General features: G+C 37.7%; 1 protein-coding gene across 7 annotated transcripts; it reads left to right on the top strand.

Moving 5' to 3' along the window:
• The first annotated feature begins 45,971 nt into the window (after positions 1-45,971).
• Positions 45,972-143,949, top strand: HIPK3 (homeodomain interacting protein kinase 3). 7 transcript variants are annotated; one of them, XM_043970173.1, is made up of 18 exons: positions 45,972-46,384; positions 81,421-82,498; positions 107,116-107,239; positions 117,597-117,716; positions 118,509-118,595; positions 119,559-119,743; positions 121,163-121,322; positions 122,601-122,700; positions 129,619-129,714; positions 131,442-131,563; positions 132,886-133,013; positions 133,101-133,262; positions 133,408-133,470; positions 133,753-134,046; positions 134,689-134,829; positions 136,148-136,383; positions 136,664-136,791; positions 139,867-143,949. In XM_043970173.1, exons 1-18 carry the CDS (start codon positions 46,306-46,308, stop codon positions 140,341-140,343), a joined length of 3,780 nt encoding a protein of 1,259 aa, XP_043826108.1. In that variant the 5' UTR covers positions 45,972-46,305; the 3' UTR covers positions 140,344-143,949. The 7 variants fall into 7 exon arrangements, with proteins under 7 accessions (XP_043826108.1, XP_043826114.1, XP_043826112.1 ...); XM_043970174.1 differs by lacking the exon at positions 45,972-46,384 and adding an exon at positions 46,978-47,520; XM_043970176.1 differs by lacking the exon at positions 45,972-46,384 and adding an exon at positions 48,415-48,541.
• The last annotated feature ends 230 nt before the right edge of the window (positions 143,950-144,179 follow it).

Here is a 144,179-nt window from a genome sequence, read left to right as displayed (position 1 = left end):
TCATTGTAGGAAGAGGCTGACGTATTATAATCAATAGTAAAACAATGTTCCTTAGCTGTTAATTCAGTTTCCAAGAATCCAGAGAGAAGAAATCTCCTTCCTAGAAAAAAAAAGTGGTTTTGGAAAAATAGCCTCCTTTGTATTTTTCCCTCTTATGCTGAGCATTTCCATGGAGGAAAATAGAGTGATGTCTGTCTGTGGGTAATCTGATCTGGGAAGATGGGACAAAACAAGCGGCACTTAGGCTAATTTAATTAATGCCATGCTGAATTTAAGAATAAGATGTCCTCCCCGGGCATAAACATAGATCGAGAGTTGAATGGAGGAGGCACGATTAGGCTGCACCTGTTGGTCTCAAACTGAATTCGGGCCTTGTTTCAATATTCCAGTTGGGCCTGGCAGTTGCTAGAGGGATTTAATTATTTAAAGCCTTCAGCTGGTGAGTGTAGGCAAGCAGTGGCTTAGAAAACATTTAATCTTTTTTTTTTCTAATCTGTTCATATGTTTTCTTTTCTTATGTCTGTAAGGCTATATGCAGCCTTCTCCCTCCACCTGCTGCATTCTGGGTGCTCTTTGTCACATCCTGTCCACCTATAAGTGAAAAAGAATAAGTTCTTCCAGCCTTTGCCAACTAGCTCTTTCTTCTAGGAGTACACTTCTTTTGACTATCCTTAATCTGCAATGAATAATTCAAGTTGGGACAAATGTCTCAAAGGGTATTGTTTAAATTTCTTTTCAAGGTGATATTGTCAATTTCCTTTGATAAAAACATATGTGGGTGATGTTTTTTTAAATTTGCCAATTCTTTCCAGATGTTTAATTATGATCAGAAGGGCTCCAATTATGTATTTATATATGTATGTATGTAAGTATATATACAAACACACAATATATGATTAACATATATCTTAAAACTCACTGACCTAACTCAGAGATATACATAGAGAAGGACAGAAAAAAAAATGTTGGAAAACATGGTTCAGGAGAGACCAAAGACTCAGATAATACAGAGGCCTTGGGTGTCTGGTCAGTTTAAGAAACATTTATTAAGGGTGTGAGTGCCAGTTACTGTGCTAAGATTAGGGATACAAAGAAAGGCAAATACACACATACCATCTAAAAGAACCAGTCTTTGTCTTCAAGGAATATGCATCCTAATAGGGGAAGACAACATGTAAATAACTAGGCACATACAAGATACATATGGTTGTAGATGGAAAAAGTGATTCTATGTCATGGATACCTATTCTTCTCTCTTTTAAAATGTTTTCTTGATGGGGCAGCTAGGTGGTGCAGTGGATAGAGCAATGGCCCTGGATTCAGGAGGACCTGACTTCAAATCTGGCCTCAGACACTTTACACTTACTAGCTGTGTGACCCTGGGCAAGTCACTTAACCCCACTTGCCTCACCAAAAAAAAAAAATGTTTTATTGATGCTATGTTTTTTTTTTAGCACTTACTTCTCAGTATCCTTCTCCTCCACCCAATAGAACCCTGCCCTGTAACAAAGAGAAAGAGTTAAGCAAAAACTGAAACATCAACCACATTTAATAGCATATGCAGGTATCACACAGCACATGCAGTGTTCAAAAGCCATGATCCACAAGTCCACAACCTCTATCAAGAAGATGGAAATAAACTTCATAGTCACTTCACTGGAATAAAGAAAGACGTTGAAAGAATATGTATTTTGTTCTCATTTGGTGGTGTTTTTCCATTATTGTGGCCATCATGTAAATTGTTCCCCTGGTTCTGCATTCTTCACTGCATCAGTTCATACAGGTCTTCCCAGGTTCCCCTTGAATTCTTTGTATTTATTATTTCATACAAGATCAAAACATTCCTTCATATTCATACACCGCAATTTGCTCAGCTACTTCCCAATCAGTGAGAACTCACTTTGGTTTCAGTGTTTTGCTAGCTGGATGTCACCCTCCAGGAGGAAAGAGCTTGTATATTTGAAAATTTTTTAAAAAAAGCCAAATACACATGAAGTAATTTAATTTCTTATTAAAATGCAGTTATCTTTTTCTCAGCTAAGCTTAAGGAAACAATTCTTGGCCTACAAAGCCAGGATTAATTAATAAATAGTTTATAGGAGGAGCAGTAACCCTGGCTCTGAAGGAGAGGATTAATTTGCAAATCATACAAGATTTAATTAGTCATGACTTAGAGCCACAGTTTCTTTTTTCATTGCTGAAAGCTACAAGTATTTTTTTTTTTACTTAGATCCACAGTTTTGTTTTTTTTTTTCTTCATTGCTGGAAACTACAAATGTGGGTGGTTTTTTTTTTTTTTTCTATCAGAAGTTTCTACTGTAGTTTTAGTTTGGTAACTCTCTCTTTTTTCTGATTTATTGGAAACATCATAGATAAAATTGACACCTTCCCACATGGAGAGTTACATTACTATAGATAGTTCTGTCTGATAATCCTGCCAACTGCTGTCAACCTTCAGCTAGAAGCTGGTTCCTCTAAGATGAACAAATTGTTTGGGGTAAGAGGTGGGGATTCTTTTCCCAGATTATAACCTATAATATAAAGTAAGAATTCTGGGTATATACCTTTCCTTAGTTTTTGTTAGGTTGGATGTGTTTTATAACCTATATCAGATTGCTTGCTTTCTTGGGGACGGGGGGAGGGAAGGGAGGGAGGGAGAAAAATTTGGGACTCAAAATCTTATAAAAAGGAATGTTGAAAACTATCTTTACATGTAACTGGAAAAAATAAATACTATTAAGATTTTTTTAAAAGGGATGGTATATTTAACCCTTGACAAAACTAAGAAGCAACAAATTTTTAAAATGTAAATTTCTATCTTTAAGGGTGAAAAGTTGCTTGAAGATAACTAATTCGTAAAACTGATGAGTTTTTTTTTCTTCCATTCCCCCTTTCTCTTCTTTCTAAGGTGGTTTTGAAGGGATCATTTGGTCAGTGAATTGGGGAAGAGGAATTTCCAAAATCTAGCTACGGAAGAAAAGGTGAGTTAAGGCAAGTTGTCTCAATTCTAAACATACAGAAACTATGCTTTAATTCTACCGTTCCCTTAGTTGAGTACAATAATAACACAATACACTAGACATTTGTTAGGTGCTTATTGTGTGCTAGATAGTTGCTAGGGCTACAGATAAGAAAAAGCAAGATAGTCCCTGCCTTCAAAGAGCTTACAGTTGAATGGGGGAAGCTGAATGGTTTGTGTGTAGAGGCGGGGAATGATGGGGATGGTGGAGCAGAATCCAAGGATTTCAGCTGGTGGAAAATTAAGAGATGGCTGGGCTTCTGAGCCCTCTGTAAATGGAGACTTTGGTAGGAGTTTTTTCCTCTACCCTCTAGCCCTCTGAGGGGCAGAGTACTGGGATATTGGACATGCGGCTATTCCCATGAGTCTATGATGTCACTGATGAAGGTAGTCTATCCAGTAATTAAGATCATAACCAAATCATTCCTATCTCTCCTTTATGAGTCCTATCCATGACCTCCCATAAGTGTGTCATGGAAGATTGGTGCAGGGTCTGAAGGAAAATGGCTTTTAACGTGCTTTGATTAATTTTTATTACTCTGATATATGTGAATGTAGTGAGATGGTTTGATTAGGAGACCTGATCACTTGAGTTCCTCCCAAATCCACTTGATGAAACAACAAGATGGAAGGGCAGGTAACCGAAAGAGGTTAGGACTAGAATACTTCAGAACGGGTGGTGAAATTCTCAGGTTATAAAAGCATGCCCCTTTCACACCTGGAATGTCCATTTGCATAGGAAAAAGATAAGGATTGACAACAACAGTGGGCTCACCTGGTGCCAATCACTGACATGGTCAGATGTGAGGCATTGAGAATGATAAAATCAGAAGGGCGGATCTAGTCAACAATCCATTCCTAGAATTGTGTTCATGGATGTGTCACCTGACTTCGCTGAGCTTCAGGCAACTCTGGGATTCTGAACTCCTGACAAGTTTGGATCTGTTTCTATGGAAAAAGGGCATTTATAGGGGGGGCGGCTAGATGGCGCAGTGGATAAAGCACCGGCCCTGGATTCAGGAGTACCTGAGTTCAAATCTGACCTCAGACACTTGATACTTACTAGCTGTGTGACCCTGGGCAAGTCACTTAACCCCCATTGCCCCGCAAAAAAAAAAAGAAAGTGCATTTATACACTCAAAGTCATTATAATAAGACTCCCTTGGGAGTTGGCTAGGTAGAACAGTGGATAAAGTACCAACCCTAGATTCAGGAGTACCTGAGTTCAAATCCGTCCTCAGGCACTTGACACTTACTAGCTGTGTGACTCTGGGCAAGTCACTTAACCCCCATTGCCCTGCAAAAAAATAATAATAATAAGACTCCTTTGCAACAGTTAGGACTGTTATGGTTTATCAAGTGCTTTCACATATATTGAAACATTTGTTTTAATGCTAAAAACATTGGGCAAAAAGTCAGGTGACCAGGGCCCACATCTTGACTATGCCATTCCCTCCCTTCCTCCCTTGCCCAAGCTCTTCAACTGCAAAACAAGAGTTGGACCAGAATCAGGGGTTATGAACCTGGGGCTTGTTAACTTATTTTTTTAAAAAAATTCTTATAAATTTATCCTAATATAATTGGTTTCCTTTGTAATCCTATTGATTTTAGTACAGTGGATAGAGCACCAGGTCTGGATTCAGAAAGAGCCAAGTTCAAATCTGAATTCAAATGCTTACTAGTTATGTGACCCTGGACAAGTCACTTTAACCCATTTGCCTCAGTTTCCTCATCTGTAAAATGGAGATAAACATAGCACCTACCTCATAGGTTTGTTGTAAGACTCAAAGGAGATCATAATGTTAAAGCACTTAATACAGTGCCTGGCACATAGGAAGTGCTATATAAGGTTAATTAAATAACTTGATGAGTTTATAGGATGTTAAGCCTTTGTTTGGGACCTTGACTGTATCTTCCTCTGGAATATGTGAATGCCTTCCCCTGACAACCACTGAGAGGGCTAGCAGATATCTACTAAAGGACCCAAACTCTTTCAATCTCATTTTTTTTTTAAGTGAGGCAATGGGGGTTAAGTGACTTGCCCAGGGTCACACAGCTAGTAAGTGTTAAGTGTCTGAGGCTGGATTTGAACTCAGGTACTCCTGACTCCAAGGCCAGTGCTCTATCCACTGCGCCATCTAGCTGCCCCTTTCAATCTCATTTAAAGAGGATGAATTGGTCAGCTCACCCTGTTGTGGGTCAGACCCTCTTCCCCCACTGCTTCCTGTTTGCTCTGGTCTTCCTGTAAAAATGAAGGCCATTTGTAGAGCGGGGCTGGTTCTTTGTTGGAGAAATCCAGAGAGAGCTGAGAGAGCAGCAAAGGCAGATAGATGATCTTGGTCCTCCACATGGAGGAAGAGGGAAGGTTGTTGGAAGTATGTACACATACATTAAGCTGCTGATGGCTGCCTTGGGGCAGAGGAACATTCCACAGATAACAGTTTCTGGGGGAGTTCTCTTGGACTGATGGATGGAGAAGCAGTAATATTCCCATTCAGGGCAAGAGCCAGCAACCATGCAGAAAGAAGCCCTGTGGTCAAGTGGTAGATGTTCCAGAATCCCAAACTTCTGTGTAAAATTCTTATCAAGTAGCTCATTTATATTCATGGAAAAATTTCCACATTGGGAGCTCCCTAGAATGAAATCCAGTCCTGTTCCCTCTTATTCCCTTAGAAGAGACATTGGAATATCTATCAATGAATGGTTCCTAGCCCCAGGTAGACTGCAAACATTCTTTCTTTCTTTCTTTCTTTCTTTCTTTCTTTCTTTCTTTCTTTCTTTCTTTCTTTCTTTCTTCTTCTTTCTTTCTTTCTTTCTTTCCTTTCTTTCTTTCTTTCTTCTTTCTTTCTTTCTTTCTTTCTTTCTTTCTTTCTTTCTTTCTTTCTTTCTTTCTTTCTTTCTTTCTTTCTTTCTTTCTTTCTTTCTTTCTTGTGAGGCAATTGGGGTTAAGTGACTTGCCCAGGGTCACATAGCTAGTGATTGTTAAGTGTCTGAGGCTGGATTTGAACTCAGGTCCTCCTGAATTCAGGGTCGCTGCTCTTTCCACTGTGCCACCTAGCTGCCCTTAGACTGCAAACATCTTGATGACAGGCATTGGGTCTCCTTCTATCTTATCCCCAACACCCAGGTCTGAGTTCAACTCTCAGTGGCTCATTGACTACCTGGACTGGCTATCATTATCTGGAGACTTCTTTTTGATAATTATGCCAGAGCATATTGGTTCAAAGTGCAGAGGTCCTATCTCAGAGACAAAGTTAGCACTGGCTTCCTTTTTGTCAGCAGTGTCTGGCCTTTCAGTTCTATTTTTGTAGAACTGGTCTAAATACCACATGGTTTCTGAAATGGTTTTGCTACCAGGTCTTACTTTATAAGTCTTCTGTTCTGTTTGCTTTTTATATTATCTGATCCTTTCTCTACTGACTCCCTAAGGAGTGTCTTATGTGTAGAGCTAGCTGACTTTTTAAGACCTCCAGCAATGTGACTGCTCTTTTAGTCATCCCAAATCTAGTCAAATTCCATTAAACTGATGGAGGCACTGTTTCATACTTCCTAGAATTGTAAACACTTCTTTACACCTCCTTTATGGCTGTAAATGGGACGCTCTCAGCATCACACTTTTTACTATCTGAGAATAGGTCGCTCAGGGTGTGAGCAGCTCAAGGTCTCATGCCCTTTACAAAGTACAAACTGATCCACTCAAAATCTAGAGAGGGCTTAGAATAAGTCACTCCAGTTGGACGCTATTTAACACCTGCCACCATTTCCAGCATACAAACGCAACTACCTGGCTATCTTTTACCTCATTGTCTCTGTTACCTGCTCCCTCTTATGTTCTTACTTTATCAAATGGTTTGAGGAACTCAGTGAATGAGAGGTCAATCCCCACTAGACTTATATACAGGATTTGTATCAGAAGAGTAATTAGAATCACAGAAATGAATCAAAGCAAATTCACATCAATGCACAAATTATTCCTTTAGTTTTTATATCAACTTCCCAAGAATAGGTAGTCTTTTTCTTCCCATCCTCCATCTAGCCTCCATTACTCTTAGTTGAGAGCAAGTGAAAATATTCATCTAAGGCTTTTTACTTATGACACAAAAGCCCTGGTGGATCAGTGTCCACTGGTGTAATACAGGCTGTTCTTTTCAAAAGACAGCATGGACTGCACAAATAGAATGAGATCCACTGCTTTTAGCTTCACCCAATGGTACCTATATTTCCTTATCACCAACAGCATCAGGTGTATATATTTCATTAGTATCTCTGTCCCCACAATTCTAGGCAGCTCCAAGGGAGTTACCCAATGGATTGGGTAAAGCTGAAACTACTTAGCTATTGTAGTTCCATGGAGGCAGCTGAAGGGAGAAAAGGCACTAATTCCTACAAGCAAGGCAGGTTACTTCATTTCCTAAACTCTTCCCCACCTTATTATCTTTTTAAGCAAATATTTCCCTAACTTCCTTATAAGCCCCTCAGGAGCAAAGACTGGGTCAAATCTCTTGGCATCCTGAACTCAGTGCTTTGAGCATTGAATGAACTCAACCATTATTTTGGGATAACACACACACACACACACACACACACACACACACACACAGAGTATCTTCCCAGGACAATCTGGTTCTGCTGTTAAGAATGCCTTGCATGGATCAATCAGCCATTATTATAATATTATGATAGGCTGGGGGCGGCTAGGTGGTGCAGTGGATAAAGCACTGGCCCTGGATTCAGGAGTACCTGAGTTCAAATCCGGCCTCCGACACTTGACACTTACTAGATGTGTGACCCTGGGCAAGTCACTTAACCCCCATTGCCCTGCAAAAACCAAAAAAACCCCAACAATAATATTATGATAGGCTAAGGAATAAGCTAAGAGGAATCAGCATATATGATATAAATAATTGACTTATTCCTTCTTTTCTGAGTAGTTTTAATATATCATTTAGAACATGTGGGAAATGAACATGTTGTTCAGCAGGGCTCTGAAATGAACTCCATTGTGTTCTCATTGCTCTGCTAAATATTTATATGCTATTCTCCTTTAGCTTCCAATCACTGAAGATAATCCAACAATGAATAATTGAGCATGATATGAATTACTTTTGAAGCCTGGAAAATGTGGGCATATCTATTGCTCAGAAGTCCTCTTGAGATGATTCTCAAGTGACAAACCCATGTTAAGTCAGAGGGATTCTTTGTATGCTCATTCAGAAAGCTCAGAGGAATGAGAACAACATGGTTGGACTTTTAACAAGGTGCTAACATCGTGTGAGAGTCACAAGGTATTATGGGAAAGGCCAAAGACTTTCTGTCCTTGAAGTTCAAGAAAAGATACCAGAGCAACTCCTGAGGGAGAGGGACACAAGGGAACAGGGAATGGAAGCAGCAACCCTCCACATTCTTCAAGGCAACTTGTGTCCTTCCTGAGATTCCTCCTCAGGTTGAATATACACAATTATTTTAACTTCCTCTATGTGCTAGAGCAAATACATTCCTCTCTTTGAGTGTCAGCTTCCTCATCTGTGAAATGAATGGGTTTGATAGGCACAGGATCATAGAGTTAAAGCAGCAAGAGAACAAAAGGCCACTTAGTCCAACCCTCTCATTTTACAGATGAGGAACTAGTCCCCAGAGAGGTTCAGCTATGTGCACAAGGTAACCCAGATGGTAAGTAACAGAGTTCCCTCCACCTCTAATAATCTAAATGTCTGAATATATGAATGTTTCTTTCCAAAAAGCATGGTGTGACTTGTAGGAATATTGGAGGTGTATATATGTATATCTATGTATCTATATGTATATGTACATATATGTATGTATGTGTATCTATATGTATATGTACATGTACATATGTGTGTGTATATATCTATATATCTATATATAGATATGATAGGTTGGAAATGGACCCATTTATTGCTACATAGCTTAATGTAGCTTAATTCTGTTTTGGAATTGTCAGCCTTTTTTCAGATGCCAGTTGCCATTGTGTTCTTTCTTTGTTTATTACATTTCTACAGTTTTCCTTGTTTGACTTTGCTTGGAAACATCTTAGTTGCTGGATTTAATTGAATTGGCATTCATTGTGTATATATAACCAGAGGCTCAAAATAAGGGATGCATATTTAATAAAGGGAAGAAAACCAATGAATTCAATACATATGAATGGATTTTGTATTAAAGATACAAACTTTATATAAAAATCTGAATTTTTTTTACATTATTCCTATCGAGCTAATGGGGATTTGATGAGTATCTGAGAGAATTTTACAGAATATTGGTTTAAATATACACTGAAATCCTACTTATGATATCCTTGGCACAGCAGGTTCTGGTATGTTCCACCATTCTGACAGGCCTTCGATTGTGTTTCAGGAAATAGATGGAATGTCTATTGGCCAAGGACAGACTGAGCTAAGTTTGGAGAGGTTCATTTCCTAAAAGATTAGTTATTAAGAGATGGAACTTTTTTGATAATCTTCATGAGTTACTCTGGCCAAAAGTGTCATCTTTTGCTAGGCAACCTTCTGATGAGAAACTTTTCTGAGCATCCATTAAACATTATAATCAAACCATCAACAAGCATTTATTAATTACCTTCTATTTGCCAGATATGGAGCTAAATGCTAGGCCTTTAAAAATATTTTATTTTATTTAAATTGTTTTAGGTTATACATATGCAATTATGTAAAACATTACCATATTAGTCATTTTGTACAAGAAAACTCAAATAAAAGAAAAAAGTAAAAGAAACAAAGTAAAAAATAGCTTGCTTCAGTCTGTGTTCCATCAATATCAGTTCTTTCTTTGGAGGTGGATAGTATGCTTCATCATTAGTCTTTTGGGATTGTCTTGGATCATTCTATTGCTGAGAATAGTTAAGTCATTCACAGTTTTTTTTGTTTGTTTTGTTTTGTTTTCATGGGGCAATGAGGGTTAAGTGACTTGTCCAGGGTCACACAGCTAGTATCAAGTGTCTGAAGCCAGATTTGAACTCAGGTCCTCCTGAATCCAGGGCTGGTGCTTTATCCACTGCGCCATCTAGCTGCCCCAATTCACAGTTCTTCATCAAACAATATTGCTGTCACAATGCACAATGTTCTCCTGGTTCTGCTCACTTCACTATACATCAGTTCATAGAAGTCTTTCCAGGCCTTTCTGAAATCATCCTGCTTGTCATTTCTTATAGCACAATAATATTCATCACAACATAGAACCAAGAAAAACTTAAGGGTCATTGTATCAACCCCTAGGCTTAGAATGAACTAATTATTATAATAACGTATTATCCCAACAACAAGCAAACAAACACACATTGTCCTCCCTCCCTTCAGAGCAGTTACTGAGGAATTTGGATGGAGTGGTCTAATGCTGATTAGGAGAATGGAAGGCAGACAAGCAAATAGAAAGGGGACACGAGTACATTTCCAAACCCAAAATGACTCAGTAGGAGGCATGCTACTTGGACACGGGGGAATAGAACTGATGAATGGGACCAATTTGTTCTAACTCAAGTTAGGCAAAGGAAATGGAGACTCTTGGCAGAGTAGAATGAATAGAGTCCTCAGAGGCACCAGTGTGGCTCTTTGTACAGAGGACAGGATTGTGGGATTTGGGTAGAAGAGCAGAAAGCCTTGAAATGGTGGAGGGGCATTCAGAGTCCCAGCCTCCTTGTAAGAGCTGGAAACTTTCAAATAGTCCAGAGGTATTTTAGTCTTAGCTATTTAATTCTGACAGGGCTATAATACAGATTATACTTCTGTCATCTCTCAGGGGTCCAGCTGCTTGGGAACTGACAGCATCAATTAGTGTATAATAGATGATACGTGTATAGAGCCTTAAGGTTTGCAAGAGCACTTTATATTCCTTATGATCTTATATCAACCTTAAAATAACCCTGTGATGGGGGCACTATAGGCTTTATCATCATTTTGCTGATTAGGAAACTGAGGCTCAAAGAGACTTATTGACTTGTCCATAGGCTCCCATAACTGCTAACATCAGAGATAGTATTCGAACCTCAGTATTCTTGACACTAAGTGCAGTGCACTATCCACTGTCTTGTGCTGCCTTTAAGAGAGCAAACAGCTGAAAGAAGCAACAGCAGCAAGGTAGTGAGGAAATGGAAGCTTAATGGGATAGAAATGGGGATAGGAAAGCTGATGGACTACTGATGGAGGAAAGTCAAACATTGATGAGACCAAATTCTGCCCATCCATTCGTTGCTCTGTGCTCTATACTCTTGGGGCCAAGCATATGAAATATAGAATTTCTCTTACACAGTAGCATCTGGGGAATCCAACTCAATCCAACTTGTGGAACCCAACTCACATAGAAGATCCCTCAGGAGCAGCTAGGCAATGAAGTAGATAAAGTGTTAGGTCTGGAGTGAGGAAGATCTGAGTTTAAATCCGCCCTCACACAATCTCAACCATATGATCTTGGGTAAGTCACTTAACCTCAGTTTCCTCAACTGTAAAATGGGGATAATAATACCACCTACCTCCCTGAGTGAGGATCAAATGATATGATCATTGTTAAGCATTTAGCACAGTGCCAGGCACATAGTAAGCATTATACAAATGTTAGCTGTTGTTGTTGCGGTTACTACTACTACTACTACCACTACCCAAAGTTTAGGCATCTGCTCAAAACCCAACACTTAGGAATCCCCAAAGATATATTTACTTTTACTAATTAGCCAGAAGATTTAATTAGTTCATGACAAAGGCATTTAATGAAATAGATTTAACTTCATTATAAAGAAAAAATTCCTAACAATTAGAGCCATCCAGAAGTGGTATGAGTTTTCTTAGTGTCATAAGATTGTACAATCCAGGGACAAAAGAGACATTAGGAATTGTCTAGTCCTATTCTCTCATTTTACAGATGAGAGCCCCAGAGGGAATAGAATCTCCAAATTCACACAGGGAACAAGTGTCAGAGCTAGGAGGTGGTAACTTTAATCTCACTGGACACCATCACCCAGAAACTGGAGAACCCTTTTTCAGGGATATGGAAGAGGGGGTTGCTGTTCAGGTAGAGGTTGGCATAGAGGACCTCTGAGGTCCTTTTCAACTCTGAGATTCTGTATGTGATATAGTGTAAAGAGTGCTGAATTTGGAGTCAGGACCTGTGTTCAAATCTGACATCTGTCATTTGAGTGATCTTGATCAAGAAAGTTGATTGGCAGCTAGACGATGCAGTGATTAGTACACTAGACCTGGAATCAGGAAGACCTGAATTTGAATCTGGCCTCAGATACTTACTAACCATATGACCCTAGGAAAGTCATTTAACCTCTGTCTGCCTCGGTTTCTTCATCTACAAAATTGGGACGATAATAGCACCTACCTTCCAGGGTTGTTGTGAAAATTAAATGAGATAATATTTGTAAAGCACTTTGCAAACCTTAAAGCAACATAAACATATATATATATATATACATATAATTCATACGAAGATATAAACAATATATGCTAGCTAGCATCATGATGAGGATGTAACATTCTCCTCTCTACTCTTTACACATCTATAAAATAAGAAGATTTACTTGATGGTATCTAAGGTCCCTTCTTCCTCTGACTATCATCCTATGATAGGTTTATTTGGAGAAGTATTAAGAAGAAAGGTTTAATAAATAGCATAGCTGAGAGTAATTAGGCCTGGAGATATTTCTCACTCAGGAGCAATTCATTCACCATAAACCAGGTAAAATTCAGGAGCATTTTTAGTAATTGTGAGCTCCACATAATTTCACTCCAAATGTGATGCTCATAACTGAGCAGACCCCAATTTCCAGTGAAATTGAAATATGTTTAGGGAACTTGCAGAATATTCTATATCATCTCTCTGCACTTTTTGCACAGACATGTCCAGAATGCACTCCCTCCTCACTTTGACGTTCTAGATTACTAGTTTCCTCTTAAACACAGATCAGATACCACCTATTTATGTCCATTCTTTCACGAGTTTCTCTTACTGGGACTCATGACAATGATGGGAACATCATTCATGCTTTATCCCTCTTAAAATTATTTTGTCTTATATCTATCTAAATGTACTTGTATTTACTTATCTGTATATATTTCAGATCTCTCCAGGAGAATGTAAGTTTCTTGAAGGCAGGGATTATTTTGTTGTTACCTCTTTTGTACATAGCAGGGACTTAATACATGTTGAATGACTTAATGTTTTTGAAGTGTCTAGTTTATTTACTCAGTGTATTTATATTTGTTGAATACAATCAAATAGTTTAATAATGGGAGCACTTCATAAGAAAAATGATGAGCAGTCTGATTTCAGAAAAACCTGGAAAAGACTTACACGAACAGACACGAAGTTGAGTGAGTGGAACCAGGAGAACATTGTACACAGTAACAGCAACATTGCATCATGAACAACCATGAATGACTTAGCTGTTCTCAGCAATGCAATGATCCAAGATAATTTTGAAGGACTCATGATGAAAAATGCTATCCACATCCAGAGAAAGAACTGATGAAGTCTAAATGTAGATCAAAGCATACTATTATTCATTTTCTTCATGTTTTTTTCTTTTGCTCTGTTTCTTCTTTCACACCATGACTAAAATGGAAATATATTTTGCATGATTGCATATACATAACCTATATAAAACTGCTTACCTTCTCAGGGAGTGGGGAGATGGGAGAGAGAGGAAGAAAAATTTGAATTCAAAACATTTTCAAATGAATGCTTAAATTGTCTTTACATGTAATGAAAAAAAGAAAATATCATTAAAAATAATGGGAATGGGGCAGCTAGATGGCGCAGTGGATAGAGCACCAGCCCTGGAGTCAGGAGTACCTGAGTTCAAATCCGGCCTCAGACATTTAACACTTACTAGCTGTGTGACCCTGGGCAAGTCACTTAACCCCAATTGCCTCACTTAAAAAAAATAATGGGATTGCTTGCTATGTAATTAAGCTGGATTTAGTACAACTGGACTAAAAGTGTTTTAATTGCAGTTCTCTATTACTGAAAGAAGAACACCTGTTTCCTAGGTACTAATGATTACTCAGCACCGTGATGGTTTTCTTCATTTGTCTTCTATGAAATGTTTGTATCTTTTAAACATGAGAAGAAAAGACCATTTATCTGCTAAGGAGAGGCTTCCTCTTAGGCTTGCAAGTGCTCAGGATGGCCAGAGTTGTTCACAGAGGGCTGGGCTTTATGATCTAGCCCCTCCCCATGACTTCTTGATGGCACATTGCAGTTTCAGACTAAGGCAAAACATCTTAATGCTGGGAGGGGCTTAAAGTGGTCATGGAAGCTACAGACAGCTCCTCTGTCCTGTCCATGCTTAAACCAAGAAAAACTGAGTCAGCTTCTATTTAGTACCTGAGCAAGGTAGGGAGAGAGGGACCTTAATTCTTCAAGTCACCTGGGATACCACTGGGAGTAGCTGCCTCCTTAAATGCCCAATTAACTATCAGGGAGGGACATTTGAATTGTGAGGAATGACCTTTGTAAATGGATAAGTGATCTCAACTTGGGAGATTCATTTCTCATAGTCCTCAAATTTCAGAGATTCTTCTAAGAAGTCAGATTGGGACCCATCCATATCTTCTCATCCCATATGACTTGTCCATCTCCTGCCAGACATTTGCCACGGAGGTCCACCAATGTGCTGTGGGCCTTGCTCACTTTCTCCTGGTGTTATCAGGGTACTGGGGGAAACACTCTGACTGTCCATTTGTTATCTCTCACCTCTGCGCCATGCCCTACCCATCTTCTCTTCTTATACAACTATTGGATGTTGTCTTACTTCTGTACTCCAAAGTTCTTCATTTAGCTTTAAAGGTTTTTTTTTTAATTTAATTTAAAAAAATTTTTTAGTGCGGCAATTGGGGTTAAGTGACGTGCCCAGGGTCATACAGCTAGTAAGTGTTAAGTGTCTGAGGCTGGATTTGAACTCAGGTCCTCCTGACTCCAGGGCTGGTGCTCTATCCACTGCACCACCTAGCTGCCCCAGCTTTAAAGGGTTTTAAGCTACTCCAGCGACTAAATTTTAAAACTACACTAAGACTTTGGGGACATGCTGTGTCTTGTAGCTGTTTCTACCCGCCATGCTCCCATCTCTCCATATCTTTCTGTATTGGTATTCATTTAAAAAAAAATTGTTCAGAGGCCATGGCATCTCATTTCTTCCTACTATACAGCAACACCAGTAGAACATAGGCATTAAAAAGATGGGCCTCTGTTTCCATGGGAGGCTTGGGGTCACTAAAGGAGTTTTGTTATTTCTCCAAAGTCCAGTCTGTTGTCCTCTTCCTCCTCAACCCTGACAGATGCTATAAAAGCATGACATAATCTGAACTATTATTCAGCTAGTTAAGTGTCAAGTGTCTGAGGCTGGATTTGAACTCAAGTCCTCCTGAATCCAAGGCCAGTGCTTTATCCACTGCGCCGCCTAGCTGTCCTGAAATGGTAGAAATTTTAAGAAACATGGAAAGACCAGAACATTATGATAATCTGGGAAGAATTTCCTTCCAATATGGACTCTGACAAGCCACTTTACCTCACACATGAGAGGAGTAATCACCTTTACAAAGGAGGTACTGTAATATGTTATAACCTCTACTAAGGGGGACTGGGAACATGACATGAGCAAAATTCAAATCGGTTGAAATGTGCTTGTGTCTTAGAAATCCATGATTAAGCCATGTGGCACAACCTGATTGCAGAATGATCCCTTAAGTTGAGCTTGAAACCATATGAGATGATCAATGAAACATGTCTATGGGGAGCAGGAGTTCTCTTTGGAAATGTCTTCCTAAAATCTCAGGAAAAAATGTAACTGTAATTTGGACGTGGAAGAAATGGAAGATTGAGAGGCAGTGTGATTCAGGGAAATGAATGCTAACTTTGGAGTCCAAGAAGAATCCAAACATGACATTGCTGGGGAAATTATTTTGGTGAAGAGAAGTGGAGTATGCAACTTTCTCTCCCCGCCCCCAGCTGCCATATTGATCTCTTGTCAGTTGCCTCTGCTGATTCTCTCAGGCTGCTGCCCCCAGCTGCCTCAGGAAGAAGGACCCTCATCACATGGGATATCAGCATGAGATCAGCTAGGGGAGGAATGGTGGGAATCATTGGGGAAGGAATCTCATGCTGGTCTTACCAGCAGTTGCTTTGTTCATTGTAAACTCACCTCTACCTCTCCCCAGTTCCTGTCTTCCTCTGTGTTCCTCTTTGAAGATATCCCCTGGAACTTTCCACTATTTAAGTATAATGGAAAGATCCCTGAATATAGTCAGACAACTGAGTATGAATCCTAGTTCTGCCATTTTTTTTATTTGGTGAGGCATTTGGGGTTAAGTGACTTGCCCTGGGTCACACAGCTAGCAAGTGTCAAGTGTCCGAGGCTGGATTTGAACTCAGGTCCTCCTGAATCCAGGGCCGGTGCTTTATCCACTGCACCACCTAGCTGCCCCTTGCCATTTATTTCTTAAGGCCTCAATTTCTTCCTCTAAATATAGTGTCTGGGGCTCATATGTGGGGTCCCCCGAAAATGCAACCCAAGTTCAATCTATTCTAAAATCATAGCTCATAAGCTCCCACTGATGGGTTTACTTTTACTAGTCATCCAGAGGAAGTAACTAGTTAAAAAGCAAAGGTATTGGGGCAGCTAGGTGGTGTAGTGGATAGAGCACCAGCTCTGGAGTCAGGAGGACCTGAGTTCAAATCCAGTCTCAGACACTTAACACTTACTAGCTGTGTGACCCTGGGCAAGTCACCGAACCCCAATTGCCTCACCAAAATTTTTTTTTAAAAAAGCAAAGGTATTTAATGAAATATCAGTGTAAGCTAAATAGTAGTAAATTATCCCCCCCCATAAATCTGGGGCCCAGTTTTCTATAATGTATGTATGTCATCCATGGCCACACCTAGAAAACATATATAGGACACACATGTAAAAGCACATGTAGTGAGGTACAGAAATAAAGGATATGTGTGGCTATGATACATATTTAAGAGATACTACTCATGACTTCTTTGCTGCCTGCTTCTCCCGGTGATATCATCATTCTCCCCAGTCTGTCCTGCTCCCTGAAGAGCAGGGCTATACTCTCTGCTGGAAGTCTCCCCCTGCCCCATCCCCTGAAGCAGACAGTCCTTGCTTGGTTTTGTAGTTGCTTCTATTTCTGATGGTTAACATGATTGGAGTCTTCAGGATTACCTGCCAATCACTTAAATTCCCATCTGTGAAGGAAATTCATTCCCTCATAAGGACAGACTGACATCTCTTTAGCCTTAACCAGAAATTATGAACCATCGCACTCAGTCCAATGAGCCTACTGTACCAAAAAAAAAAAAAATCCAATATAACAATCCTAGGTTTAGACTAAGTCCTTTCATAATCTGGGGCTAAATTTCAGTTTTTTTATCCTAGACAAAAAAGAATCTGATTTAGGCTTAGAAATTCACTAGGTTCTCTGCAGCTTGGTCTGCAAGTGAATTGGAGGTAGAATAAAAGCCAAGTGAAATCCACTTGATCTGTATTCCTGCCTTTATTAGTGCAGCAAGAGCTGTCCCTGCCACATGAAGCATGGAGTTGTCATTGTATGGTTCCAAAGGAGGTAGAAGAGATGTTGCTAGCCTCTTCTCCCCCCACCCTTGTCCAAAGGAAAATTTAATTCCTGCCAGGAAGGGAAGCAAGAGGTTGGTGTCTGAAGTCTGGCCACTCTAATGTCCTTAGAGAGCTAGAGTGATATCTGTCTGCTCCCTCAAACATGTCTAGTCTAGGAGATTCTAGTTTTAGGCTTAAGCTGAACTTCTGATCACCATTTCATTAATTGGAAGGAAACAAGCCCCACACTTGATATCCAAGGCTTGATTTTCTTCCCATCAAATGCCAGTTCTATAATGAACACATGTAGCCATTAGCAAAGAACCCATTTATCCAAATTGATAGCTGTAAGGGGCTGACAATGTTCCTCCCAGCAGGGGGCGTCATTCCAACTCTCACATAGCAAAACAGAAATCAGAGAAAGTAGATACAGGAGAATATATCAGATGATACAGAGTGAAGGAGCTCTGTAACTCAATCCAACCAAAACTTTCTTGAAGCTGGAAGCCAGAAAACACTGGAAGGGACCATGGAGCCACAAAGAGCTGGATCTTTCCTCTCTCCCTCTTGCCAATTCCACTTTGCCCTCATATAGGTATGGGAGATTGATCTTCAACGGAGAGGAGAGTCCCATGCCAATGGGCTGCTATGGTTACATTAGCTATAAATGAGTGGTAATAAGTATCCTAGGCTTTGAATTACTCTCTGTGTAAAAAATGGGGGCAGCTAGGTGGTACAGTGGAGAGAGTGCTCAGCCTGGAGTCATCTTTGTGAGTTCAAATATGGCTCAGACACTCACTAACTTGTGACCCTGGACAAGTCATATTTGTTTTGTTTTGTTTTTTATTTTTGTGGGGCAATTAGGGTTAAGTGACTTACTCAGAGCCACACAGCTAGTAAGTGTCAAGTGTCTGAGGTGAGATTTGAACTCAGGTCATCCTGAATCCAGGGCCAGTACTCTATCCACTGCACCACCTAGCTGCCCCGTCTGGGCAAGTCATTTAACCTTGTTTGCCTCAGTTTCTTCATCTGTAAAATGAACTGGAGAAGGAATCGGCAAACCACTACAGTATCTCTGCCAAGAAAACCCCAAATGAGGTCAGGAAGAATCAATTGAAACAATTGAACAGTGACACATGCATACAAAGAACAACTAGGGCTACATGACCTCGAAGGTCATAGTTTTGGTTCTAAATCTCTGATCTTATACCCTAGGCCTAGTCTCATATTTTTAAATCTTTTAGTCCTCATTAAATTTAATTCTGTCCTATTCAAATCTTTATGGACCTCCAGGTCACTGAATCCTAAACAATAAGTTCAGTACAGGATTCACAATCTTCATCCCAACCTTTGGCCCCTTTGAAAATTCTGACCTCCCAGTTTTCTGACTGTTTTAAGCACTGTGACATTTGTCTCTGGTCTACCTTAACCACCTATAGGAGAGACCATTCCTTAGACACTCCACCAATCCTTGCTCCCTGCCCAGCTGAGTAGACCCAAGTGTTCAAATTCTTAGTTATGATTCTGAGTCAGTAGCACAGATTTAAAGTTGAGCTCAGGGGTAGCTAGGTGGTGCAGTGGATAAAGCACCGGCCCTGGATTCAGGGGGACCTGAGTTCAAATCCGGCCTCAGACATTTGACACTTACTAGCTGTGTGACCACGGGCAAGTCACTTAACCCCAATTGCCCAGCAAAAAAAAAAAAAAGTTGAGCTCAGAGACATCCCACTAGCTCCATGATGTTGGACAAGTCATATTATCTCTCTAGGCTCCACTTTCTCTACATATAAAACGAGGGGCTTAGACTACATGACTTTTAAGTTTTATTCCAGTTTAAAATCCATATGTTTGGGGCAGCTAGGTGGTACAGTGGACAGAGCACTGGCCCTGGATTCAGGAGGACCTGAGTTTAAATTTGGCTTCAGACATTTGACACTCACTAGCTGTATAACCCTGGGCAAGTCACTTAACCCCAATTGCCTCACCAAAAAAAAAAAATCCATATGTTTCATTCCTCTTGCTTTTTAAACTTCACTTGGGACTATCCTCCCAATAGATTCATTCTTCAGTTTTAATGAAAGCAATAGATATATCTCTAAACGAACTTTCAAAAGTCTGCAAATTCCTGCTTTCTGATAAAGACTGGAAATTGCTGCTTGAGAAAAGTGGGGGCTCTATCTCAATCTATTTTTCCATAAATAACCTCCCAGTGCATTTTCCATTCTTGCATCCGATAACATCAACAGGAGACAAGTCTATTTAGAGGTTGCAATGTGTCAGAAGCTGTGTTGGAAGTTTCAGAATTTGTCATCTTAAAAAGCCATAAAATTCCAGAAATGTGGTTAACCACAAAGACAAATAAGAAGGCAAAAAAAAAAAAAAGCCCAGTAGCTTTCAAACACTCTTTAAAATGTCTTCCCAAACTGTTTACTTTCCTGAAATGAATGAAGACAACAATTTATTCCAACACCCCAAAATGAATGTAAACATAGTCAATTTTCCCTCCACCTTCCCTTATCAGTAGAAAAAGGGCACTAGAAATGCTTCAAGACTATTTGGCCCTCCTTTTCCCCAATGGTCTTCTCAGAGCTGTTCCTATTCTGACTGGATTTTACAATGTGTTTCTGTTCTCTGAGGGATAAGTGCTCTTAATGTAACTAATTATAAATGCATTTGTGTTTTAAGGGAATGCTTCATGGTGTTTAAGAATTGTATTTTGGACAGTCAACAATCTTCTCCAAATGTTAGAGGGGATATAGGAAAATTGGGTTATTAATACACTGTTGGTTTGAGTTATGAACTGATCTGGGGAACAATTTGGAACTATGCCCAAAGATCTATGAGACTATGTATAATTGTTTTTTTTTTTTAAAGTGAGGTAATTGGGGTTAAGTGACTTGCCCAGAGTCACACAGCTAGTAAGTGTTAAGTGTCTGAGGTCGGATTTGAACTCAGGTCCTCCTGAATCCAGGGCCAGTGCTCTATCCACTGCACCACCTAGCTGCCCCTTCTCATTTTGCTTTTAAAAGAAATTGCAAAGAATTGGGGGCAGCTAGGTGACACAGTGGATAAAGCACTAGCCCTGAATTCGGGGACCTGAGTTCAAATCCAACCTCAGACACTTGACACTTACTAGCTGTGTGACCTTGGGCAAGTCACTTAACCCCCTCATTGCCCCAGAAAAATAAATAAACGAACAAATAAAGGAAATTATAAAGAATTAATGGCCTTGGAATGAGGATGGCACAACCAACAGAAAAAGACCCATAGGGCACTTTTGCAAAATGTTTCAACATTTTAAGAACAGTAATAACAGATTTCAATTTTCAGTAATCCTTCAGTATTTCCTTCAGCACAATGTCCTATCACTTCAAAGGGAAAACTTTTTGCAAATTGAACATCTTGGTTTCATAACTTTTAAAATGAAATAGTAGGGTTTTTTTTTGTTGTTGTTTTTTGGTTGTTTTTTGCAGGGCAATGAGGGTTAAGTGACTTGCCCAGGGTCACACAGCTAGTTAAGTGTCAAGTGTCTGAGGCTGGATTTGAACTCAGGTCCTCCTGAATCCAAGGCCAGTGCTTTATCCACTGCACCACCTAGCTGCCCCCAATAGTAGTTTGTTTTATTGCTATGTTTTGCTGGAAATAAGATGCTCCTGCAGTCATGTCTATTTCTAATGGAGTATTCCAAAAAGGATTCAGGATTCTTAGATGTCATTTTCTCAAAGGTAAAAATTCCTTTTATTTTTTGGGGGGTCCCTGACCTGTAATTTTATGGGAGTGGTAAACTACAGTGCTTCTAGAATCAGAGGACCTGGGTCCATATCTTGCCTCTGGTGCTTACCACCTTTGTGACCACAGGCAAAACATTTAACTTCTTCAGTTTTCTCATCTGTAAAATGAGGAAATTGGACTAGATAACTTCTGAGATCCCTTCAAGCTCTAGGACTATTATCTTATTTGTTTTTTTTTGGGGGGGGGCAATGAGGATTAAGTGATTTGCCCAGGGTCACACAGCTAGTAAGTGTCAAGTGTCTGAAGCTGGATTTGAACTCAGGTCCTCCTGAATCCAGGGCCAGTGCTTTATCCACTGTGCTACCTAGCTGCCCCGGGTTAGCTATTATTATTTTCTTTTTCTTTCTTTCTTTCTTTCTTTCTTTCTTTCTTTCTTTCTTTCTTTCTTTCTTTCTTTCTTTCTTTCTTTCTTTCTTTCTTTCTTTCTTTCTTTCTTTCTTTCTTTCTTTCTTTCTTTCTTTCTTTTGTGTGTGTGTGAGGCAATTGGGGTTAAGTGACTCGCCCAGGGTCACACAGCTAGTAAGTGTTAAGTGTCTGAGGCCGGATTTGAACTCAGGTCCTCCTGACTCCAGGGCTGGTGCTCTATCCACTGTGCCACCTAGCTGCGCCCCCCCCCCCCCCCCCCCGCTATTATTCTTAATGGGGATTTTTCTTATCTAAGTACAAGTCCTCTAATGTAGAAAGGTTGGAATTCATTATGACTCATGCCGTGTTTAAGCAGTGTTATGGGAAGGCTCCTCCTCCTCCTCCTATAGGAGTAGTAAAAGAAAATTTTTATGGTATATGTAGTATTTTGGGAGAGGCATTGTAAGTAAAGTGCAAAGCCTCTTAAACTGTGGGTTGTGACCCCATATGTGGTCACATAATTGAATGTTGAGGTCATGAGAAATTTTGCAACAGTAAAAGGTTATGTATACCTATTTTTTATACCTATATGTATAATTTGTACAAATTTTCTTGGGCAAAAAGGGGTCTGAGGGACAGCTAGGTGGTGCAATGGATAGAGCACCGGCCCTGGAGTCAGGAGGACCTGAGTTCAAATCCGGCCTTAGACACTTAACACTAACTATGTGACCCTGAGCAAGTCACTTAACCCCAATTGCCTCACAAAAAAGGGGGGTCTGAAAATGTGCTATTGCACCCTGAAAGTTTTTAAAGCACTTTACAGAATATTGGTTGAATTGTATCATGGAAGTACAAAAAGTAAACAACATTAGTGGATGGATTAGGTCTTTGCACTCAGATTATCCACAGCATAGCTTTTAGACCTTTTACAGAAGGTCTCCTCTTTTCAGGCTTGAGGCATTTTTTTCTGGCTGCAGTCATGCCTGAAATGCTGTCTCTCCTTGCCTGACTTCCTTTAAGTCCCAACTAAAATTCCAACTTCTACAACCCTTCTCTCCCAACCCTTCTTAATCCTAGTGCCTTCCCTTAATTATTCTTAATTATTTCTTATATATCTTGTATTTAGCTTGTTTTTATATATTTGTTTATTGATTGTCTCTTTATTAGATTGTTAGCTCCTTGAAGTCAGGGACTGTCCTTTGCCTCTTTTTGTATCTCCAGTGCTTAGCACAATGACTGGCACATAGTCTACCCTTAATAAATCTTTATTGATAGATTCTAAACCAGATTAACAGACCCTCATATTATTCTTCCTGATATTCTTCTTGATATTTTTCTTTGATATTATTCTTTCCTCTAGAGTGATTAGAGACTATATTGGAAGAGAACATTGTAATATTCCTCATGGGATAGAGGGAAACAAGAAAATAGTGATGATTAAAACGAGTCTCTCTAACAAGGCCACTGCAATTAATTGGCTTTACCTGGTTGAGTTTCAGGACATGCTATGTTGATATATGCCCTGGCTCTCTGGGGCTCAAAAGGATTTCCATTATAGAGAATGGCTAGCAATTCCCCCACCTTTCTCTGCTTTTCAGTGTCAGTAATTCTCACTGCCTCTTCCCCCACTGACTTTTCCAAAAGTCAAAAAATGAATAGGTCGAACACCTCTGATTTTACAATTCATTTACAGAGCAAGCTTGGGTTCTTCCCATATTATGTTAAATATTTGTTGCAATTGAATTTAATTATATCTAATTGATTTATACCTACATTTCTTCCATTATAGTTGTATAGTTCAAATCGTGTCTCAGACATTTACTAGCTGTGTGACCCTGGACAAGTCACTTAATTTCTTTCTGCCTCAGTTTTCCCATCTCTGCCTGAGAACACACAAAAAAATTACAAACCCCTGTTTTATACAGAATTAGATGGACCTAAATCTAGGATTCTTGGTTGAGTGGCTTTAATTTTAATTCATGAAGATGATTTTTACTCTACAAGTAGTCATTCCTTTTAAGGAACTTTCACATAAAGCAGTTGCAGTGCTGGTCCTAGAATATGAGATAATAATACTTTTATATTTTGTATGGTGCTGTCATTCTGACAGTCTAAAGTATACTATCAGTTTTAGAAATGGGTCTTTTCCCCTGTGAACGTTAGCTTAAATAGCTTAAGTTACTTTAAGAACTCTGAAACATGGAATCAAAATGAAATAAACACAAGCGAAAGTTAGCCCGTTTTAACATGACTACTGGAGACATATGGAAATCAGTAACACAATTTCCACAGTGTTTCAGTGGCTGCTAGAAATATTCTGTAACACTTGGCCAAAAGCCCAACCTTTGCTGAACTATGAATATTCTTGTTGGATTTTCAGCAGTTGTGGTCTACAAAGTTTCAACACAAACATTCTTGCCTTCCCCCACCTCCAAGAAACATCTTTTAAAAATTAAATAATGTCCCAGAAGCTAGTTTAGTCTTGAGCCAATGACTCAAAATTAAGAATAATAATAAAAAACCCCAATGTTTACAAATTCATTCAGATTCCTTTCTTTTTCTGAATATTACTCTGTTGCTTACAAGAAGGGAATGACAAGAATGTTATATTCTGAATGGTGCCAACTTGCTGTAATGTCAGTTTGGGAAAATTTCTCAAAAGAACATTAGCCCTTAGCAAGATGTTTATCTACTAGAAAGGAACACTGTACCCAAGAGATTTTTTTTCCCAAAAAAATACCATCCTCTAATTTATTGAATATTTATCACACGTTCTGCTAACACACATGCTCACACAATTACTCATCATCCTTCTGAAAGAGCTCACTGTGAAGAGAAGGCGAACAGTTGTAGAGAAGCCCAAGATGATGTCTTTGACTCATAGAAATATCTGGTTTAGGGTGTCCTTTAATATATCATGAGTTTCGACATCTGTAGAGATGAAATTCTGTTAGGTTATACTTCAAAATTCTCTCTCTCTCTCTCTCTCTCTCTCTCTCTCTCTCTCTGTATGTATGTATGTGTTGTTTTGTATGTGAATGTGTTTAAAAACAGGAAAAAATCTAACTTATTGGTATCATAATTCATTCTGGGGAATGCTCGGAGCTACCCATGTGATTTTTAATTACATTGCCTCAAAGTAGATACAAATGTGTCAATGAGGATGCAAGGATGTACATTTCTGCATGCTATATCTGAAGGGAAGGGAAATGGTGAGGGAGTGGGATGACCAATGTTACCGCTAATTCCTGTAGAAAATCTGGAATGCTTTTTTAAAGCGGTGGTTTGGGAACACAAAATGTGGTTGTTAAAAGCCATGCCATCCTCACTAAGAAAAAGCCACAAAATACCAGAATTAGAGGCAGTCCAGGAAGCCTTCTAGTCCTACCTGAAGACCTGTAAAATGTGTTGCGTAACATTCTCTACCAATGAACAATCTTTGTGCCTTTGTTTGAAGACCTCTTATGAGAGGAGACAAAGACCTGTGGAAGTTTTTTCTCTCCTTGAGCCTAGACTTCACACTGTAAAACATCCACCCATTTCTCCTTAGCTCTTTGGTGTGGCACAGCAAATGTAATTCCTCTTCCATAGGAGAGGCTTTCAAATACTTGCAGAGACCTGTCATTTTCTCCCTGTGACTTCTCTTCTAGGCAAACACCCCTAGGACCTTCAACTAATCTGCACATGATATGAACTCATGGCCTTTATCATCCTTGCTGCCCTACTCTGGACACTCTCCCATTCATGTTTTCTTTCCAAAACATGGCACCCAGAACTGAACAAAATGCCACGCATATTCTATGACCAGGAAAGAATTTAGTGACTTGTTCTTGGTCAGACCAATATAACCTCATTTCTCTTTTTGATCAGGGAAAAATGTCATGAAGACACTAAGTCTAGATTTTAGCAAAATATTTGATGAAACTCTCATAATATATTTGTGGGTATCATGTGTTGAAATCACTTTATTTGTATAAAAATGTTTTATAATTCTATTTATGTAGTTCCTGGCTTTGTCTTAGTAGGTATTTTATGCTGTCTATGGTTATTTTAAATGGGATATCTATCTCTTGTCATCTCTTCTTCTTCTTCTTCTTGGTGAGGCAATTGGGGTTAAGTGACTTGCCCAGGGTCACACAGCTAGTAAGTGTTAAGTGTCTGAGACCAGATTTGAACTCAGGTCCTCCTGAATCTAGGGCTGGTGTTCTATCCACTGTGCCACCTATCTGCTCCTTGCCATCTCTTCTTGCAGGCTTCTGTTGGTAACATATAGAAGTGCTTATGACATATGTGGGTTTATTTTCTATTCTTCTACCTTGATAAAATTATTAATAGTTTCAACTAGCTTTTATTTGGATCACTAGGATTTCCCAAAGATGTCATTATATTGTCTGCAAAAAAGGATAATTTTATTACCTCATTGCCCATTCTAATTCCCTCAGTTTCTTTTTTTTCTTATTGCTATTGCAACATTTTAATACAATTTTTTTAAATCATAAAAGTATTTTATTGTTTTCCATTTGCATGCAAAGATAGTTTTCAACGTTTGTTTTCATAAGGTTTTTAGTTCCAAATTTTTCTCCTTTCCTCCCTTCCCTCTCCCCTCCCCAAGACAGAAAACAATCTGATATAGGTTATATATGTACAATCACATTAAACATATTTCTGCATTAGTGAAAGAAGAATCAGAACACAAGGGAAAAACTCACAAAAGAAAAAAACAGCAAAAAAGTAGAAACAGTATGGTTCAATCTGCATTCAGATCCACAGTTCTTTTTTTCTATCTTGAATTCTTTGGAATTGTCTTGGATCATGGCACTGCTGAGAAGAGCCAAGTCTATCACCTTTGATCCTCACACAATGTTTCTGTTACTATGTACAATGTTCTCCTGGTTTTGCTCATCTTACTCAGCATCAGTTCATGTAAGTCCTTCCAGGTTTCTCTGAAATTCTCCTGCTCATTGTCTAATACAATATTGAATAATATTAATGATAATGGGCATCCTTGTTTCACTCCCAATCTTATTGGGAAGGCTTCTAGCTTATTCCCATCACAAATTATGCTTGCTGGTGGTTTTAGGTAGATGCTTCTTGTAATTTTAAGGAAAAATCCATTTATACCAATGCTTTTAAGTGTTTTAATAGGAAGAAGTCTTGTTGAATTTTGTCAAAAGCTTTTTTTCCCTTCATCTATTAATATACTCATATGATTTTTGTTACTTTGTTGTTGATATGATCAATTTTGTTGATAATTTTCCTTAGGTTAAACCATCCCTTCATTCCATTGGTCACAATGTATGATCATTGTGATATGTTGTTGTGTTTTCCTAGCTAGTATGTTATTTAGGATGTTTGCATTCTTATTCATTAGTGAATAAGAATTGGTTTAAAATCTTCCTTCTCTGCTTTTGCTCTTCCTGGTTTAGCTATCAGCACCATATTTATTTCATAAAAAGAGTTTGGTAGGATTCCTTCTTTGCCTATTATTCCAAATAATTTATTTAACATTGAATTAGTTAATCTTTAAATTTTTTAGCAGAATTCACTTGTAAATCCATCTGGTCCTGATGCTTTTTAATTTCTTTTTCATTAGTATTTTTTATTATTTAAAAATTTTTTTCTGAAGCTTTTTTCTTAAGAAGCTCATTTATGGCCCATTCAATTTCTTTTTCTAAAATAGGTTTATTTAGACATTATATTTCCTCTTCTATTCATCTAGGCAGTTTATATTTTTGTAAGTATTCCATTTCATTTAAATTGTTAAATTTATTGGCATGTAATTGGGCAAAATAACTCCTAATAATTGCTTTGATTTCATATTCACCTCTTTCATTTTTGATACTAGTAATTTGGTTTTCTACTCTCTTTTTTAAAAAGTCATTTTAACCAATGGTTTGTCTTTTTAATTTTTTTCTTCATAAAACATACTCTTGATTTTATTTATGAATTCAATGGTTTTCTTATATTCAACTCTATCAATCTTATGTTTAATTTTTAGGACTTTCAATTTGTTATTTAATTGGAGATTTTTAATTGTTTTTTTCCTTTAAAAAAAAATTCATGCCCTATTCATTGCTCCACTCTTCCTCTATTTTGTTGATGTAAGCATTTAGAGCTAGAGATTTTCTTCTGATTACTGCTTTTGCTGCATGCCATAAGTTTTAGTATATTGTCTCATTATTATCATTGTCTGTAATAAAATTATTTATTTCTTCTCTGACTTTTTCTTTAAGACACTTATTCTTTAAGATTTGGTTATTTAGTCTCCAGTTGATTTTTTTTTTTTTTAGTGAGGCAGTTGGGGTTAAGTGACTTGCCCAGGGTCACACAGCTAGTAAGTGTTAAGTGTCTAAGGCCGGATTTGAACTCAGGTACTCCTGACTCCAGGGCCGGTGCTCTATCCACTGCGCCATCTAGCTGCCCCTTCCAGTTGATTTTTAATTAGTGTTTCCATGGTTCCTTATTAAATATAATTTTTATTATATTATGATCTGAAAAGTATGTATTTAATTTTTCTGCATTTAACTAGGAAGGTCTTTTCCCTCAATTTTTAGAAAGGTATCATGTACTGCTGAGAAAAAGGTATATTGCTTTCTATTTCATTTCTGTCCAGATAGCTACCATATCTCATTTATCCAAGATTCTATTCATCTCAACTTCTTTCTTATTTGCTTTTTGTTTAGATTTATCTAGTTCTGAGAGGAGAAGGTTGAAGTCTTCCACTATTATAGTTTTTGTATCCATTTACACCTATAATTCATTTAACTTTTCCTTTTAAAATGTGGATACAATAGAATTTGGTGGCTATAGCTTTAGTATTGATATTACATTATTCTTTATGGTACCTTTTTATTATAATGTAGTTTCCCTGTCTCTTTTAATTAGATCTTTTTTAGGTTTAACTTTGTCTGAGATCATGATTGCTACCCCTGCTTTTTTTTTTTGCATCAGGAGAATCATAATGAATTCTACTTTATCTTTACTCTATTTGTAGCTCTCATTTTAAAATGTGTTTTTTATAAACAACATATGGTTGGATTCTGGTTTTTAATCCATTCTACTGTTTTTGTTTTATGAGTGAGTTCACCCCATTCACATTGAAAGTTTTAATTACTAGTTGTGTATTTTCTTCCACCCTATTTTTCCTTGCTATTTATCCTTCTCTCCTACTTTTTTTTTTTTACCTTATCCCTCCTTGGACATCTAATTTACTTCTGACCACTGCTGCCTTAATCCACACCCCTTCTAAGAATCTCTCCTTTATTATCTCCCCCTGCTCTCGTTTTCCTTAATCTATCTACCTTTCTAACAATCCTTTCAATTATCCTATCCTTTCACCCTCTTATTTCTCTGTAAGTTAAGAAAACTTTTATACCCTTCGAGATGTATATATTATTCCCTCTTTAGCCCAGTTCTGAGGAGAATAAGGTTCTAGTACTACCAGCCCTCTATCCCTTCTTCTCCTTCACTGTAACAGTTCTTCCATTCATGTATTGTTTGTATGAAATAATTGCTCCATTTAACCTCTCCCTACCCAATTTTATTGTTTAGGATTATCTCATCATACTCAACTCAGTCCCAAGCCTTCTATCTATATATGCTCTTTCAAACTACTCTAGTAATGATAACATTATTTTTTAAGGTCATTTTGCTTTTATTTTTAATAGTATTTTATTTTTTCTCAATTATATTTCAAGACAACATTTCACATTTGTTTTTTTTTTACAAGATTTTGAGTTCCAATTTTTTTTCTCCCTCCCTCCTTTTCCCTACCCTATTGCTAAAATGGTAGGTAATATGATTTCGGTTATATATGTGCAGTTATATAAAATAGATTTCCTTATTAGTCACATTTGTGAAAGAAGAAACAGATCAAAAGAACCCCCCCCCCAAAAAAAAAGGTGAAAAAAGTATGTTTTGATCTGCATTCAGAGTCCATCAATTCTTTATCTGGATGTGGGTAGCATTTTCCATTATGAATCCTTTGTACTTGTCTTGGATCACTGTATTGCTGAGAAGAGCTATCATTCATAGTTGATCATCACACAATGTTGTTGATACTGTGTACAATGTTCTCCTGATTCTGCTCATTTCACTTTGCATAATGATAACATTCTTAAGAGTTACAGATAACATTTTCCCATGTAAAAAAGTAAACAGTCTGACCTTTTAAAATTCTTCATAATTGTTCTTTCATGTTTACTTTGGTTCTCCTGATTTTTGTAGGTCAAATTTTCCACTGAGTTCTGGTATTTTCCTCACGAATACCTGAAAGTCCTTTAATTCATTAAATATCTATTTTTCCCCAATGAAGGATCACACTCAGCTTTGCTGGGTAAGTTATTCCATGCCTTTGGTCTTTTCAGGTAGAAGCTACTAAATCTTGTGTTATCCTGTGTTATACACAGTATCCAAATTGTTTAAATCGTTTCTTTCTAGTTGCATGCACTATCTTCTTCTTGACCTGGGAGCTTTGAAACTTATGATGTTCCTGTGAATTTTTCATCTTGGGATCTATTTCAGGTGGTGATTGGTGAATCTTTTTCAATTTCTATTTTGCCCTCTAGTTATACAACTTGGACGATTTTCCTTAATAATATCTTCAAGTATAGTGCCTAGACTTAAAAAAAAATGATAACTTACAGGGGGTCCAACAATACTTTATCTTGTCTCCTCATCTGTTTTCTAGATCAGTTGCTTTTTTAATGAGAAGTTTCACATTCTCTTCTATTTTGTCATTCTTTTTTTTTTTTTGAAATTTCTTGGTGTCTTATGAAATCATTAGCTTTCCCTTGCCCAATTCTAATTCTTAAGGAGTTATTTTCTTCCATAAGATTTTGGATTACTTTTTCCCATTGGTCAACTTTCTTTTCAACTCTTTTTGGGTTTGTGACCATTTGACATTTTTTATTTGAAGTAGAAGTAGCTATTTTGACTACACTGTCTTCTTAGTTTGATCCTAGATCTTCTCTATCATCATACTAGCTATCTAATGGTTGAGTTTGTTCTCTTTTGCTTACTTTTTTTTTTAGCAGCTTATTTTTTGCCTGTTAACTTCCTGTCAGAGCTAGGCTCTAGTAGTCCCAGGGTTCAGGGGATCATGTCTCAAACTTCAGGTTTTTCCTGCTGTTGTTTTCTGAGATCTATCTGGGAGCCCAACCTCATGGACTCCTTTCCTCCTCTGAGTCATGACCAGAGCCCCCAGCAACACTGACACCACAAATGCTTTCATGGTCCCTTAGGTGCCTGCAAGAGTCAGCTCGCCACTCTAACCTGGATCCAAAACCAGGGACTTTGTTCTCTTGCAAGTGATCACAGCCAGCAGGACCCCAGCCGTTGTGACTGCACTCACTGAGGTGTGCCTGCTCCTCCTCGCCCACAGTCATAGACTGCACCTGAGACTGATCAGAGCAACTGGGCTCTGCAATGGTGCGTGTCAGTGAAGGGCCTTGAAATCTTCCCTAATAATCTGTGGGACCCTCTCACTGTCCCCAGCACAAAAATTCCTGAAGCTGAGGCCGCCACCAACACAGCACACAGGGATTATTGTTTGTTGATTCTGAGGAACCAGCTGTGAAGTATCTACATTTCAATCAGGCTGGACCACCACCCTGGGAGGGTCAGATCTTTTCTAACATCCTCCCAAATTGTCTTAGGCTGGACAACTGATTTACCCAGACTTTTAATTATTTATGCTGCTCTGCAGTTCACTTTGAAACATTGTTTTAAATCATTTGTGAGGGAATTTGGGAGAGCGAGATAATTTCCTGTCTTATTCCGTCATCTTCCCAGAATCCTTGAATAGACTTATGTATAAACAAATCAAACATTTATAATTTCAGCTCAGTGGAAAGGAAAGAGTTTGAATCATGCAACTTTTTGAGCTGTGAAGATTCTTAAATCACAACCAAGTGGCCCAGGAAATCCTACCAGAGCTTCTCAAGTGGGCACTTGTAGTTTTAATATAAGGAGCCAAGACAGGGCAGACATTGGAGTATCATGTTTGGAGTAAGGCAACCTTCACTCAGGTCTATCTGGTAAGGCTACTATTTAGACACTACATAGGAAGATACAGCTAGGTCCTGATTAGTTTGAACAATGTACCCTGTGAAGTAGTCATGTGTATTCACATGTATACTATTTGAAGTTATAATTTTGCAAAATTGGTTCCAGCACAATGGAAACATGGAATGCAAACCTGAAAAATGTGATCATTTCATGACATGCATTATTGGTACAAGCTGGGACCAGCTCTAGGAAGAAAGGGTGATGGTACAACCAGTATCTATTTCTCCCACCAGAATATATGGACTATACATTGTGTGAATCAATGAGAAAACATATTAAGTGCTTACTACATGTTAAACACAGTATTAAGATCTGAAGATACAAATATAGAAGCAAGACAGTTCATGTCAAAAAGGAATTTTTATTTTAACAGGATGAGACAACAGGATATGGGGGAATGATGGTCAGGGGAGGGTGTTTTGGTCTGAGAAGTCACCAGGATGGTGAGGGGAACAGTGGAGCAGTATGATTACCATCAGGGTGTGAGTTTAGCCAGGCTTCCTTAGCCAGGCAGCTGATTGTCACTAACTCATCAGTACCTGGGTTTTATTTATTTTTGGTTGGCTGCCTTGCCAGGTTCTGGCCAGAGGTGTAGGGGTATTTACATTCACACAAATCAAACTTTTGCCTCGATCCTTCCCTAGTTCTCTTCCTAGTTGTCAATCAAAAGAAGAAAAGAGAATTACTTTTCTAAAAAATTAATTGGATTTAGCTAAAAGGGTATTAAAATAGGTATATATTATTTTTCTAATTCTGCTTATTCCATTTTGCATCAGTTCATGCAAATTTTCCCATTTCCTCAGAATTCCTCATATTTATTGCTTCTTACACTACACAATAGCATTCCATGACATTTACATACCAAAATTTGTTTAGTCATTACCTAATTATTAGGCTACATTTTGCTTCTAGTGTTTTTTACTACCATAAGTTATTAATAATTCACTATATATGAAACTTTCATTTCTGTGTTTGACCTCTTTGGGATAAATACTCACCAATGGGATCTTTAGGTCATAAGGTATGAACTGTTTAGTCCCTTCTTTTTTTTTTGTTGTTGTTGTTTTTGGTGAGGCAATTGGGGTTGAGTGACTTGCCCAGGGTCACACAGCTAGTAAGTGTCAAGTGTCTGAGGCTGGATTTGAACTCAGGTCCTCTTGAATCCAGGACCAGTGCTCTATCCACTGTGCCACCTAGCTTCCCCTAGTCCCTTCTTTTTATAATTTCTTTTCCAGAATAGGCAGACTAGTTCACAGATTCATCAATGGCATATTAGTGTGGCTACGTGACCTATTCTTCATGAAGCCATGTTGATGTTTTGTGATTGCTACTTTTTTAAAAGATATTTATCTTTAATGCCTTTAATAATGCATTCTAAAATTGTTTCTGAAATCTAAATCAAAATTCCTTGTCTATAATTTGCAGACTCAATCCTTTTCCATTAAAAAAAAATTAGGATGACACTTGCCCTTCTCTAGTAGCATAGCACAATTCTTTCAAAAAATACTGTCAGTGGTTCTACAAAAACATCTCCTAGTTCTTTAGATATGGGAAATATTTCATCTTGGCCTAGAGCTCAAACTCATCAAAGTCGGCTAAGTGTTCTTTTATGATCTCCCTACTTATGTTGGGTTTCAAATCCCCAATGGTTATTTTTCTTCTTTTCTTTCCAGTCTAAGGTTTATTCTTCTTGGAAGAGAAAATAAAGGTAAAATAGGGATCTAGTTAATACTGCCTTCTCTTAATCATCCAAGATTATCACTGTCTCATCTATACCAAGTAGCAGCCCTTCCTCCTTGCTTTTAATCTTATCTATTCTCCTGTACAGTTAAAACCTCCATTTTCATTGTCCTAATCATTGATTATCTGTCTCAGCTCACTTTGAGTTTTAGTGCTTCTGGTATTTTCTTTTTTCTTTTTCTTTTTTTTTTGTGGGGCAATGGGGGTTAAGTGACTTGCCCAGGGTCACACAGCTAGTAAGTGTCAAGTGTCTGAGGCTGGATTTGAACTCAGGTACTCTTGAATCCAGGGCTGGTGCTTTACCCACTGTGCCACCTAGCTGCCCCTCTGGTATTCTTTCTAAAGGACCCTGCTGCTGTTTTGTTTTCATCCTCTGTTAACTGTCCTTATTTCCCTTTTATACACACACATTTTTTAAACTTAATTTTTAGTTTCAATTCCAAATTCTCTCCCTCCTATTAACTCCTCCCCCACCCATTGAGTAGGAAAGAAATATGATATTCATTACACCTATAAAGTGATACAAAATATTTTTCTACATTAGCCATGTTCTGGGGGAAAAAAAAGGCAAGAAAAATTAAGGAAAAATATACTTCAATCTGTGCTCTGAGTTAATCAATTCTCTGGCTAGAGGCGGATAGCATTTGTTCTCCAGAATGGTTGGACTAATTCACAGCTTCACCAAGAGTGTACATATCACTTTAAAAAAATCTAAGTTGGATGAATTTTCTATGCAATTTTATCAGTTTTGTTTGTTTGTTAAGAAAACTCCCCTTTTTCCTTCTTATTGGAATTGTTTTTCATTGTATCTTCTTGGGCTTACTTCTTGGCATTTGTCATGTTTCTCCAGGTTTATTACTATTATTATTATTTGTGGTGGGGTTAGGCTGAGAAAAATCACAGATTATATATTTATATTTGGAGGGAATCTCTTGCTTTCCAAATCTCTCAATACTAAAGGCTTTACCGATACCTTCAAATAATCAGATAGTATAATTGTAGCTTCCATTTTGAGCTTACTTTCCTGACACCAATTTTTACAGTTAGGTTAGGTCCCTAAAGTGTGGTTGTCTATTTCTCCCTTTATGGTTGGGGTATCTCTAAAGGTTTGGAGTTGATTTCTAACTCTCATTTATGAGCCCCCATCTGATGTTTTCCCCATTGATTACCACTCAACCAGAATTAATTAGATTTTATGAAGAGTTATTCTAAAATGTGGTATAGCAAGAATTGTTACCAAAATGTTCTCCTAGGTGTCAGTGACTCTCCCACAAGTCCCTACAGAGTCATTTGGAAAGGGTTCAAGCTTACAGCGCATGTGAAAAAGGGACAATTCACAACTCTTGGTAGAGTCTTGCAGCTACATTTCTCTTTGCCCCCAAATAGGTCATGCTCCCTAAGGCCATCTTTCTTCAGTTTATCTAATTTGCTTTCTCTTAATTCCTAGCTGGATGTCCAGTCTCTTCAGTGACATAATCAGTGGTGGAGGGCTAAGGGAGAGTGAGATCATTTCCTTCTCTACCCAACCCAATCACTTTCTATTATCTGGTTTTGGGCTCAGAGAAATGTCTATTTCTTTCAATTAATCCCAATATATCTGTCATCCAATTTCATCTAATGGTTGGGAGCATTTCACTCCTTGAACCTATTTTACAGCTTGGATTGAGTCAATAGAGGTGTCTAGGAATTGTTCACACATAGTTTGCATGTTTGATTCACTCTACACTTAATGAAAGATGGATTTTCTACTGATAAACTTGTTAATTGCATTAATTGAGGTTGGGGGAGGGTATGTGAAACACCCCTTTAGCACAATGGTTATTTTTTTTAATGGTCCATGGAATAGGCTGTAAGGCTTTTGTTAGCTACAGGAAAAGTTATCAAGTAAAAAAATAAGGCAGCAGTTCAGACTTCCCTATATAATTTTTGTTTTGTTTTGTTTTGGCAGGGCAATGAGGGATAAGTGACTTTCCCAGAGTCACACAGCTAGTAAATGTCAAGTATCTGAGGCTCCCTAGACAGTTTTTGAAAGGGACTCTGGCCATCCTAATCATTGGCAAAATGTCCTTCTAAATTATAAAGAGACAAAACAAGATTATATCATGAATTAGATGTTTGCTATTAGAATATTCATTTTAAATAGTTTATATTTGTAATACAATAGTTGTGTCTTTATGCATTCTTTCTATACTTTGTAGTACACTGAGGCATTTCATACAGTCAACTGAACAGTACTTTTATACCCATTTTGAAGGGCTTTTATAATGGAGGCAAATGTGATATTAAGGAGAAAAACATTAAATTTGGGAAAAGATTGCATTACAGATCTGCCAAAATATAGCAACATGACCTTGGGCAAGTCAATTAACCTGTGTGGATCTCAGCTTGATTTATCAAATGATAGGCTTGGAAAGGGATGATCCACATGAATTGGAGCATAATAACTTCACTGTGTTAAGTGATTGTAGCTGTTGTGCATGTTTTTATGACATGTTGTTGATCATATCTATGATTTACTTGATGCTGAGTCCTCAGTTAGGATCATAACATACAATTATATAGCATTATTCCTGTGGTAAAATATGATCATGACAATCTGTTTTATGACAATGTCTAGAAGTGAATTGTTGTGACCAATTAGTACACTTTACGAGTCTGATAGGTAGGCCTGTTGGGTAGAAGCAGTTAACTTCTTTCTTTCTTTCTTTCTTTCTTTTTTTTTTTTAAAGTGAGGCAATTGGGGTTAAGTGACTTGCCCAGGGTCACACAGCTAGTAAGTGTTAAGTGTCTGAGGTCGGATTTGAACTCAAGTCCTCCTGATTCCAGGGCCAGTGCTCTATCCTCTGTGCCACCTAGCTGCCCCGCAGTTAACTTATTTCTAAAGGGTGATCGCTTCCATTCTATAAAAATTTTCTTCACATTCAATTAAACCCTTCCCATTTACAATGATAAACGAGCATGGTGAGTTGGCAAACAATGGGAGAAACATTTATTATGTCTCTACTATTTGCAAAGGGGCAGCTAGATGGCTCAGTGGATAGAACACTGGTCCTGAAATCAGGAGGACCTGAGTTCAAATGTGGGCAAGTCACTGAACTCCAACTGCCTAAGAAAACAAACAAAAAAGGAACTAGGGATACTGTCACGGGGGAATAGGAGGTGGGGGTCCTTAGGTATTCCTAATTAGAATAAAATGGTCTTTTATTTGGGTCCTAGAGAAAGTGACAGTGAGGGAAAAGATGGTTTAGAAACATTCTCCTCCGAGAACAGAAGAAAAGCAAAAGCTTTTATAGTAGATAGATGGGGTGGCCACCTGACAATGGAAGGTTCCTTTTGGGGGTGGGGTGGGAAAAGATTGAATGAGGGGGGGTGGGTCCTGACTTCTGGAGTTATCTCTGTCCCCTGGTGCCACCCCAGGTAGTATCTAAGACTAATGGCTGTAGAATTTCATCTCTTCTTACTTTTTAGGGGCTTCAGTCCTATTATCTAGTTGGCTAGTTTAAACTTTAATAGTCCCTTAATTCCTAATGTCCTAAACCCTATATCCGATACAAAGACAAAAACCAGTGGTAGTTCAGCCCTGAGATGAGAAAAGATTTAATGCTGATAGTAGAAGTGGGAGTTTAAAAGAAGAGATGGATTTGAGAAATATGTGTCTGCTATCTCTTATTTTTAGACAGTTCCCTTCTCCCTCTTTGGTCAATTTTTGGTTACATAAAAGACCTTTCAAAATTCAGCCTTTTTCTTTCCATTTCCCCCCTCTTCAATATGCTAAACAGGTGTGACTTTATAGGTATGAGTAATCCTTTCATACCATAGTTGCAAATCTTCATGAGTTGCTGTGTCAAAAATAACTTATCAGTTGATGGCCAAACTTTTGGAAATGAGCCTTTCTAAACTTAGCTTAGTTAGTCCTCAGTTGACAGACAAACAATCCATCACTGCCCCTATACTCCCTAGTTTACTTGGACCTGCCAGGGTTCAGACCTTATTAAGTATGGGTGGATTCAAGGTTATCTCCATGGCATGATGAGGCAACAGGATAAAATTTTGGTGGAGGCTAGGTGGGAGACAGACTAATAAGAGGGAGTTTCTGCTTTCCTGGAGTTTGAGATCTAGTAGGTAAAATAAGGCATGAAGATGACAGTTTCCAAAATATCGGTGATTTCTTAAGTGTGTGAAACTCCTTCCAGCCAAGTAGAAGGCAGTGCAGAGTTAATTGCTAGGGTGTTGCTTGAGGCATATAGAAGTTAAGTAACTTACAATTAGTAAGACTTCAAGCTCAGCATTCTATCTACTACCTTATTTCACCTCCAAGAACTGTACATGGATACATTCATTCACTCATTTAAAAAGCATTTATTAGGCTCTTACTATGTACCAGGCACTAGGTTAGGGATGCAGAAATAAAATTGAAACAGTTCCTGACCTCAGGGTTCTTACATCTGTTGGGGGAAGGGTAGAATGTTCAGAGTAAGTACTCAATAAATTACTCATTAAAAGAATCATTAACAAATTAATGAGCAATGTGGAGCAGAGGTGTCAAACATGATCCCTACAACAATTCTCCATGTAGCCCAAAACAGATTAAAATGTAGCTGGGAAATATTTAACAAAAGAAATAAAAATACAGTAGAACATAGATAATTGTTAATGTATCAATTTCTTTTTGGGGGGGGGCAATTGGGGTCAAGTGACTTGCCCAGGGTCACACAGCTAGTAAGCGTCATGTCTGAGGCCGGATTTGAACTAGGTACTTCCGAATCCAGGGCCGGTGCTTTATCTACTGCACCACCTAGCTGCCCCCTTTGTGTCAATTTCTAAGTCCTTATGTAGTGGCCCTAGTTTCTGGTTGAGTTTGTCACCCCTGATGTGGAGCATGGTGGTCTCAAATGGAAGAGGTGAGATTGGAACTAAACTTTGAAGAAAGGTTAAAATCTTAAGAAGTGGAATATAGTGAGATTATTGGGCAAGTGGGAGTGATGTGGGATGGAATTAGGGTCAAATTGATCGTGAGTCATTCCAAAAGAATTACAAGACTCAGTTTCCCCAGTTTTATTGCAATACTGTGAGTGACAACAGGGAAAGAAGCAGAAAAGTGGAAAGGTATCTCTCCAATAAGGAAAGGAAAGACAGTTATATGGATAAATTGATTATCAGTCTCATTATAATAATCTCCACCTTGGGGAGGCACAGGGGAGGGCTTATCCTAATTTGGAGCTCCTGGGGTCCTAAGCCAACCCCCGAGGCAGGTACCTTTTCCCATGGAGGTGGGTTTTGGGGGTTTACATGTTGTAAGGTGAATCTGGGGACAAATTTGGCCTTTTCTGCGCATGTCTCTTTCCATTTCCCATGCTTAGTTTCAAAACATCTTCATTTTTTTTTTTGCGGGGCAATGGGGGTTAAGTGACTTGCCCAGGGTCACACAGCTAGTAAGTGTCAAGTGTCTGAGGCCGGATTTGAACTCAGGTACTCCTGAATCCAGGGCCGGTGCTTTATCCACTGTGCCACCTAGCCGCCCCCCAAAACATCTTCATTTTTTGTTTATTTCTCGTCTAAATTTCTATAGCCTGCCATTTTATTATTATAGTCTCAGGTCTTCATGGCCTCTCTCCCTTTGTTCCTGTTATGGGTACTGATCACTGTGGGTAAAAGAACCTAGCATCCTGACTTGTAACTTATCCATTAACTGGGGTCTGAATCCCTTTTAGAGCTCACATCTGAGTTAGAGCTCGGACCTTAGGTTTTTCTATTAAGCCCTTTTTGCCTCCTACATGAAGAAGATGGCTACAGCCACAATTAAGGGAACAAACAACAGGAACAGTCAGAACTAGGAAAGCACCAGAAATGTGTGCCCAATGGGGAATAGACTAGCTTGACTAGAGCAGGGCTTCTTAAACTTTTCCCACTCATGACCCCTTTTTGCCTGAGAAATTTTAACACAACTACAGGTATATATCCATATAAAATAGGTATAAATAACCTTTTGCTGTTTCCAAATTTTTTGTGACTCCACATTCAGTTAGGCAACCCCATGTGGGGTCACCACCCACAGTTTCAGAAGCTTTGGGCTATAGTATATAGAAAAACTTACAGGGGAGCAATAAGAGACAAAGCTGAAAAGGTATGCTAGGGTCAGCTGGTGACTGACCTTGTAAACTAAGCTGAAGAAGTTGGATTTTATCCAGTGAGCTATGGGGAACACTCTTGAGCAGAGCACAGAGATCAAAGGGAGATGAATTTGGCAATAGTATGCAGGATGGATTGGAGTGCCCTGGACTAAAGTGGGGGCATCTGGAAGGAAACTACAGCCAAGGAAACCAGTTATAGTCGAGCCCTGAGTAGATAATAACCTTAACTAAAATGGTAACAGTGGGAAGCACAAGTAAACACAAACAATGTTTGAGATTGTTCTACTTTTCATTAAAAAAAAAGTTCCCTCCTTCTCCTTTTTAGAGATGACTGTATTGAACAATGATGAACAATGTTTGAAGTATGGAGCATGCATCCCTCCCTCTAAAGATCTCTTATCCCTGGAGAATTGGTCTGAAGGAGTCTGAGAATTGGAAGTAGTGAGAAAACATATTTTATCTTGTTCTGGGGGTGGGTTTTTTCTGTCATGTTAACCTTTTCTTCTTCAAATAAGTTATCTTTTTTGGGGGGGTGTTTTCTACTCTTCAACTACTTCAGCCAAATGCCACCAGAAATTAAGGGAAAAGAATGATTTACATGCGCTATCTCACCCAAATCTAGGCACAATTCTGTTTATCCATTTTGGAAGTGCCTTCGTGTATTTATTTGTTTCTGTTTTTGTCTTTGTTTTTGTTTTTTAGTGAGGCAATTGGGGTTAAGTGACTTGCCCAGGGTCACACAGCTAGTAAGTGTTAAGTGTCTGAGGCCGGATTTGAACTCAGGTCCTCCTGACTCCAGGGCTGGTGCTCTATCCACTGTGCCATCTAGCTGCCCCTCGTGTATTTAAAAGTAAAAAAAAAAAAACCCTAAATTTTATTTACAACTGATGAGGAGTCTACTGGTTTGTTTCCCCCCTCCTTTTAAAAGCATCATCTAAAATATTCTTGTCACAGGTTGGGAAGCAGCAAGTAATAAAAATGTCTTGTTAAGTATGCAATAAATAGTTTTCTCTTCACCCTTAGTCCTGTCCTAGTTACAATAGTGAAAAATGTGAGGAGATAATCATCCTGTACGTTTTATTCTCCTTTGTGAAAGCAGTGAGAGACAGTATGGTGGGGTGGAAAAAATCCTGGACACAGGGTAAGGAGACTTGGGTTAAAATTCTCCCTGAGATATTTATTAGCTATGTGGCCATTAGCATGTTTCTCTGAGCCTCAAATTTCCCATCTGCAAAATGGGGATAACAACACTTGCATTATACAAAAAAGAGTGGTGGAAAAGTATGGAAAAGAATTTTTGCAAACCAGAAAGTGCTGTAAAATGGTGAGTGGTTATTGATGGGAATTTTTCCATTCCAAAGAATTCAATTCAAGGTAACATTTATTATGTCAGTGCCTACCTTGGGCCAGGCATTGTCTCAGGGGCTGAAGATACAAAAACAACATAGAGCAGCCTATGCCCTTGATGAGTCTACTTCTTATTGGGGAGGGAAAGAAAACAAGATGTGTAGCAACCTTTCTGTGTTTCTTTCTTTTTTTTTTAATGTATGCTCACATTGACCGGCCAGGTATTTAGAAGGGCAGGAAATTGCTTTTCTCAGGCTTCTATGGTTAACCCTGAGTGGCTGCAAGTTTCTAGAACTGATGCTAATGAACCCCTATTGGTGTGCTTCCATTTGATTATCAGTCAAAGAATTATTTTTAGAAAGATTACTTAATAAGCAGGTATGCAAGGACAATTGTACAGAAATATCCATCCCCCCATCACCAAACAGGGGGCAAACTCTCTTTTTGTACCCACAAGGTTTCTAGGAAGAATGGGCTTAAATTTAGAGAGGACATGTGACCAAAGGGTAAATTCACAGTTAGTTCCTGGTTACTGGGAATCCTCATCTCAATTTGTGGAGACCTTTTGAAGTTTCCATTGGGTGTAATTGTGTGTGTGTGTGTGTGTGAAATATCTATGTCTTTGCTGAGTCCTAAAGCTCCCTTTCCTTGGTTTGTCCTATTTGTCCTTGTATCTCTCAGGTGAGCTTGTTGTGGGGACATTGCTACCAATATGAATAGGAATTCCAGATCTAACCATTTGAAGTTCACAAAGTTGTCATCAGGTTGAGAGAAACGAAATAATGTCACACCAAAAAAAATGCTGTTATCTCAGAAAAAAAAACAGGAGGGAGTCTGGGTAAGAAAGGAAGATTGCAGAAAGGGACCTCAAGGCTAAAAAAGAGTCTTGGAGGTGCTTAAAAGGTATAGGAGAGAACTTCAAGGCTAGTAGTTTAACTTGTCCAAGTGTGCCAAAGGTTAAAACTAGTTTGTTCTTTGCTTGCTTAATTAGCTTATGCCAACTGCCAACACCCCAAAGGCTGAGACTGCTGCCATTTTCAAACATGTAATGTATGTAACAGGAGGGGGGACATGTTAAGGGGATATATGTAGAGGCGTTCCAGGAAGATTGTACCCCTCTTAGTCCTCAACCAATGGGACGAAGAAGGGAGGGACCTTTGTGATGGATTAGGGATTAAAGAGATTAGTTTGCTGTGGCAAAGTGTGCCACTCCTCTCGAGTATGTGCCCATTCTTTCAAGAAGTTAATAAAGCCTTCATAGATTCACCAAAAGGGAAAGTCCAGTAGTTTTATTTCTCACAAGGTCAATGGAGTAGGGGAGAGGGAGAAAAGGAGACTGTCTCAGGACTCCTTCATCACTGCAAGATAGGACTATCACTCAACTGGCCTGCAACTGGAATGTTTGAAATCCAGGATAGTCTTGCTCTTTTACGGAAAGTCTCAAAGAACATGACTAATTCCTTTCAATCTATCACAAGACATTTCTGGGGTGGGTGGCATCATCTTCCAATGGAAAAAAAAAAGAGTAGCTCTGGGGACTGGTGTGACCTTGGGCCTTGTTGAGCTTCAGTTTCCTTAAACATGAATTGGGGTGGGGGTAGGAAGCAATAAACATGTATTAAGCATCTGTTATGTGGCAGGCAGTATGCTAAGCACTTCTATAAATATTATTTCATTTGTTCCAACAACAGCACAACTGAGTAGGTGCTATTATTATAGCCATTTTACATTTGAAGAAACTGAGGCAATCAGAAGTTAAGTAACATGCCCAGGATCACATGCCTAGTAAATGTTTGAGGCCAGATATGAACTTGATTCTTCTTGACTCCAGGCCCAGGTCCAGACTCCACTGGACCACCTAACTGCCTCTAAAGTCCTTTTAGGTCTAAATCTATGAGCCTATCTGATTTCATCCAATGGTCTGAAGCCCCTATGATTCTTTCAAATACTTAGTTTACTGTTTATTGATTTATTGAATTGAGATGTATGTCTAAGCTTTCATGAGGCAGAAAAGATTTGTAGAAAGTGACTCTGGAGGTGAGTCCTGACAGGAACTTCGGGTTTCAAGGAGAGGAGATGAGGAGGGAGTGTATTGCAGGCATGGGGGACACCCTGTGCCAGTGCTGGAGATAAGAAATTTATACCAGGAATAGCATGCAGGTATGTTTGTCTGGAACTGGAGTGCTGGGGTGAGGGTAGGGAGGAAGTCATGTATAATCACCCTGGAAAGAGAAGTTGGAACCAGATTCGAGAAATGCCAAACAGAGGAGTTTGTAAATACAAATATTCCTCCAGGCAACAGGGCCTGAGAGGAATGTGTTTCAGTTCCTAAATGAAGACAGCAAAGGTTAGTGGAAGCTACCAACTGGGAATTAGGAGACCCTGGTTATAATTCCTTATTTGCTACTAACTATAGTGTTGTGACATGGGGCAAGGTAAAGTTCTTGAAGCCTCAGTTTCTTCATCTGTAAAATGGAGATGATATCTGAAGAACTTATCTCACAAGGTTGTACCAGATGAGATAAGGCATGAGCAGTGCTTCAGCTATCCTTATCATCATCACCATCATTATAAAAATGAAAATAGGACAGCTTTTAACTTCAAGGAAGGAAACAAGCATTAATTAATCACCTTCAGTGTGCCAGGCTCTGTGCTAAGTGCTTTTCACAAATTGCTCATTTGAGCTTCACAACAACCCTGGGAGATAGGTGATATCATTATCCATGAGGCAAGCAGAGGTTAAATGACTTGCCAAGGGCCACACAGCTAATACGAGTCTGAGGCCAGATTTGGACTCAGATATTTCAGACTACAAGCCCAGTTGCAATATCCATTGTACTACCTAGCAGCCTAGTTGAAGTTAAGGAGCTTATTTTCTTAAGAAAATAAGGGTATAGTACATTCCCAAACAAATAAGCAGGGTGTGTGTTGCCTATGTAAAAAGTATCTGTCCACGTGGATTGTCTAAATTCTATTTATGGGAAAGTATGAAGAGATAGTTTTGTAATATTGCACAACCTTCTCCAAGGGAGATTTTAATTCCTGCCCATAGGGAAGTAGAATAAGGGGCTATGAGGCTGGCCACTCTATTATCTTTGGAGAGAGAAGGGTAAAGACTAAAAATTTATATTTCCCCCTCTCCCCATCCTCAAATATTTCTGAGCCAGAGAAATGATTTTTTAAAAAAAGATTTAAAAACTTTTGCTTTGTGCTCTCCCTTAAAAGAATATTAGAAGGCTTGACTTCTCCCCAATAAAGCTAGTTATATCAAAGGCCATCTCAAATTGTGATTAGCAAGTAAACCCATTTATCTAAGAGAGCAAACAGAAACAAAAGAAGTTATACAGATGAGAATATACCAGAAAACATAGAGTGAATGAGCTCTTTAAATGGGAGCAAACTGTTTCAGATCTTCCAAAATCCTGAAGTGTGTGTGTGTGTGTGTGTGTAGATAAACTGGATATCAGAGATATGTTTAGGTGCCCACTTTTCTACCTGTCAGCCAGTCACCTCCCCTCCCCTCCCCCCAACGCCCTCCCCCACCCCCCTTCATGGGTGTGGTAGGAACAAAATTCTAACCCCTGCCACCATGCAAGTTAGACTAGTTCTCCTTAAAACTTATTGAGCACGGGCCCTGAAGTCAGGAATACCTGGGTTCAAATCCGGCCTCAGACACTTAACACTTACTAGCTGTGTGACCCTGGGCAAGTCACCTAACCCCAATTGCCTCACTAAAAAAAACCAAAAACCAACCAAACAAAAAAAACTTATTGAGACTATCCTTAGGACTTAGCTTAAGGAAGGAAAGGTCTGACTACAAAATTAGCCCTTATGCCCTCTAATATTCGGCTTGTGGGAAATGATGGGCAACTCAGGCAAGGGTTCAGCTAGGCTCATCGGATTCCATTTTGTGTCCTCAATGAAATATTTTTGTTCAATATCGACCTTTCTCCCCCAATGGCTAAGTAAATCTTTTGTTAACTGTTGGATGCTTTGTGAGTGTCTCATTTTATTCCAATATGGAACCTTAACTCCCAGAGAACACAGATCTGAGTCAGGCACGATGAATCCCTCCTACGGGAGAATCTGAAGAAATGAAGGATAATGCCTCTCCTCTGCAAAGCTCTTGTGCCAACCTGGTCCCTCATACAGCCGTGTAACTGCTTTTTGCAGCAATTGTGTATGACATCTCAATAATAGCAGGAAAAACTCTAAGCTTGGAAGCAGGTTACAAAATAAATACAAAGTAATTTGAGGAGGGAGGGAAAGCTAGCAGGAAGGTAGGTGTGTGTGGGAGGGTTAGGTGGCTTCTGAGCTGAACCCTGAAAGATAAGAATTCAGAGGCAGAGTTGAGGAGGGAGCAAATTCCAGGCACACAGATGACTCCTACAAGACTGTAGGGAATGGAAGGAAGAGTGCTGGGACTTGTAAGGATGGTCTTTGACATAGTAGTTCAAATCCAAGTTTTAGAGATTGACAGAATTATTGAATCCCGGAGTTGGAAGGGACCCCAGCAGCCATCTAGTCCAACCAATAATATCTTCCCAACCCTATCTCTGTAAGCTGTCATAGACCTTTGCTTGTAGATTTCCAAAGAAGGAGATGCTAACCTAAAAATAAACAAAAAGTTAGAGGTGTTATTGTATTAATCCCGTTAATTTCCCCCGAGTTCCTGAATTTAGAAGGACTATTTAGATATAATACAAGCCTGGCCAGTGGAAAGGGCAAGATAGACCTAACTTCTAGCCTTGAATCCCGCCGCTAGCTAGCCGGGCTGACCCAAAACAAATCCTTAGTTGGTTCCATTTCTAAAAGAAGGCGTGGATTTGAATGATCTCAGATGTGTCTATCAATCCCAGAATTGTATGGTTCTTTAAAAAGAGAGGTAGAGGGGCTGTCGTGGAAGAGTACGACGCGTTAAGACAATTGGCTTGGAGGTGAAATCGCGCTCTCGGCTGGAGGTCGCTTCCCCCTTTGAAGTCATTTCACCTTTCTGGCTCGGGTTCTTCCTCGGTGCTCTGCCTAGGGGATCTAAGGTTTCTTCTAGCTCAGACCTGTGAATTTGTGGTTTGAGATGAGTCACTGCATCGGTTTCCTTTGGAAAAAGTGGAGGAGGTTCATGGGGGGTGGAAATGGCCAACTTCATCTCGAGCTCTCGTTAATTCCCCGGGTTTCGGGGCGGGGAGGGGTTTTATGAATCCTGGGTCTTCTCGGAGTATGTTTACACAGGGGTCTTTCTGGCTCCATCCTCCCTGTCGCTGGATTTTCGGATGCACTTGACCTCCGACGGGAGGGGAAGAAGGAAGCAAGGAAGAAGGAACGGTGCCTCTCTGGATGGAGGCTCTCAGGGTAAAAAGGGATCGCATCTCTCTCCTTTTTCTAGGTGTTCTTTCCCCAGGCCTTTAGTGCTCTTGGACGCTGTGGGGGACGTCGTGCATGCATGTAGGGAACCCCCCACCCCCCCAGCTCCCCACCCAAGGGGCCGGTGCGTGGCGCAGCTCGGGAAGCCTGCAAACGCCCTCTCCGTAGAGACTAGACGAGGCTTCTCCGTAGTGCTCCGGAGGAGGAAGAGGAGGGAGTGGGCCAGACAGGGTTCAAGGGCATCGGTGGGGTGGGGGAGGCTGGCCCGCGGTGGAGTCGCGCCTGGGATAAGGGTGCGGCTCGGGCTCGCGCCCGTGCTCCGGAGCCGGGAGTCCGGAGGGCCAGCTCGCGCCCAGGTTCGCGCAGAGGGGAGGGGCGGGGGAGGAGGAGAGAGCAGGGACAGGGGTGGAGGGGGGGGGAGGGTTCCCGCTCCTGTACGCGCTCGGGCCTAGGAGGGGGTGGGGGTGGGGTGGGGTGGGATGGGGCGGGGGGGAGGCAAGGAGCGGGGCGGGGCTGGCTCGTGCTCGGGCACTGCCGCGCACGCGCGCCGAGGAGAGGCTGGCAGATTCTGACGCGGGGAAGCCCTGGGTTCCGGCGCGCGGCGGCGCTGCTGAGGCGACGGCGGGAGTAGGGGGCTAAGGCCGCGGGGCCGGGCCGGGCGGAAGACGAGGAGCAGGGGAAGGAGGAGCCGGGGCCGAGGGACGGCGGGCGGGACGGCCGCTGCAGCCAGCCGCGCAGGGAGCTGAGGGCCGCCGCCGCCGTCGCCTCCGCCTCGTTCCCGTTCCCGCGCGCGCCCGGGCGCCGCGCATGGCCACCAACCGCCGTGGTCGCGGGAGCCCGCGCCGCCCGTAGGCCCCACGAGCCCGCGCCGCGCCGCGCCCCCGGGCAGGAAGATGAGGCGGGCGGTCGCGGGGCTTCGCCACGGCAGCAGCAGCAGCGGCAGCAGCGGGTGCGGGGCCGGGGCGTCGTCGTTCCGCAGATTGGTCTCAGCCGCCGGCCCAAGATGGCAGCGACCGCCGAGAGGGGCTGAGGCCGGGCGGGGTGGTGCCGCCTGCTGAGGCGCCTGGCTCCGCGATCGTCCCCGCGCCGGACATGCCCCGGGGAGCGCGCCGGCCTCTAGGAAGGTAAGGACCGCCCGGGGCGCGCGCTTCCGGGCAGCCGCCGACCCGGGGTCCAACTTGACCTGCCCCTCCCCCTCCCCCCCGCGGCTGCCCGGACCTCCCGGAGCCGCCCCTCCCCGCCTCGCCTGGCTCCGGGCCGGCTTCTCCCCGCTCCCCCCGGCCCACTTCCGTGGGCCTCGTCCGGCGGCGGGGTGCTCGCTCCGGGGGAAGCCTGCGCTCGGAAGGGAGGGCCACCCCCCGGACCCCTTTCCCCCGACTTAGCGGCCGCTCAAAGTTTGGTTTCGTCCTCGAAAACTCGGTCCCCCTTGTCATTCGTTACCCTAGACCCCCTCCCCCCAAAAGCCCCCTCCCCGCGTGCTTCCACTCTTGCCATTAGCCGAGAGCCTCCCATACCCCCCCCCGCTTTCTTCCCCTTGTCATTACACTAGAACCCCCACCTTCTCCCCTTGCCATTATCCTAGACCCCCGTAAAAATCCTCCCTTGCACCTTTTCCCGCCTTGTAGAAACTCACCCCAGCACCACCCCCTTGTCATTACCCTAGACCCCCCATAGCTCCCTACCTTCTCCCCCTTGTCATTACATTAGAACCCCCATAGCCCCCACCTTCTCCCCCTTGTCATTACCCTAGACCCCCCTAAAAGCCCTCCCCCGCACCTTCCCCTCTTGTCATTACCCTAGAACCCCCCCCCCCCCCCGGGCTGGAGCCCCCCCACTGCCCCTGCCGGCGGCGGCGCGGAGGAGCCGGTGAGGATGGAGTGTGTCAAACTCCCCGAGAGAGGCGTGTGTGTGTGTGATTGTTGTGAGAGAGAAATGTGATCCTGCTGCTCGGCTTCCAATTGCCGGGGCAGGAGGAAGGCGTGGCGGCGGCGGCGGCGGCTGTTGTTGCTGCTGCTGGCGTCCCAACTTCTCCCCTTGCCGGGGCCGTCGCAGCCGCCGCTGCCCTTTCGGGAGCGGGACAGAGACGTTTGCGAGGGTGTCAAGATATGTCTCTCTTGTCGCGAGGGAGACGGACGCTTTAAAATGGTAAAATGGATCTGGGCGAAGAGTGAAGGGATTTGCGCTTTAAAAGGGGGGGGGGAGGGGTGTGGGTCTCTGCCTTTAAACTCCTTTGGACCTGTGCGTCGTGAAGTCGTCGTGAAGTCCTAGCATAGCGAGTCCTTGAACCAGTGTTTTCACAAACTCGTGGTAGCTCTGATAGGAATGGCCGTTTTCCACTTGCCCTGTTTCTGTTCACGAGCTGCTTCTGGCTTAGGAAGAAAGCTTGTTCTGTTTTGTTGGAAACTCTGTTTTCTTGTACTTGGGGCATTTTGGGAACTAAACATTGGCTAGTCTAGGCGTAAAAATTCAGATCTGAATTCTGAAAGAATTGCTTAAATTCTTTTTTTAGGGCTGTTCTTACTGTTGGTTCTTCCCTTAGTGGAAGTACTTGGGTGAAAACTCCCCTCCCCCGCCAAGTTCATTTCTGAAATTCATATTGCTTCATATTGAACATGAGTTTCCCCAAAGAAGTAAGTTTCTTGTTTGATTAAGATTTTGAGCATGCTCCATAATTACTTTTGTGATAATTTTTTTAGAACCTACTTTCATTCTCGATTATGAGATTTGACTTTTAAGAATTTGGGATTCTCCCATCCCACATATACTTGACAAGACCAGATTCTGCTTATGGTTGCAAGTGCAGTGCTAATTTTATACAATGAGCAATAATAAGGTCTTGATAGGTCGTAATTGAGCTCCAGTATTATACTTAGTATTTAAAGTAAACAAAATTCCATTAATTATTTATTATAGTTCCACTTATACATTATTCTTTTTTGAGTAAGAAAACCAAATAAAGTTGAAAGACACCATTAAGTCATTAAAGGGTTTTTTTTAACCTTTATGGACTATATAGTACATTATATATGAAGATGAGGTGGTGGTTTGTTTTTTTTTTACATTCTCCAATTTTTACTTTAGAACTTTTTTGATTTTTGAAATTTGTTTTATTGCTGAAGAGGTGAAAAGGTAAACTGATGGTTCACTAGGGTCAGGATATAAAGTGTGCCAAGCAACTAAACCAATATATTTGAGACCCCTGGGCTAATGCCTCACATATGTTGTTACTCCAATTTAGGCATGGGAGAACTGCATAGTAATTTAAATAATTTTTAACCAAATAGAATGAAAGTAAATTAGAATTGTATTAGAATAAGGTAAGATGTGCTTGAAAGTAAAAAGCAGATCAAAATGTAATGGATTATGGGCAGCTAGGTGGTGCAGTGGAAAGAGCACCCGACCTGCAGTCAGGAGTCTCTGAGTTCAAATATGGCCTCAGACACTTAACACTTACTAGCTGTGTGACGCTGGGCAAGTCACTTAACCCCAATTGCCTCACCCCCCCCCAAATGTAATGGATTATGATCCTTTTTGTTTTTTTTATTAAATACTTTGAATTTATATGTAGACTCAGATGATAACTAAACATACATGCCAGGCAAGCAGAATCCACCTTATTTTCTTTTATGAACTTTTTCACTAGTCATTGTGACTTTAAAGTAAACCTTGTCATTAGCTTCTGGGACTGGAATTTTAATTCATATTCTTGTATGATTTCTTTGAGGTGGGAGTCTTGTTCATATGTTCAGAAAGAAGCTTTGTCTTCTTTCCAGGATGTTGCTTTTTGTGTGATTCTGTTGATGGAAAACTCCAAAATAAAATAATTGTAATTAGGTTGATATAATGGCCATAGATTCTTGTTTTTAACCAGTCTTTTGTAGGAACTTTAGGAAACAGCTTTCAAGCTAACATTGACTGGTACACTGGTGCCCTGATTAGTTTGTTTTTGTTTTAAATATCTGAAGCATAAACTCAATGATAAGATAGTATGGGTTTGGACAGATGTGGGAAGAATGCAGGAAGGGAAAAACATCAATTTCAGAAACCTGGAACTGTTCATTAATGTTCTGTAAATTAACTAATGAGTAAATGTCATACCTATGGAATAATCCCCCCCCCTTTCCTTCCTTCCTTTCTTCCTCCCTCTTTCTTAATCAAGGTGAAGTATAGTTTTTACACTGTGTTTTCAGTCTTCCTCTTCTCACTGTACACTAGCAATTTGTCAAATCTATGTTTAGAACAGAATTTCCACTAAGTTGATTCAGAAGCATGAAGATGTAGCATTTTGAGGTATCTTCAGATTTGAGTGAGAAAATGAAAAGATGTTATGACAATTTATGTCAGATCCTTTTGTGGTCAAAGGGGTTTGTAACAGCATATTTAAATTTGTTACTCTGGTTTTATAAAGAATAGAGAACATAGAATAACGTGTTAAATGATCATTATAATGTTGCCAAAATTAGGATGTTGTAAAATTCCAGGGTTGCAGTTCTCCTAATTCCTGATGTCTTGTCTTACTAAAACTTAGAATGCCTTTTTCTTTTGGCACGAATACTGTAGTAAGTTACAACTTTTTTTCTCTGAAATGAACCTTGTAAATGGACCTTCTAAGCCTTTGTGACCTCCATTGTGATATGCTCTACATGGAAGCTACTCTTGAAGACAAAGTAGAACTTCAGCTTGTCCAGAATGAGGCAGCCTGTCTGTGCCTCTCTTTTTAAAGGCAGTATCCTTAAGACGCATGATATGGTATTGCTGTTCACCTTTTAAATAATGTGAATTGCCTTAAACTGTTAAGATCTTTACTATGGTCAACCATTTGTTTATAGGGGGAATTTAGGTCAATAGGAATCTTCTATAAAGCTCTTTATGCTTTGGGATCCAGCTGCTGAAAAAAAAAAAGATCACCTCTTAGGTAATACCTTAAGCAGTTAATATCAAATGAGTGATGGTACAATTTGGAACTGAACTTTTGAGGGTTTGATGACATTTGTATGAGTGGAGGATATGGGGAGGGGGGAGGAAATACTTAGAATCCATATCTTATGAAAGCATAGTCCACTTATTTTGGTTGATTTAGTTTAAATTAAATGTGCTTTTGGGGGGAAAAATTACCTGTTAGGACATAGCTTTTGTAGCTTTGTAATTTCCTTATTTTGAGTTTTAACTGTTTCTTGTGTGTGGTGGATAAAAGCTGTATTGCATACATTGTAGTTAAATTAGATATTGTGGTGTGTGTTTTTTTTTTTTAGCAGGTCAGGCTACTCTCTTCAGTTATTTAAACTGTCTATGTGCCTTGGAAACTGAATCAAGGTAGTAGTATTGCTCATTCCAGTTGGGATTATGAAAACATTGCTTGTATGGTGTTAAGAACTGACAGAAAATTGAGTCAATCATATTTTAATGGTTTTAAGTCTGGCTTGCCATGGATATTTGTATTTATATGACTTGATATTGGGACACAGCTGTGTCAGGTTTTTTCTTTTTCTTTTTCTCCTGAAGCTTCCCTTATAGGTTATTGAGAAGATTACCTTTAAAAAATTAGTTATATTTTTCTGGTGCCAAGCCACTATTTCTGAAAGCTTTTATTCTTTTTCCAGCCATGTTAGGACCAAATTGTTAGACTTTTAAATGTGCTGTGAATTGGATCCAAACCTTTATTTTTTTTGGGGGGGGGGCATAAAGTATGTTTTTATTTATATGAACCAAGGGCCAAATTTAAAAAATTTTTAAGCATATGGTATTATTTGGTTGGTTGCAAACCATTTCCATGTGGGTGAAACATACTGTCATTTCACATATAAATATGTGAAAGATACTGAAAAGAGACCAGGGATATTGGGTTGATTTGAAGGAAAAAATGAGAAATATGTTTTGTCCTAAAAGCTCAAATTTCTGGAGATCAAAGTTCATTTATTTATGAAGACAAAGTCAGTGAGCAATTGTGGTAGCTGGAAGGATAAGAATAGGCCAATGACACCTGTTAACCGATCAGTCTAGTTGAAATAGCATTTGCATTTCTCTCTCTGGTTTTATATTCCTTGGATTCTGCTTCCATCTTTACTTTCTGTCTCGTGCTTCTTCCTCCTAACTTCCACTTCTCCCCAACTCCCCTTTTTGGATTACTTCTTCAGCATGGAAAGGATTTACTTAAGGTGTGGTATCTAGGAATGATGAGATATTTTGTGTACAGTTAAAGTTTTATGCTGTAGGTAAAGGCAGCTTAATTAAGAGCATGAAACAGGGAGCTTTAATTAAAACTTAGTTCTGGTCTACAACTTGTCATTTGACAAGTTCTTCGACACTGTTGTTGCTATTGTAGTCATCATTTAATTAGGTCGTTCGGTTTAACCTGATTTTTTTCCTGATTTTTCCATTTTTATGATTCCTATTTTTATGTGTTACTTAGACAATTTTTAGTGGTAACTTAAACATCTCTCTTTTGTTTTGACCTGTTTTACCTTAAGGTAAGATTACTGCTAGTAAATTTGATTTTAAGAAGTCAAGTCACTTTTCACATATTATTTAGAGGAAAAATACTGCAGTTTACTTCACCATGCATTTTGCCCCTTTTGTGTAATCAGTGGAATTGGTGTGAAAGATTGTATCACCTGTAGAAATGTAACTACTAAGTCACTGGTGATTTAAAAAAAGATTACAAAGAAAAAGAGGAATTTATGAATGAGACTGATGATGTGGACCTTTCTCCTCATTTACTGCTATCCTTTCCTGTAGGGAAGACTGTCATGAAGGACTTCTTAGCATAAATCCTGGTGAAACACAAAGTCATGTGTCAGTCAGAAATATTTATTAAGCACCTGTGTGCCTGGCACTGTGCTAAGCTCTGTGGATACAGACAGTCCCTAGCCTCAAGTAGTGTACCGTTTAATGGGGGAGACAACATGGAAACAACTATATACAAATAGCCTATACATTCAGGGTAAATTGGAAATAATCTACAGAGGAAAGGCACTAGAATTAAGAAAAGTTGGCAGAGGTTTTGTGTAGTAGGTGGGATTTTAGTTGGGACTTGAAAGCAGGGGAGATCTGGAGGCTGAGATGAAATGGTAGAGCATTTCAGATAGGAAAGACAGCCAGTGAAAATGCTTGCAGTCAGGTGATGGAGTATCTTGTTCAGGGAACAGGAGGCCAGTGTCACTGGATCAGAGATTGGGGTGGTGGGCATGAAGTGAGGTGGAGATCACCAGCATAGAGAGAAGACTCAGATATAATTCCTTTGCATTTTGCATAACTATCACATGAACTCTTTCATGTGTTCAGTAAAATTCAGTTTGGCTTTTACAATTATGGAAAAAGAGGTTTTTTAAAATCATTTTTGTGTCTGTGATTATTTCTTCTAAAAGATATGTTTCTATTTGTGATAGATCATGAAATTTACTTGTAAACTAAAACCTGATAGTAAACAAGGAAAATTTGTTTGGATTTGTGAAATAGTTCCATTTTAGACATTTAAAAAAATGAGTTGATTCAAACAATTACAATAATTCCAAGTTATTTTGCTTTTTTCTCTTTTCTTAAGTGTTTTTCCTAGGGACATATGAAATAAAATGCAGAAAAAACTTTTGTAGAATGGTGGACTTAAATACTTAATGCAAGGATTTTGTAGAACCCTATAAATAATCCTTTAAGAGCGTGAAAATGATATTTATGTCTCTACATACTGATTTGTCATCTGTTTAATAATACAAAAATATTCTTATAGTTTTGGAAGACTATATGACTTCAAATGTATAACATTGCCAGTTTTAAATAATTAATAAGCCAGGTAGAGATTCCATGCTAGAAATGGAATTGGATGTCCTAGAGAAATTTGTTCATTGTATGGTGTAATATGAATTTTTTTTCTGATGACTCTAAATCTGCACCTAAACTTTCATTGGGCCTTTTCTTCTAGTGATGTAATTTAGTGGAAGCATTTTGGGCAGTTTGCCTGTAAGATATGTAAAGGTTTGTGATAATCTTAAAATACCTAAAGGTGTTTATTAGTCTCAGATGCTTGAGGACAGATAGCTAGTAAATTGTTGTGTTAAACAACTGAACCACATCTTATTGAAAGTGAAAATTTAAAAAAATCCTACAATAAGATTTGGAAGGATAATGATTATACCACAGCAAAATTATTTACTTGTGTATGTACAAGTAGAATTGCAAATTTAAGTGATTACAACTATAGCTATAGTAAAGTGATTACATCATCAAAGTTAATGTGACTTGCAATATGTTAGTGGAAAGTGTTTAGACTTGAAAATTGATCTGGTGGCATAGAAGATCTTAATAATTTTAAATTATATTCATTTTGATGACATCAGATTTTAAACACATTTTCTTTATTGTCAGAGGTCAGGAACTGTTGATTCTCTGTAAGACAGTCACTTTTTCATTTGATACTTGAAGCTCTCTACTCCTAAATTTTTCAGCTCTTCTTCCATCCATCTCTCCCTGTGTTTTACCCCTTCTAAACCTGTTCTTCATCTTCACCACAACCTCCTGTCATTCTATCCACTGCTCAGGCCTCATTTTCTTTCCCAATGTGGACCCTATAGTTAACCAGTTTAATTTACTGTTTCTTCTGAAATCCTTTGCCTCCTTGTCCTGACTCCACTCATGCCTTGCCAGATCCTAATCTTGAGTTACACCCACTATCTTTTTTCCCTACTTCTACTCACAGGCTGAACAGCACTGGAGGAAGTCTCACAACCATGTTGACTGGGTACACTACAAATTTCTGTTACTTGATCTCTGATTGGCCCTCACTGCTGCGTTTGGCAATCCTTTTATTCTTTTCCTAATTGACTTTCTGTAGTATTCCCCATAGTAACTTTCTCAAACCTTCTTTCTTCTCTTTAATTCTCTTATACCACCATTTCCCCCTTCAGTCTCCCCTTTTCAGCAGAGAACCTTGCTTACTGCTTACTGAGGAAATAGAGGCCATCTGTCATACTTCCCCTTTATTTTACACTTCAAAAGTCATTGACATCATTCCCCAGTCCTTGCCAAAGGACTTCTGCTTGTACCTTAGATCCTGTACTCTCCCCTCCCACAGCCTCAATCACTCTTTCTTTGTCTAATGCTTATTCTCTCCCTATCTACTGGTGCCCAGCCTTCTTCCTTCAGACATGCCTGGGTCTCCTCAGCTTAAAAAAACCCCAAACTTCACTTGATCCTGCCATTTCCACAAGATATTATTCTGTATTTCCTGTCTTTAATAGCAAAACTCCCAGAAAAATCTGTCTAAACTCAATTGCCTCCATTTCCCTCTCTTCCCATTCTTTAACACTTTGCAATCTGGTGTCTCATTTCACTTTTTGGGGGGGGGGGCTGGGAATCAGTGAGCTTAGTCTTTCCAAGGTTACTACATCTCTCAGTTGCAAAATCTAATGCACTTTTCTTAGTTCTCAAGCTTTTTGTCTCATTGACAGTGTGACTGCCCTCTCCTCCTGTGTACTCTCTAGTTATTCATGAAATGGTGCACTGAGTCTTTTTTGCTGGATCACCAACCATTTAACTGCTGATGGTCCTGCAAGACTCTGCCCTGGGCCTTCTTCCTTCCTTTCTCTGATACTTCTTTCTTGGTGATATTATCAGTTCTCCTTGGTTTAGTTATCTTTGTACAGGTAAGATAATGTCCTAGACTCTGTTAAGGGTTAAAATTCTAGCTAAACTGTCTAAAATATCTAATGAGTGGTCGCCAATAAATTATAAGCTTTAGCAAGAGTTAGACTTTTAAGCATTTATTAAGGAGAATAAGAATTTGGTAAAGAGAGAGAAAAAGGCCTAGATTCCTATCTATTAAAGGGAGAGCACATTTCTAGCTCCGCTCTCCACCAGAGTCCAAAGGAAAGAGCGTGAGACCGAGCGCCAGTCTCTTCCTTCCTCCTCCCACTAGCCCGCGTCACTTCCTGACGCCCGGTCTTGCCCTCAAAGACCTTCGCTTCATGGGCAGAACAGAACAGTAAGTATCCAGCAGGTGGCGTCATTCCAATCGTTACAACTCTTTCATGAGTTATGTACTCTTTTTTTTTTTTTTTTTTTGGTGAGGCAATAGGGGTTAAGTGACTTGTCCAGGGTCACACAGCTAGTAAGTGTCAAGTGTCTGAGGCCAGATTTGAACTCAGGTCCTCCTGACTGCAGAGCTGGTGCTTTATATACTGTGCCATCTAGCTTCCCTCGAGCTATGTACTCTTGACTTTTGGACATCAGCTATAGGCTTCTCAAGCTCAGAAAGTACCAAATGAAAAATTTTTTTTGCAGGCAATGAGGGTTAAGTGACTTGCTCAAGGTCACACAGCTAGTAAGTGTCAAGTGTCTGAGGCCAGATTTGAACTTGGATCCTCCTGAATCCAGGGCTTAGTGCTTTATCCACTGCGCCACCTAGCTGCTCCCCCAAATGAAATCTTACCGAAACCCACCTCGACTCTAAACTTCTGTTAAGGACAACACTCCTACTTGTGGTACTCAGGTTGATGCCTTGCAGTCATCCCCAAGTACTCTTTCCCTTACCACAGTCAGTCATATGCCAAACAGTCTATCTCTGCAACATCTCTTATCTTCCCCTTTTCATATGGCCACCAGCTAGTTCAAACCTTCATTCCCTCTTTACCTGAACTCCTATAATTTCCTCTAATTGGCCTCCTGGCTTCTATTTCCTCCTGTTCCACCAAACAGCTGCTAAAACAATCTTCCTAAAGCTTGACATATCACCTCCTTGCTCAAGAATTTTTAGTGGCTCCCTCTCATCTTTAGGATTAAAATTATAAAGTATTCAGCTTGCCAAAGTCCTTTACTATCTGGCTCTTATCTATCTTAAATGGTTCAGTCTGGCCAAATGACAGTTAAACTATCTTCCACCTCCATGCCTTTATATAGCTTATCTCCCAGATTTCCTGGAATCTACTCTCCAGATTTGTTCGAGATTTATTAGTTTATGCTCCACCTTCTATGTGAAGCCTTTATCTTTTTCGTTGTTTGTGCTCTCTGTTTTCTCAAATTATCCTGTATATGTCCAACTATATGTTTCTCTATTATAATAACATCAGCATTTCTAGGGAAGGGACTGTTTTTTAGTTTGGTGTTTATATTGCCAGTGCCTAGCACTATGCCTTGTATGTAGTAGGTGCTTAAATATAACAGAGATCTAGTGCTTGTTGAATTAGATTGGAAAGTTCAAAAGCTTTAAGATTCTTGTTATATTTCATAGTTAAATTGTTGGTGGCTTTTTTTTTCAATTTTTCTTTTTTTTAGTGAGGCAATTGGGGTTAAATCACTTGCCCAGCATCACACAGCTAGTAAGTGTTAAGTGTCTGAGGCCAGATTTGAACTCAGGTACTCCTGACTCCAGGGCCAGTGCTCTATTCACTGTGCCACCTAGCTGCCCCCTTTTTTTTTTTTTCAAATTTAAAAACATTTTTATTTAAAATTTTGAGTTCCAAATTTTATGCCTCCCTCCTTCCCCTCCCCTCTCTCTGAGATGGTAAGCAATCAGACATAGGTTATACATGTGCAATCATGTGAAATATTTTCATAGTCATTTTGTACAAGAAGACTAAAAAAAAAAGAAAAAAGAAAGAAAGAAATCGAAAAATAGCATGTTTCAGTCTGTATTCAAACAATGTCAGTTCTTTCTCTGGAGGTAAATGGTATGCTTCATCATTAGTTGTTTGAGATTTCTTGGATCATTGTATTGCTGAGAACAGCTAAGTCTTTCATTGTCATCATACAATATTGCCGTTGCTGTGTACAACGAACGTTCTCCTGGTTCTGTTCACTATGCATCAATTCATATGAGTCTTTCCAGGTTTTTCTGAAATCACTCTGCTTTTAATTACTTATAGTATTTGTGGCTCTTTTTGACTTGGTCAGTTTAATATTTATGAGTGCAAAGCCAAAGAAGTAGCTCAAAATCCAACAAGGTTTCCTGAAAAATTTGAAGTTTGCAACTTAGGTTGACTGTAAGAAAATGAAATATTTTAAAAACCTTGTATATGGCACTTATTGTTTGCACATAAACTAGCCTTTGTGTACTTGTATGTTTCTTTTATGGCTTCTCATTGATACAAGGGAATTGACAGTTCTTCAGGGTTTTTTGTTTTTGTTTTTTTAGCATAAATGAAAACTTTAGCTTTAACTGTTGTATGATTCTCTCAATCTGGAGATGTCAGCTATCATTGTGTACTAAATTTGAAAATACGTGGAGAAGATTTTGGGTTACAGAAACAATTTCTAACATGGCTTATATACTTGCCACTGTAACGTAAGCTCCTTGAAGTTGGGCCATTTGGGTCCCTGCACTAAGCACACAGCCTGTAGTGTACAGCCTTGTTAATTGGTTCAGTGCCTTATACACTTTCTTTTTGATTCGGTGTTTTAATAGTATTTGCTCTTGAATTGTGGTTTTTAGTAATTTTAAAGAATGAAAATACAATAATTTATTAAGCACCTATTCTGTTGAACTGGAACATACGCAAAATAATGAAGATGTGGCACATCTTTAAGTAGTTCTGAAGCCTAATACAGGTATGCACAGTATTAAGTAAGTGCATTAGAGAGCTTCACAACAGTATAATTTGAGATCATAGGGGGCAAAGGGGAGTTTTTATGAATGTGGGGAAAGGAGAGTCTGAGAAGTCTTCACAGAGGACTTTAAATTTGAGCTGAGGGGGCAGCTATGTAGCACAGTGGATAAAGCACTGGACCTGGATTCAGGAGGACCTGAGTTCAAATGCAGCCTCAGACACTTGACACTTACTAGCTGTGTGACCCTGGGCAAGTCACTTAACCCTTATTGCCGCCCCCCCCCCCATAAATTTGAGCTGAACTTAAAAGGATGAATAGGAGAAAAAGAGAATAGACATTTTAAGCATAGGGAGGGAGTAGGGTGAGAAAAGACAGAGGTGGGAAGACAAGTTGTGTGTTAAGGAGTCAGAGAGCTGGACAATTTGGTTGGAAGGCAAAGTTATGTTGCCTTCCATTTCTATTGATAGGGTCTGGTAACTGGATAAGGTAGAAGGAAGAGACACAGGATGCTCAGGTTTCTCTGAGAGGTCTGATGTAAGATCTTAGGTCATAAATCTAGAGCAAGGAGTCTTAACCTTTTTTTTTTGGGTGGTGTGTCAAATATATAACATGAAATTATTAAATTAAAATACAGTGATTAAAATATTAAACAATAAGTTCATGGACCCCAGATTAAGAACTAATCTAGAGCTAGAAGGGACCATTGGAGTTATCTACATCAGCCCTTCATTTTACAGATGATTAAGTCTGGGAAAGGTTATATGGTTTGCAGGAGGTCAAGGAGCAACAAGTGGCAGAGTCAGGATTCAAATTCTGTGTCTCCCAAGTTCATCATTCTTTTAACTTTGTTACTTTGTACATTAAAATTTTCCAGCAGCTAGTATAAATAGAACAAAAGCAGAAAAGTCTTTGTTGCTATACTCACTCCATATTCAAAGAATCTGCCTTTACACCTGGTAGGTTAAGACTTTGACTATGCTACACATGGCAAAAATTTGACACATTTGTTTTCTTAAAGAATGCTTATTTTATTCCACTTCTTAACTGTATTATTTGTTGCATTGACAACATTGACATCTTGAATTAAAAAATACATTAATAACATTTTATAGCAATTTATGAATTTAAGAACTTATGGTGCTAGTTTCCTACCAGTCTTCTCATGGCCACGAGTGAATCTGGAAAACTTTTGTAAGAAACAATGTAATAGGGGGCAGCTAGGTGGTGTAGTGGACTAGCTAACTGTGTGATCCTGGGCAAGTCACTTAACCCTCATTGCCTTGCCAAAAAAAAAAAAGAAAGAAAGAAAAAGGAAACAATATAATAATGTAACATCAGTAACACCTGAGATTGATGAAATCTGACTTAATTGTTGGTGTACAGTTGAATAATGGAAAAATATTTTGCTTTCTTAATTTCAGAAATTATTTTAGCTGTTACCTATTGCCTAACCAATAAATTCATTTTGAATTTTTAAATACAGTTTAAGGAACAAATGTTATAATTTGATTACTATCATAGATTTAGATTTGGAAGGGGTCTGTAGAAGTTGTCTAATCCAACTCCCTCTATTTTATAGAGAAGGAAACGTGAAGGTCAAAAAGGTTTCGTGATTTTTTCCAAAGGGTACAGATAATAAATGGCAGAGCTGGAATTTGAACCTCTGATTCTAAATCTAATACTCTTTGCTGCTGTTTTCATTAAGGTTGTTTTATGATTGCTGATTATCTTCATGATATTAAGAAAGATCATGGTGTTAGACTAAATACCTTTTTTTTTTTTTTGTGGGGGGAGTCAGAAGAAAGAATGGTTTGCAAAATGCATATGAGAATTGTGAAAAACAGCGTTTAAAAATTTTCTGAGATCCCAGCACTGGGATGTTAAAAAAAGAAAAAAACTTTGTTTACATTCTGCCGAGAATGGGCCCCTTCCCTAATGGAATGGCGAAAATGGTTGTTTGCGAGCCCCTTTTATTCTGTGACTGGCCCCTCTCTTCTTCCTCAGTTACAATCTGCGGGGCAGTTAGTGCCCAAAACTAGCCAATCAGAACTTGGTGTAACCAAGAGACAGCCCTCTAAACTCCTCCCCCAAGTGGCCAGCCTGGGTCTCCCTTATCATGTGATTCTGTTCAATGGGGAAGTGTGGGGAGGCAGCCCTTTCTTTGACTGAGAGGAGCCGACCCCTATTTGTGGATATTAGCATTTTAAGCACCCCTTCCATTACCCGCTGGATCTGAATTCACTACTCAGACATTTAAGAACCCCAGACAGTTTCAATTAACTTGGGGGGTTGGGGGCTATATTTCCCACAAAACTACCATTTTTCCTTTCTGGTTACTTGTTGAAATTCAACATAATCAATATATGTCTTTTTTCCCCCTTTGAATTCTATTTTCAAAGATTCATGTGGTAACCTTGTGAATTCTTAGGATGATTCTCTTTGTGTGGATGCAAATTTTTTCATTAAGAATATACTTTTTGGGGCAGCTAGGTGGTGCAGTGGATAGAGCACTGGCCCTGGAGTCAGGTGGACCTGAGTTCAAATCCGGCCTCAGACACTTGACCCTAGCTGTGTGACCCTGGGCAAGTCACTTAACCCCAATTGCCTCCCCCCCAAAAAAACCCCAAGAATATACTTTTTGAGATTTGATTATACGTTGTTTTGTTTGAAAAAGAATCTAGGAAAAACAAAATAAAGATTTATTTGATTTGGCAGTATGTAATGTAATCCAAATTTCTAAATTTTTGTTGAAAAATCAATCAATAACTTCAGAGCAATGATAATCACTCTTTTGCTTTGAAATAGGTGTCCAAAAATTATCAAACCATTTCCTCCAGAGATAACACTGCTAATTTAAGTCCTAAGGAGATGAAAGACAAAAAGACACCATATGTAACAAAATAAAGCAACCCTTTTCATGGCAGTAAAGAATTATAAATAAAGTAAATGGCCATTGGTTTGGGGAATGGATAAAACAGCATGATGGTTCATGAATAATGGATATTACTGTGCTCCTGTGAATGAATGAGATGAATAGAAAATCTTGTAATGATTCGTACAAATTGATGCAAAGTGAAGCCAGAAGAACTGGGAGAAGAATTTTCAATGCCTGCAACAATGTAAATGGAAAGAACAACAACAAAACAAAACTTCATGCATTAAAATTATAATGAGCTAATTTGGACTCAAAGAAAAGAGATATGAGAAAATACTTCTAATTAGGTCTTTGCACACCACAGATACAGAAGAGAGCATATAGCCCTGTCAGACCTTTTCAGTATGTTGATTAATTTTGTCTACTTTTTTGTTGTCCTTTTAAAAAATTCCTTATTATAAAAGATGGGTCTCTAGAAGAGGAGTGGAAGGAGGGATATAGTAGGAAATGTAACTGATAAACCAAAATCTATTGGTACAAATTTATTTTAAATAAAAAGCCATTGGTTGAAAAAAAGAAATTGATGGCCTCACTCTGTTTAGGACTGTGTTGCCCCATGTATTATCCAAATTGATAAATGATTGTCTAAATTTAGTGATTTTTATGAAACTCCTACTACTGTACTACTTAAGGTATTTTAAAATCACTTAAGATTCCTTGAATAATCATTGTAATTTTTATTCTCTTCATTTGGCTCTCTTTGGAGTTCTCCTACATACCCCTTCTTTCAAATCTTTGGTGTGGAAGGGAATTTTTCTCGATACTTTATAGCAGTGGTATAGTGGAAAGGGTATGTGATTTGACATGAGAGGACTTGGATTTAAATTATTTGCTGTCTTTACAATGTTGGACAATTAAGTCATTGAACTGGTAGGCGGTACCTCAGAGTTGTTTTAATTTGTATTTCTTTAATCAAACAGTAATTTGGACCATTCCCTGCCAACCCCCCCCCCCCAGCTATAGATAGCTTTGATTTTTTTTTTTCTTCTGAAAATTGCCTTTGACCATTTATGAATTTGGGAATGGCTCTTAATTTTATAAGTAACTCAGAAATGAAGCTTTTATCGGAGAAACTTGCTGTAAAAATTTTCAGTATTACTTCCTTGTCTATTGTACCTTTTAGCAAAATGTAATTTTCCTGATTGTCTCTTTTAATTGGGTCCGTTTTTGCTTTTGCTTTATCCGAGATCGTGATTGCTATCCCTGTGTTTTTTAACTTCAGCTGAAGTATAATAGATTCTTTTCCAGCCCCTGATCTTATCTCTTTGTGTGTCTTTGTGTGTGATATAATGCAAAACATACTTTCAAGTATGTTTCTTAAAACATATTGTTGAATTCTGGTTTCCAATCCATTTTCCATTTTATGGGTGAGTTTATTGCATTTACATTCACAATTATGATTACTGTTTATTTCCCTTCTTCCTATTTTCTTCTGTTTATCCTTCTCTTACTCTTTTTTCCCTGTACCTCCTCAAAAGTCTATTTTCCTTCTGATCACTGTCTCCCTTATCCACCTGCCCTTTTATCAACCTTCCCCTTTTCTCTCATCTCCTTCCCCTACCCTGTTGGGTAAGATAGATTTCTATACTTATCTGAGTCAGTCTCTCTCTCTCTCTCTCTCTCTCTCTCAGAAATGATAAAGTTCATAGGTATTACATGTATCTTCTTCCCATAGAGCAATGTAAATAGTTTAACTTTTTTGAATCTCTTATGATTTCTCTTTAATGTTTCTTTGATCAATTGTCTAAGTCTATTTTCCAGTGAGATATTTCACATTTTCTTCAATTTTTTTCCATTCTTTTGGTGTTTTTTGATGTCTAATGGAGTCATTAGCTTCCACTTGCCTAATTTTAATTTTAAGGGATTTTCTTCAGTGAGCTTTTGTACCTCTTTTCCATTAGGCCAATTCTGTTTTTTAAGGTATTGTTATTTGTTGTGCTTCTTTTACCAAGCAGTTAATTTTCTTTTCTTAATTTTCTTGCATCACTTTCATTTCTTTTTCCAGGTTTTTCTCTACCAGTCATCTCTTTCTTTAACTCAGGAATTCTTGTTGGACTTTTGTCTAATTAACAGATTTTTTTTCCTTTGAGACTTTGCTCGTAGCTTTTTTCACATTGCTATTGCCTTCTGAGTTTGTGTTTTGGTCTTTTCTGTCACTGTAGTAGCCTTTTATGGTTAAGTTCTTTTTTTTTGTATGCTCATTTTTCCAGTCTATTCCTTGACTTTGTACTTTAAAGGCTTGGAACTTGATCAGGTCCTTTGCTCTTCTGTAGCTGCAAGTGCTAGTGTTCTCTGCCCTGGAACTGCATCCAGGACCCCTGCTCCCTTGTGACCAACCACAAGTGCTCCTCTCCACCCTGGAAATGTGACCCAGAACTATCTATGGGCAATAGGGTTGCCATATAGCACCAGGTTCTGCACTCAGTGTCAGCAAAGGATCCTCTGTAATCTCTTTCTGACCAACTGTCCGGCCCCCTTCCATACTTTCCTTGGGCTGAGAGTTCCCAAAGCCACGGCAGGTCACAGCTGCTTCCAAGACCCACCACTCATGCTGTCCCTGTATGTGTTCTGAACCAGCCCCCACCCAGTGTCACAGACCTTTCCTGCTGACCTCCTAAGTTGTCTTAGACTGGAGAAATGTCTTTCTCTGACCTTTTCTTGTCTCTGCCCCTCCAAAATTTGATTTGAGATGCTATTTTAAAGTTGTTTGGAGGAGAATGTTGGGAGAGTTCAGTTGGATTTCTACCTCTGCCATCTTGCCTCTGTTCTAAAACTTAAGTGCTTTTAAAAAATATTTTAATTTAGGACAGGACACTAAAATGTTTTGTTAGAAATATAGTATTGAATAAATAAAAATAGATAATTATATTAAATTTATCTTTGGATATACATTTGGTGACTTTTTTTCATTAAAGTTCTTGTCTCTTTATTACCACTATGAAAATGTGTTTAACAGAGTTAGCCTATTTTTACCTCCCCCTCACCCCCAATCTCTTCCCTCTTTCACCCTCCCCACATCAGACATTTGATCTGGTTTTAATGAGTTACTCAGTATTTCTAATTCTAGTGACTTCAAGTGTAGATTGGGGTCAAAAAGTCTTAGATACAGATAATCTGTGTTTGTCCTCATTTTCAAACATTCTTAGGTCAACTGGAGTTTAGATATAGAGCATTTTAAGAATATATGAATTGGGGCAGCTAGGTGGTGCAGTGGATAGAGCACCGGCCCTGGAGTCAGGAGTACCTGAGTTCAAATCTGGCCTCAGACACTTAACACTTACTAGCTGTGTGACCTTGGGCAATTCACTTAACCCCAATTGCCTCACTAAAAAAAAAAAAAGAATAAATGAATTGAGTAAAAAACATTTTATTAAATGTTTAATATGTATCAGCACTGTGCTGAATGGTGGAGATACAAATACAGCTAAGTCTTGATTAGTGTGAATCATTGCCTTATTTAAATTCTCACTGTTTGAAATTGTAATTATATGTAAAATTTGGTAATTGATTCTAGCCCAATGGAAATATATAATCAAAAATAAAAATTTTAAAGTTTATCTATTTATCAATATAATACAATAGCAAAATGAAATACATTTCTGATTACATTTTATTACAGAATAGTTATATAAACCACAGCTTAAAAATGAAAAAATTAAATTATCATATCTAAATATAAGCCTACATGAACAATGTGATTAAATGTTTTTATTGTTTAAAATCTTTTAGCAGCATAAATTGAACTATCTTCTTTCTTTACATTTTCATATATAACTCTGGTAGGTGCAGAGAACTTTACCCATATCTCAGTGAATTTACATGCTTGCATCCTCACACTGTGAATCAAGTATAGTTGACTACCGGGGGCATTATCTAAAATTATCAGTGCTTTAAATGTGAGGAGATTGTTATCCTTTGAATATTTTTCCACAACTGGGCTAGAGAACTTGAAAACCACTTTTCAAAACCAGCTTTAATCACTGATGCTTTTTTATTTGACCACCAAAGATCTGGAAATGACAGAGGTTATAACTTCTCAGAGCAGGGAATTTTGAGACTAATAAACAATCATTGGTATTAATTAAAACCCCCCTTCATTACTTCCTAATAGAATGGTTAGGCTATGGTTAGAAACTTTAATTACAGGTTGAGTTTTTTCTTTCTTAGAAATGTAGATTTTTGAAGGTGTCCTTTTCCAGGGTAAGCCTATTTCATCCATGTTAAAAATATGTTGATCAGTCTATATTTATTTTCTTCAAAATATCCAAGTATTTATTTACCTGCTTTCTCATGTGCAATGGCTGTCTCTTTGGTAATTTTAACATTATGTAATTGAACTTAATTTTTAAAGTGATCCAGCCAACTAACTTTTGCAGTAAAAGTTTCATTTCCATTTTCTTTTCTTGCCTTAAATAAACCTAAAGCATAAATAAAGTGAATGACTGCTCTAAGAAGAATGTGTTTTTGCCTGAAATCTTCAGTCCACATGACTTTTTCTTTTATTCTGTCTCTGTGTTTTCTAATTTTCTGTACCATAGAGTCAGGCATCCTGTTTTAGAGTTACTTTTATCACATGCCATTCAATGACATCAAATTTTTGTTCTATTATTATAAGTCTTTTTTCATTGGCAGTATTTTCCTCTAAAGTATTCCTTCTTTTGCCCATTTTGTGAAGGATTTATTAAAAAAAAAAAACACCACAACTGTTGGTAATATGGCGTGCAGTTGTTAACACAATTCTTGGTAACATCATATATAGTAGTACATCATAATCATATTTCAGGATTGGAAAATGCAGTTTGATAATAGAGCAGAGTGTTAAAATCTTTTCCTGCCATACCAGAACGACCTGGTATCATTTTACAATTGGTACTAAATAAAATTTTGCATTATTAGCACTTTACATTAATCTTAATCTAGCTGTGCAAAAGAGAAGAGTTCCTATCTTCAAGGAGCTTATATTCATGAATGGGAGTAGCTCTACATATAAGAAAGTGGCAGCCAGGATGGTGTTACTTTGTTGAGTAGAGCCTTAGTCAGATAGATAAGACAATAATACATCCTTGCTAGTTGGGTGACAATGTATTTTCCAGCAACTTTGAAATGTCCAACATGTCATTTTTCTGTTCCCAAAGTGGGGATGTTTTGCAAAGTCAGATGAAGCTTGTTATTTAATGTGCTGATTGTGTTATAGTCAACACATTCTCTGGATGCTTTGGTTACAATACCACTGGAAAATGCCCAAGACCTGAGCATATTTCAGTTACATGTTTCAGTGTGCACATCTGCAAGTTTTATTTATGAACCATCAGGATATATTATGATTTCTATACTAAAAAGTGCCCAGAACTTTTATACCTTACTCCTTATCTCCAGCTTTCACCATTTATCTTTTTCTTACTCTGTATTTTAAAAATAGAGGAAATGAGCAATGTTAGGGTAAGATGAGAAATCTTGGTTGCCTTTTTGGGGGGGGGGTAGAACCTGTACATTACTGAGAAATTTAATTTTATTTTCTAGTTTTTACATGCTGCAAATAGCCTTTAAGTGATTCCTCAGCATGTCCAGCATGTCATTAAAAAAGGTACTTCATAAGCCCTTAAAATAATCTTTTCCCGTAAAAAAATTAGAAACACAATATGAAATGTGAATTTATTGAAAATAAAATCCTGGATACTTATAGGAGGAAAGGATAACTATGCTAATAGGTATTCATAAGCCCTAAAAATTGAATGGATTTGATAAAAAAACAAACAAGTTACCAAAAATAAAATGCATAAGTATTTATAGCATTCCTTTTAATCTATCTAAATCTGTGTAAGCATTGTGCCACTTTTAGATTTGGAAGGTTTATTTCCATTGCATTTATTTACATTTGCAATGGGGTTGTTAAAAGCCATCTGCATGCTTATAGTTTGTGTGGGTTTAGTTTTCTTTACACTTTTTCATTCCTTACTATACATGCCAGTTTACAGAAAGAAATTCTACCTTTAATTGGTGTATAATAACAGTATGAGAGTATTGAAATGTTGTGGAATAGGTATAAATATATTATAGCATAGTTCTAAGCATTTTATAGGGAAATGTACATGTGGTTGTAAAGCTTTAATAAAATTTGAGGTTTTAGAGACGCTGGTTATGTTTTCATTAGACATGCTGGTGAAGATCTCGCTACTTTGTAACTTGTTTGGTTAGTAACAGGTTGGGAATGAAGTGGGTGGCAACCTGATAAATAAAAAAAAAGAATGGGTGAGTCACAAGTTGGTTTTTTCCCCAGCTTGTACCTGGTTAAAGAAGTTCAGGAAATAGTTGATTATACTCTCAAAAAAGGAAGAAAAAGTTAGAATTTTAAAAGATTAAGGGATTTTATTTTTATATAATTTTTGAAAATTCTTTTTTATTAACTTGACAAACATCAACAGGTGTCCATATTCAAAGAAGAGAAAAAGGATTGTGTATGAAACCAGAGATTTCTATTATGTACAAGTTTTTGAAAAACGAACCTGATAGATTTAAAATGGTTGTTTTAAAACTGCCTTAACTGGGACAGCTAGGTGGCACAGTGGATAGAGCACTGGTCCTAGAGTCAGAGTACCTGAGTTCAAATCCGACCTCAGACGATTGACACTTACTAGCTGTGTGACCCTGGGCAAGTCACTTAACCCCAATTGCCTCACCAAAACCAAAACAAAAAACAACAAAAAACTGCCTTGACTGTATTTCTTTTTGATCCTGCTTTCTTCTTTGTGTGTGTGTGTGTGTGGTTTTTTTTTTGGCTGGGCAATGAGGGTTAAGTGACTTGCCCAGGGTCACACAGCTAGCAAGTGTCAATGTCTGAGACTGGATTTGGACTCAGGTTCCTCTGAATCCAAGGCTGGTGCTCTATCCACTTTGCCACCTAGCTGCCCCCCCCCCCCTTTTAATGTTTCATTGAAACTTTTCTCTGTCCTCTGTTTTTCCTATAACATCCCCTCCATTATACATACATACATATATACATATATATATACATATATATACATACATAAAAAATTGTCCTCCCTTATAACAAGTCCAGTCAAACAAAAAAAAAAATCCACAGATGGTTTCTGTCTATAATGTATGTCTCATCGTGCACTTGTAGTCCATCACTTTCCTTCTCAAGAGATGAGAAATATGACTCATTATCTGTGTTTTGGAATCACAGTTTTTCTTGTATTGATCAGAGTTCTGTTTTTCCTTTATAATGCTTTTGTATAAATTGTTCTAGTTCTGCTGATTTCACAACTTGTATCAATTTATACAAGTCTTGTCAGGTTTCTCTGTATCCATCTCTTAGATCTTTTTATCCCTATGTTTCTGTGGTACAAGGATGTTTCATTTATGTACCATAAATTGTTCAGTTGTCCAATTGATGGGTATTCCCTTTGTTTCTAGGTTTCTGTTGAAACAAAATGATGCCATACATCTTTTTGTACATATGGGTCCTTTCCCTCTTTTCTCTATGTACTGTATGTATAGTAGTGGCCTAGCTGGGTATGAATAGTTAGTAGTGATTTTGGGGGTATAATTCCAAATTATTTTCCCAGGACTTTTGGACCAGTTCATAACTCTAGCTAGAGTATATTAGTGTGCCTGTTACCCCACATACCTTCTGATAATTTTCATTTTCTTTTTTTGTTTTGTTTTGTTTGTTATTTTGCAAATATGATGGATGTGAGGTGGATCCTCAGAGTTATTTTAATGTATATTCTTCTCACTAGTGATTTGGAAGATTTAAAACAATTTTGTGGCTATCTTTTGTTTTTATATAATCTAACTTTCCTCCTTCCAGAGAATCCTTCCATATAACAACAAAAAATCAATGAAAAAAAAGAAGAGGGGAAAAAAACCTAATTAGCAAAACTGCTTAATACATTAAAAAAGGAAAACATGCAGTGCTCCACATCTGTGGACCTCCCACTTTAGCAAAGAAGTGAAGGGAGATGTCTTCTCATATCTCTTTGAGGCTATGCTTGTCCTTTGTAATTTTGCAACATTTATTTTCAGTTGTTTTGTGGTTCTTTTTATTTACATTGTGTCAGTGTATATTGTCTTGTTGGCTCTATTTTGTATCAGTTTGTGTAAGTCTTTCCATGCTTCTCTGTATCGATCATACTCATTATTTTACATTCCATTCATGTACCATAATTTCTTTAGCTGTTCTCCCAGTCAATGGACATTGATTTTGTTTCTCTGCCATTCTATTCTATTTATAATTTGCTCTCCTCCATCCATACACTTTAAGGTCCAGCAATACTGGCCTTCTTGCTTTTTCTCCCACAGAATTTTCCATCTCTGGTGATACATTTGCACTGGCTGGCTGTCCCCCATCCCTGGAATGCTCTTCTTCTAATGAAAGGGGAATGACCATTCCTGACCTATTTAAATAAATGATCTCTAACTCCTTTGGCACTTAGCCTGTGTTTTACAGGCTATGTTGTTAGTTATTTGCTTATGTTTACATTTTGTTTTCTAACTAGTTTTTAAGTTGCCTCCTAACCTTTCTGGTTATTTTCAAGAAGAGATCAAATTCCCACCTTTGGCTAGAGGCTTTTTCTGTGGCCATGAAAAGGAGAGGTCACAGCAAACAATAAAATAAAGAATTCTGTTAGGGAATACTTTGTATAGCTAAATTCTTTTAATGAATTAGAGAAATGATGAAGGTAATAGATGGTTCTTGACAAATATATAAATTCAAATGCAATGAATAGTTTTAGTAGAATTTAAATTGGTAGATCTAAGAGGAAGAGGTAAGATTTGTAGTTAAAGAATTCCTCTTCTTCCACTCTGAGTCCTCTCCCTCCCCCCAAAATTCCCAAACACTTTCTGGGTTAATTCAATTTTTGGTTATATTGACTGTTTTATTAATGTTCAGGTTGACAGTTTAATACATGTGACACATGGTATGTATGCATTTAATACATTTTATAGATTGACAGAATTGAAAGAAAGACCTTTAGCCTGGAGAAGATTAGACTTATGGGGCACATTATTGTCTCATTTGTGTATTTGAAGGCTCATCTTGTGGAAGAAGGATGCTTGCTAATAATTGGTCTTGACTTCACAGCACAAAACAGCATAGTGTTGGGACCAAGGTTCTGATCCTGACTTTACTACTCAATATCTGTATGACCTTGGATGAGTCCCCTAAACTTCTGAGTTTCCTCATCTGGAAGATGAGGGTAGTCAGATTAATAACAACACAACAACAACAATAAGCATTTATGGAGATGGTATAATGAATAGAATGCTGGAGTCAGGAAACCCTGAGTTCAAATTCAGATTGAGATACTCGCTATGTGACTCTCCCTTCCTTACACTTTCAGTGCCTCCCACACACTTCATATGTCTTTAACCTACCTAGTTGCTTGGCTGTTGTCTCTCTCATTAGAATGTGAGTTCTCTGAGGTCAGGGACTAAGTTTTTGCCTTCCTTTGTAATCCCCAGTAGCATAATGCTCAGCAGAGAGCAAGTTCTTGATAATGTTTGTTAACCCAGGTTAATTTTTTAGAGTAGTCCAAGAATAGCTAGTTTCTGTATTTTATAGTTTATTCATGATTCCAGAGAAAAATCACAATATTCTTTAGGTAAATGCATTTTAAAAATTTAAGACCAATTTCCTTGATGATTATAGGTGTAGAAGTACAAAATAAAATTTAGGCAATGGAATATCTAATATAGCTTCATTAAGTAAGCTTTAAACTAGTTATGCAAGACTATATTTCAGTATCAGAAAAGTTATCAACTTAAAATACTCTATTACTGCTTTCCGGAAATCTTTTACAAAATCCAACATTCATTCATGATGAACACATGAAATACAATAGGGGAATTTTCCAGTAACACAATTTAAAATATGTCTTAAAGTAAAAGTCAAACATAATAGGCAAAGAAGAAACAATAGAGACATTTTCACTAATCATAGGTACAAAACCTAGTATACAAGTTTATAGGAATATCATGTTTCAACACTTTTATTTGAATAATATTAGAAATTGCAGCAATTGCAGAAAGAGGAAAAGATATTATTATTAATTAACATTTAAAATGAAGTGTTAAAAATGTATACCTTTGTAGGTGATATAATAGATGACATAATATCTAGAAAACATAGGTGTGTCAACCAGAAAGTTAATGGAGACAACAAATTAGTTCAGTAAGGTTGCAGGATACAGAATTACCCAATAAAAATAATTTGCGTTCTTACTTAGTAATAATAAATGTAAGGAAAATATCATAAAAAGGGAACTCATTTAAATAAGAAATCATAAAATAATAGGGAATTAGCCTAAATATGAAATATAAGACTTATATAAGTACAACTCTGAATAATAATTACTTAAGGGAAGACATAAGTCTAAAGACACTCAGTATTCATGAACAGACCAAATTAATATAATAAAAATAAGACTTTTGATTTTTATATTTTAATGCAATATCAGCCAAAATGACAGGATTTCTTCATGGAATTGGATTAAATTTTAAGCAAATTTATATGGGAGAACAAGTGGGTGTGAACATTGAGTGACTTACTGGGGGGAAAAAAAGTAAAAATACACAAAACTAATGAAAGTGAGCTTATATTCCCCAACTTTAAAATATGTTATAAGCTAATTATCAAAACTATCTGGAACCGGGCAAAAAGAAAGAAATCAATGGAATAGAATAGAGATATTAATCACACAAATATATGCAGAAGATTAGTGTTTGATAAATGTAGAGCTAATGAAAACCTGGGGAAAGGATTTATTATTGAACAAATATACTTGAAAAAACTTGATTATCAATTTAGTAGGAAGTAGATTTAGAGGCACATCTCATATCATCTAGTACAATAAATTCTAGCTGAATAATAGATGTAAACATAAAATATAAAAAAGTAGTAAGAAAATGAAATGAGCTTTTAATCTACTATGGTAGGGAAATGGCTTTCTGTTATAGAGGAAGTATAATGAACAAGATGGATGTGTTTTATTGTATCAAAGCAATTCTTTACAACAGAAAACAATGTGATCAAAATAAAAAATATAAGAAATTGAGAAAAATATTTCTGATACTTGGACCTGTGACTTCCTAGGTGACTAAGGCACTCTCTCTACCATTGCAGATTAGTACCTGCTCTATAGCTTATTCTTAAAGTGTTTCCCAGGGCCCTCACAAGTGTAGGCCTAGGTGACACAGTCAGTGTGTCTTTGGCAGGATTCAAATCTAGGTTTTTCTGATTCTGAGCTCATCTCTATCGTGCTGTTCTTCCTTTCTTGTGACAGATTAAAAACTTGGTATCTAAAATATATAAGAAACTCTTAAAAGTTTACAAAGGTATCTTCTATTGGACAGTAGATAAGTGGTTAAACAATGTAAACATTTTTCAAGTTTGGAAACACAAATGATTACTAGTCATTTACTAATGAATGACTATATTAATAGAAAAAGAAAGAGAATATAAACAACTCAGAAAAAGAAATTGCAACAGTCCATAAATTAACATCCAAAGGAAAAAACTGTGGGACTAGGTGACTTCACAAGTGAATTCTATCAAAAATTCAAAGTATAATTCTAATTATACAAATTGTTGGTTTAAAAAAAAACACAAAAGAAGGGATCCTTCCCAGTTTTTCTTATATAATACAAATAAATGGTATCAATACTTAAACCAAGGCTAGTCAAATCAGAGAAAACTACAGACCAATCTATATAACTAATAAACCCAATAAACATTGATTGAAAAATTTAAAATAAAATATTAGCAAAGTGGCTTCAGCAGTATATCATAGAGATTATATACTATGACCAGATTGGATTTATACTTGGAATGTATAGGGTTGGTGTTAATAGAAAAGCAATAAAAGAACAACAAAAGATTTTGACAACTATGTGTCAGTAATTTCTCTTAAAACATCAGAAAATAAAGGAACATGGGCCTTTCCTTGGCATGGTAAATAGTACATATATAAAACTAAGATCCAGCATTATTTATAGTGGGAATAGAGTCCTTTCCATTAAGATCAGGGGAGAAGCAGGGATGGTTTTGGTTATTGTCACCAGTGTTATTTAATGTAGTCCTAACCCAAGACATGTTTCTACTGCTTTATCTTCCTGGAACTTCCTCAGTACTTGGGGCATCTTCACCCTAGAGCACCAACCATCCTTACAACCTTATCTCCCTGGAATAATGCTCCATAAGGCCCACACCCTTTTCACATTTGTGAGTTCCTCCTGGGGCCCCTATTTTGTAGTGGGCCCAGGCTGGTCAGCCTTTATTCTTGTCTTGCTCCTGACTTTGGGAATTTCAGAGCCATACTGAGGTGCCTCCCCCTACCCTCAACCTTTCATTTCTCTCCCTTCCTCCTCCCTTTTTGAGGGCAGATACTGTCTTTCTTTTTTGTTTGTATTTGTATTCCCAGCAAATCAATCTATGTAAATTATGAATATTTCTATGTATTATAAATAAAACTCAGCAGGGAGAGAGAAAAATTTCATTTAAAATAATTACAAGATGTACAAAATAACAGGATATAAGTAGGAATTGTATGAATACAACTCTAAAAAACTTTTTAGAAATTGACCTAAATAATTGAAGAAATTAATTGCTCATGGTTAGGTTGAGCCAATCTAGTAAAAATGACACTAGTCCTTTTATTACTTATTGAATTCTTTGACAATAAAACTACCAAAGGATTACTTTTTAGAGATAGAAAAATGGTAAACTTCATCTAGAGAAGCAAAAAGTCAGGAATCTTAAGGGAATTAATAAAAAGGCCAGGAGTGGGGGGCAAGGAAGGGAACATAGCATATCAGACTGTATAGTACAAAACAATAATCATCAAAATAAGTTGGTACTGGTTAAAAAGAAGTAGGTCAATCAGTGAAACAGATTATGTGTACAACATACAGAAACAAACTTTGTAATTTGGTATGTGATATACCCAAAGACCTCATCTACTGGGCTAAGGACTCGTTATTTGACAAAAACTGGGAAAACTCAGCAGTAGTCTGGCAGAAATTAGGTTAGATCAGTACCTCACACCTTCTATCAAGATAGGCTCTAAATGGTTCAAGACCTAAATATAAAAGGTCACATCATAAAGAAATAAAAATAATAAGGAAGACTTTCAGATCTATGGATAGGGAAGAGTTCATGGCCAAACAATCCCAGAGGATCACAGAAAATAAAATGGGCAATTTTGATTATATAAATTGAAAACATTTTTGCTCAAATGAAAAAAAATTATGGCAACAAATTTCTTTGAAAAAGGTCCCATTTCCAAGATATACAAGGAAGTAATTAAACTCTATAAAATTTAGAGCCATTCACCAGTTAAAGGATATGAATAGGCAGTTCTCAAGAAAGAAAGAAATCCAAGAAGAAATCCAAGCTATATATAGCAATATGAAGAAATATTCCAAATCACTAATAATTAGATACGTGAAAATTAAAACCACTCTGCAGGACTATCTCACGCTATTGGATTGGTAAAGTGGACCAAAAAGGAGGATAGCAAAGGTTGTAGGGCCTGTGGGAAAACAGGCACATTGATGCACAATGTTAGTGGATCAGTGAATTGGAACTGCACTCCCCAAATTACCAAACTTTGTGTGATCTTTGTCCTAGTAATACCAGCACTAGGGCTGTACCACAGAGAGATCAAAGAAAGAGGTGAAGGTCCTTTATGTATCAAAATATTTGTGGCAGCATTTTATGTAGTGGGAAAGAACTGATGGAAGTGCCCATCAATTGGGAAATAGCTGAACAAATTACAGTATATAAATCTAATGGAATAATATTGTGCTATTAGAAAGGAAGAGATGGTTTCAGAGAGACCTAGAAAGACTTGTATGAACTGTTGTAGAGTGAAGTGAGCAGAACCAAGAGAACAGTTTTTATTATAAAATCAATATGTTAAAAACTAACATCTCAGAAAGACTTAAAAACTATGATCAATGGTCGACCATGGTTTTAGAGGACAAGTGATGAAGAATGCTGCCCCACCTCATAACACCGAGATGATGGACTAATATGTAGAATGGGACACATTTTTTGGAAGTAGCTAATGTGGGAATTTGTTGTTTTGGTTGACTATACTTCTTTTAAATCTCATGGAAGGGAGAGAAAATAAATACTTGATAATTGAAAAAAATGATGACTAGAGATACAAATTCAAATAGTATTGAGGTAGCCTAATAATTAAGCAATGAAATATAATCTTTAAATTTGTAGAAAAACAGGTGGTTTTCATTGCTGATGAAATTATAATTTTGCACTGTCTTTTTTTGAAAAGCAATCTGAGCACTACATAATAAAATTACAAATATTCTCTTTGACCAACTGATTCCATTGTTGATAATATACCCTGAAAGGGTTAACAAATAAAGGTGTTATATAAAAAAATAACTATTTGTTGGAGATTATGTGTACTTTCAAAATAGTTGGCTGTGTTTTGGTTTAAACTTGTGATTTCATTAGTGTAGGAAATTCCTTTCTGAATTTCAGGAACTTCAAAGAACAGGACTGTGATATCCAGGAAATTATAAAAAGGAAAAGGTGGTCTGGCCATAGGATCAGGATGAGGGAAGACAAGTGATCAGTTAGAGTGTTCTGCTTGTATACTTGTGGAAATCAGAGTAGAGAGAGTGTGAGGAAGACCTTCAGCCCTGAGAGTGGAAACTAATGACGACACATGGACTAGAGTCATACAAATGGGCAGGCATGGGTGGATTTTAATTTGTATTGTTGGGAGAAAATGTCCAGATTGATAAGAACATAGATCCATATGAAATTTTTGAGGGAATTCCTGGTTTGTAAACAATCTCCAATGCTGCAGATTGGCAGTAATACGCAATTTCTAGTCTTAGAGAGTTTCCTGGGAATCCTGAGCCCAAATGTTGACTTGTCCATGGTCACATAGTATATATCCAAAGAAACTAGAATAAAGCTCTTCCTGATGTCAAAATTGGCCTTCTCTTCCCACTGCTATGATGCAAAAAACTGGAAGCAACCTAAATATACAAGTAATGAGGAAATAAATTTTAAATATTTAAATAAATTTTAATATTTTCATGTATTTAAATAAATCATGACATTTTCATGTAATTAAATACACTTACATAAGGGAATCAGGAAAGTCGTATGAAATAAGGCAAAGTGAAAAAAAAGCAGAACCAAAAGTACAGAATATAAGACTGGGATAGAATATGGGAATGGACAAAATATCCTTGATACAGACCTGGAGAGAATAACAGAAAAGTTAAGATTTTATGCATTTAAATTAACTTATTTAAAGCTAGTCAAAAAGAAAGTGTAATAGGATGTATTTTTTCCATTCAATTTTATTTTCAGTTTTGAATTCACCTCTTGCCCTTCTCCCACTCATTAAGAAAGCAAGAACAAAACCCATGTAATAGGATGTCTTATTGTTGAATATTTTAAATAATCAGTCTAAAGTTTAAAAATAAATTTGTTGTTTCTTAGACCCAGTTTATGTTCATTTTTCACCATGTCAACACCTTCCATCTTTATATCCTGAAAAGGTATTCATATCATATAAGTTATAAGCATCCATCAATAAACCTTTGGCTTCTTTTGTTTTTTAATCATGAACAGTATTTTTTGTCATCCTTTTCTCCATGATTATGTTGAAGTTAGCGATTATTCATGTATTTATTAACTTGGCTTGGAGGATGTGGCTAAGTGCTTTGTAAAATTTCTCCTTGGCAACTAATTTTGCTCTTTTAGCTGCAATTATCTACAAGGCTTAATGCCCTTTTTTTCCTTTGCTCATCTTGAACCCTGAAAGAAATATGACCATGTGTTCTGTGAAATGATACTTGTTGCCTTTGTGTGCATGAGGAAACTTCCAACTTCTTGATTTGCTTCTCTAAGGATCGACTGAGCTGTCCTTCCTGTTTGGCTGCAACTTAATGTCTGCTGGTTTCATTTATAGTGAAAATATCAATATAATGTAGTTGGATTGTTTCTTCCAGTAATACGTTAACCCATTTTTAGTTAGGGAAACATCTCATTTAATTGTTTATTGACTCTGAAAACAGAATTTGTTTCTGTCAGTCCTTTATCACTGTAGAAGTAGAATGGGTCTGTTTTATAATTTTTTTTTGTTTCATGTTTACCCCCAAAGAATTCATTATTAGTGAGTGGCCAGTCTAGTAGTGATGAACCTCTTTATACTTAGCTATGCTTTCCTTCAGAAAGTTGGCCTAGGCTATTGACAGCTTTTCTAAAATTTCTAGAACCTGCCAGAATCTGTACTCTTTGTCATCTTCACAGTCCCAGGATTGCCTCTATTTTATATTGAGGTGTTAGTAAGATTCTTGCATAGGCACTGCAAAATCATGGGAAAAAAGAGCCTTTCTTATTTTTACAAATGGCTGTGTTTATCAAAGCATTTTATTTATATCCATAGTAAAACCAAGCAAGAAAACTTATTGAGTTGTAGAAAACCATATTATAGGCTAGTGGTCTCTAGAGTTGGGACTGGGGCTCCCTGGGATGTCAGGGCCATCACTTGAGGGGATTTGGGGCTTGATCCCAAGGAGCATATGTGATTAACCAACTGGAAAAATGGGAAGACACAAACACATCTACCCATATCTCTTCCCAATACTTTTTATCTTTTCTTCCTTCTCCTGTGTAAGCTCCTTGGTTGCCCTTTTGCAGCTAGATGACTCAACAGATTGAGTTGGGCCAGTAATCAGGAAAATGAGTTGAAATTTGGCCTTAGACACTTACTAGCAGTGTGACCCTGAGTAAGTCATGTAACTGCTATCTGCTTTGGTTTCCTCAATTGTAAAATAGGGATAATAGCCTCTACCTAATAGGATTATTGTGATGATAAAATGAGATCTTTGTAAAGAATGTAACATAGTGGCACATAGTGGGCACTTAATAAATGCTTGTTTCTTTCCCTGTTTCCCCCATGGCATCTGCTTTTTTTTTTTTCTTTTTAAACCAATAGGAGATGGACTTGATAAAAATTCTTCCCCCATCCCCTGACTCCGAGATCATTTTCTCGAGTGGCTCTGAGTTTGGCGGTAGGGACCAGTGAATAAGAGCTCTACCTTCTCTCTTTTCATTTTGGGTGGGACTTAGTGAGTCACACAGGATAAGTGTGGATTTGGATTGGGATTGGAGCTCAGATTTCATTATCTTTTCCCTCAAACCTATCCATCTTCCCGACACTCCTTTCTTTTACTGTCAATGCTTCAGTCACGCAGGTATTCATCACCTCAGTGTGATACTTAGTTTTCTTCTAGCCGGTTGCCATACTTGTAATTTCTCTCTTCATAGTATCTCTTGAATCCAGCTTCTACTCCTCACATAGCTATTACCCTAGCTCAGGTTCTCATCATTTTCCCTCAACTATTGTAATAGCCTCCTAATTAATTGAGCTCCCTGTTTCAAGTCTTTCCTTTCTCCCATTCATTCTGTACACAGATTTCCTAAACTGATTTCTAAAAGTGAAGATTTGACCATGTCATCTCACTCCTTCCATTGACTCCCTATTGACTCTAGAATCAAGAGTATTCGATTTTTATTTTATTTTAATTCATCTTTTGAAAATTTATTTTGCTTAAATTTAAAAATGTAGCTAATTACTAGTACAGCAACACACAATATAATACCTAAATAAATAAATGTACACATTGAGGATGTGTGCTTAAATTTTTTGGTTTTTACATTTGGGGCATATGATTAAAAAAGGTAGAAAAGACTTGGCCTTGACTATTATCAGTGTCTCCTTACAAGTCTTCTTGCCGTTAGCCTCTCCCCTTGTCAATCTATCCTTCATATAATCATAGTCATTTCCATAATGTGGGTGCTTGGCTGTTTTTCTAATCAAAAATGTTTGGCTGTTTTGTTGTCTGTAGGATAAAATTCTCTTTGGCCCAGAATATAAAACCTTCTATAATTTGACTCCAAAATATTTTTCATCCTTCTTTCAACTCTTGTGCTCCAGAACTTGACTTATAATGGTTGTTTTAGGTCCTGCCATCTCTTGAATCTCTGCATTAGTTCAGACGATTCCCCACCCCCCTCCTTTTTTTTTTGTGGGGCAGTTGGGGTTAAGTGACTTGCCCAGGGTCACACAGCTAGTAAGTGTCAAGTGTCTGAGGCTGCATTTGAGCTCAGGTCCTCCTGACTCCAGGGCTGGTGCTCTATCCACTGCACCACCTAGTTGCCCCCAGATGATCCCTTTGCTGCTAATGCACTTTTATTGTATTCCAGTTGATGTTCCTTTTTAGGTCCCATCTCAGGTGCCAGCTCTTCCTGGTCTTCTCCAGCTGAAAGTGATTTTTTTGGTCTAAATATTTCTTAGAGACATTTGACTTGACTGCTCATTTGTCCTTATTTGTGTATGTGTAACACTCTTTTTTTTTTTTTTTTTGGTATGTTTGTTTGTTTTGTGGGGCAATGAGGGTTAAGTGATTTGCCCAGGGTCACACAGGTAGTATGAGTCCCGTTTCTGAGGCCAGATTTGAACTTGGGTCCTCCTGAATCCAAGTCTGGTGCTTTATCTACTGTGCCACCTAGCTGCCCCTATGTCTTCTGATATTCTAAATACTTATGTTGCAGGTGTAACTGAACTCTTTAATGAAATAATGTAATGCTCTTGTAAAATTGATGTTTTATATTATTTCTGCATTGAGTATTTAGATGGGCTGGGTATTATAATGATTTCATTATACAAAAATTCTAGATTGGTGAATAGTAGGATATCAATGCCAGTAAAGAATGTTACGTCCAATCTTTATATGAATGTTCGAATGATAAGTTACAGTTAAATATTTTATAGAATCATCTTCTAATTAGCAGATTTTGCACCTAGAATCTATAATTAGCTGCATATACATGCATTTCCTATGGATATTGGATAAATATTTAAAGAATTTTACAGGAAATAAAATAAGTATGGAACAATACAAAGGAAATAGGTGAAAAAAATACAAAGGAAATAGGTGAAAAGAGAGAAGAATTATTTGGTGTAAGGTCTACATTGGTAGAAGAAGGGCCTTACTAGGAGCTCCTTGCACTGATGAAGTTCTAGATCTTGTTATACCACCCCTTCTTCTCTAATCTTGTTGGGTAAAAAGTAAAGCTTCAGTTTGGTGGGCAGCTAGGTGGTGCAGTGAATAAAGCACCGGCCCTGGATTCAGTAGGACCTGAGTTCTAATGTGATCTCAGACACTTGACACTTACTAGCTGTGTGACCCTGGGCAAGTCACTTAACCCTCATTGCCCCGCCAAAAAAAAAGGGGAAGGGAAAAACATTTAGAACCACTCTAGGAATGCTCAAGACATCCAGTTCGTCTCCTTTGGAGACATTTTGCACAGTATATAATGAATGCAGATGAAACATTATGCTTCTGAAATTCTAATATATAGAATTTTCTATACATATGCTTGAGGCATATCTACTTTGTGCATTTTTAAAGGGTCTTTAACAGTAAAATTTCACATAGGTTGTCCTTCTTTATGAATTGTAAATTAATTATTTCTTTTTCTCCTTTTCCTTTGTAGGTATGGCCTCACAAGTCTTGGTCTACCCACCATATGTTTATCAAACTCAGTCAAGTGCCTTTTGTAGTGTGAAAAAACTCAAAGTAGAGCCAAGCAGTTGTGTATACCATGAGAAAACCTATCCCCAGACCTATGTGAATGGTAGAAACTTTGGAATTTCTCATCCTTCTATTAAGGAGAGTACTTTTCAGACAAAAATACCATTGAACAGATCACGAGGACATAACTTTTTGTTGCAGACAAATACTGCTGCTTTTAAAAACACTGCAGGTGCTACCAAGGTTTTAGCTGTGCGGGCGCAGCCCTCTCATGTGGAGGCAACTCCATCAGGGACCCGGGAAGGTGCCCAGCGATGGGGATTGAAGCGTAAGAGTAAAGAGCTGGAGAATCAAAGTAGCGCAATGCAGATTGTTGATGAACTGTCTATACTGCCTGCGATGTTGCAAACCAACATGGGAAATCCAGTGACGGTTGTTACAACTACAGCAGCATCAAAGCAGAATTGTACCAGTGGAGAAGGAGATTATCAGTTAGTGCAGCATGAAGTTTTGTGTTCACTGAAAAATACATATGAGGTCCTTGATTTTCTTGGGAGAGGGACTTTTGGCCAGGTAGTCAAATGCTGGAAAAGAGGGACAAATGAGATTGTGGCAATCAAAATTCTGAAGAATCACCCTTCTTATGCACGCCAAGGACAAATAGAAGTGAGCATATTATCAAGACTCAGTACTGAAAATGCTGATGAATTTAATTTTGTACGAGCTTATGAATGCTTTCAACACCGTAATCATACTTGCTTGGTCTTTGAGATGTTGGAACAGAACTTATATGATTTTCTGAAGCAAAATAAATTTAGTCCGCTGCCGCTTAAAGTGATACGACCTATTCTTCAACAAGTAGCCACTGCACTGAAAAAACTGAAAAGTCTTGGTTTAATTCATGCTGACCTCAAACCAGAGAATATTATGTTGGTAGATCCTGTCCGGCAGCCATACAGGGTTAAAGTAATAGACTTTGGATCTGCTAGCCATGTATCAAAGACTGTTTGTTCTACCTATTTACAGTCTCGCTACTACAGGTAGGTGGGAACTGTTTTGGGTTACCAAAGGAATGCTCAATTTGTGTTTTAAGAACTAATCATATTTCAAGGGTGGGAAAAGCATTTCTAAGACTTGTATAGAAATCAAGACATGTATACACAGACCAGTCTAATGATTTCCTAATACCCTTAAAGCACAGCATATACCCTCTACCCTCCAGCATCCTCCTTGCACAGATACTGCTTTTAAAAAATGGATAGTTGGGTTTTAAGATTCTGGTTAACAGTGGCAGGCTCACATTAGACAATAGTGCTTTAGTAGGAACAAACAGCTTTCTTCACAACATCTGTGAAATAGGCAGTGCAAGGACGCCCATTCTCATTAGAGCTGAGGTACAGGCAGGTTAATTGCTTTGCTTGGTTTAGAAAGCTGTTGGGGGGCAGCTAGATGGCGTAGTGGATAGAGCACCGGCCCTGGATTCAGGAGGACCTGAGTTCAAATCCAGCCTCAGACACTTATCACTTACTAGGTGTGTGACGCTGGGCAAGTCACTTAACCCCAATTGCCTCACCAAAAAAAAAAAAGAAAGCTGTTGGGCTCTGTACTGAGAGTGCTCTGGTGTGTTTTACACCCCCTCATCTTCAAAATCCTCACTTGAGGCACCACTTTCTTTGGGAAACCCTTCCTGATCCCTCAACCATCACCTACCACTTCTTTTTGTGGGAGAATGTAGGGACTATTTTCATTTTCATCTTTTTTTATTCCTCAGCACCTAGAAAGGTTCTTAATAAATACTTGTCAGACAGTAAATGATTATTTGACATTTTCCTGAAGGATTAATAATAAATCACCAAAAAATCTATTTAACGTATGAACAGACATGTTTTCCCTAATGACTTCTCAATTTAAATTGATAACCCTTTAACATGGGTGGTTTTCTCTTGTCATTTATAGAGCATCTATCCTCAATTGATATACAATTCATGACTAACATTAAATATGATTTTTTCTTGTGTGTGGAAATGTATAGACGATTTATATTAGTGATTAGAATGTGAAGTTGAAGTTCTTGTTTTGATCTCCACAAGAGCAAGTCAGCAATCTTGTGCAGATGTTGTCCTGATGGTTTGTATAGGGCCAAGCCTGGGGACAGTTTGGCAGAAGTTACTGTTACTGAAAAATCAACTCCTAATACGTGCTTTCAGCATATGTAACTAAGATCATCTATCTAAAGGAGAATACATTTTTGTTTTGCTCAGAAGTGGTGATACTCAAGTTGATTAAATTAATTGAAAGGAACATAAATTTACTCTTTTAAATATTTGTGCTCTCTTTCAATTTAATCAACATTAATCATGAAACTCAAACTTGGAGAATTTTTCGGGTTGAGGGGGTAATGTAGATGAATATTTCTCCCATGTCTCAACATAAGTTAGAATAATAATTTTTTTCTATATAGCTTCTATCTTGAGATTTGACTAGATTCTTCTAACTTCATGTAACTTAATTTCCAGTTGCCTTGTCTCTATGTTTAGTTCACCTGTTATTTACATGACAGTACTATATTTGGGTCTTGAATTCTTCAGTAGCTTAGATTTAAGGACCTTTTAGTATCTGGATTATTTTTTTAAACTTGGAAATGTTGTATTACCTGGCTTTAAGAAGAAGTGGGCTCAGGGCAGCTAGGTGGCGCAGTGGATAGAGCACTGGCCCTGGAGTCAGGAGTACCTGAGTTCAAATCTGGCCTCAGACACTTAATACTCACTAGCTGTGCGACCCTGGGCAAGTCACTTAACCCCAATTACCTCACTAAAAAAAAAAAAGAAAAAAGAAAAAAGAAAAAGAAGAAGAAATGGGCTCTAAGTAATTTTTGCCATCTAATATTTGTTGAGTGGACAAATATGAAATATTTTTTAAAAGTGTGTAAATTGAAATATTTTTTCATAGTATACTATTAGCATAGCACTGGTAGCCTTTAACCATAGTAAACTACTTAAGTTTACTAAGGTAATCTGATCTAGAATTTACATTTATCCATGGAGTAATTGTTAAACTATTTAAAAAATTTAAGATATCAATATTATAGTATATAATACAGTTTAAATACTTTTAATGTAAAATTGTGTGTTTAGGTATATTCATGCAGGGAATTAATCATAATTTTTTAGATTTTTTTTTTAGGATCTTGATAATTGTATGATCTTTTTAAAGAACAAAATCTTTCCTCAGTAAAAAGGTGTAATTGTCATATAAATAAGGAAAAAGATTGGTAATTTGTCTTCATCCCAATACAATTAGACCTAAACTTTCAAGGCATCATTTGCAATTGTTGAGGAGAATTATGAGGGGAAAATAGGTTATATTTTATACCCTCAACTCATGAGTTCTAGTAATTGTTATATGAAAAACATCATTTGGCCAGGAATTTATTTTACCTAGTAGTTTACAAAAATGTAATGATGATGTTTAGAACTTGAATACCAGGAGTGCCCCTGCTAACTTTTTTGCATGTGTATTGCATTAGTTCACATGGGGCCTAAATGAAAACTTAGCACCCCTGTTGTGTGTTAACAACTTGATTTTTAGATAATAGTGTAAATAGGAAATGGCAGTTAAATTTAAGAGACTTAACTTTAATAAGTAAACCTTGAGGGAAGAGAAGCAGTGAGCACAAATGCTCACAATCCCCCTGTAAACAGTTTGTTCTTAGGAATAGCCACAAATGTTATTCTATCACTTTGAACTGTGCATCACAGAAATGTAGTGGGGGAATATCTTAAAATAGGCAGGGGGTGGTGGCCAGACACTGTTGACTACTATAGATGGCGAGGCTGTCTCACTGTTACAGTGAAAGAAGCCAGAAATGCATGCTGCTAAGGGTGTTGATTGCTCAAGGTCAGCATGTTCTAAAGTCAGCTGTTATACTTATGAATGTGGCTACTGTCAGGAACATGTAGGGCTTTTGCATGCATAAAAAGGCCTTGCAAGTAGGTGCCACATTTGTGAGGTGTAATTACTGGATTCAGGTCATGAATTTCTTTTTTAAAGTGGTAAACTTTGGCCTCAATGTTTTGGGTCCTTTCAAGACTTAATTTCCATTTACCCTTTTTCATTTGAAAGTGGGGACACAGACCAAACTCGATACCCCCTTTCGGTTTGTTTTTTGCTTTCTTTTGCTTTCTTTAAGAACTTTTGTGTTTTCTTATGGCATTATTTGGAGGTTTTTCTGGAACGATCATGTCGTGAGTTCCGAGAGCTTACTCAGAACTTTTATGTTTTCTTGATGCAAACTTTAATAATTCATGAATTTATCTTATCTGCTATATCACAAATAATTTATTTTCTCAACAGTTTTTCTTGTGGTATTTTATTTTATTTTATTTTATTTTATTTTATTTTTTTAGTGAGGCAATTGGGGTTAAGTGACTTGCCCAGGGTCACACAGCTAGTAAGTGTTAAGTGTCTGAGGTCGGATTTGAACTCAGGTACTCCTGACTCCAGGGCCAGTGCTCTATCCACTGCGCCATCTAGCTGCCCCCCCTCGTGGTATTTTAAATGCTTCTTTGAGACTGCTAGGAGGTACAGAGAGGTGAACCCTTAGTCAGGAAAACTCCAGTTTAGACCCTGCCTCAGGCACTAGCTGTGTGACCGTAGACAAGTCACGGAACTTCTGCTGGCCTCAGTTTCCTCATCTGTAAAATGGGGATAAATAATAGCACTCACCTCCCAGAGTGGTTGTGAGGATAAAATAAGATAACATCTGCAAAGTGCTTTCCAAATCTTAACACATTGTATACATGCTGGCTATTTACGGAAAGATAAAGATTATTGTGTTAAACAGCCTAGTACAGAGTCCTTTAGTTTCGCAGGCCATATTAAATGCTAAATTGGCAGTTACAACATTAAAAAAATGTAACATAATTAAAATACACATAAAATATAGTTGCACAATCACTTATTTATAAACAATATAGTAGATTAGCATTTTATAATGCTTTGTATGTTCAACTTGATATTTTTTCAAAGCATTTTCACTTATACTATCTCTTCTGATAGAGTCAGCCTGACTTATAGTAAATAGAATGGTAGGTTTAGAATTAGAGAAACCAGGGTTCAAATCCTAACTCTGAAATTGAGTAACTCTTGTTTCCCCTAGGCAAGACACATAGCCTTACCGTTTCTTGCTAAGCCATAAATGGGTTGTCTGTTGGTGGAGGGAGCTGCCATGCTGAGGAAATCACAACTGTTCAGTGTTGGGGTTTTCTTACTTGATCCTCACATTGTTCTTTATGGGAAAGACAGGAATGATATAGTCTGACAGTTGAGAATCCTGAGCCTCACAGGGTTAAATGACTCCTCTAGGGTCATCTGGAGGCCATACCCAGAATCCAGATCTCTCATGCCTAAGTTTGGAGGCTTCACAGCCTCTTTTTCCTCCCCCCTTTACCAGTTGGAAATGAGCCTTGCTTTGTGAGTACAGACTCAGAGAACTGCTGTTACTATAGCCTTGCAAATCAAAATTTATTCATGGATTTTCAAGTAAACTTTTATCTATGAAGCGATCCTTTTTCTCTGTAGTACAGACAATTTGTTAGCCAATTTGCTGATTTTTCTCAGAAAAAAATTTTCATTTTTGAGGACATTCACTCATTTACATTCATTTAGCATGCATTTTTGGTAACTATGTAATGTATGTTTTTGTACACATAATGTACATTCTATAATGACATAATGATCGGTGTTAGGCACAAGGGAAAAAATTTTGAAAAAGAACAAAACTTGAATTTGGCATATAGTTACGTACCAAAAGCTTACCTTTTAAATTTTAAACAAAATGTTTCATGCTGAAAATATTATTTTAGGCATAATTATTAAACTACTATCTTTAATGTTAAGTATCTGAAGTGCTGATTCAGCCTTTGGTAGTATCTTGTGCTCTCTATTCAGTAGGCTTTATTTAGTGGTGGAGGATTGGAGACTTAATCATCATTTGATCTTTTAGTTCTCTTAAGCTTTCATGATCCCTTTTGATATTTTTCAATGTTTTTTATTAGCTGCCATGACCAATTTCCTGGAGTTGTTGGGTTTGTTTGCTTTAAACATCTTTCAAACATTTTAATATACAGTAACTCTTTTATTGGGCACCAGAAGCATATTAACAGTAGCTTTTGTTAAAAAGCTTTCCAACTTCCGTAACTAATTTTAGATCATCTCGAGATGTATTTTTGTTTGTCGTTAGTACAAGATGAAATCTTTAAGTTAGATGGAGTGGTAGACCTTTTTTCTTGTTTAGTCATATTTTTTTAAAAAATTGATTTAAGAATTGGTTTCATTTTCAGATATATTGATATTGAGATATAATTATGTAATAAAAGCACTAGATATTATTGGAAAAATAGGCATATTACAATAGCAAAAATACTTTCTACATTTGTGTTTCTTTTTCACATTACTTCTCTGTATATCTTGTTTGTGAACATTTCTCTTGATTTTGTATTGCAGAAATTGAAGGGTTTTGTAGACTGAAATCTCACATTGACCTAATCATTTTAGGATTGTTAAATAATGTTTGAAAGAATAGGATTCAGTTATCTTTTAGAATTGGGCCAGTGTGTAAGTCAGGTAAATAAATCAATTAGCTGATGTTGATCAGTCAGGAAATTAATGTCTTGCAGTTAGGATATCAAAATACTATTTATTAAGGCCAGCAAAATATTACGTTGGTTTGGTAGTCATCCTTTTTATTACCAAGAGTAATTGTTGGCTTTCAAGAAATTTTTTCCAATATGTTAAGAGCTCCTAGGGAAAATTATGAAATCAATAAACTATTAACTTGAGAACTAAATATTGTGTAAGTCAGTTGTCTAAAGTCATAGAACTAGTAAGTACATGTATAGCTTATATCCAGGTTTTCTGACAGAAGTTTCAACTTGTTGATCAGGGATGGCTATTCATTTAATTAATTATACCAGGACAGGCACATTATCAAATATATATATATTTGGTGGGGCAATGAGGGTTAAGTGACTTGCCCAGGGTCACACAGCTAGTAAGTGTCAAGTGTCTGAGGCCAGATTTGAACTCAGGTCCTCCTGAATCCAAGGCCAGTGCTTTATCCACTTCACCACCTAGCTTCCCCTCATTATCAAATATTAAAGTCATGCTATTTAACAACACTGGCTTTTGGATTCATGGTGTGGGCCCTTAATATAGGTAAAACTGTCTCAGAATTAGATTCTTTTTGTTATTGTTGATTTAAAAAATTTTATTATAAATTTTTTTTATAATTACATGTAAAGATATTTCTTTTGAGTTCACCCTGCCTTCCCTTCCCCCTTCCAAAGCCAGCAAGCAATCTGATATAGGTTATACATTACAGTCATGTTAAACATATGCCCACATTAGTCATGTAGTAAGAGAAGAGTCAGAACAAAAAGGAAAAACAAAGTGAGAGAATAAACACAGCAACCACAAAGAAGCAACAACAAAAGTGAAAGTAGTGTGCTTCAATCTGCATTCATACTCCATAGTTCTTTTTCTAAATGTGGTGAACATTTTCCATCATGAGTTTTTTGGCATTGTCTTGGATTATTGTATTGCTGAGAAGACTCATGTCTATCACAATTGATAATCACACAATGTTGTTGATAACTGTGTACAACATTCTCTTGGTTCTTCTCATTTCACTCAGTATCAGTTCATATAAGTCTTTCCAGGTTTTCCTGAAATCTATCTGCTTATCGTTTCTTACAGCATAATAGTATTCCATTACATTCATATACCATAACTTGTTTAGCCATTTTCCAATTGATGGGCATCTCCATAGTTTCCAATTCTTTACCACCACAAAAAGAGCAGCTATAAATATTTTTGTACATGTGGGTCCTTTTCCCTTTTTTTATGATCACTTCGGGATATAGACCTAGTAGTGGTATTGCTGGGTCAAAGGGTATGCACAGTTTTTTTTTTTTTTTAATTAATTAATTTTTTTGTGAGGCAGTTGGGGTTAAGTGACTTGCCCAGCGTCACACAGCTAGTAAGTGTCAAGTGTCTGAGGCCGGATTTGAACACAGGTCCTCCTGAATCCAGGAACAATGCTTTATCCACTGCACCACCTAGCTGCCCTGCATTTCTCTTATCAGTAGTGATTGAGAATATTTTTTCATATGGCTGTAGATAGCTTTGATTTCTTTATCTGAAAACTGCCTTTTCATATCCTTTGACCTCTTCTCAATTGGGGAAGAATGAGATTCTCTTAATACTTGGGTGATTAAATCCCTTTTGGTGGAATCCAAAGAATAATTTGCCATATTCTAAGTTCCACTTGGAGTAATATTACAGCAGGACTGATTAGAGAAACCTTAAAGTCGCTTCCAGCTTAAAATTCTATGATTCTAATAGACAGAGTGACTTTTTACTCTTATAATTTTGGATGAACAAAATTAAAGGGTTGTGGTATTCGTAATTTCAGAAGTGCATATGATGTTCACAATATAGCTTCTCTTTTCAGTTGAAACAGTTCATACTTTTTTCTTCTTACTATTTAATATCCTCTGTAGTGACTCTTCTTTTGCCTTCTGAGAACCTTCTCTCCACCCCCAATTTTAGATAAAGATAAAGCAATGTAATTGATTTGGAGAGATTTAAACAATATTTCATAGAATAACTTTTGTGTTTATTCCATAGCCATTTTTGGGGAAAAAAAATCAGTGATCCTTCTTAGTAACATTATAGAAAAGTTAATATGACTCAATTGAATTTAAAAGCAGTACTTGAAATAAGGAGCCTTCAATTCAAATCTAATTCTGCCACTGACTCATTGTCTATAACTTTGAACAGGTTACTTAACCTTCCCATTGCTAGATTTACTCATTGGTTAAAAACAGATAATAGCTCTCAATCATCTTCCTTGAATGAGTGATGGTAAAGGTATAAAGCCACATAATATCTAAATGCCAAATAATGATGGAGTGAGAAATATTTTTAAAGGCTTACTAGCATAGTGACATTATGGTAATTGTATAGTCTGTACCTATAAAGTATGCTACAAATACAAGACTTTTTTTATCAGCTTCAGATTGTGAGTCCAGAATTGCTTATGCCTATTATGTAGCTATTCATTTGCAGGGGGAGGAAACCTCAATTCTTTTTTAGTAATTGATGTTCATATAAATTCTTTTTGTGAATATTTTAAAAGCATATTTAATTTTTTGTTGTTATGTTTGCCCTTCTATAAAAGTTACATTTGCCCATGCTCAAGTACAGAATTCCAACATGGTAGTAAAATTTCATGTTTTTGCTAAGGATGGAGTCTCAGCACTTACACACCTTTGTGTTTTTTGACTCTTCAGCATTTTAATTGAGAGTGGAATTCAGCTCCCAGGATACTATTAGTTGGACTAAGTCTTAGGATGGAATAGTGCCAGTTCAGTGGCTAGTAAATAATTTAGATGTCAGCCGATATAACAAGATTGTATTACTTAAGAGAGAGAATGTAATATGTGCTCAACTTTTGTGATTAAAAAGAATAGAACGTTAAGAATTAATTAACTGAAAGTAAAATTGAAATTTTCCTTACTATTATGTGTGCTGGTTTTTTTTACAAAATAATCATGTGAGCATGCTCGATACTATATTATTTCAAAATTTTTTCTTTTAGGTAGTAGAAAAGTCAAAATATATTTTAAAAAGAGGAAATAGATTCAACATAGATATTTCCTCCTATAGGTTTTTCTCCTAAGATAAATATAAATTAAAAACAAATTTATCTATTGTAGAAGAAAATCATAAGTGACAGAAAAATTGGTACTCAGAATATATGTCATGTTGTGTGTGTGTATGTGTGTGTGCATGTGTGTGCGTGTGCGTGCACGTGTGCTTACACAGATGGTGGTAGAACCAGATGACTTATCCATACTGGCACAGTTATGGGAACCGGAACTAGAGCTCAGATGTCTCATAGAAAGATCTGTAGATACAGTTTATATACAGTAAAAAAAAAAAAGGTCGTAGGTTGGTTAAATTTTCTTTGGTTATAGTTTGCTTAGGATAGTCTGTCCATTTGGTATTTTTAATGATTATCTTTGATACATTTGTTATGACACCCAAACATGTCTCTCACAAAATACATTCTCCAAAAATAGTTAAGGAAAATCACCTAAAATAGTGATTGTAACTGATAGCCGTTGTTACTTTTTACCTTGGAGTTCGTTTTTTAGATAGAATTGATGGCTGTGTTCTTGAATGTTGGTAACAACCTTGTCCGTTGTATTTGATCTGTTGATCAATTCATTCTTTGTATTTGTATTCCTATAACATTTAGCATAGGGCCTGGCAATTAGTAGTCACTTAATACTTGTATATTGATTATTTCAGAGTCTGAATGTGATAAAAATTTGTCTGGGTCAAAAGTTTCTTTTCAAAAAAATTCCTGATTTTTGAAGTAAAGTTATGAATTGGATTTCTTCTTTAAACTTCTTTTAAAAATATTATATTATGTACTACTTAGGTAGTTTGATGTTATAGTCCTCCCTATTCCTGTGTACTTGCTCACTTTTGCGTATGTTTTATTAAGTGTAAATCAGAGACCGAATGAAAGACTAATAGTAATAGTTTGGGCATGACTTGGCATAACTAGGTTTTTGGATATCACTAGCTCTTGTATAGTGTTTTCTACCTGGAGAGATTGCAAAAATCAATTAATTGATTTGAATGTTATATTGTAATGATTAGAGTATTGTTCTGTGCCTGTTATATATTCGGAAACTTTTATATGTTTGTAACATGGTCTTGATAACATTAGCCGCAAGTATTTGAATTAAAGAGGATCAAGAAAATCTCTTTTCCTGTCTCACTAGCCTCTAAACTAGTCCTGTAGTAGGTAGCTTTGTGATTGAAGTATTCAAAAATTCCCCTGACACTTCTCTAAAATGTTTTTAGTATTTTCTCTTTCTGATTCCCATCTAGTACCATTGTTTTACTTAGGGAAGACTGAAATGTAATTGTGTGGCAAATTGGTCTAGTATATTTAAGTGTGGCTTTTGTTTTAAACAAGTTTTTGTACTTTTCCCAGGCTGGGTTACATTCCTGTTGCTAAAGAGAGAAAATGTTGTTAGCAGATATTCTTGTGATAAATATATTCATGAATTCCTCTGGCCCCAAACTACATTACATGGTGGCTAACTTTCTGGTCCTTTTGAAATTATGTAGGACTGGTCTCTTGACCTGTACTGAGATATGGCCTTTTCTAGGGTCTAACAAAGCTTGTGTGACCACAGCTAGAACCTGGAAAACTCAGATATAAACTCAGTTTATATCTGCAGCATGATGAGGAATTGGAGTAGAATTTTTGTGGATAGCTGCTTATCATCAGTAGTGTGCTCAACTCTGAATTAGTATGTGCTGTTATTTTCAGGATAATAATATCGATGGTCTTCATTTGAGGAATCTTCAAGGTAAAAACAAAGGAAAGTATAGCAACATGTCCTTTACAAATATGAATACAGCAAAGTTGAAGTTGGAGTTAGTGATTTTATAAAAATTATCTAACCTGAGAGCAAGATAAGTTTTTGCTTTAATATACTCTGCTTTAAGAACATGTAAGAAAAAATAGCCATTGAGAGAATTAGCATTGGAGTAGTTTGGTGAAGAGTCATTACATGGTATATGTGTGGGACATAATCAGAAATTTTATTTTTTACTTAAATAACTTTTTGTTATGGTATAACTTTTTTAAGTCATAAAAACATTTTATTATTTTCTAGTTAAATGTAGAGATAATTTTCAACATTTGTTTTTATAAGATTTCTAGTTCCAAATTTTTCTCCCTCCTTCCTCTCCCTCCCCCCTCCCCAAGACAGCAAGCAATTTGATATAGGTTATATATGTACAATAACATTAAACATATTTCTGCATTAGTCATGTTGCGAAAGAAGAATCAGAACAAAAGGGAAAAACCTCACAAAAGAAAAGTAGAAACAGGGCAGTTCAATCTGCATCCAGATTCCACAGTTCTTTTTTCTGGATGTGGAGAGCATTTTGCATCATGAGTCCTTTGGAATTATCTTGGATCATTGTAGTGCTGAGAAGAGTTAAGTCTATCACAGTTCATCATCACACAATGTTGTTGATACTGTATACATTGTTCTTCTGGTTCTGCTCATTTCACTCAGCATCAGTTCATATAAGTCTTTCCAGGTTTTTCTAAAATCCATCTGCTTATCGTTTCTTACAGCACAGTAGTATTCCATTACATTCATATACCACAACTTGTTTAGCCATTCCCCAATTGATGGGATCCCCTTAATTTCCAATTCTTTGCCATCACAAAAGAGAACTATAAATATTTTTGTACATGTGGGTTTTTATGATCTTTTTTGGATAAAGACCTAATAGTGGGGGACAGCTGGGTAGCACAGTGGATAAAGCACCAGTCCTGGATTCAGGAGGACCTGAGTTCAAATCTGGCCTCAGACACTTGACACTTACTAGCTGTGTGACCCTGGGCAAGTCACTTAACCATCATTGCCCTGCAGAAACAAAACAAAACAAAACAACAAAACCCTAATAGTGGTGTATTGCTGGGTCAAAGGGTATGCACAGTTTTATAGTTCTTTGGGCATAGTTCCAAATTGCTCTCCAGAATGGTTGATTCAGTTCACAGCTCCCATCAACGATGTATTAGTGTTCCAATTTTTCCACAGCTTCTCCAACATTTATTATTTTACTTTTTTGTCATATTAGCCAGTCTGATAGGTGTGAGGTGGTACCTTAGAGTGGTGTTTTGTTTATTTTGTTTTTGCTGGGCAATGAAGGTTAAGTGACTTGCCCAGGGTCACACAGCTAGTAAGTCTCAAGTATCTGAGGTCGGATTTGAACCTGGGTCCTCCTGAATCCAAGGTCGGTGCTTTATCCACTGAACCACCTAGCTGCCCCCTCAGAATTGTTTTAATTTGCATTTCTCTAATCAGTAGTGATTGAGAATATTTTTTCATATGGCTGCAAATAGCTTTGATTTCTTCATCTGAAAACTGCCTGTTCATATCCTTTGACCATTTCTCAATTGGGGAATGACTTGGATTCTTATAAATTTGATTTAGTTCCCTATATCTTTTAGAAATGAGGCCTTTATCAGAAATACTGGCTGTAAAAATTGTTTCCCAGCTTTCTGCCTCCCTTCTAATTTTGAATGCATTGCTTCTTTTTGTACAAAAACTTTTAAACTTAATATAATCAAAATCATCCATTCTACATTTCATAATAATTTCTATATCTTGTTTGGTCATAAATTCTTCTCCTCTCCATAGATCTAAAAGGTAAACTATTCCTTCCTTTCCTAATTTACTTTTGGTATCACCCTTTATGTCTAAATCATGTACCCATTTTGACCTTATTTTGGTATATGGCATAAGATGTTGGTCTATGCCTATTCTCTGCCATACTATCTTCTAGTTTTCCCCAGAAGTTTTTGTCAAATAGTGAGTTTTTATCCCAGAAGCTGGAGTCCTTGGGTTTATCAAACAGTACATTACTATAGTTATTTACTATTGTGCCTCCTGTGCCTAACCTATTCCATTGATCTACCACTCTATTTCTTAGCCAGAACCAAATAGTTTTGATGACTGCTGCTTTATAGTATAGCTTCAGATGTTATACAGCTAGCCCATATGGTATAACTTTTGCAAAGGAAACATCACTGGATTCCTAATATATTTTGAATGTATAATGTGCTCTAACAACTGGGCTGTTAGAGCTTGCAATTGTATTAAAGGATCTTTGGTTTTATTAGCTGAAGAAGTCTCAGTATGGAAACTCCCTCTCCCATTGGAGGTAAATCCCAACTATTCTGCTGATTTCTAGATCATCCTCTTGGGTTGTCTCAGGCACACAAAAATTAATTTACTTGTTTGCAAGGTCACATAGCTAGTAAATATCAGAGACAGGAAATGGACCCATGTCCTGCTCTTTCATCCAGTATAGTGTTTACTCTATGGTCTCTAAAAAGCATTAGTAATTTTCAGGTCAGCTATTTGATGGACAGCCTCTCATTTTAGAGTAATTTAAATCACAGACAGAACTGAAGGGATTTTTGAAATCTAATCTCATCATTTCATTTTATTGGTGAGGAAAACTGCCTCGTGTCCCTGGCCCAGGGATCACAGCTCCTGTTAGCCTTAGAGCCAGCTGTAGTCGGGGCATTTGTGATGCAGCAGGTTTCTAAACGAAATGTTGCAGTAGTGTGTGCTCTCAGCTTCATAGCCCTAGAACAAAACTGGAGATGTCAAGACTATTCCAGGAATTATAGAAGCATGTGGTCCATTATGGAAAACCACAAATCATTCCTATTTATGATATTTGATCTTTTGTAATTTATAATATTTTGGGTTCTTAATATTAAAATCAACAGAACAGTTATCTCTACTTCTTCCATGAATCAAGCTTCTCTGACTGTCTCTTCCCACGGTAATTTGTTTTTCCTCTGAAGACATAACACTTATACTCTACTATTTGATTCATTCATTTAATATTGAATTGTAAAAGATGTGGAAGCATGTTACAAAGTTGGAAATACTTTATATGTATTTACAATACATTTTCAGTTTTTTTTTTTTTGTAAGGCAATTGGGGTTAAGTGACTTGCCCAGGGTCACACAGCTAGTAAGTGTTCAGTGTCTGAGGTCGGATTTGAACTCAGGTACTCCTGAATCCAGGGCCGGTGCTTTATCCACTGCGCCACCTAGCTGTCCCTCAGTATTCTTTTTATGATCATTAAATATTTATTAAGTTGCCTGTTTTGTACTAGGCTTTATTGACAACATAAAGATAATAGCCCTTGGTATCAAGGATATAAAACATAGCAAGAAAGTTGTGGAAATAGAAATGAATACAAAAAGTATTATGTGGTAAGGGCCATAAGGAAGTATAATGACACAGCTACAAGGGTTTAAAAGAAGCAAACATCACTTCCAAAGAGGGGATTCAAAGAAAATGTAATAGACAAAAGAGGGTGGTCTTTGTGGAATTAGGCAGAATGAATGGTGTGAGAAAAGTGACAAGATCATGGAGAGTAATGCCAAATCTGTTCGGAGAATGACAAAAATTGGTCCAGTTTGGCTGTAATGTAGGATATATTTAGGGGAGAAGTCTGCTGGAAAAGGGAGCTTCAGGACAGATTATCAAGGGTCTTGGTGCCCCAGGAGTATCCTGGCAGTGCCAGTACTTGAACCTCGGGTAGCTTTTTTTCTTCCAGCCCTATGCTTTTTCTACTACATTCTATTTCAGTCCAGTTTGAAAATGTAAAGCATCGATAATGTAACTTGACTTGAAAAGAATGTTAGTAAATTCATTCTCCATATTTGTGAACAGCTGTTTTCCAAAATAATGTTTTCTGTTAACTGGTGTGGGTTGATTTATTGGCTTTCATGCTTTGTCATGTTTGGGGTTTGACAGCACTTATTTATTCAAGTGCCATAAATAAAGCCAGAATTTTCAAGGAAGAAACAACTTAAGAAAATTACGCTCAATGAAGTTCATGCTATTTATCACAATCCTGTTTAAATTTAACAGATATGTTTTGTGAATTGATACCTGTGATTTTCTCATTGTGTTTTCAGTTTCCTTTTAGGAAGAGGCAGGGCCTGGAGAAAAATTGTCCAGTGGTTTTGAGTTTTGATGTTACTGGAGCTCAGAGTATAAATATCCTCCTTATAGGCTGCTTTTGGCATCTTCCTCAGCCTCCCAAGGCCAAATAAGAGCAGTTGGAGAGATCCATATATGTTGGCTTTTGTCATCTACTTGGACACAAAAGGTTTTAATTAAATAGAGCTTATAACTTTTCATTTGCTATTGCTGTAGGAACCTTGGGCAAGTCACTATACCTCTTTCATCCCCCAAATTCACATAGAATGCTGGTGTTACTAAATGAATTGAGAAAATCAAATGAGATTATTTAAAGTGATTTGCAAACCTAAATTATATCAGCTATTTTTCCCCCACTATGAGCGGTTCTATCACAAAGTATTCAGTAGTTGTAGATTTATTGCCTTTTATTGGTAGATAAAATGCAGTTAATAGTGCTATCTGTAAAAATAATTTGAGGTAGTCCAGATGAAAGTATTTGAAAGGCTGAAAAACACATGCACATGCAAATATACATAGTAGTGACTGACCAGCATCCTTTATTAGTATTGTCATAATACCAAGACATCTATGGAAATAACCCCTTTTATATGTATGGCCCATTTAAAAATATTGTGGGCAGAATAGGCCTTTGTGGGAATATGCCCACTAATTATTATGGTTTTTATAGGAAAGTGAATTTCTGAGTTCTAAACATCTGACTTAAGTGAGAAAGCCAAAATTTGTTCCATTTCTCCTTGACTTGAAGTTCAGCGCACTTTTCCTTTCCTCTCATTTTTAGAATATGGTTCATGTTTGGAGTTGGTTGACATTTGACTTCTTTTGGTAAGTGAGTTCTGAGGAAAATGTTACTAGGCATTTTGGCTGCTTAAAGAATGAAAGTTGATTTTAGGTGTGAAAAGATCTGTTTGGATAGGCATATGTGTATGCAATATTGTCTGTTAGGGTGATTTATTGACAGCTCTTCTTGCCTTAGAATGTTTATTACATATAAGATTCACTCCTGCCCTTCAGGTGATGTGTTCTGGTTAGATATGTTCTGATCTGAACTGACACAGATTCAGAAGTGAAAGTTGAAAAATTTGAAAGGTAAAAAAAATATGTGTGCTCGTTTTGGGAAGATAAATAAGTGTTAATACTGAGCTTGACTCTTTTTTTTTTTTAAAAGAATGTTACCCAGAGGGAAGAAATGTATTTCTAGCCTTCTATTTCCATTCACTTCAATCAGCAAATTTAGTTTATATATCCTTTTTTTCTATCAAGCTCTTAGAGCCTTTATCCCTAGGATCTTGCTCTTATTTTGAAACTCTTTTGTAGTTACGTAATATCCTCTTATGGTTATATATAAGTTTTATGATGACAGGGACTAGCTTATCTAAACTTAGTATTATAAAGTAACATGCAGTATTCCTCAACTTGATGATTAACCTTTTGAGAACTGTTAACCCCCCCTCCAAAAAAAGAACACCAAACAAACCTAAAGCTCTTATTTTTTGGCAAATTATGTATCTTTATAAAGTTCTGGATGGCTCAAACCTCTTGGTATGATGAACAGTTAATCCTTTTTTTCCCTTAGATTCTTCTTCATGTGAAACCATAGCTCTATTCTCTTAATGAAACATATGTATTATTAAGTACAGTGCTATACAATAAACAGTTAATTAATGTTGTTTTGATTTGGCCATTGCATTTGAAGTGTAACCTACCACAAAATAGAGAAGCCTTTAGCTACTGTTGCTTGGATTACTTTCACAACTTAGTTGTTATCCTTCATTTTTTACTTTCTCTTATGCCCAATATGGAGTGTAGGATGTGTTCAGGGAGGACAAGTACCTTTGGTGTGAGGGCTGCTGAGCCCTTTTCAGGGCTACTTTCCACCTTTGGTGTCTACCTCATTCACCCAACTCTCCCCTGTAGCTCCAAGAAGCTATAGCGGTAGCGTGCACAGTGGCTACACCCTCTTCAGCAGTCTGGCTGAATTAGGTTCAGGGTAACCAAGGGGTCTCAAACCCTTCAGTGAGTTAGGGGGGTTTCTACCCCAAGCCTGTGAAGATTTCTGCTAGCAGATGAAAACAGTTTGTTCTGATGCCCATGAAGGGGGCTGAAGCAGGTGCTATGGAGCACTTGGAGCTTGGTTAGACAACAGAGATGCCAAGTTCATCCACTGCATCCAGAGCCATCACCAGTCATCCTGACTTTTGTCTTGCCACTGGACTTGGAAGAGAGAGTGAGGCTGATGACTTTGTGCAACTCAGCCTCACTTAAATACAATTTATGCATGAATCAAAAGACATAAACCATGCCATTTTAGCATTTTTTACCTACCTCAAAGTCCTACAGCAACAGGCAAGTGACGAAGCAGCAGGGGTGGATACACTGGGAGCTGTAGTCACAACCCTGACCGTAGGCAGCCCAGGCCTTAGGGTTGTCGTCTCACTGGACTGAAGCAGCAGTGGGGTTCAGCAGCCCCTACGTGTCTGAGAAGCCTTTTTGAAGAACTGGACTGCTGATCTCCTGGCATGAGGAAGGAGTTAGAAAAGGAGACCTAAAAATTGTCTGCTTCACCCAACCCTGGCCTGCTATCATAGCAGGTGGGGATTCCACCCTGTGCTTGAAATACAGGAAAAGGTACAAAAATTTTTGCAAAGATGACTCCTCTCACCATTGGTGCATGGAATGTTTGCATGGTTATGGACAACATGAAATCCAGTAGACCTGAAAGATGAACAATTCTTGTTGCCAGAGTCCTCAGCAGGTATCACATCCAGCTGGCAGCCCCTGATTGAAACAAAGCTAGCAAATGAAGGTCTTACTGAAGTTGGAACTGAACACATGTTTTTCTGGAGTGGCTGTAATGAAGGGGAGTGCCAAGAAGCTCATGTACATTTTGCAATAAAAATTAAGTTAGTCAATAAGCTTGTTTGCCTACCAAAAGGAGTGAATAGCAGGCTCATGAGAATGTGATTGCCACTTGCAGGAAAGCAGCATGCCATTGTCATCAGTGTGCATGCTTCCATTATGATGAACCCAGATCAGATCAAAGAATAATTTTATGAAGACCTGGAGACCCTTATCATCAATGCACCGAAAGAAGACAACTTTATAATTCTGGGTAACTTGAATGCAAGAGTAGGTACAGACAACTAGACATGTCAGGGAGTTATTTGGAGGAATGGAGTCAGAAACAGCAATGGCACTGGACCCTTACTACTGAAGACTTATGTGTCTCATGACCTCATCACCAAGAAGACTTAATGGCAACAGATTAGAGTATTTCTCAAGAGGTGAACAGTTCATTGCTAAGTTGGAGAGGAAGCTGAGCCAATACACAGTTGGCAACAGTGGAGCTGAAAAGGAGTGGGCAACTTTTAGAGATTGGTGTACAGCACTGCATCTGTTCATCTGAGCCAAAACACTTGCAAACATCAAGATTGGTTGGTCGAAAATGATGGGGAAATTCAGAAGCTCCTAAACAAAAAATGAGGACTCCCCAGAGTTTGCCAGCGGACAGTGCATCTGTTTCTAAGACAACAGTGTTTCACTGCATTCAGAAATAAAGTACAAGCAAAGCTTAGAGATATTCAGGGTTCTTGGCTCAGTAAGAAGGCAGATGATTTTCAGTTTTATCCTGACAGTAACAATCCAAAGTGCTTTTATGATGCCTTGAAGGCTGTTTATGGGCCAAAGACCCCATGGTGCATCTCAGCTACTCAGTGTTGATGGAACCATATTGATTAGTGATGAAATGATCCTGGAGAGATAGGCTGAATACCTCCATGACATCCTCAGTCAATACTGAAGCCACTGACCGTTTTCCTCAGGTTGAAGTCAATTTATCTCTAGCCAAATTTCCAAGTGAAGAAGAGGTTTTGAATTCCATTAGGTGCTTCTAAAATAGCAAAGCACCTGGTGCTGATTCTATTCCAGCTGAGAGTTACAAGGTGGTGGTGGTGCTGGTGCTGGTGCTGCTGCTGCTGCTGCTGCTGTCTACTGCTTATACAAAAGCTGACTGAAATTTTTCTGCATTATATGACAGGAGGAGGTTTATACCCCAATAGTATAAGGATGCCTTCATTGTCAATCTATATAAAGGTAAAGGAAATAGATTGTTCTGTGACATTCATGAGTGATGGGGGGCAGTCTTGTAGTCATTGCTGGCAAGATTCTTACCAGAGTTCTCCTTAGCATGCCGATCCTTCACCTGGAAGATGGTCATCTACCTGAAAGCCAATGTGGCTTCGAAAAAGGCTGAGAAAAGGTCAATGTGGTGTTGGTTGCATGGCAGCTCCAGAAGAAATGCTAGGAGCAGAGCAGACATACATATACAACATTCATTGATATGATCAAGGCCTTTGATACTATCGGTTACAAGGGCTTGTGGAAAATTATGTCAAAGTTTGGTTGCCTGGAGAAGTTCATCAGTATTGTACATTGATTTCACTATGGCATGCTTGCAGATGTTCTGGGTAATGTGTGATGCATCTGCTTTCCCAGTTACCAGTGGGGTGAAGCAGGGCTGTCTGTTTACTCCTGTGCTTTTTAGCTTGATGTTTTTAAGGGATTAAAATGGCATCAAACGGGGCAGCTAGGTGGCACAGTGGATAGAGCACCAGTCCTGGAGTCAGGAGTACCTGAGTTCAAATCTGGCCTCAAACACTTAACACTTTTACTAGCTTTGTGACCCTGGGCAAGCCACTTAACCCCAATGCCTCACTTAAAAAAAAATGGCATCAAAGTCAGTTACTCCACTGACAATAAATTATTTAACTTGAAAAGGCTACAAGCCAAGACTAAAAAGGAAGGAGAGTTGGTGCGTTATTTTTTATTTGTTTACAGATGATTGTGCCCTCAGTTCAGCCTCTGAGGCCGAGATGCAGCAAAGTATGGATCAATTCTTTGCTGCTTGTGCTAATTTTGGCCTAACAACTAACACCAAGAAAATGGGTTCTTCACCAGCTAATACCACAGCATCCATACATAGAATCACTGGTTATGGCAAATGAAATATTGAATGCTGTGGCTAAGTTGACATACCTTGGCAGCATGCTTTCCAGGGATGTACTCATAGATGATGAGGCATGTGTTGCCAGAGCTAGCTTAGTGTTTAAGAGGCTCTAAAGGAAAGTAGGGAAGAGAAGAGATATTAGACTGTCTATCAAACTGAAAGTCTACAGAGCTGTTTTGCTGACCTCATTGTTGTATGCCTATGAAACCTGGACAGTGTACCATTGCCATGCCGGGAAACTAAATCACTTCCATTTGAATTATATTAGGGAGATTCTGAAGATCACCTGGTAGGATAAGATGTCAGATACTGGGGTTCTTTCTCAAGCTAAACTGCCAAGCATTCAAACTCTACTGCAGAAAATGCAACTCCAGTGGGCTAGCTATGTTGTTTGAATGCCAAATGTGTTTACCTCAAAGACTATTTTATGGAGTACTCACGAAAGGCAAGTACTCACATGGAGATCAGAAGTCGTCATACAATGACACTCTCGAGGTCTCTCCAAAGATCTTTGGAATCAATTAGGAGACATGGGAGACACTAGCACAGGACTGCTTAGTATGATATGCCTACATCAAAGAAAGTGCTATGCTCTGTGAGCAAAGCAGAAATGTAGTAGCTCAAAAGAAATGTGAGATGTGCTAATTTAGAGACATTTCCACTCCAAATGTTCACATGGACTATTTGTACCTCACCATGGTAGAGCCTTCTGAGCTCATCTTGATTTGATCAGCCACATTTGGACACTGTCCCTTGACTTCGACATAGCGATGTCTTGTGGTTCTTTTCAAGCACGAAGAACAAACACCAACCAGTCCCCAATTTCCAATTAGTTGGCTAGTATTGTTGATTCTGCTCTTCTGATATCACTTATATAAGCCCTTTTCTCTCCTCTAATACTTCTGCTACCTTGGTATAGGCTTTCATTACCTTACCCCTGCATTGTTGCAGTAGACTTCTGCTTGGTCTCTTTGCCTCAAGTCTCTCCCCATTTCAGTCTATTTTTCTTTTCTTTCTTTCTCTCTTTTTTTTTTTTTAAAGTGAGGCAATTGGGGTTAAGTGACTTGCCCAGGGTCACACAGCTAGTAAGTGTTAAGTGTCTGAGGCCGGATTTGAACTCAGGTATTTCTGACTCCAGGGCCGGTGCTTTATCCACTGTGCCACCTAGCTGCCCCAATTTCAGTCCATTTTTTACTCCATTATCTGATTCATCTTCCTAAAATACAGGTCTGACCATATCCTCCCCTATCAATAAACTCTAGTGGCTTCCTTTTATCTTCAGAATCAAATATAAACCCGGCCCTTCCTACCTTTCCAGTTTTCTTAAACTTTCCTCCCTTCAACATACTCTTCCATCTAGTGACACTGACCACCTTGCCATTGTTCTCATGAGATGCTACATCTCCTGACTCAGCATTTTTACTGGACATGTCCCATGTCTGTAATTCTCTCTTCATCTTTGTCTGCTATCCTTGTTTGGCTTCCTTCAGGTCTCAGCTAAAACCCCTTCTTCTGCAAGAAGCCTTTGTCAATTCCCATTGATGCTAGTGCCTTCCCTTTGATATTTTTTTTTCTTTTTCTTTTTTTTTGGTGAGGCAGTTGGGGTTAAGTGACTTGCCCAGGGTCACACAGCTAGTAAGTGTCAAGTGTCTGAGGTCGGATTTGAACTCAGGCACTCCTGAATCCAGGGCCAATGCTCTATCCACTGAGCCACCTAGCTGCCCCAAGCCACCTAGCTGCCCCTCCCTTTGATATTAATTCCAAGTTTACCTACATCATTTGCATGTTGTCTCTTTCATGAGATCATGCGCTCCTTGGGAACAGAGATTATCTTTTGATTTTCTTTGTATCCCCCAGTGCCTAGCTTAGTACTGACACATGGTAAGTACTTAATAAATGCTTTTTACTTGACTTACTCTTGAGTAAAATTATTTATGCTAATTTCTTTTGGGATCACAGCAGCTCTCAAAATAGGATGTTTTAACCAAAGGATATTAAAATGGTGACCGTGTATTTAATGTTAAAAACACTTTATAAAGAAATGTTTGAGTCATGGAAGGATTTAATTAAAATGTCAGATAGAACTGTTAGAGGCAGCTAGATGATGCAGTAGATAAGCACCGGCCCTGGATTCAGGAGTACCTGACTTCAAATCCGGCCTCAGACACTTACTAGCTGTGTGACCCTGGGCAAGTCACTTAACCTCCATTGCCTCACCAAAAAGAAAAAAAATAGAACTGTTATAAAATCAGTAGTATATGTACTTTTTTATTGTACCTGGCTAGTTTTTTTTTTTTTTTTTTTGCAGGGCAATGGGGGTTAAGTGACTTGCCCAGGGTCACACAGCTAGTAAGTGTCTGAGGCCGGATTTGAACTCAGGTACCCCTGAATCCAGGGCCGGTGCTTTATCCACTGCGCCACCTAGCCGCCCCATACCTGGCTAGTTTTAAAATCAAAATACATATCTACCAAAGAGAAAGGAAGAGAAATACATCAGTATTACAGATAATCTAATAATAGCAGAGCAGATTGATATTTTTAAAAGAATTATATAATATTAAAAAGCATTCTAAAACGGTAGCTTAATGTTTTAGTGTTTATTTAGAAAATATCTGATGGCCTTTAGTAATGCTGCAATTTCAACCTGTCATTTTGATTAACCTAGAAATGTGAAAACTAATCAGAGTTTGTGTAAAAAACAATCAATTTTTTTCTGCCATACTGTAAAGGTAGTTTAGGTCAGTAATATTTTTCTCATTTTTCAGAAGAGGAAACAAATATAACTTTGATTATATAAAGATTAGTTTTATGCAAATTTCTGTGCTGCTTTTTTCTCTCTCCTTCATTAGTAACATTTTCATACTTTAAAAATTGAAATAATCATTATGTTTATTGTTTTGGTAATAGAACCCTTGATTGATTAGTATTTGTTGAGTATTATTTGTAGAACACCATACCTTTTTTTTAAGCTTTATTCTTTTAAAATTTATTTCCATTTTTTTAGCCTGAACTTAAACACCAAATAAAATAGTATTCCAAATACAAAATGGAAACAAAAATGGCAGGATTATATGTGAAATTGTGAATCGCTATTTTGTACAACTTAATTTTTCTTTCTATAGTAAATTCAACCTGTAGTTGTCCTTCTGTTTGGGTCCCCTTGATGCCTTTTCTTCTTATATTAATGACTAAACATACCTCTAACTTCTCTCCCCAGTGAGCCTAACCTTGCAATAAACATTTTCCAAAGAAAAAAAGTCAAAGAGAAAAAATTCCATAAATCTAACCAACAGATTGACCATGTATATAACAGCATGTATAACATTCCACACATATTCAGTGTACATACCCTCCCACCTATCAGATGGAGCTATGCGCACAGTATAGTTGTCTGCTTCAGGGGATGATGGATTCTCCCTCATTGGAGGTCTTTAAAGGCTGAATGAACATTTGTTGACTATGTTATGGGAGAATTGTTGTTCTGGTATGGGGTGGTTTAGATGATAAAGGTCTTTTTAAGATTTACTTCAGTAAACTTCTGGCATTATTCTCTGACTGTGCAAACTTGAAAATCCTCTACCCCTCCAGTGGTCTGACTGTACCTAGAAAATTCAGAATTGATTGTATCAGTAACCTGTCTTTCATTATAATGTAAGCTTCTTTAGGAAATTGTTTGGTCTCTTGTATTTCCCAGAACTCTGCACGTTATATAAAAGTGATCTGGAAATGGATCAAAAGGACATTGAGGGGCAGCTAGCTGGCGCAGTGGATAGAGCACTAGCCCTGGATTCAGGAGGACCCGAGTTCAAATCCGGCCTCAGACACTTAACACTTACTAGCTGTGTGACCCTGGGCAAGTCAGTTAACCCCAATTGCCCCAAAAAAACCAAAAAACTAAAAAGGACATTGAGTCTTCATGAAACTCCTTATTCTCACAATCTCAATAAAATAGATAATAATATCATTTTATTTATTTATTTAATCATTAATAGATCTTTTCTAGTCATGTTAGGATTAGAATGGGATTGTGATTCTATGCCTACCATTTTGATAAGGACTAGATCAAGATTTAACTTGAGGTGTCATTGGGCATTCTTGAAGTATCATTTTAGTGTTCTTGGGAAATGCAGGAATAGTTGGGTTTGGATATAATTACTGATAACCAAAGTACTCTTTCAAGGGCCAAAAGGCTAATTTTATTTTAACCATTTTGATAGGTTTTTCCAAACAAAGTGCCAAAGCCTTTTAAAATTTAGTTATTTTAAAATTAATAATCATTTGCAATTATCATCATGACTACCCAATATTTTATTGTGTTCTAAGAGATTTTTCAGCTTTTCTTTTTGTCAACTTTCAACTATCGTTGATTTTTCCTACTACCTAGTGAATGGTTCTAAAGGTTGCATTTCCCTCTCTAATTTCTGTTTATAATCTGCTGTGATCTGGGAATCTAGATAAACTTATTAAAATTAAATATGAAGATTAGAACTGCAGGGTCTTTGACAGATACTTTGGAATATCAAATCTCTTTTACTTGGTTTTAGGTATGTGTTCTAGGGCGTAGTTTCTTAAACTTTGGGTCATAACCTCAAATGGGCTCATACAACTGAATATAGGAGTCATGAAAAATCTGGCAACAGTAAATGGTTATGCATACCTATTTTATATACCTATATACTCAGGGTCACAGAAAAATTTCTCAGGCAAAAAGGGGTGGTGAGTGGAAAAAGTTTAAGAAGTCCTGTTCTAGGGAATTTTGACACAAATGGGTATTAGTGTAAAGAAAGTCTATGATTTGACATTTAGGCTTACAAAGAGAGTAAGAGAATCTCAAGAAACTATAAAGGTGAAAGATCATATTTATCATTTTTTAAATAGAAAGAGGCAAAACATTTTATCATCAGTAGATATTTAACTTAAAGCCATTTTAAAGTAATAAAACTGTTAATTTTTTTTTTCTGATTTTGGTTTTAATTTAGCAAGTTCTTCAAATGTACTTTGTTTGACTTTCAGAGCTCCAGAGATCATATTGGGGTTGCCATTTTGTGAAGCCATAGACATGTGGTCGCTGGGTTGTGTGATTGCTGAGTTATTCCTTGGATGGCCACTATATCCAGGAGCACTGGAATATGACCAGGTAGTAGAAATGTTATGATATTTGCTAAAAAAGTTGAGTCTAAAATTTAAAACAATATACAAATGCCTATTCCTTATTGTCAGACATGGCTGATGTATTGGTTGGTTGCTGGATAGCTTTTTTCTCTTTTTAAAATATCTATTATCAAGGCATAGTTCATAGAATAAGGGGAAAATGTAGATATATTTCTTCCATGTGAAGATGATATAAAAACAAAAGATATCAGTAAAAACAGGATTTTAAAAATTTATTCAGAAGAAAAGAAATACCTAATCCTTTTTGTCCATTTTACTATGGGAGACTCAAAATAAATCAGTAAAATCCAAGAATTAGAAAATTAAGATATAAAACCTTATATGTTAGTATTTTGGAAATTCATATCGATAATGCTGAACCACATCTTCATGGATAAAGTTACTAAAGTCTTGGCCCTGATGTCAACATTAGAGAATTTTTTTTAAACTTCAGCTGAAGTATAATAGATTATGCTCTGACCCCCTTACCTTTACTCTGTGTGTGTCTCTCTGCTTCAAATGTGTTTCTAATAAATAACATATTATTTGGATTATAGTTTTTAATATATTCTGCTATCCACCTCCATTTTATGGATGAATTTTTCCCATTCACAATCACAGTTATGATTACTGGTTTTCCCTTCATCCTATTTTCTCCATATCTATCCTTCCCTCTCCTTTCATTCTATCTCTCCTTTCACTGCTGACTACTATCTCCCTAAATCTGTTCTTTCTTCTATCAGCACCCCTCCTTTCCTAGCCCCCCACTTTTATCCCTCCCTCCTACTTCCCTGTAGGGCAAGATAGATGTCTATACCAAACTGAGTGTGTATGTTATTCTCTCTTTTAACCAGTCCTGATGAAAGTAAGATTCAAGCATTGCTCACTCCTCTCTTTCCCTCCACTGTAAAAGCTTCTCCTTTTGCACCTCTTTTGTGTGATATAATTTACCCCATTCTACCATTCCCTTCCTCCTTTTTTCCAGTGCATCTCTCTTTCCAACCCCTGAATATTGAACTCATCATAGTCAATTCATACCAATGCCTTCTGTCTATGTAAGCTCCTTTAAATGTCCTAATAATGATAAAGTTCTGTTAAGGGTTAAAATTCTAGCTAAACTGTCTAAAATATCTAATGAGTGGTCGCCAATAAATTATAAGCTTTAGCAAGAGTTAGACTTTTAAGCATTTATTAAGGAGAATAAGAATTTGGTAAAGAGAGAGAAAAAGGCCTAGATTCCTATCTATTAAAGGGAGAGCACATTTCTAGCTCCCTTCTCCGCCAGAGTCCAGAGGAAAGAGCCCCAGAGTCAGCGCCAGTCTCTTCCTTCCTTCTCCCACTAGTCCGCGTCACTTCCTCCCGCCAAAGAAAAGACTCCTGGTCTTGCCCTCAAAGACCTTCGCTTCACGGGCAGAACTCTTCTACAGTAAGTATCCAGCAGGTGGCGTCATTCCAATCGTTACAGTTCTGAGGAGTTACAAGTATCATCTTCCCCTGTATGAATGTAAACTATTTAACCTTATTGAATCTCTTATGATTTCTCTTTTCATGTCTACCCTTTTATGCTTCTCTTGAGTCTTATATTTGAAAATCACATTTTCTATTCAGTTCCGGTCTTTTTATCAGGAATGCTTGAGAGTCCTCTGTTTCTTTAAATATCCATTTTTATTCCCCCTGAAGGATTATAATCATTTTTTTCTGGGTAGGCAATTCTTGGTTGTAATCCTAGCTCTTTTGCCTTCAGGAATATCACTTTTTTGGGGGGGGCGGTGAGGCAGTTGGGGTTAAGTGACTTGCCCAGGGTCACACAGCTAATAAGTGTCAATTGTCTGAGGCCGCATTTGAATTCAGGTCCTTCTGACTCCAGGGGTGGTGCTCTATCCACTGTACCACCTAGCTGTCCCAGGAATATCACATTTTAAGCCCTCTGTGATCCTTTAATGTAGAAGCTGCATCTTATGTTATTCTGACTTTGACCACATGTTCTATGAACTGTTTCTGGCTCCTTGCAATAATTTTCTCTTTGACCTGGGAGGTAAGGAAGTTAGTTTAGCTATAATATTATATAGCTTAGTTATAATATTCCTGGGAGTTTTGATTTTGGGATCTTTCTTAGGAGGTGACTGGTAAATTCTTTTATTTCTGTTTTTCTGGTCATAGGACATCAAGGCAGTTTTCCTTGGTAATTTGTTGAAATACTATGTCTAGGCTCTTTTTTTTTTTTTTTTTAAATCTTATTTTTCAGGTAGTCCAATAATTCTTTAGTTATCTCTTCTTGATCTGTTTTCTTGGTCAGTTGCTTTTCCAATGAGATATTTTATATTTTCTTGTATTTTTTCATTCTTTTGTTTTTTAAATTGTTTCTTGATGTCTCATGGTGTCATTAGATTCTACTTACCCAATTCTAATTTAAAATTTTTAAGGGATTGTTTTCTTCAGTGAGCTTTTGTACCTCCTTTTCCATTTGCCCAATTCTACTTTTTAAGGATTTATTTTCTTCAGTGAATGTTTGTACCTCTTTTTCCATTTGACCAATTCTGCTTTTTAAGAAGTTCTTCTTTTCAGTGGATTTTTGTGCCTTTTTACCATGTGGCCAATTCTGTTTTTTAAGGTGTGTGTCTTCTTTACCAAACTGTTGTGATTTTTGCATCAGCTTCATTTCTTTTCCCAGGTTTTCTTCTACATCTTTTACTTGATTTTTAAAATCCTTTTTTGAGTGTTTTCAGAAATTCATTTTGGTTCTTTGACCAATTCAAATTTCTCTTTCAAGATTTTCATGTAGCTGTTTTGACTTCCTTGTCTTCTTCTTTGTCTTGATTTTCCCTGTCACCATAGTAACATTTTATGGTTGGGTTATTTTTCTTTTGTTTGCTCATTTTTTCAGCCCATTTAAGTCAGACTGTGCTCCCAGGGTGGAGGGGGCACTGTCCCAAGCTAAAGGTTTTGGTGTAGTTGTTTTCAGAGATAATTCTGGGGACCTGTAAGTTTTTGGTTCTTCCAAGGTGATATGATCTAAGGAGAGGTGTGGTTATTGCTCTCCTGACCTGTGCTCTGGATTGTGAGCAACCATAAGCACACTTCTTTACCCTGGAACTGTGACCAGGACCTCTGCTCCCCTGTGAGAAAACCACCAACACTCTTCTCTACCCTGAAACTGTGACCAGGATCCCACTCCCTTTTGGCTTAAAGCACAAGTATTGCTGGTGCTTCTCCTCACCCTTGGACCTTGACCCAGAACTGAGTATGGGCAATGTAACAGAGTTTTGCACCTACTGCCAGCAAAGGGTCCCCTGTAATTTTCTTCTGACCACTTGTTTGACTCCCATGCCATCTATTGTCTGAGAGCTCTAGAAGTCGCCACTCCCTCCTTGCAGCCACCCCCAAGGCATGACCAACCCTAGTGAGATAGTTTTTTCCTGCTGCTGTCCAGAGTTGTCTTGGGCTAGAAAATTGTTTCACCTTTACCTTTTTTTTTTTTTGGGGGGGGGGGTGAGGCAGTTGGGGTTAAGTGACTTGCCCAGGGTCATACAGCTAGTAAGTGTTAAGTTTCTGAAGCCGGATTTGAACTCAGGTACTCCTGACTCCAGGGCCGGTGCTCTATCCACTGCGCCACCTAGCCGCCCCTCACCTTTACCTTTTAAAAATTTGGAGGGAGAGTTGGGAGAGCTCAGATGAGTTACTCCACCATCTTGGTTTTGCAAATATTCTTTTAAGAATATTTGCTATTAAATGATGGCTTTCTAAAAATTTTTATATTGTGGCTTTTTAAAACCACATCTGAACACATTAGTTCTTATCTGAACCAGTTTAATTTAGCTGATATTTGCATCACTTTCAATTATAGATAGAGTTTTAGGCACTCCCAAAGATATTTTAAAAAAACTAAAAACTCTGCTCTGAACCTTCAGTCAAGAGAGCCTGGGTTCAAATTCTACCTCTGACACTTTAACTAGGGAACCAATATGAACTTCAGTGTCCTCCTTTGTAGGTGATAATCCTAGTAGTGTCTTCCTCACAGGGTTGTGAAGGTGCATGCAGTTGCTTTGTAAACAGTAAAGAGCTATATTAAATGTGGATAATTATCACATAGGATTTGAACCCAGGCATTCTGACTCCAAATCTCTTTTTCTTTCTACTGTACCATATTTGTGGGGTAGGTGTAGCACAGTGTGGTTTAAAAACCAGTCCTATGACATCGACTCCTTCTTAGCTCCAAATGGTTCAGGATCTCCAGGTTTCTTCCCGCCAGTTGTAAACAATAGCAAGCACTCTCTTAGATTTGGAATCCAGGTAGAATTAGCTATATTTGGTGTATAAAATGTGTTTTTTTTCTTTATTTTGTCTGTTACTTGTAGGATGATAGGATCATAGATCTATTCTCTCATCTCTTCTCAACTTCTCTGTTTGTCAAAGGCATCACCATCCTCCCATCCCCCAGGTATGAAACCTCTGCATTATCTTTGACTCCTCATTCTCCCTTACATTTCATAGCCAGTCATTTTCCAAATCTGGGCACTTTTTTTTTTTTTGGTGGGGAAATGAGGATTAAGTGACTTGCCCAGGGTCACACAGCTAGTAAATGTCAAGTGTCTGAGGCCGGAATTGAACTCATGCCTTCCTGAATCCAATATCCACTGCGCCACCTAGCTGCCCCACCACTCATTTGATATTATTCCTTCTTCTGTACTCTGATCCAGCCAAACTGGCTTTCTCTTTGTTCCTCACACATGATACTCCCATTTTCTTTTGTTGTTGACCATTCCACATGCTCTTTGTAACTGATTCTTCTATTTCTGGCCCCAGGTCCAAGCAAAACAAGTCTAACCCTTTTTATGTGATAGCCTTTCAAATATCTGAAGTTGTATCTGTTATGTGTCTTCCCTAAGTCTTTTTATTTCAAAGCTAAACACCCCAAGTCCCTTCAATTTATGTATATATGGTGTGATATTGAGGCTCTTTGCCATCTTATTCATCCTCCTGTTTTATCAGTCCTTTTTTTTTTTTTTTTAAAGTGAGGCAGTTGGAGTTAAGTGACTTGCCCAGGGTCACACAGCTAGTAAGTGTTAAGTGTCTGAGGCCGGATTTGAACTCAGGTCCTCCTGATTCCAGGGCTGGTGCTCTATCCACTGCGCCACCTAGCTGCCCCATCAATGTCCTTTTAAAAATATAGTACTCTTTCTCACCAATTCCCACCCCTACTTCCTGATGTGGTCTGACAAAGGTAGAGTGAAACAGGACTATGACATCCTTTGCCCTGTCTGCTAAGCTTCTTTTAATATAGTCTTAAGATTGAATTTGTTTTTTTTTGGCTACCATGTCATACTGTTGACTCATTGAGTTTGCTGTTTGCCAACTCATCCCTTTCTAGTTTTTTTTTCTGAAGATTTGTTAACTATGGCCATGTCTGCCCCATCTTTTATTTTTTAAGTTTATTTTTTAAGCCCTAGTATAACATTTTACATTTATCCCTACTAAATATCACTTTATTAGATAATAGTCTGTCATTCCAACCTATTTAAGATATTTTTGGATCCTTATTCTTTCATCCAGCATATTATTTAAGACTACTAGAACTAGCTTTGTGTCTTGTGCAAATTGGATAAACATCAACATGCCATCTTTCCTTTTATCCAAGTAGAATTTCAATCTAATTGATTACTCTTCACTCTTGAATATTTTTCACTAGATTTATGCAACGAGTTTTAGTTATGATTTTATGACAAAAAAAAAGTATTGCACAGATTCTCGAAGATAATGGAAGAGGTTTAAATAGCAGTGTGATAAGATTAGTTTCATAAAATGTCACTAATGAAATTCCTTCCAACATTTGATCGGGTCAGACTGGCAGTGAAACTATTTCAGTGGTGGTGTACAAACTTAATGCTTCTGGTTATACAGAGTGGGCCCAAAGTCACAATGGTTTTTTTTTTCTTTTTTTTTCCTGGAGGCAATGGGGGTTAAGTGACTTGCCCAGGGTCACACAGCTAGTGCCAAGTGTCTGAGGCCGGACTTGAACTCAGGTCCTCCTGAATCCAGGGCCGTGATTTATCCACTGTGCTACCTAGCTGCTCCAGTCACAATGTTTTAATAACTTTTTGAAAATTATTTTTTCTTTATTTTTCACCATTTATAAGACTTGATTTTCCACACATAATGTAAATTCATTTCCTATATATATGGTATATGATACTATGGTATTATAAATTAAAAACAAAAAATAAAGGAGTTATTAAATATTGAAACCCCTTTGTGACTTTTAGCCCATTCTTTAATACTTGGTTTCAAAATTATGAATAACATAAGAAAAACCTTTATGCAGTTTAAAGATAACTGATGATGAACTGATTTAGAGTAAAATGAGCAGAACCAAGAGAACAATTGGTATAGGAACAGTGTTATTTAAAAAAAATAATTTGAAAGACCTAAGAACTCTGATCAGTGCATTGACCAAGCTCTATTCCAGAAGGCTGAAGATGAAGAAACATGCTACCTACTTCCTGACAAGTGATGGATTCAGGATGCTCATTTTCTTACACTATAATAAATGTCTATAGTAATCTAGTATATGATAAAACCAAAGATCCAGTCTTTTGGAACAAAATCTCATTATTTGACAAAACTTCTGGGAAAACCAGAAAACAGTATGGCAGACACTAGCATAGACCAGTACCTCATACTATACCAAAATAAGGTCAAAATAGGTACATGATTTATGCATAGAGTGTGATACCATAAGCAAATTAAGAGATCATGGAATAGTTTATCTGTCAGATTTATGGACAGAGGAAGAATTTAGGATTGAGCAATACAAAATATAAAATTGATAATTTTGATTACATAAAATCAAAAAGGTTTTGTACAAACAAAACTAATGTAACCACAATTATAAGGGAAGCAGAAAACTTGGAATGAATTTTTGAAACAAGTATCTGATAAAGGCCTCATTTCTCAAATATATAGAGAACTGAGTCAAATTTATAAAAATAAAAGTCATTTCCTGATTGGTAATTGGTCTAAGGATATGAGCAGGCAGGTTTCAGACAAAGAAATCAAAGCTATCTATAGTCATATGAAAAAATGCTCTAGATCATTATTGATAAAAGAAATGCAAATTAAAACAACTCTGAGGTATCACCTTATACCTATCAGAGTGGCAAATATAAGAAAAATGGAAAATCTTGGATGTTGGAGGGGATGTGGGAAAGCTGAGATGCTAATCCTCTGTTGATGGAGTTGTGAAAAGATCCAACCATTCTGGAGAGCAATTTGAAACTATGCCCAAAGGGCTGTAAAACTGTGCATATCCTTTGATCCAGCAATACCACTGCTTGGTTTATATTCCAAAGTCATACCCCCAAAAGAGAAAAAGACCTATTTGTTTTTTGTTTTTTTTTTGGTGGGGCAGTGGGGGTTAAGTGACTTGCCCAGGGTCACACAGCTAGTAAGTGTCAAGTGTCTGAGGTCAGATTTGAACTCAGGTACTCCTGAATCCAGGGCCTGTGCTTTATCCACTGCGCCACCTAGCCGCCCTGAAAAAGACCTATTTGTACAAAAATATTTATAACAGCTCTTTTTGTAGTGGCTAAGAATTAGAAATCAAAGGAATGTCCATCAACTGAGGAGTGTGGTATATGATTGTGGTAGAATAGTATTGTGTTATAAGAAATGACAAACAGGATGATTTCAGAAAGGCCTGGAAAGACTTGCACGAACTGATGTATGGTGAAGTGAGAAGAACCAGGAGAATGTTGTTGGATGAAGAACTGTGAATAATCAACTTAACTTTTCTCAGCAATACAATGATCCAAGACAATCCCAAAGGACTAATGATGAAGCATGCTATCCACCTCCAGAGAAAGAACCAATATTGACTGAACACAGACTGCGCGCTATTTTTCACTTTATTTCATTTTTTCTTTTATTCAAGTTTCCTTATACAAAATAACTAATATGGTAATTTTTTACATAATTGCACATGTATAACGTAGATCTGATTGCTTATTATGACTTCAGGGAGGGGGGGAAGGGATAGAATTTGCAACCCAAAACTCTAAATTTATTATTTTTTTAAAAGGAGAGCTCACAGAGAAAGTGGAGGGATATTTGTTGGAAAATTACTGTAGTGTAAAAGACATGAGTGTCAATAAAACATTTAAAAATAAAATAAAACATGTTTTCAGGCACTTCCATTGTGGATTGCTTGACTATCCATATTTGTTACTGGGGCTTTCTTTTTCTTTTTTTCTTTTAAATTTGAGGTGGCTGGGTGTCAAAGTGGGGCTAAGGACGGCAGCTGAAAAGAAAAGAGGCTTATTGAAACTTTAAAAAACAATGCACGGAAGGAGAACTAAAGGGAGGCTAGAAAGCATCATAGACAATATGAAGAGCTTTGAAAGTTACCAGTGGACTTTGTAATAATGAAAAAACCCCTATATGTGGTAGGCATCACACTTGAACAATTCTCTTTTTCTTTTTATGTATGGAAATTCTTATTTTATTTGGCTTTAATTTCAGAATTTAAAAAATTTAAACAATTAAAAACTCAGTAAATATTGGTATTTTGCTCCATTAAATTTGTGGTGGAGTTTAAAATGTTTAGACTGGTCTTAAATTGAAGAGAAAGTTATGTCCTTTTCAATGATTTTTGGCCAGTCTTTAATTTTTTTTTTTTTTTTTTTAGTGAGGCAATTGGGGTTAAGTGACTTGCCCAGGGTCACACAGCTAGTAAGTGTTAAGTGTCTGAGGCCAGATTTGAACTCAGGTACTCCTGACTCCAGGGCCGGTGCTCTATCCACTGCCCCATCTAGCTGCCCCAGTCTTTAATATTTTTGAAGAAAAAAGTTCATATTTTTTCAGTACCAGGTAATGTTGAAAAATGTAAATTATTTCCTGGTATTCAACTCAGCAAACATTTATTAAGTGTGTGCTACTTTCTGTCTAGGCCCAAGTGTACAAAGGCACAGTGTACAAAGGAAAACAGTTTTTCTCCTTAAGACGCTTAAATTTCACTAGGTGAACACAAATCATGTAATAGATGAGGGAAGAAGAAGAGGTAATAATAATTTGGGTTTAGGAAAGGATTTCTGTTTTGTTATAAAGGAATTTTTGACAAAGCAACTCTGATAGGAAATAATTTACTATCTAGTCTAACCTTATTAGTTTTTCATTGCATTTTTTTTGGTCTTTTTTTTCTTCTATACTGCAAGAAGGTTTTTAACTATTTGGTATTTTAAGAGGATAAATATAATTATGGTAAAGATAATTTCAAATAATTTGCATGGTACAAAAGGAAATAAGCCAAAAAAGTCTTAGCTGGTCTATCAGTATTAAGTCAGTATGACCACAGTGAATTCTCTTCTATAGAGTCATGTGTACAATAGGTATATTTGTTTTCTATTCTTCTGGTAGTGAATTTCTAGAGGATGAGGCCTAAGAGGGCACTTATAGTTTAGTTCAATTCTTTCATTTTATAGATGGAGAAACTGGAGCCTAGACAAATAGACTTGTTCCATAGTCACACAGCAGGTTAGTGGAACAGTGAAGACTAGATTCTCATCTAGTTCCCATGATCTCTAATCTTTTGCCTTTCTCACTGTGCCAGGGCTATTCTTGACCAGTGTTTATTGAACACCTCCTTTGTTCAAGACAGTCAGGGAGATGACACATAGTACCCTCAGTTTGCTTGATATTTTGTTAAAGAGAAGTTACAGCTGAACTGAATTTCATGGTTTTTTTTTTTTTTGCATTTAAATAGTAATCATTCTTCAAGTCTGAATAACATTTAACCTCTACATTTTCCTCTTTCTGTTGAGTATGCCATCTTTGTAGTCACCGAGGTTTGTAGTATTGGAGGTAATCTTTAGTTTTTCTCCCCTATCTATTCTCTCTGATGCCAATCCAGTCACTTGCTAAGTCTTACCCAATCTGCTTCCACATTTTTTTTATTTCCAGTTATCTTCTCAGTAATTTCTTGATAGATCACTTTTAAATGGGTATTTTATATACTACAGAGGATACTGTAGTGTCTCAAAGGCTATCTATGTTAGTTAGTGGAACATTATCTCTGAAAGTTCCTGCCAAGCTGGAAAGGCTTTGGGTACAAGCCCAATAACTTTCCCTAGTTTTGTTGCTTGAGCACTATCCTAAGGTAAGCTTAAAGAGGCTCACTGCCAAGTTGTCAGAGAGTGATGAATTATTTGGCCACAGCAGCACTTGAACAATTGCTAAATTATACAGGATCATGAGTTGTTGGTAGTAGGAAGTACCCATACTGTTGAGATCACAGACCATAAAGCAAGCTTTAAACTGAACCCTAAATTAAGCAATTTTTATTTGTTTTTCAGATTCGTTACATTTCACAGACTCAAGGTTTACCAGGAGAACAGTTGTTAAATGTGGGGACAAAATCTACAAGATTCTTTTGTAGAGAAACAGATATTTCACATTCTGGTTGGAGATTAAAGGTAATGAATAAAAATCTCAAGAAAATTCTTCGCTTAAACTACTCTGTGCTCCTCCTCTACTTTTTTTCTTCATCTGCTCAAAAGCCACCTTATTTAAGAAGTTCTCACAGTTTAACTCAGCCAATTCTCTCTCTCCCTCTTCCTTTTCTTCTTTTTCTCCCTACTCTCTTTCTCTTCTTCTAACTTAAGTCTTCCTTTATTTCTTTAAAGGGTGTTCTATACTTGTAGTCATATGGGTCCAGACTGTGCCTTGGAAAAATGACTCTCAGATATTTTATGCCATTTTGTAGTTAATTTGAATGGAATTTTTTTCCCTTTCCTCCTGGTGTTTTAAAATTTCAGTTTTCTTTTCAGTTCTGAATTATTTCCCTTCCCTCTCCCCTTTCTTCCCCCACTAAGAATCAACCTATCATTTAATCTGATAACAAAGTCACTGATCATTTCCCTTTTGATGCACTTTTACAATTTTGTATCTGTAATTTTGATTATATACTTTTTTCATAAAATTTTTTAATGTTTGAGAGTGGGACACAGTGATTGGATCTTCTATATAACTCATGTAACTTATTTTGTTCTTGAGAAGTCTTACTCATTCTTAATCTTTGTGTTTATGTAATTCTTTAGCAATTTAGAGTTTTCTCCCCATTCATTCTACCTTTAATCTTCATGTTATTCATTATGGCTAATTATTATATACTGTTTTAAATTTCCACTGCCTTAGCATACTTAAAATATTTTAATGTTTATGCTTTAAGAAAAGGAAATAAAACTTATTTTTGTTTATTGAATAAGACTCTTGAAGAGCATGAGGCAGAGACAGGAATGAAGTCTAAAGAAGCCAGAAAGTATATTTTCAACAGTTTGGATGACATAGTGCATGTGAGTACCATAATTTCTGTCAGCCTTATGTATTTAAAATGATGGTCTTGAATGCCCAATATTGTAAAATACATTAATCATTCTTTCAGTTTGCATTTAAAGTTCTTGGTAGCTTTGAATAAATTTATCCACCCTAATTGATCAAAATCTAATTGGTTTTGATCACGTTCAAAAATTAAGTTGTGTCTTGTCAGACTTAAAAGTTAGATAACTGTTTTTCAGTTAAAATTACTTTCTGTCATTCTTACTTATGTTGCTATATGGAAAAAAACACACTCTAATTTAGTTCTTCATGTTTTGTTACACCTGCTCTTTCGGGTCTGACTCAGGGTGGTCCCCTGGTAGTTTAGGTTCCATATTGAAACAAAATGAGACATTCATAGTTCATTTGAGAGTTAAAGTGAGACTTACTTAGTCATAGCAGGAGAAGGATGTTCAACAAGGAGAGGTATTGAGAACTCCTTGAGTTGATTCAGATGAACAAAGTTCCAGTTACAACCCACCAGCCAAGCATCTGAGAACCCCTTCAGTTCCTTGAGGTTGTTTTGTATTCAGGAAGTGAGGACATGATCATAAAGGAAGTGCCTGAGCCCTTGGTCCCTGGAACCAAGAGAGAACCAATTGAGAAAGATCTCAATGCCTTTTAAGGAAAAACTAGCCTGACATGCCTGGTGGGGAGGGATAAGGGTCATGGCGGATGTGAAGAGTAGGATATTCTCTGAACCACTGATCATAAATCTTTTGTGGCACTGGAGTAGACTTTGTGGCCCTTGATCTCAGGCTGTTTTTAAGCCATGTGATCTCTTCCATTTTTTCATCTTCACAATATTTATGGGTCCTTTTTCCCTCTGTGGTTCAGAATCTGCCAATATTCTGGTTGTAAAAATTTTCAACATATTTATTTCTTTAATTTTTTATTCTAGTGTAAGTGTATTGTCTTAATTCAAAATTCTGTTTTTTCAGGTGAACACAGTGATGGATTTAGAAGGAATTGATCTTTTGGCAGAGAAAGCTGATAGAAGAGAATTTGTTAGCCTGTTGAAGAAAATGTTGCTGATTGATGCTGATTTGAGAATCACTCCAGTTGAAACATTGAACCATCCTTTTGTTAACATGAAACATCTTCTAGATTTTCCTCATAGCAACCAGTATGTTCTTTGAAAATATTCTTTTGATATATTTATGGGAAAAATATGATGATATTTTCCTAGAAAATGTGAGCAGTCATCTGTTCTAAACTCCATATTTGTCGAATCACCTTTCTACACCTACATTTCTTTAAGTACTTATTTAGGTGTAGTGGATAGAGCTCTGAGTTGTGTGATTTTCAAAATCTGGTTTCTGATTCTGGCTCTTGCCACTAATTTAGTCGTATGATATTTGGTATATTACTTATTTCATGTTCCTCATTTGTGAATGGAAGGGATAGGATTAGATTAGGAGTCAGCAATTTTGTATTTAGAAATGTAAAAACCATTCTTCATTCTCAGGCCATACAAGACAGATGGTTGCCTAACTTTGGTCCCCAGGCCACCATTTGCCAGCCCTAGGATTGGATAATGTCTAGGGTCCCTTGCAGCTCTGTGAGCCTGTCATTTGCCTAAGATCACACATCTAATTAGAGCCCAAATTACAATATACGCATATGGTTTCACATATACCTTTGTGTGTATGTGTTTTCGTTTTTGTTACATAAGAAATGGAATGGTGACAATTGTGTGAACAGGGATGCTGGTTGATGATTTTAACTATGGACTTTTCTGGGTGTCATGACACTAAGTGTCAAGTCTTCCTGATCTCCCTCCACCCTTGGCCCTCCCACATGAGGGAGCTGAAAGTATGGCAGGTATGAAGATGTGCAGAATGGGACCCTATGGAATAATTGCCTTTAAAGTGGTATGACCATAACGCTCAATCTCCTACTTAAAAAAAAAATATCAGGGAATGGGATAAGGACAGGCAGCCCAGATGAAAAATTCCATAAAATGCCCCAGTCTTTTGCATTTTAGAGCTGGGGAGGAGGGGGAAAGGGTTCATTGCAGACTAGTGATTTTACTGATTCTACAAATGGACATCTTCGACTTAGTTTTGCTTGAGGCACTGAGCGATTAAGTGACCTACCCAGCATTATACAAACCCATATGTTTCAGAAATGGGACTAGAAGTCAGGTTTTCCTGAGTCTATGGCCTGATGCTATACACTACCAGACCCTGCCTTTCTTTATTGAGAACCCTTAAAAATAATAAAATATATCAGACAATTCTTTTTCTAGGTAAACCGAATATTGGATGCAAAATAGTTACTACTATTTTACTATTGTCAAAAAGATTACAGTAATATAATTGGTTTTATTGGCTTTTAAAATCTTCTGTTGTGTTTTCTAATGAATTTTTTTTTTTGTTTTGGAAATTAACAATTTTCCTTGTACATTCTTATTGGGCCTCTCAGCACGTGAGCTTTCTACTTTTTTTCTCATTCTTTTGAGAGTATCTTATTGTATTATTGTATGTTTATTTTTAAATACTATGCACTCAATTATACTTATAGTTACTTTTCTGTTTTGCAGTGTAAAATCTTGTTTTCATATTATGGATGTTTGCAAATCTCACTCAAACTCATATGATACAAATAATCGCAATAAAACTTCACTTATAAGACCAGTTGCTTCAGGCAGTGCTGTTAATCTGACTGCAAATTTCACCAAAATAGGCACATTAAGAAATCAGGTAAGAATAAATATTTAAGAATTTGTATTTCTTTATTTTTTAAAGTTATTCAGATTTAAATTTAGGAATATATAGAAATGTCATACCTTTATTCTCTTAAAGCACTTCCTGCTGCTTCTCCTCTCAATTTTTTTTTTCCTAGTTCATTTAGAATCCTGACTTTGGGTTTTATCAGCCTCGATTTTGCTCACTACTGAGCACATTTTATCATTCCATAGGAACTGCAATCTTGGGAAGTAGTATGATTTTTTTTTTAGCAACAAACATTTATTTTATTTTCCATTTACATGTAAGGGTAGTTTTCAACATATTTTCCTAAGATTTAGAGTTCCAAATTTTTCTCCTTCCCTCCCTCCCTTTCCTCCCCCCTCCACAAGATCACAATCAGGTTATATATGTACAATCCACAAGTGTTCTTTTTATCAGTTCTTTCTATAGGGGTGCATAGTAAGCTTCCTCATTAGTTCCTTGGAATTGTCTTGGATCATTGCACTGCTGAGAGTAGTTGTCATTCACAATTGCTCATTGAACAATACTGCTGTCATTACGCACAATGTTCTCTCAGCTCTGCTTACTTCACTATACATTGATGTTCATTAGTCTTTCAAGGTTTTTTGGGGACCATCCAGTTTGTCATTTCCTGTAGCACAAGACCATTCCACTACAATCATATAACACAGCTTTTTCCATCATTCCTCAATTGATGGACATTCCCATGATTCTCAATTCTTAGCCTCCACCAAGAGTTGCTATAAATATTTTTTGTACAATTTTTCCCCCTTTTCTCTTTTTCATGATTACTATTGTTAACTGTTTCCCTTCCATCCTATTCCCTTCCCCATAATATTTATTCTATTATCCATCTTCTTTCATCCTATCACTCTTCCAAAGGGATTTGCTTCTGTCTGTCCCCTCCCCCACTCTGCCCTTCCTTCTTTTGCCCCTCTCTCTTTATCCCCTTTCCCCTCCTGTTTTCCTGCAAAAGCTCTCTGATGAAAATAATTGCCTAAGAATTAGGATTGAACAAATGGAAACCAGTGACTTTATGAGAAACCAGGACACAATAAAGCAAATCCAAACGAATAAAAAAATAGAGGGCAATGTGAAATATCTTCTGGGAAAAACTGCTGACCTGGAAAATAGGTCCAGGAGAGATAATTTGAAAATTATTGGTCTACCTGAAAACCATGGGAAGTAGTATGATTTTTAAAAAAATTATACATGTATGATTACGGGAACATTGATCTGAACAAAGTCATTTCACTCTTAATATTTCAGGCATTAACCACATCTGCCCATTCAGTTATGCACCATGGAGTGCCTGTGCAGACTGGAACTGCCCAGCAGACACTGATTATCTGCCCCCCAGCAATTCAAGGTATTGTTCCCTTAAATTGTGTTTCTGGTTTTGGCGTATGCCTGTATCCTGTAATTTCTGGATGTACTTGTCTCTTTGAACTTTGTTTTATGCTTTTTATAGTTTCTGGGTTCTAGTGTTCAGTTATTTGACCCCGAAGCTACATTTATAGTTGCCATTAACCAAAAATGCCACTTGTCTTTCAGTATGCTCTGTAGAGTCTGGTGCTATAAGTAGTGTGCTTGTATAGAAATTAGTGGCCTGGAAGAGTTTGCAGGTAATTTGGCAGAGTTATGTGCTATTTGAAAGCCATATGTATTCTGAGAATCACTGCTTTAGCTTTTCAGGTTTGTGTACCGTATCATTCATTGATACTGTCAATCAGAATCCGCCCTCATGCCTACTTCCTTGTAGTGTGGAGGTTCTGAAAGACCCAGCAATTGGGTCTCTTTTTGTTTTCCTAGACTAGCCTAGCTAATTTTGCAGAGGCTTATTTCCAGATTGGTAGCAACATGATCAATTTTCAGCCACAGCAACTCTAAAGGACCACCTATTAATTTTTAGGGAGCCTTAAATTTGGCGTTAAGTACCCACACTTATAAAATAAATCTTTACTAGATTTTTAATGTTTTGATGGATGACCTGTGCTCTGGAATTTTAGTCAAAAGGAGGTTTATCCATGTCATTATGATTTGACAAGTGTTTTTTAATGGAATAATTTTTTTCCTGGTCCTTCACTTATATTTACATGAATCTAGTTGATTGGCTTTTGGTATTTAAAGGCAAAGAAGGAACAGCTAGGTGGCGCAGTGGATAAAGCACCAGCCCTGGATTCAGGAGGACCTGAGTTCAAATCTGGCCTCAGACACTGGACACTTACTAGCTCTGTGACCCTGGGCACGTCACTTAACCCTCATTGCACCCCCCCCCCCAAATTAAATTAAAGGCAAAGAAGAAGGAATTTTAATTGAAGATTATTTTTCTCATTGTTAATTCTTGTGTACTGTTACCTAATTTAAGCATTAATGTGCAGTGAATTACATTAATTGGGACTACAGGCATAGGTTACTTCACTTTAATTGATTTTAGTCAGAAGACATTTATAAATTGCTTTGCTTTAACCACCATGTATCCTACTACTTGAAAAATGTGAGATGGACAAATTTAGAGACATCTCCACTCCAAATGTTCATCTGAACTATTTGTGCCCAACCTGTGGTAGAGCCTTCAAGTTCATGTTGGTCTGATCAGCCATAGTCAGACACACTGTACCTTCACCCCAACTAGTGATGTCATTGATCTTTTTTGAGAATGAAGGACAACAACCAAGCAACCACTCCTAGTACTTGCATAATCAGTTTTCTCTGGTTTTTCACAGTTTTAACTATAATAAATAAAAGTATATATTCTAAGGTATATTAAAAACAGTCTTCCAATAGTAACATTACAGAACTTGTTTGTTCAGATTAGACATGATTTCTGTGAAGGAATGTGCTAAATTTTTATGTGCTGCACTGCAGTTTATAAGATGTTAGATGATTCATTATGATGCCCACCCTCAGCTATGAAATGTCTGCTTAAAATCCAACTTAAAACATCTTTTAATTTTGTGATCCTTAGTATGCATGATTATGCACTCTTGAATTTAGCACAGGTGGCAAAAAGTTTATTTATGGCGATGTGTGGTATGAGACATAATCTTACATCTGATTTTTCTTCCTCATTTTCAGTTAAGCATAAGAGTTGAACTATAATTTCTCACAACCTCAAGCAATTAAGCTTGTTGGATGCCTACATAAATACTGACTTTATAAAGAAAAACTTAAGTATGCATTATTACCTAAACCTGGGAGTTTTAGTTTTACCTTTTAAGGTATTACTCTGAGCAGATACATTTGAGCTTCTAGGAGAAACCTGACTGATATTTTCGTGCTTTCAACAGAAATGTTTACCCTGAAGTTTAGTATTTTTTCATTTTGCCTACTTATGTCTTATTGGAACTAAGGCTTTGTAGTGTAGTGCAGCATTTTTTATTTCAGAGCTTTAGGGAGCCTTGAAGTACTTAGGAGCCCATAAGTCATTGGCACAAGATTTGCTTCTCTGTTTGATGGCATTCTTTTGGGTTAGATTAATCTTGATTAACTTAGTGTCTTAGAGTTAACATTGTGTCTTCAAGTCCCCTGGAGTGGAGTTCTGAGTGGGTTAGAGACCACCTCCCAACCTCCAGGCTGTGGATCTCTTTAAATTATTCAGTGGTAGCCTCAGAAAACTTGAAGATTATATGAATAGGGGGACCCAGCATGAGTCTCTCTTGCTCTCAGGTTCTGTCCTTTTGGGGTATTCTTTCAGACAATTTTACTATATTTTAAAGTAATATGGAGGCTCCAAACAGTTATTTTGGCGTATGGTTCTGATGCAGTACGCTTTAGAGAACTGAACCAAGTGTCAAGAGGCTTGGGTTTGGGTCTTAGTTTTGCTCCAAAAGAATTCCTCTCTAAAATGAGCAAGTTGGACTGACTGGATCATCTCCAAGATATTCCTAGTTATGAGTCTTTGATTCTAGGGAGAGGCATAAGGATGGGAATTTTGATTCTGCTGGTAAGGGGGGAAGAATTCCAGGTTAGGGAACTCCTAGGCTGGCCCCTCATCTGCACCTTGCAGTCTAGTGTGTTAAATAGCTCACTGAAAAGTCAAATGACTTATTTGGGGTCAGTCATACAGCCGTTAGGCATCCCAAGTAGTACTTCAAGCTGGATCTTCTTGGCTCTGAGTCTAGCTTGCTATCCTGTGGGCCCTGCTGCCTCTTAGCTATGAAACATTTATACAAAATACAACTTAAAACATCTTTGAATGGTGTGGTCTTTAGTGTATGTGATTGTTTGCTTGAGCTCTATCACCAAAAGGCACAAAACTCACAAATATCAGTGTTTGTGTGGGAAAACATTTTCTTTTTTTTTCTTTTTTTTTTAATAATGAACATTTTTATTTAAAGTCTTTAGTTCCAAATTCTATACCTCCTTCCCTCCTAAGGGGGAAAGCAATCAGAGATAGGTAATACATCTTCAATTATGTAAAATATTACCATATTAGTCATTTCCGTAAGAAAACTTGAATAAAAAAATGAAATAAAATGGAAAATAGCATGCTTCAGTCTGTGTTCAATCTATATCAGTTCTTTCTTTGGAGGTGAATAGTATGCTTCATCATTAGTCCTTTGAGATTGTCTTGGATCATTGTATTGCTGAGAAAAGTTGAGTCATTCACGGTTCTTCATCAAACAATATTGCTGTCACTGTGCACAACATTCTCCTGGTTCTTCTTACTTCACTATATATCAGTTCTTACAAGTCTTTCCAGGCCTTTCTGAAATTGTCCTGTTAGTCATTTCTTAAAGCACAATAATATTCTGTCACAATCATATACCACAGCTTGTTTAGCCATTCCCCAATTGATGGACATTTGGGAAACATTTTCCATTTATAATTTTTTTGTAGAAATGGTTTGTAGGAAAGGTGTTTATTGTAATATTACAGTATTTATGCCCTTGGTTCTAACATGTTATAATAATTAAAATATTAAGAAAAACCAAAGCAAAAAATTATTTGTCTCTTCCCTTAGAAACCTGAAAATTTTAGAGAAAGACTATATCTGTATTATCTTATTATCTTATCCTAACTCCAGAGGTTATGTGTAATACAAAAATTTTTTGAATGTGTGTTTGGCAAAATACTCTTTAACTTTTAACATGATTTATATGTGATAAAAGGTAGGTGGGTGACAAAGGAAGGGCAGGGATTTTGCCAGATATTACTCAGACTATTCATAGGTTGAATGGTACACAATTACTCTTTTAAATTAGAATGGATGACAAAATTTGATCTCTAGGTCTTCTTTAAAGGACAGAATCTTGACTAATATGCTCTTTCCCAAAACAAGGAAAAACAAAGACTTCTGAAACCTTCAGCATTTTAGGGACAGATAATTGTGGCTAGCATTGTTAGATTATCTAGAACTTCATAATATATGTGTAGTTTTGCTAACTTTAAAGTGTTACATAAATGCTAAATGTGGTTATCATTAGATAGAAATGGCTTTTTACTTTTAGGGTAAGTGGTATAACATTTGAGATTGACTACTGAAGGAAGCAATAATTATGTCACAATGACACTCCTTCAACAAACATTTATTCAGTGCTTACTAGCTACCAAGTCTTGTGCTAAGTGTTGATGATACAAAGAAAGGCCCACCTCTGCCCTCGGCCCCCCCCCCCCAAGTCCCTGCCCTCACCAGGAGTGTCCACACTAATGGAGGAAACAAAATGTAAATAATTTGATTACATATACAAATATATACAACATGGTTGGAGGGTAATTCTGAATGTGTCCTTTGGGCAATTTTCTGAGCTCTTCATTCCCCTTGAACTTGAATTATTCTTTTACTCCATAGTCAGGGCAATTCAGTTGAACAAATATTAACAAATGTCTACTGTGTGCAAGGCACTCAAACAAAACAGCCCCTGACATCAAAGAGCTGCAGTTTTAGCAGGAAGAAGCAACAGACATGCACACTAAGTGAGGCTGGGGAAGTTGTAGCAATGAGGAGAACCAGGAAAGGCCTCTCAGAGGTAGGTGCTTCTGAGCTCAGTCCTCAAGTGATTCCGGGGGTGGGGGGGGGTGGGGGTGGGGGTCCAGGTGAGCAATCTGTGTGAAGGTATGGAGGGAAGAGAGAGACAGTGTCATGTGCAGAGAGCAGTAAGGAGGCCAATTTAGCTTCAAATAGAAGTAAGGGAAAGGGGCCAAAATAAGTCTGCCCACTTCTATAAAAGGTTTTAAGTGACAAGCAGAATACTGTGTATTGGATCTTAGAGGTCATAAGGAGCCTGAAGCAGAAGTGATGAGAACAGGCTTGGGTTTTCAGAATAGCTATTTAGCTGCTGGAATAGAAGTTGTAGTAGAAAAGGAAAGGGACAGCATGGAGCTAGCCAGTTTGACTAGAAGGAGCACTGACTCTGTGGGGTTACCTATGGCAATACCTGGGTGACCCTGGGCAGGACATGCACCCTCTCTTCCTTAGTTTCTTATTCCTAAAAGGAGAGGGTTGGCTTTGGTGGCTTCTGAGATTGCTTTCAGCTCCAGATTTAGGGCTCTATGGCCTTAGGCAACTCATTTAACCTGTCTGGGCCTCATTTGTATTACCTTGATGCTCTCACTAGGTATGTGAAAAAATTCCAAATCACTAATAATTAGATAAATGCAAATCCAAGCGGCTCTGAGGTTCCATCTCACATCCATTGGTGTGGCAAAGTTGACAAAAAGAAGGAAAATGACAGACAATGACGGGGCAGCTGGAAAATGAGCATATTGATGCACTGTTGGTAGATGTGTGACTAAGTCCAGCTGTTCTGGAAAGCAATGCAGAATAGTGCCCATACCCTTTGACCCAACAATAGCACTACTAGACCTATACGCCAAAGAGATTAAAGAAAGAGGAAAAGGAGCAAAAATATGTATCTTTAGCCTTCTTTTTTGTACTGGCAAAGAACTGGAAACTAAGTCAGGGAGGGGAGTGCCCATCGATTTGAGAAATGGCTGAACAAATCACGGAGTATGAATGGAGTGGAAAGAAATGGTGAAAGAACCCGAGGGGATTTGTTTGTATCAACTAATGCAGAGTAAAGTGAGCAAACCCAGGAAAACATCATAAAGCCAACTTGCAAAGACTTGAGGACCCTTATCGATGTAGTGAACAATGACTCTAAAGGACTGGTCATGAAACCTGCTAGTTACCTTTTTCTTTTTTCCTTTTGTTGGCAGGGCAGTGAGGATTAAGTGACTTGCCCAGTGTCATCTGTATGAGGCTGGATTTGACCTCAGGTCCTCCTGAAGCCAGGGCTGGTGCTTTATCCACTTTGCCACCTAGCTGCCCTGTAGTTACCTTTTAATACAGAGGTTAAAGTCTCTCAAAGCAGAATGAGACTGAAATTTTTGGACATAACCAATGTGGGAATTTGTTTTGATCAACTCTGTATATGTGTTATAAAGACTTTTTTCTCTAAGGTGGTGAGGTGGAAAGGAGAAAAAAAAAGTTAAGGAACTAAAATGAGCATATTGGACTAGACTAGCTTCTGAGGTCCTTTCTAGTTCAATATTTGTGTGTAGCCCCTGGCAGGCAGTTCAATTCTGAGTCTGGCAGTACCATACACTAGAGGTGATGGGACTCAACTGTGAAGGAGAAGGTGGCTCTGGAAGGAGAGAGACACTTGCAAGAGATGTTATAGAAGTAGACTTGAGAAAACTTGGTAGCTGACAAGACATGGGGTAAGTGAAAAGTCAGAGAAAACCAGGGTTGAGAATTGAGGTGACTAAAAGGTTGGGAGTCCCTCAATAGAAAGAAGGAAGTGTGGAAGTTGGTTAGGTTTTGATGGACAGATAATGAGATCTTTAGTTAATCAAATAGTTAATACTGAATATTAAGTTAGATATAGATGGAGGAATATGTTATTACTTAGTGACAAGTGGCTTTTAGCATCTTAATAGTCTACCTGAATTCAGGGAATATTCCTTGTACAAATGTTTGCAGTTGTCTATGAAAAGTAACTTAATATGAATCACTACTTGTGAGATATTTAAATGCATTACAGCAAAGTTCTTTTTTTTTCTTTATGCCATAGCACTGATTAGGCTTTCTAAATATTTATTAAGGCAAACCTAATTAACCAGTTGTAAGGATTTTAGCTAACCTAATAGATTTGTAGTAAATTGAAATCTTTCCCATTGTTAGAAAGTCAGATTTCATAGGGGCCTTGACAAGAGAAGACTTTTGTGGGTAATAAATTGCGGAAAGATGTCAGGGTTTGGTGATTTTGGTATGGTGGGTTTGAGAATAATTGACTCTACCCTATTACTCTTATCAAAGTGAATTCTGCTTTTTTCTCTGAAGAGATTATTCATTGCTGCAATGTACCTACAGTGCCTGGGTGTGCTTATATTCCCTTTCTTGGAGAATTTGCTGATCAAGACATGCTTTTTGGAAGGGGTAAGAAGATCAGTAAAAATCTATAGACTTTTTTTGAAATAATTCACACCTACTTATGAGATACTTACAGAGTCCTAAGTAGTTATACAGAAGCAAAATATTCTCAAGCCATAGTACATAGAACTAAGTGAAGAAAATACACAAGGAAACACATGATGTTATTGTGCTTCTTGGAATTACCATTTGTGATTTCTGTGCGCAATAAAATTGTCAAGGTTACACTTAATAGAAAAGGAAAACACTTATAATTTTGGCTATCTAGACTGCTCTGAAAAATCACATGATAGGTTGCCTCCAGGGATTGGTTGTATTGGGAATGTGCTTGCTAGTCCATACTGAAAGTAACTTATGTGATGGACTGGAGGTCTAGAGAAGTGTTTATTCTAGTTTATTATCTTGTGCAATCTTAGGAAGTGTCACTAAAGGTCTCTTACAGCTGCAAATTAGAGATTATGTTACTTATTTGTCACATAAAATTGTTTTGATGCTTAATGTTTAGAAACTGATTTGCTGTGTTTAAGACATATTAACAATAATGTTTTGTGGATTAATTTTAGTGTCCTTACTTGGATCTTTGATTCTTCTTGGGTGTCATGCATGCACCTATTCATAAAGAAATTTGGTTTTGCTTCTGAAGAGAAAATCCTTTTTCACAACTGTCTGATATGGAATCTGTTGGTGTCTTATATAATTTTTGTTTTGAACTAGTTTTACTTTGTGCTCTAGCTTACTAGTAACCTGGCCACCTCATTTTCATTTTGATTAGAGAAGAGGTGACACTTCATCACTGGCTTCTCAATGTTTCCTCTTAGCAGATTAGGGCATATTGGCTACAAGCCCAATTTTATCTGAGAAACAGTAGGAAAAGTAATTTCTTATTTTCCTACCATTTTTAAAATGTCTTAAAGGGAACTTTTGTTAGAAATCTTTTTCAGGAAGAAGAAGAAAATGAAGTAGGCACACAATCAGGGATCCTTTGAGTATTGTATTATTACCACATATATCCTACTTTGCCCAAATATTTTCCCATTCACATTACAGTAAATTAAAAAAACAACAACAACAACACAGGAATACTATGTAAGACATTACCAAAAAGATTCCCTGATGTCACAATTTTAAGGGTAAAATTGTAGGAAAATATAACTAAATATGTGATCTGTTTTTGGAAAGAAGTGTTTGGTATAGGGTTTTTGAGGCATTCAGAAAAATCTCCTCACATGGTAGCCAGAAGAATATGGAAAATAAAATTAAACTGTAATACCTTAGTGTTTTAGTAGTTCATTGATCTTAACTGGTGTGGGTACTCCCTCTACTAGTGAAGATTATTCTCATCCTGTTTGATACTTGGCCATGTTTTCTGCAGTTGAACCAGAGGAGATCTACTCAAGGGTCCTTCTTTAGGCTCTTTTTAAAAAAATGCAGGAGCCTTAATAGCTAACTTTGAATAGAAATGGTAACCTTTTGAGGGCTGAAAATGGAATTCTTTTTTTGAAGTATGTATTTTTAACAACAGAGATAGTTTGAAAAAGAAATTATTAATCATGTGCTTGAATAAGTGGACACCTCTTTTCTAACAAATTGCATTTGTCAGTGGTATGAAAAGCTTGTGTGCAGAGAACTTACTGTGGTGGTTATTAAGCCCATCCAATTGAATTTAGTTGGTATTTTTAAAATGTTTTCATTTTTCTTCATTGTGGTTCTTAAAAAGACTTTCTCTTTCATAGGGATTCCTGCAAACCCTACTAAAGCTGCCACTTATTCACTAAGGGTGGATAATGCAGTTCCACTGGTAACTCAGGCCCCGGCCATTCAGCCCTTACAGATCCGACCAGGTGTTCTTTCTCAGGTTGGTCCGTTTACCATTTTAAACTTATTTTCTTTCCTTTTCTTATGAATATCGATCTATTAGTCCTATGACCGTGAAGACTTGTGGAAGCTGATGTTTATGGTGATTGAATCCTTCTGTAGATGATTGGATTTTGACATTTATAGGTTACTAGGTTCCCCCCCCCCCCAAATAAATTCATTTCAAATTACAAATCCTGGAGGACAACATACCTTAGATTCAAAGGAACATAAAAATTTCAGTGATATTTCACACTCCAAGAAAAAAAAAAAGGAAAGCATTTTTTCCACAGTTACTGAGTTCAATCAAATACATCTTATATGAGATTTCTTCAACACACTGAAGAAACAAGTTATCTTTGAACATTTAGAAAGGCATCTTTACGGAAGCTGGCAGCATGCGCTCTTCGTGCAGCAGGCCAGGGATATTCATTTAGCCTTGTGCAGGTAGTACCTGCTATGCCAAGAAGCTTAGCCCAGGCACCCTTTCCAAGGAAGCATGGTGGAAGGTGACCTAATGAGCATGCCAGGAGGTCCAGGGAGAAGGCACAGTAATTTCTATAATGGCATAAAGGATCACTCTTGTTGATAAGTAATCCAAATGACCTGTTCCAAACAAAAGCCAATAGCAAAAGTGGCGATGAATTATTTGAGCCCAAGAGAATCAATTTTGGTATCTGGTGGAACTGAGCTCTCTTCAAAAAACAATGTATCCAAACAAAATGGAATATTTATGGGAAAAAAACCAAACCTAATCATCTTTGTGCCACCTGACAAATACATCGCTGAAATAATTTAATTGAAACTTTTCCCAACCAAAGGCAATTCAATCCAAGATACAAGAGATAGTATCACACAGCCCTTCTCCATTTAGAGTTTCAAACTACAGCTTTAGTTCACATATAGGAAATTCTCAGTTCATCTTTTTCTTTTGTCAACACAGGTTAAAAAAAAAACAGTCGGTTTCCTAATAACTTAAGGGAAAACATACACACATAACATACGTCATTTTCAAAAAAGATAGTAATTCCAGTTTTAATTGTAACTTTTACAAAAATCTCAGCAAGTGCCCATTAAGTCTATAAGAGACTTAAAAATAAAACACTTTTAATAATTACAGTAACATTTCTTTAAATATATTTCTGTTAATATATATTATGCTCTGAATATCAAAGGAAGTTTTATTGAGCACTTTACAACTGACCTCATCCAAAGAGGCCATTAAAAAGGACTCAAGGATCATTTGAGGTTACTAGTTTTTTCTTTAGGTTTTAAGTGTGTATAGAGGATTACTGATTGCTTCATGAATGGTTATTTATTCAGCAGACTTGGTCTAATCGAACTCAGCAGATCCTGGTACCCCCCTGGCAGCAAGTAACACCTGTAGGCCCTTCTACTGTAGCGCTGACTTCCGAGACGGTGGCAGGTCCACAAAGACTTGGGGACTGGGGGTAAGTCAAAAAGGATAGATTTTGGTGAAACTTTCAAAATTGCTTTTCCTTCAGAAATTATTTAATATTTTTATAATTTCTCCCCAGGAAAATGATTTCACACAGCAATCATTATAACTCAGTGATCCCTCAACCTCTTTTAGCCAATCAGATAACTCTTTCGGCCCCTCAGCCAATCAGTATGGGTATCACACATGTTGTCTGGCCTCAGCCTGCTACTACAAAGAAAGATAAACTCTGTCGGAACAGGTTGGTATTTAATATTGTTGGGTAGGTGGTTTAATAATTTGGGAATAAATTTTGCACGTGCACAAAGGGCCACTTGTGTTGTATTAGAAATAACCTCGTTTGTTTAAAAACAAACACTAAGCCAGCTCCCTTCTTAATTCCTCAGAGGTATTTTGGTAAAACTAATGGAATGGGAGCCAGGAAGAGAGGAAATAAATGCTTTCACTTGGTAAGATTGTTTTTATTGCACTTTTGATCTATTATTTGCCTATGACATTAGTAACTTAGAGCATTCAAATATATTTACAAAAATGGCCTTTTGATTTGGGCATGAGTGTATTTTACCATGGTATTTGTAGCTAATGGTGATTATGTTTTATATTTGTGTGAAGACTTAAGCTTTCTATGTGATTGTATATTATATGCATGATCCTATATTTTGTTTATTAAGACATCTTAAAGATGTCTCTTAAACAAGTCTCTGTAGAAATAATGATTAATTTTTTTACAGGAGTAATTCTTTGCAGAATACCAATATCCCCAGTTCAGCATTTATTTCTCCAAAGATAATAAATATGAAAGCAGTTGAGCGAGTAAGTTGCACAGAAACACAAGACAATCATAACTCGGAGGAAGAAAGAAATTGTTGCAAAGCATCCATGAGGGAGGATGCTGATTCATCAACTTCAGACAAACAGCGGGAGGCGATCCTCATTACAGATACCCCTAGTCCTGTAGTGAGCGTGATCACTATTAGTAGTGACACTGATGAGGAAGACACAGCACAGAGTCATTCAGTTAGAAAGTAAGTGCTCTAAAAGGAGTTATGACTGTTGTACTTTAGGACATGGTGCCCTCTAGTGTGTGTGTGGGAAGTTCATTGTTTTGTTTCTGGGATATTCCTCATCTGTCAGGATCTTTGGGATGGATACAGAAAAACTATTACTTGTGGGACTGTGGCTCCACTCATTCTCCCCAAATTCAGATTTCATTATTTTAGAACTAATGAAAAAGTTTAATTGTAAAGTTAGTCTGTTCCCTTGAAATCCCTTGCTTCTCTAATGAAGGTGTAAGGCCCGTGATTTTGTTGTTGAAGGGAACTCCTAGTGAGGAAACTACTTCTCCCAATGCCTGTCAACCGCTTTGCTACAATTTATGGTTAGGGAGTTTCCTGGGGCACTGAGGGTAAGTGACTTGGCCAGGGTCACACTGCCACTATGGAGGACCTGAACCCAAGTCTTCATGACTCTGAGACCACTTCTTAGTTCACTGTGCTGTAATGCTTCTCGGCCGTTAATGTGAGAAACTCTTTACATGAAAGCCTTGAATAGGAGGAAGGCAGCAGTTTCTGGGTCCTTTAAAGATCACTGTGCTTCTGACTGTGTAATGTGAATAAGCAGCCTTTCCTTCCAGCCTTTTTGACCTGTGTTCTCTGCTCTGTTTTCAGCTGTAAAGGTAGTCTAGATTGTGAAGCTTGTCAGAGCACTTTGAATATTGATCGCATGTGTTCATTAAGCAGCCCTGATAGCACCTTAAGCACCAGTTCCTCTGACCAGTCCAGTCCATCTCCTGGCAAGAGACCGAACAGGTAAAGGAAACTCAATAGAAGGGCTGTGCCTGGGTCATCCCCCTTAAAAGTAAATGTAGTAAAACTCCTGAGACTTGGGAACTGCAAGGGGTGCTGGTTCCATGAGGGAGAGCCCTAGTGGTGGACCATACCCGGGATAGGACTCTGCAGCAAGCTGCCTTTCTGTTCCTGTACTGACAGCTTCCCTCAAATAAAATGGATTTAGGAAGCTTTCTAATAAGTTCTGTTAAATGCCACGTGAATTTTGAAAGCATAGAGAAACCCAGTTAGCATATTTTATTTTATGTGCCCCTTTGGTTTACCTTGAGAATAAAATGCACACCAAAGTACATGTGATAGAACTGATAAAGAAAAAAGTGTTTTCTTTGTAAGCAGAAGATTTGAATTGACCTGTTGTCTCATGGGAGAGGGTTTGAATTGGTTTCTTTCCTAGCAGTGGTAATTGATTGGCATTGCTCTGTGAATATTCTTTTGCTGGGGCCTCTCCTTACCAACATAACTAGCTAATTGTGAAAACTGTTCAGAAACTTAAATAAAATAAATTGACTTCAGCTTTAAAAAATGAATTTTTTAAGCAGCAGCTGAAATTTAGGTTCAATTTTCAATCTAATTTTTATGTATTTGTCTGTTATTTTTTCTTAATACCCAATTGGCAGATATATTAAGTGCCTACTGCACAAGGCACTGTTAGTTGTTGTAGCAGCTACAAAGATGTATAAAAGGTTCCTCACTTTAAACTGGATTATAATCAATGTGGGGACACAGGGAATATACATAAAGTTATATTCACTGCCGCATGTGATATGCTATAGTAATTGGTAACATGATGTAATATAATAATTGGCACATATAATAAATCCTATAGGACTTTAGAAGAGGGAGAAGCCATCCTGGCCAGAGGTGTAGATGAAACAGAGTATCTTTGGCTGTGATTATTTGGGTTACAGCTGATTCTAAAAAAAATCCATTCTAATTTTAATTTATTAGTTATCTATCTTCCCATGATTTCCATTGGTATCTTTGAAAGCATAGTTCAAATAGCCCATGTAACCTTCCAGATGTTATTGAAAGGCAAAGAATTGAGGATGGTAATCTTTTTAAGGGAGGAAGAATGTGGAAAAGTAAGCTTTCAGTCAATCCAACTGTTTGATAAGAAATATTGTAAAGAAATTGACTACACGATGAGCATGAAAATCTATATCATATCCTATATAGCATGTTTGGAATTCAGTGTTCTAACTGGTGCCTCAATTTCTTATAGGCTATATCTGTTAATATATTAGAGAAAATATTTTTCATAAAATGCCTTTTGTTTTAGTATGTCAGATGATGACCAGGAGAGTGGCTGTGATACAGTGGATGGCTCCCCAACCTCAGACTCTTCAGGACATGACAGTCCATTTGTAGACAGCAGCTTTGTAGAAGACTCCCCTCAAATTACAGAGTCAATAGCAGCTGTTGACACAGAAACCAAACCAACGGTCTGTACTGTGGTGGTACCTCCAGTGAGACTAGAAAATAGACTTGATTCAGATGAGCATATGGCACATACAGGTAAATTAGGCTCTCGTCTCCCCCTGACCCTTCTCATTGTCCTTTTTAAAAGGAATAAACATTTTCTTTCTAGAAGTGTCTTGTTACTAATGTATATTCTTTCCACTGGTTTCCTACGCCGTCATTGTAAGGTCTGGAAAGTCATATGCATAAACTGCTTTTTCTTTCTTAATTTCAGGATTTTGGGTAACTATGCAGAATATCAAGGAATCCAAAGGCCATTCAGATTTTTCTTAGAGAGGGAAATGTACCAACTCTGCTCTATTTTCTTTATTGCCAGATATCATATGTCAGCCATTAGGAAAAGGTCGATCTGCCCCTGGAAAATTAAACCAGCCTTCTACTATGAGTAACCGGCAGCAGAAACTGACAGCAGCATCCCAGCAGCAACATTTGAATTTCAGTCACGTATGTTTATCCAGGAACTCTCTCATTACGGGGTTTGAAATTCATCAGCTGTGTCTTACTTTGTAAAAAGGCCCTAGAAATGTATCATGCATTGATAGATTTTTTTTTTCCTCTCCCCTTTCTCCTTATCTTAACTCAAGTATGATAGGCATAGTAGTTGGAAGATTAGATTAAGGATCCTCAGATCACGAATACTTCTATAGAAAATTCTGGTCTTTAGATTGTCTGATTATTTTATTCTCTCATTTTTTGTTTTAAGCACTTTGGTCTCAATATTCTGATTTAAAATATTATAGGTTGCATTATTGGAAGTGAGGTAATTCTTCCAGTGCTTAATTACTATGTTTAACTGGTCTTAGGGTTTAAGCATTTAAAAAAAATGTATGTTTAAACAGGTTTTTTTTTTTCTTTGTGGTTTGATGAAGGACCACTAGATTTGGAGTGTGAGCTGCTAGGAAAGAATCCCAGCTCTTCTTACTACCTGTGTGACTTTAGTCACACTTAATTGACAATAATTCCATGTACAGATATTAAGCATCTATTGTATGCCAGGAATTTTGCTGGGCCAGTGGGAATCTAAGACAAAGAATGAAATGATTCCTGCTTTCAGTGAGCTCTTAGGGAAGAAAAGAAGCATACATAAAAACCACATTCCTAGGGGCAGCTAGGTGGCGCAGTGGATAGAGCACTGGCCCTGGAATCAGGAGTACCAGAGTTCAAATCTGGCCTCAGATGCTTGACATTTACTAGCTGTGTGACCCTGGGCAAGTCACTTAACCCCAATTGCCTCACCAAAAAAACCCCAACAAAACAAAACAAACCAAAACTAGCTGTGGTATTTTAGGGGGCAGCTAGGTGGCGCAGTGGATAATTGAGCACTGGCCCTGGAGGACCAGTTTAAATCTGGCCTCAGACACTTAACACTTACTAGCTGTGTGACCCTGGGCAAGTCACTTAACCCTGATTGCCTCACCGAAAAAGGAAAAAAAAGAAAAAGAAAAAACTACATTCCTGTAGCCTAGGTATAAAGTGATTAAATACAAATATATACAAAGTGGTCAAAGACAAGGTAGATTAGAAGGGAGAAGACTAGCAACTGGGAGGATCAGGAAAGGCAGAAGATTTGTGCCTGAGTTGGCAGGGAAGAAGAGAGGAAGGATATCTGTGAGGTGGAGGTAAGGAGAAGGGCCCTTCCAGGCATGTAGGGACAGCCGGTACAAAGGCTTTGAAGAAGAAACCTGCACTGTCATGGGTGAGAAACAGAAGTGATCACAGGAGTTAGGGGAGGGAAGTAATGTTTAGTAGGTTGAGAGAGGTTGGGGCCATATTGTGCATTGTCTAGATGCATTAGGGAGCCATGGGCATTTGTGGAGTAGGGAAGTCATGTCATGGTTGGATCTGTGCTTCAGGAAAATTACCTGAGTGATAGCGTGGAGGACAGTCTGGAGTGGGGAAAGACCTGAGACAGGGACACCAATTAGGAGACTTGTAATCAGAGAAGAGGTAGTGAGGGCCTACAGTAAAGTGGTATCTTTGTGAATGGGGGAAAGGAGTTGGATGTGAGAGATGCAACAGAGTGGATGTATGGGGTGAGCGAGAGTGAGGAGTCCAGAATAATCACTGGCTTTATGGGCCTGACACTTAGGGCATACCTGCCATTGTGAGTGATGAGCCGGCTGAGGTGCAGGAGGGGTGATCGGACAGATGGGGAAGCCAGGAGGGGGCGGGCCTAACCATCTAGCCGGAAGGCTGTCCAGCAGAGGGCAGGGCTCCATAGTTTCAAATGCAGCTCACACCTTCAGAAGAACTAGGACGAAGAAAAGACCAGTAAGATCTTGAGTCACTTTGGAGAGAACTGCTTTTGCTGAGCATCAGGAAGTCAGAGGTCAGAAGCCAGATGACAACGTTTTGAGGAGAAGGAAATGGGGGCAGGAATTTGGCTGAGAAAGGGAGGAGAGGCCTAAGGAGATGGTAGGATCTATATACATTTTTGTGACTTGAGGATTAAGCATGTCTGAAGGCAGCCAGGTAAGAAACAATTGTAAGGAAGAGGGAGTGGGGAGTGATTGAGGATGCCATCTTTTGGGGCAGACAGGAGAGGATGAAAGCCAGGGTTGACTTTGGCAAGGAAAAGGATTGCCTCTTTGTCACAGACTGTGGAAGAAGAGGAGAGAATTGGAGGTGAAGAAGATGGGAAAAGAGTGAGCTCAAGTTGAATGGGCTCAGTTTTTTCTGGTAAAGTGAAGATGCAAGGCCCTCCGTTTAGAGGAGTGAGGCTAAAGAGATTTCAGATAGGTTCTTTAGGAAGTGAAATAAGAAATCAAGTAGGGAGGAAGGGGAGGACTGCCTTGTAGTGAGCATTTAGTTGAGACCGGTTAACATGAATGCCCCTAACCATTACAGTTGTGAGACTTCCAGCTCTCAAAGTCCTGAATTTCTTCATTTGTATAATGAGGGGGAATCAACTAGATCATCTCCCAAGGGCCCCTTAGATCTCTAAATACTATGTTCTTGCTCAATCAGTGATTAACATCTTTGTTTTTTAACCATATAAATATTTTATTTTATTATTTTCCAGTTACATTTAGAGATAGTTTTTAACACTTATTTTTATAAGATTTCTAGTTTCAAGTTTTTCCTCTCTCCCCCCTCTCCAAGACAGCAAGTCATCTGATAGAGGTTAATACGTACAAAGTGATTAACACCTTGACACTAAAATTTTACTCCAATGACTCACCCTGGCTGTGCAGTCGGAGCACAGGCTTTTCTAACGGGCTCTAAAGTCTTTCTTTGTAGATCTGGTAAAGGATTGTGGGTCTTTCATCCAAGGGCTTGCCTAATTAACTTTGGAGATAATTAGCTCACAGGGTTAGCTCCCAGGGAATGGGGGGTTTTTGGTTTCTTTTTTGACCCCTTCAAATGACAAGTACTGTCTTATTTAGGCATAGAGGGATTGTAATCTGTCCAGGCAATACATGTGTTGCCTTTTCATGAACTTATATCTTAATTTTGTCACATTTCTACAATTAATTTTATTCTTATGTATAACAATCAGTTATTTTTCTCTGTGGACAGATTCAGCACTTTGGTTCTGGGCATCAGGAGTGGAATGGAAACTACGGACATCGGAGACAGCAAACTTATGTCCCAGCTACTGTTAGCAGTCACCCCTTCGCCCTGTCACAAGGGAGTCCAAACCACACGGTGGTGCGTGCCCCTCTGGCTGGGACTACACCCCGTACAGGGCAGCCTGCTCTTCTTCCTTACCCACCAGCCGCACCTCTTGCTACTGCTGCGCCAGTTACCCACCTCTTAGCCTCTCCGTGTACCTCAAGACCCATATTACAGCATCCAACCTACAGTATTTCTCATCCCAATGGCATAGTTCACCAAGTCCCAGTGGGAATAAATCCCCGTCTGCTACCTTCCCCGACCATTCATCAGACTCAATACAAACCACTCTTCCCACCACATTCTTACATTGCAGCATCACCTACTTACACTGGATTTCCGTTGAGTCCAACAAAACTTAGCCAGTATCCATATATGTGAGAACTCAAATACAGTATATTGAGGAAGTTCAGTGATGCAAATGTTTGATTAAAAACAAAAACATGGTATTTAATAAATATTAGCCATGGCACAAGAAAATTATTTTTTGAATCATGTAGACTTGGGTGCAATTTAAACAACTTTGAGCTTTAAAAAAAACTCACTTTTAATGTGTTTTGCACATTTGGTATAACTTGTCTTTTGGTCATGTTCTCTTATAGTTACTTAGACAGGTGACTTTTGGGAGCCAAAGTCTGGTTTTGCTCCTATTATTTTTTATAAAATTGCCTTCTAATTAGTGCAAGACACGTCTACATTTGGGAAGCCATTCAGTGTACAGATTTAGAGCAACAGATGCACATGTGTCAGACGTACAGTGTACAAGTAAACTGTTTGTATTATTATCTATGTCTTGGTATTTAAATGTTGGGTCACTTATCTAAAAAAAGCGAGCTATTGTTCTCACATTTGCATGTGTCTTGCATGGGCAAAATGTTGCCTTGACTTTGCTCTTAAATGTTGTCCTAATAATCTCAGCTGCATTGTAAACCGTTCCCACACATAGTGCCTTAAATATTCGAGGTTGTTAATGTTACTACATATATATAAATGTTGAGGACTGCAGCACTTAAAATTCAGATCTGCTGATTTTTTTTTTTTTGATAGGGTGATGTTCATTTTTGGTTTTGTGGTATAGTTTTTGGTAGTGGGTGTTTTTTCCTTATCAAGAGGGCAGCATGTTTTGCTATGGCCAAATTCTGCTGTCTGGTATATATATATATATATATATATTTTTTTTTTTTTAAATGATCTAGCTTCAAGAAAAGCAGTTAGTAATGCTTAAGAAAAGTTGATTCAGTATCTTATGGGTAGGTGATAGGTAAACTCTCACAACTCAGCATTTTATATCGCTTTGTGTAACTGCAGTACAATCTAAGGAGTTTATTATGGAAAGGTTCAGTCCAAGTAGGTTTCCTAAAATATTTAGAGGTGCAGGAGGCATGACGTGGACGAGATAAGGAAAGGAAGTACAAAATGCTTGTGGATTCATGATGTGGTTTCATCTTAGCTTGAGCAAACCATGCAGTATTTAATAAATAGTAGCAGAATATTTACTATTGAAGCTTGAAAAGATGTGAGTCCTTTGTGTGCAATCTTTCACTTATGCATGTGAGAGCTTTTAACTGTTTTACACAATGGTGTTTGTTTTTGCCTGTTGGTGGTGTGTGCTTATTTAATACATTCCGTCAGGGACAAGAAATTTTATGTGCTTTTTCTCCCACAAAGTGTGTCTTGGGTTTCTTTTTCTTCATGTGTGTGTGTATGTGTGTGTGTGTGTGTTTCTGTTTAAATGAAGTTGCTTTTGCAGCACCAAAGACTTAATCATCCATTTCCTATAAAAAGGTAGCTACTTTTTGCATAGACCTCAAGTATATCATAGTTTAAAGATGGGATTTAGGGAAAGATATTAAAATGAGGCTGTGTTTTAGCTTATGGGCAAGTAATAAATGTATCATTTATCTTGAATGTATCATAGATAAGCTGCTATATAATGATTGCCACTTCAGATAGCTGTGAAATTAGACAATTAACTAGTTCTTATTTAGCTTTCTAATTTCTGTATAAGTCTGATTGAATGAAATAGAAGTGGGGATTTTGATTTATACTTTGCTTTCTTGTTTGGAGTGTCATTGTAACTACTGTATTGTAAATGATGGAAGATGATTGCCTATGTTATTTTGGGGTGTGTTACTTGCATCAGTATTTTATCAACATTAACTTTTGAGCTCATGGCTGCATATAAATGGGATATATCAATGTAACTTAATTCTTTTTGTGTTTTCATACTGGCATTGCGTAGACACTTGAGAAGCTGTATCTTGCAGGCTTGACTTAACTTTCTTTTTAAGAAACAAAATCTGGAACACAGTCTTTAGAGCATTTACTGGAATAAACAGTGCAGACAAAACATTTGAGTTTAAACTCCCCAAATGTTTTGAAATTAGAGCATTTCTTTAAATGAATGAAATTTCATAGCACTAGTACAGCTGTCTTACCGATTTGTCAGGAAGCTAATAAGGGATCTATTTTTCTTTACTCCATTAACACAAGCAGTGTTTTATTTAATGAATTTCTAGGTGAAATAGATGTGCCTAAAATTGATTTTTAAACAAAAACAAACAACAGTATTAGATCACAAAATAATACCAGCAGTACATTTTTAGATACACTGAAAATGAAGGAGCTTAATGTTTTCCACAAGTTTCAGTGTTTTTAGTAATCAACTCTATGCATTTTATACAAAGATAATTGTATATAAAATAAACATCAGAAAATGAGTAGCCTGAGATGAATTTAAATACAATTTACACATGTAAACAAACATAAACTTATGGAGTCAAGAAAATATTTAAATAAACTTGTCATATGCCTTCACAGTCTTATTTTATTTATATAATTCAGCAGGTTGTTGATTTCTGCCACTTGGCCCTGGGAATCAGATTTTCTCAGTGCAGAATCCATTGCTGGCAATGGTTGTATTGGGGACACCAACAGTAACTGTTTTCTTTTTGTTTGGGGCCATGCAACTTTCACTGCTCTGATGCATTTTATTTTCCTGTGTTTTAAGTTGTAAGGCTGTGATGATGTTACATTGACAAGTGGACTCAAAACCTTAATGTTGTTTTATAATACAAATAACATTTGTTACAGATATCCCCCAGTTAGGTATGCTACTCTTTAGGGATTGTAATCATAGAAATCTTTTGCATAAATGCAAATTTCTTTGGAAATTCTTTCATCTAAATTAAGCAAATGGATTTTTAAAAAACTTCTGGAAAAATATGACCCTCCTTTAAACCATTTATAAACATTTTCTTTGTTGGTTTTAATGCCTTTTTAAATAAAACACTGCATGATTACAGAATTGCATATTTGCATACTATTTTTAATTTGCAAATTATTTTTATAAAAATGCCTGATCAATTTTTATCTTTCAGGGTGTTTAATCAGATATGCTACTGTATCAGCTAAATCTTTTGATTTTAATGTTTTAAATTTCTACTGCTAATTTTAACTTGATTTTTGTTATGTAAAAGTTAAATCACACTGCAAGGTGTAGGAAGATATTGTTTGAATAAGCCCAATGATGTAGACTTGATTACTGAATTTTAACTGTTACCTGTGTAACAATTTGTAGACTTGTGGCGCTCTCGCTCCCTCTTCTCTCTTCCCCCCTCCCTCTCCCTCTTCCCCCTTCTCTCTCCCCCCTCCCTCTCTCCTGCTCTCCAAACCCCACCCCCTTTCCTCTTTCATAGTTTGGTTGGGTTTGCTCTTATTTCTATGCTACACTAGTTTGTCATGTAGCAGTTGCACTGTGCAATATTACAATAAGGACTGGGAAAAATTTTTATGGCTGTAATGTGTCTTAGAGTTTGCGATAGTATTTCTCTCTAGTTCTCAGTGATTTCAATGTGACCAAGCCTTCTGTACTTTGTCACAAAAAGCGGGTTTTCCAAGTGACTATTTTGGTGAGTGTCAAAAATAAGAATTTCTGGTGTATCACTGTCAAGACTCACTTTGAATTAAAACATACATCGCAGCAAACACTTGGCTGACTTTTATTTCCGCCAACACAAGTAGTGCTTACATACTTTAAATGAAGAATCATTCACTTTAAGGTAGTCACATATTCATTTAGTAAGATGGTACCAGTCCTACGAGTAGAATTGGGATTGTGAGGTTTGCTTGGTGGCAACACTACTGTGCTGAAAACTATTGTGGAATTGATAGCCCCTTCAGCATACCAGGAATAGTTTGGTTCATCCATTTTTTGT

The sequence above is a fragment of the Dromiciops gliroides genome, chromosome 6, assembly GCF_019393635.1.
Source record: "Dromiciops gliroides isolate mDroGli1 chromosome 6, mDroGli1.pri, whole genome shotgun sequence".
In the NCBI taxonomy this organism is placed as follows: Eukaryota; Metazoa; Chordata; class Mammalia; order Microbiotheria; family Microbiotheriidae; genus Dromiciops; species Dromiciops gliroides.
Note: the sequence above shows the minus strand (reverse complement) of the source record. Positions and strands in the feature narration are given on the sequence as shown.

Bases quoted from the DNA above. Each gene is read 5' to 3' on its own strand.
- HIPK3 (XM_043970173.1), top strand. From the start codon at position 46,306: ATGCACTTGACCTCCGACGGGAGGGGAAGAAGGAAGCAAGGAAGAAGG. The intron at 131,564-132,885 runs GTTGGTCCGTTT...TTATTTATTCAG, and splicing joins GACCAGGTGTTCTTTCTCAG to CAGACTTGGTCTAATCGAAC. The intron at 133,263-133,407 runs GTTGGTATTTAA...TTAATTCCTCAG, and splicing joins GATAAACTCTGTCGGAACAG to AGGTATTTTGGTAAAACTAA.